The 117,752-nt window shown below is 39.6% G+C and overlaps 3 protein-coding genes and 1 long non-coding RNA gene across 8 annotated transcripts; 2 read left to right on the top strand and 2 right to left on the bottom strand.

Annotated features, from left to right (window-relative positions):
* Positions 1–18,708: 18,708 nt before the first annotated feature.
* col6a2.S (collagen, type VI, alpha 2 S homeolog) lies at positions 18,709–43,269 on the top strand. Of its 2 annotated transcripts, none has more exons than XM_018238909.2 (28): positions 18,709–18,863; positions 22,615–22,712; positions 23,522–24,123; positions 25,250–25,270; positions 26,388–26,453; positions 26,614–26,667; positions 26,789–26,833; positions 26,926–26,952; positions 27,039–27,065; positions 27,149–27,193; positions 28,879–28,932; positions 29,461–29,523; positions 30,788–30,850; positions 31,698–31,787; positions 31,990–32,052; positions 32,150–32,212; positions 33,091–33,153; positions 33,896–33,958; positions 34,277–34,327; positions 34,867–34,902; positions 35,109–35,171; positions 35,286–35,348; positions 36,935–36,970; positions 38,574–38,619; positions 38,833–38,985; positions 39,176–39,628; positions 39,844–39,882; positions 41,910–43,269. In XM_018238909.2, the coding sequence occupies exons 2-28, from the start codon at positions 22,622–22,624 to the stop codon at positions 42,512–42,514; spliced, it is 3,045 nt and encodes a 1,014-aa protein (XP_018094398.1). In that variant the 5' UTR covers positions 18,709–18,863; positions 22,615–22,621; the 3' UTR covers positions 42,515–43,269. The 2 variants fall into 2 exon arrangements, with proteins under 2 accessions (XP_018094398.1, XP_018094397.1); XM_018238908.2 differs by having other exon boundaries at positions 18,710–18,867.
* Positions 43,270–68,651: 25,382 nt separating this feature from the next.
* LOC121398963 lies at positions 68,652–75,759 on the bottom strand. The gene is made up of 3 exons (XR_005964656.1): positions 75,127–75,759; positions 73,886–73,974; positions 68,652–70,030 (listed from the first exon to the last, which is right to left on the bottom strand). It is a non-coding gene; the product is annotated as an uncharacterized LOC121398963 (long non-coding RNA).
* A 4,818-nt stretch (positions 75,760–80,577) lies between these two features.
* On the bottom strand, positions 80,578–89,401 carry XB5857145.S (chromosome unknown open reading frame, human C21orf58 S homeolog). 4 transcript variants are annotated; one of them, NM_001098839.1, is given in 10 exon segments: positions 80,578–81,356; positions 82,375–82,432; positions 83,415–83,656; positions 84,046–84,185; positions 84,628–84,742; positions 85,827–86,018; positions 87,018–87,091; positions 87,666–87,726; positions 88,272–88,342; positions 89,081–89,215. In NM_001098839.1, coding segments are annotated over 8 exon segments (933 nt in total). In that variant the 5' UTR covers positions 88,332–88,342; positions 89,081–89,215; the 3' UTR covers positions 80,578–81,356; positions 82,375–82,383.
* A 4,814-nt stretch (positions 89,402–94,215) lies between these two features.
* lss.S (lanosterol synthase (2,3-oxidosqualene-lanosterol cyclase) S homeolog) lies at positions 94,216–116,815 on the top strand. The gene is made up of 22 exons (XM_018238910.2): positions 94,216–94,317; positions 95,967–96,126; positions 96,636–96,774; positions 97,364–97,472; positions 97,887–98,008; positions 98,961–99,057; positions 99,146–99,281; positions 99,355–99,463; positions 101,012–101,130; positions 103,034–103,131; positions 104,410–104,437; positions 104,530–104,586; positions 106,311–106,382; positions 106,764–106,814; positions 106,973–107,122; positions 107,206–107,302; positions 108,134–108,239; positions 109,901–109,966; positions 110,080–110,160; positions 112,726–112,890; positions 114,359–114,437; positions 116,364–116,815. Exons 1-22 carry the CDS (start codon positions 94,304–94,306, stop codon positions 116,499–116,501), a joined length of 2,193 nt encoding a protein of 730 aa, XP_018094399.1. The 5' UTR covers positions 94,216–94,303; the 3' UTR covers positions 116,502–116,815.
* Positions 116,816–117,752: the final 937 nt, after the last annotated feature.

The following is a 117,752-nucleotide window of genomic DNA, read 5'->3' on the forward strand; positions in this document are numbered from 1 at the left end:
AAAGTTTTGCCAGCTGTGTAATATTTGTAAAAGAATATAAACTAAAAAAGAGATTTTATTGCACGAATAGGTTACAGATATAGATGTCTCTTCACTGCAGGGTATACAGAAATGTCTAATAGCAACGATGGTGGTCATGATAACACATTTGCATTTGACGCTCACATAAATGTTTAGATTAAAAGTTCAATTGTGTTTTTCTAATGGTCCTGTCACATAAAATGTAAACATACACATTAATAAGAATGAAGCAAAGGAGTAGAAAGAGTTTGAAGTAGAAAGGCCATACAGATGCCCAGCAACAGACAACGTATGCATACACACATACACACACACGCATATACACATACAGAAGCTGTCATAAAACAGAGGGCCTCAACATTTATGGGACCCTAAAAACAAATATTCAGTACTGCTTAATATGTAACAAGGAACCCCCAGGCATGAAGCTTTAGTTTCCAGCATAATACAAACTGGGTCTAAAAGGAATTGGCAAACAGAGATGTCAACTCTTCTGGGTTTGAGACCTCCTGCCTGTTGCAATGTTTATTACTGTTACCTTACTATTGTTGTTGTCTTTCCTGTCAATTTTGCTGCAGTATTGTGCTTTTGTTTTTACGTTATCATTTTGTTTTAGGGGCAGATTTATCAAAGGTCGAAGTGAATTCGAGGGAATTTTCGAAGTTAAAAAATTCGAAATTCAAAGTAATTTTTTGAATACTTCGACCATCGAATAGGATACTACGACTTCGAATTTACTTCGACTTCGATTCGAAGTAAAAATCGTTCGACTATTCGATAATCAAAGTACTGTCTCTTTAAAAAAACTTTGACTTCAATACTTCGCCAACTTAAACCTACCGAAGTGCTATGTTAGCCTACAGGGACCTTCCAGAGCAATTTTCAAAGTATGATAAAATCGTTCGAATCATACGATTCAAAGTACGATCGGATTATGATCGTATGATCATACTACGGTCGGAATACGATCGTACGATGAATAAAATCCTCCGACATTCAAAGTCGGAGGATTCTATTAGATGGTTGAATTTGGAAGTATTTTCCACTTCGAAATTCGACCCTTGATAAATCTGGCCCTTAATGTTTCTGGAAATGAGTTAATCGAAGGCTCTCTAGTTTCCATGAATATACTTCATATGCTCTTTTTCACAATTTTTCACCAGTAACATTAGGAACCGATCAGTGTATTTATTCGTATGTCTAGATCATTTATTACTATTTATGTTCCTTGACATATCCAAATTATACATTCTTAGGGAAAGTTTATTCCCAGCTAATACATTAATACCTTGTTTACAGTTTAGAATTTCCTCTGGTGGAAAACGGTACAAACAGCTTGCACATACAGTTGTGTAAATTACTACAATTAAACATGAAACACCAACCTAGTCTGTTTGATTTAAAACCATAAATATGGCAAAATGACTGCTGAAATTTATATTTGCATACGTACTTTGTTTATGGTTGCAGAAACACAAGGCTTTAGTTGTTACAATAAGAAATGTGGTATTTACATTTCCCCTACTAGAGACAGGTAATAGCTACTTAGAGTATATAACAGGACATATTGAAAATTACCTTCTTTTACATCAATGCTTTTTACCAGTGTAATTCCACTAGTGACCATTCAGTTGGTGCAGTACAGCTCACTCTGTTTGGGACTGATTGCACATTTTTTATTGACATATCAATTAATGGCTTGTGCTCTGACCCTAAAGGTTATTAACAACGTTAGTGGATCTGATGGCATTGCTAATAATATTAGTAGGCAGACTTACTTGCTGGGCTAATAGTCAACATGCCTGGATATGTTTTGCCCTGTGCCTAAAATGCTGTAAAGTAACATCTAAGGTCAAAAGAATAATGAAAATCTCTGAAATGTAACCTGACCTTCAAAGATTGGTGAAATCTGCTGGAGGAACTGAAACAGAAAACATTAAGGGCCACATTTACTAAGGGTCGAATATCGAGGGTTAATTACCCCTCGATATTCGACCACCGAAGTAAAATCCTTCGACTTCGAATATCGAAGTCGAAGGATTTACCGCAAATACTTCGATTGAACGATCGAAGGATTTTAATCCATCGATCGAAGGATTTTCCTTCGATCAAAAAAAGCATAGAAAGCTTATGGGGAAGGTCCCCATAGGCTAACATTGATGCTCGGTAGGTTTAAAGTGCCTATGTAGGTAGTCTAAGTTTTTTTTAAAGAGACAGTACTTCGACTATCGAATGGTCGAATAGTCAAATGATTTTTAGTTCAAATCGTTCGATTCGAAGTCAAAGTCGTAGTCAAAGGTCAAAGTAGCCTATTCAATGGTCGAAGTACCCAAAAAAAAACTTCGACATTTTTTTACTTCAAATCCTTCACTCAAGCTTAGTAAATGTGCCCCAAAAGGAACACTATTACCAATATTGGTGTATTGAAGTAATAAAAAATATAATGTATTGATTGTGCTGCACTCGTACAACTTGTGTGTTTGCATCAGAAACTCTGAAGTTTACTTCATATAAACAACCTGCTGTGTAGCCATGAGGGCAGCCATTCAAAGTTGAGTTGTTTATTTGAAAAACTTATTTTTTTTATTAAAAAGAAGAGGTGGCTCACCTTCTCTTTCAGCTAAAAAAAGGCAAGGCTACATAGTTACATAGTTACATAGTTACATAGTTAAATTGGGTTGAAAAAAGACAAAGTCCATCAAGTTCAACCCCTCCAAATGAAAACCCAGCATCCATACACGCACCCCTCCCTACTTTTAATTAAAATTCTATATACCCATACCTATATAACTATAGAGTTTAGTATCACAATAGCCTTTGATATTATGTCTGTCCAAAAAATCATCCAAGCCATTCTTAAAGGCATTAACTGAATCAGCCATCACAACATCACCCGGCAGTGCATTCAACAACCTCACTGTCCTGACTGTGAAGAACCCCCTATGTTGCTTCAAATGAAAGTTCTTTTCTTCTAGTCTAAAGGGGTGGCCTCTGGTACGGTGATCCACTTTATGGGTAAAAAGGTCCCCTGCCATTTGTCTATAATGTCCTCTAATGTACTTGTAAAGTGTAATCATGTCCCCTCGCAAGCGCCTTTTTTCCAGAGAAAACAACCCCAACCTTGACAGTCTACCCTCATAATTTAAGTCTTCCGTCCCTCTAACCAATTTAGTTGCACGTCTCTGCACTCTCTCCAGCTCATTTATATCCCTCTTAAGGACTGGAGTCCATACTCCAGATGAGGCCTTACCAGGGACCTATAAAGAGGCATAATTATGTTTTCATCCCTTGAGTTAATGCCCTTTTTTATGCAAGACAGAACTTTATTTGCTTTAGTAGCCACAGAATGACACTGCCCAGAATTAGACAACTTGTTATCTACAAAGACCCCTAGATCCTTCTCATTTAAGGAAACTCCCAACACATTGCCATTTAGTGTATAACTTGCATTTATATTATTTTTGCCAAAGTGCATAACCTTGCATTTATCAACATTGAACCTCATTTTCCAGTTTGCTGCCCAGTTTTCCAGTTTAGACAAATCACTTTGCAAAGTGGCAGAATCCTGCATGGAACCTATAGTTCTGCACAATTTAGTATCATCTGCAAAGATAGAAACAGTACTTTCAATGCCCACCTCCAGGTCATTAATAAACAAGTTGAAAAGCAAGGGACCTAGTACAGAGCCCTGCGGTACTCCACTAACAACACTGGTCCAATTAGAAAATGTTCCATTTACCACCACCTCTCTTTGTAGTCTATATTTTAGCCAGTTCTCTATCCAGGTACAAATAGTTAGTGTTAGTGAATCAAGGGGTTTAATTAAGGGAACTGGCAACAAATTAAATGGAATTGTAAGGGAGTCTCCCCAGCATAACAACAAATGCCCAATAAATCCTGACCAACAAAAATGATTTGTGTTTTACCAGTGTAGATGCTACATAGCACCCAAATTTTTACATTTTGCACAAGCTGCCTCAATTTCATGGAGGGAATGTGAGTGTGAATGTCATAATTCTTTACACATGATGTGCATGTTGCCAGAAACAAACAAAATCATTAGGTGAAAGTCGGAAGTGTGTAGGTGCAGGTAAGGCAAATGAGTTAATAGCTGAAAGATAAAGGTACAATTTTAGGAGCTGTCAGTGCAAGGAATTCTACTGATCATATCAACTGGCACTCCACGGCCCTGATTTATTGATTTATATGCAAGGAGCTTGTTGCTTTAGCAGGATTAGTGTGATATTGCAAGAATAAGGTGGTATTGCAATTGAAGAAACACTTCCAAGAAACGGTAGCCATCTAAAGGCTCATTTTCGACCACAAACCTAAGTGTGGCACACAATAAAGGGTATTGCTGTAGGCACAATAATGCTGTAACTATGGGGAATATTAAGGACTAGGACTGTAATGGAGTCTACTGACCTGCTCCAAGATGGCGTCCAAAATGGCGATTCCTCTTCCCTGCACATGGCTCCGGGTGGTCGCAATCATCCTGCATCATCTCCTTCTTGCCCTGTGATTGGTCGCCGGCGACGGAACGGACGCCGGCGTCAGAATCGGGCGCCGGCGTCAAGGCGTCAGCGTGGGGACGCTGGCGTCTGCGTCTGACGCCAGCGCGTCAATTTTGGCGCCAATAGACTGGACTATAAAGACCCTCATTTCCATCCTGACCTTGCCCAATTATAGGTCTATTTCATATAGTTCCTGGGTGCGATATATTCTGTTTTGCTTATCCGTGTTTGAACCTTGCCTGTTATCGACTTTGAATCTGTACTGCCTGTCTTGACCATTCTGCCTGTTTTACGACCATTCTTTGATAAACCCTTTTCTGTACCGCGAACTTGGATTGTTGCCTTCTCTTTGGTCCTTACTTCAACTGCGCCTTCGGGCATTACAGTATAATTGGGCCATGGACCCCTCGGAGGAGGCCCAAGTACCCCTCGATGTCGGAGGGGCCATTCGGGGATTGGCTTCTCGCATGAAATCCTATGAAGCCCAGCAGTCTCAAATTGGCCAGGCAATTGATGTTATCCTGGAGAAATTGACTGCCATGTCTCCAGCGGCTCCTGCGGCTGTGCCTGTTCCTGCCATTCCTGCTCCTCTCCAGGTGTCTGAACCTCGTGTTCCCGCTCCACCTCTTTTCAGCGGAGACCCAAAAGCTTGTCGTGGTTTTATTAACCAATGTGAAATTCAATTCACTCTGCAGCCAGGCCAGTTCGTCTCCGAGCAAGCCAAGGTTGGTTTTGTCATCTCCCGTCTGCAGGGGAAGGCTCTGGAATGGGCGTCTCCCCTTTGGGAGAAGAGAGACCCGCTGATCGACAACGCCGGGGCCTTTCTCCAAGAACTCCGGACGGTGTTTGACGCTCCTGGTCGTACTACTGCAGCCTCGGCTCGACTGTTCCAGCTTCAACAAGGCACTCGCTCAGTTCCCGAGTATGCCATTGAATTTCGTACCCTGGTGGCAGAGACCTCCTGGAATAACGATGGTTACCACGCGGCCTTTTACAACGGCTTGGCTATACGCATTAAGAATGACCTCGTTTCCCGGGAAATTCCTTCTCGGTGGGAGGATCTGGTGGCCTTGGCGGTGAAGGTGGATACCCGGCAGAGGGAGTTCCAGCTTGAACTCGACCGAGAGCGTACAAAGAGGTACCCCCGGTTCCAACCTTCTTTGGCCCCCCGCTTCCAGAGACCCCTGCTTTTCAATCCTGTTCCCCCTGAGCTTCCTCCTGCTCCTATGGATTCTGCTTCTTCCTCCTTGCCGGCTGAAGAACCCATGCAGATTGGGCGGGCCCGCCTGTCCGAACAGGAGAAACTCCGGAGAAGGGCTGCCGGCCTGTGCCTTTACTGTGGGGGTAAAGCCCACTTTGCCCAGGAGTGTCCAGTGAAGCCGGGAAACGCCAAAGCCTAGGTAAGCTCGGGGAGACTTACCTGGGTGGGATTTGTCATTCTCCCCATTCTTCTACTCTACGTTTCCTTCTTCCGGTGCAGATCCAGTTTGGCTCTTTAAAGTTTTCCTCACAAGCCTTTCTAGATTCCGGTGCTGCAGGAAACTTCATGGATCGATCCTTTGCAAGACGTCATTCCATCCCTCTCCAACCCTTGGCAGTTCCTCTTCGTGTCCTGGCGATTGATGATCGTCCTCTGTCGTCTGCCTTCGTCTCGCATTCTACTCAGGAACTTTCTTTTAAGGTGGGCACCTTGCATTTGGAGAGATTATCCTTCCTCCTCATTGATTGCCCTTCCACTCCGGTTGTCCTGGGACTGCCATGGTTATGTGCACATAATCCAGTCATTGACTGGTCCACATTGCAAGTTTCCAGATGGAGTCCTTTTTGTTTACAGAACTGCCTACCCACTGTTCCGGTTGTCAAAATTTCCTCTGTGTCCTCTAATTCTTCTCTTCCCTCTGTATACCAAGCATTTGCCGATGTGTTTAACAAGTCTTCTGCTGAGATTCTTCCTCCCCATCGGCCTTACGATTGCCCAGTGGAACTTCTATCCGGCTCTATGCCCCCCAGGGGCCGCACCTACCCACTCTCTCCTTCGGAAACTTCTGCTATGAAGTTATACATCCAGGAGAATCTTCAGAGAGGATTCATCCGTCCTTCCACCTCCCCTGCCGGTGCAGGTTTCTTCTTTGTTGAGAAAAAGGATGGTAGTTTGCGGCCCTGCATCGACTACAGAGGACTCAACAAGATCACAGTTAAAAACAGGTACCCTCTTCCTCTTATTTCTGAACTGTTTGATCAACTTAGGGGTGCCAATATCTTTACAAAGCTGGATCTTCGGGGGGCATACAATCTTATCCGGATCCGTGAAGGGGACGAGTGGAAGACCGCCTTTAATACCCGTGATGGACATTATGAGTATTTGGTCATGCCCTTTGGTCTCTGTAATGCTCCTGCGGTCTTCCAGGAGTTTGTTAATGATATTTTTCGGGATTTGTTGGGTCTATGTGTGGTCGTTTATCTGGATGACATTCTTGTTTTTTCTAAAGATCTTTTGGAACATCGTGCCCAAGTACGTGAAGTCCTCTCCAGACTAAGGAAGAACAGTCTCTTTGCTAAATTGGAGAAATGCACTTTTGAAGTCTCGTCTATTCCTTTCCTTGGCTATATCATTTCTCCTCTAGGTTTCAAGATGGATCCTGCCAAGGTGTCTGCAATCCTGGACTGGCCTCTTCCTACTAGTGTCAAAGCCATTCAGAGGTTTGTCGGCTTTGCCAATTATTACAGACAGTTTATAAAAAAATTTTCTTCCAGACTTTCTCCAATTCTGGCCCTGATTCGTAAGGGGGGCAAACCTCAACACTGGTCTCCTCAAGCCCTGGAATCCTTCAAGTCCCTCAAAGAGGCCTTTTCTTCCGCTCCAATTCTTCGGCACCCAGAACCTCTACATCCCTTCTTCATGGAAGTCGACGCCTCTGATGTCGGAGCTGGAGCAGTTTTATCACAGAGATCCATTTCTGACGGTAAACTCCATCCTTGTGCGTTCTTTTCTAAAAAATTTTCTGCCCCTGAACAGAACTATGATGTGGGGAATCGTGAACTACTTGCCATCAAATTAGCCTTGGAGGAATGGAGACACTTACTGGAGGGTTCTTCGGTTCCTGTGACGATTTTTACCGACCATAAGAATCTTGAGTTCATCCAAACCCTCAAACGCCTGAATCCCCGGCAAGCCAGGTGGGCACTTTTCTTTTCCCGTTTTAATTTTGTCATTACCTTTCGTCCTGGCTCCAGAAACAGGAAGGCCGATGCCTTATCCAGAAGCTTTATTCCCGAAGATTCTGTGTCCGAGGAACCTGAACCTGTGGTACCCTCCATCAAGATTATTGCTGCCTTGTTCCCTTCCTGTGCCTCCCAATTGTTGTCCGCTCAAGATTCTGCTCCTGCGGAAACTCCTCTTGGTGTTGCTTTTGTCCCTCCAGAATTTCGTCTTGCTATTTTGTCTCAGTCTCATAGTTCCAAACAGGCCGGACATCCTGGAATTCAGAAGACGACCGAGCTCTTATCTCGTCTTGTATGGTGGCCAACCTTAAGAAAGGACGTTAAAGATTTTGTCTCCTCATGTTCCACGTGTGCTGTGTCTAAATCCGGACATTCTCCTCCCAAGGGTTTTCTTCTTCCACTGCCCATCCCATCTCGACCCTGGACTCACCTCGCCATGGACTTTATTGTCGATTTGCCCATTTCCTCCGGCCACACTGTCATTTGGGTTGTTATCGACAGATTCAGTAAGATGGCTCATTTCACTCCTCTCCGCAAACTGCCTTCTGCTCCTGAACTTTCAGAACTGTTTATTAAACATATTTTTCGCCTCCATGGCTTCCCAGCAGAAATTGTGTCCGACCGTGGTCCCCAATTTGTGTCTAAATTTTGGAGGTCACTGTGTAATGCTTTAAATATCTCTCTTCAATTTTCTTCTTCTTATCATCCCCAGTCCAATGGTGCCGCTGAACGTGTTAACCAGGCCTTGGAGCAATTTCTTCGTTGCCATGTGTCTTTGTGTCAAGACGACTGGTCGGACCTTCTTCCCTGGGCGGAGTTTGCCCATAACAATTCTTTACATTCTTCTTCCCAGAAATCTCCTTTCTTCTGTGTGTATGGCCGGAACCCATTGGCATTCCCTCAGGATCTCTTACTCACAAATGTTCCTGCTGCTAATGATCAAGCCGCTCATATGCTGGCCATCTGGCAGGCCACCACTGCTAATCTGGAAAAGAGTTCATCCTCTCAAAAGAAGTTTGCCGACAGGAAGAGAATTGCCGCCCCACCCTATGCTCCTGGTGACAAGGTCTGGTTGTCTACACGGAATATTCGCCTCAAGATTCCCACTCCTAAGCTTGGCCCCAAATTCATCGGTCCCTTTCCCATCATCGAGGTCATCAACCCTGTGGCAGTTCGTCTTCTTCTTCCTCCCGAGATGCGGATCCCTAATGCCTTTCATGTGTCTCTCCTTAAACCTGCAGTGTCTTCCCCCTCTTCTTCTTCCACAGCTCCTGTTGTTATCGATGACCATTTAGAATTTGAAGTCAGCAGGATTCTGGACTCTCGTTTTTCCAGGGGCGCTCTCCAGTACCTTGTCGAATGGAAGGGTTTCGGTCCCGAGGAATGCTCTTGGGTGAAAAAGTCGGATGTCCATGCCCCCATCCTTGTTCGCAGGTTTCATAGGCAGTTTCCTTCCCGTCCTGGTCCCGGTGGTCCTGAGGCCCCCCCTAAGGAAGGGGGTACTGTAATGGAGTCTACTGACCTGCTCCAAGATGGCGTCCAAAATGGCGATTCCTCTTCCCTGCACATGGCTCCGGGTGGTCGCAATCATCCTGCATCATCTCCTTCTTGCCCTGTGATTGGTCGCCGGCGACGGAACGGACGCCGGCGTCAGAATCGGGCGCCGGCGTCAAGGCGTCAGCGTGGGGACGCTGGCGTCTGCGTCTGACGCCAGCGCGTCAATTTTGGCGCCAATAGACTGGACTATAAAGACCCTCATTTCCATCCTGACCTTGCCCAATTATAGGTCTATTTCATATAGTTCCTGGGTGCGATATATTCTGTTTTGCTTATCCGTGTTTGAACCTTGCCTGTTATCGACTTTGAATCTGTACTGCCTGTCTTGACCATTCTGCCTGTTTTACGACCATTCTTTGATAAACCCTTTTCTGTACCGCGAACTTGGATTGTTGCCTTCTCTTTGGTCCTTACTTCAACTGCGCCTTCGGGCATTACAAGGACTGTAGGAGGAACAATTATGATTTCAGTCCAACAACTGTACTTACTGTGCTGTGTAAGTAAAAGCACCCTCTAATGTATTAACCAGCTGTATAGTTTACAACATAGTAAAAGGCAATATTCCTCTTTTTAAGTGAATTTCTATTTTGCTGCAGGCTTGTGCCTCATTAAAGAACTGCTCTTATTGGAGAGACAACACCATATGTGACATGTCTAATAGGCCTGAGCAAAGTGCTGTATTACAATTTTGTTTTAGCAAAAGCTTACAAAGAGGACATAAAATGGTAATTGTTTTATGATTATAGGAAAATTGAAATGTTTCCAGTGCAAATGAGCAATTTTAAAGACCCTGAAAAACGTCCAAGGGCAATAACTCTTTGTGACAAGCATTCAAAAAAAATTGTACTGTCTCTAGAAATGACTCACAGATGGAAACTATGACAAGACTATGTGCACGAACATTGCATTCTATTTGTTTTTTCAGTATAGATTACCTTCTCAAGCTATAGGTCTGGGTTGGGGCTGTGCACCTGGACCCCACATTTCTACCATTAGATTTGATCAATTTGACTATAGCACTATATATTTTATTTATTTATCATTTCTACCAAACCTTTTTAGAACTAATGCTCCCCTGACCTTGGCTACTACTTATCAACAGGATAAAAGGTCAGAGTTCTGAACCTTACAGAACTAAATTCCAGCAGCAGTCCAAAACCTGTAAATTTGAAAAGTATTAATGATTTATTAAGGTCTAAAACCATACATATCTACTAACCCCCAGTTAGTTCCTCCCAAAAAGTGCAATAGGCCATGTTAAATTAAATATTAGAGCACACACCGACTATGGGGACATCTCAAAAGTGCTTCTCATAGGCCAGGGGTTCCCAAAATTTTTTATCAGTGAGCCACATTCAAAAGTAAAAAAGTTGGAGCACAACAAAAGCATGTAAAAAACCCCTGGGGATGCCAAGTAAAGAATGTGATTGGTTATTTGATAGCCCCTATGTGGACTGCTGGCGGTTTTAAATGAGGAGCCTACAGGAGTCTCTGTCTGGCAGTACACCTAGATTTTATGCAAACACAACTTGCCTCCAAGCCTGAAATTCAAAAATAAGCCCCTGCTATGGGCCACTGGGAGCAACATCCAAAGGGTTGGCAACATGTTGCTCATGAGCCAGTGGTTGAGGATCACTGTCATAGGCTATGGCCTTCTAGAAGAGGGGGGCAATGATATACAAACTTTAGAGCATCTTGTACACAGACCAAAAGTGATTCACAATAAAAAAGAAAATAATACTGTAAAGAAATTTAACAGAGAGGAATTGATACTAGAGTTCTCCAAATGAAACAAGACAAGTCTGTAGACACAGATGAAATACATCCAACACATTCTTGCACAGCATTTGAATAAACTTTTTAACCAGTCACTGTTGTTCACACTTACAGTTTTTGGGCCAACAGCCCAACAGAAGAAGAACTTTGCGAAGTGTAGGCAATGGTGCCAAAAGTGCTTAAAATAGTCCACAGTGCTCCAAACAGTGCTTTAAAGAGATGGCCATCTCTACTTCTAAATGTATGTAGGTCACACTGCCACTGAACCAGTAATCGGACAACAAACTGTGTCAGGAAAGGCTAGACAGCAACTTTCAACTGTGTTTGGTAGGTGCAGCAGCAACAGGGTGTGAAAATTATTACTGTCTACCTATAATGTAATGTGTTAGGGTTGGCAAAGAAAATTTATAAAAGAATGCACTGTCAAAATATTTTGTGCGGTACCATGTGCAACTTGGGGTGGGCTGTGACTTATGCTTGACCCAACCATGGCCTCAAACATATGGAGAAAAAATGAATAAAAAATATTTACAATAAATGACAATAAAACTTGAGGATCATGCTCACTTGTGCGACCAGAAACACTTAATTTTGGCAGAGAGTTACAATGCATAACTGATACATAAAATATGCTTTCCCTGCTAAACTGAGAGCAAATGAAACATGTGCCAATGTTGGACAACTAACAGTTATAGAATGTTAAAAAATGTGACCAAGTACAAGGCACTTTCCAACGTACTGCCAATATAACAAATAACTAATGAAGGGGTATTGTGATTCTATGCTTTTGCCATAAAAAAAATTGCAACCTTTTAATGGTTATAAGCATTACACTCTCATTGCTGGGGAATGCCAGTTGACGTCACACTTTTATGAAGAGTAGATTGTTTATGGCCTTGCTTTCTTGTGGTTGCCTTGTTGCATTTACTGTAGTATCCATGAGGAGTTTACAGCAGGCTAACAGAAGCTTCTGATCCTAGAAACAGAAACAGAATTGCAGAATGAAACATTATAAAATCCTTCCATAAGTTTATGTAGCACTCACCCTGGCTCCGCTTTGTACACTGAAAATGTTCCCAGGGAATAATCAAAAGCAAATTAAGGGTTTTTGCATACACAGAGGATATTAAAATATTGGTTAGATGCATTTTAGGTCCTGCCCAAAATGCAGTAAACAAAAAACAATAAGACAATCTGGAAACTCTACCAGAAGTGCTACCAGAATGTCTGGTTGGACCTTTATGTAATTGCCTGGATGAATTTTAAATTTCAGTCCAGACAGTCACTGAACCTCCTAAATGATAACAATATGAATTTTAACGTTATAAGCCAAAAAACAGTGAAGGAAGCCTCAGGAAGCAGGTCTTTGCTGCAATTAAATTTATTATAATGTGCCACAAAGACCTAATTGCAGCAAAGACCTGCTTCCTGAGGCTTTCTTCAGCATTTTTTGGCTTATAACTTTAAGAAATTTTGTGTGATGACAGGAACATGTGGTGGAGCCAGCCCAAGATTTTTTCCAGCCAAAACTGGAACACTGGATATCCCTGTTTTGTAAATATGAATTTTATCTCATATATCATATATCTAAAATGTGGTAACTGTGTGAGTGTTGTGTTTGACCGCAGTACTGCTTACATCATATTTTACTAATATGATTATGGTATTAAAGTGACTCATTGGGAGGGGTTAGGACTAGGAGGGACAGGGAGAGGTATGAGCCACTGGCCAGGTGTTAGTGCCATATGTGTACAATGGAAATACTGTGGCAAAGGCAGCACAGTAATCTTGTATATTAATCTGTGAATTGTGTTCATGGTTGTCAAGGGAAAAACATGGCTGGATAGTGAGGATGGTATTAGGCATCTGGCTGTGATCTGGGGAAACCAATATTTGTAGGGGAACAAGAAGAACCTGTCTTTTTAATTATTAAAAGGCAGTTGTACAGTACTATGAATTTTTTTATGCAGGGGGGCATGACATTGCAGTGGCTAGTATTTCTCCCCTGCGGTGCTTGTTGTAAAACTCTGATTCACAATTCCGCAAGTTAGTATGGGTTCTTAGTAGTTAATTATTCATCTTGTGATGCCCCTGGTCATGTTAAAAGATAGCAGAAAAAGCAGAAACAAAAGAAAAGTTTGCCAGATTTTAGATGGCAAGCTTTTATTTTTTCCTAAAACCAACTCTCTCGCGTAAAAAATAAACGTGCTTTTTTTTAAAAGGGGTGCTTCACTTTCCAGATACTTTTTATTAGCTCAGTTGTTTTCAGATTGTTCACTAGTTATAAAGACGTTATTTTCCAGTTGCTTTGCATTCTTTACTTTTGCTATTTTTCCAAAATTGTTTAAAAAAACATGTTTTTTTCAAAACGCATCAGTTAACAGTGCTAATCCATCAGACTTCTGCACTGAAATCCATTTCTCAAAAGAGCAAACAGATTTTTTTATATTCAATTTTGAGATCTGACATGGGGCTAGACATTTTATAATTTTCCCAGCTGCTCCTGGTCATGTGACTTGCGCCTGCACTTTAGGAGAGAAATGCTTTCTGGCAGGCTGCTGTGTTTCCTTCTCAATGTAACTGAAGGAGTCTCAGTGGGACATGGGTTTTTACTATTGAGTGTTGTTCTTAGATCTACCAGGCAGCTGTTATCTTGTGTTAGGGAACTGTTATCTGGTTACCTTCCCATTGTTCTGTTGTTTGGCTGCTGGGGGGGAAAGGGAGGGGGGTGATATCACTCCAACTTGCAGTACAGCAGTAAAGAGTGATTGAAGTTTATCAGAGCACAACTCACATGACTTGGGGCAGCTGGGAAACGGACAATATGTCTAGGCCCATGTCAGATTTCAAAATTGAATATACAAAAATTTGTTTGCTCTTTTGAGAAATCGATTTCAGAGCAGAATTCTGCTGGAGCAGCACTATTAACTGATTCATTTTGAAAAAAAAAAATTTCCCATGATAGTATCCCTATAATAATGAACAATATCAAAAATTAGAGAACTATATAATAAAGAATAATGTAGAAAATAAATAAACAAATATGATAAAAGGAGGATATACAGTATTTTGTACGGTGTGAACTCCAATGTCTAAAAGGAGATATGCATGGAACACATACAATATTATATGCTCACATATTAAAAGGCATAACTAGTTGCTGCTTTTCTACCCTTTTTGAGCCCATCCTGGTCACAAATTCCTCACTACCAAACTCAACTCCGGTGCTGAGATATGGAGAGGTAGCCGACAAGTTCATCTTTGGATAAAATCATAATGTAACACTGCTATTGGAATGATGTTTCTGCAGGGCTGGGAAATGTCAGCATTTCTGGTCTAGAGATGGAATCAGCATCCTTGGCAGAGGCTGGGATTCTGGATCAGAGGGGCCAGGGGAAGGTTTCTGTGGGAAAAGCGTGGTGAGGGGAAGAGGGGGTATTAATAAAGGAAAAGTGCATGGTGTGCTGAAATCTTTGCAGCACAACATCATCTACTGTCTCTCTTTTAATAGAATTAAAACGCATTGGGACTGCAGACTGCAGACATTTCAATGCACCATGCATTGCTCTGTTTTAAAGGTGAATTGTTTTAAAGGTGAAGGCTGGAAAGTGTACAACACCTGTGCACTGGCTGCTGCTATGACTGATTGTGGCACCTACACATGCTCTAGTTACTAACATCCCTATCCACAAATACATATCATTTATGTATCCACACCCCCTCCAAAAGTGAAGTCACTATAGTCTGACTGTATGGTCTCACACTCCTGTCTCAAAGAGATGTGGCAGATGCAATGAACTTCCCACATTAATGTTGTCACCTATTGTATACTGGCAGTAAGCAATGAAACAAAATGCATAGAGCAGAAGTTTCTGTGCAGCCTTAGACTAGTGTCACATTAGCCTAATATGCTGGTGGAGAAAACACAGATGCGCTGGTGTCCACTCTGTGTTCTGTATGCACTGGCTAGCATTGCATCTGCCTTTCAGTACACAGGGATTCTAAAAACACAAATATAAATTTTTGCAGCAAAATTCTCGGTCACCCAACTGATCACACCAGAATCAGGCCATTACCCAGTAGATCACTGTTTTGTCTGCCAGAGGAAGAGGGAAAAAAATGGCACATGTGACACGAGCCATAGGCTAATGGCACACTAAGAATTGGTTATGCCAGCAGATTTATTTTGGCAGAGAATCAGCTGTCACTGCTCAGGCTGTCTTCCCTCAACTTGCATGGTACCACACAGATTATAGCATGAAAATGCTAAAGGACCAACTTGGCAGCTTTTATCAACCTGAGCTTGCTGCATAAATAGGGAGCTGCACCAAGAACTGCATCAGTTTTCACATTCTCCTGTTTCTTCCTGTAAGCGACTTGTGAGGTATACACTTCCTTTCAGTTTTTTTAGCACGCTTTAATGCATGCAGGTGTTCGTAGCAGGGAAGGGGCGGCAGGCTGGGTATGTGATTGCTGGCCTAAGGGCTCATAACTTTGAAATCAAGGGCTGATGCTTGTTTTCCTGAATAACACATAAATGGGAGAAAATTGTAACTCCCAGGGCTTTACCCAGCACATAAATACAAATAAACTCTCAAAAGCGGTATGTAAGGGAAGGAAAACACATAGGACCTGGTCGGGGAGACACATAAAAAGATTTTTTTAAGTGACCCATTAGCCTTTCATTTTGGCACTATTTGATCACAGTTGTGTAATTTCCAGAACAGTTCCAGCAATAGGCACCTGAAAAGGACATACTACCCCTAAATTGAGTAATAACTAGGTGTGACCAGGTGGGCTAGTAGTGGCTCACCTATTCACCTATTCACATTTCAGCAACTATGCTGTTACATAATATAAACTTGCATCATATGGAAGTATTATCTAGTGTCTATTGAACACAAAGGCTGAGACACTAAACTGGGGAGTAGACGGGACTATATGAAAACACATATATCTGCAATTCAGTACTGTCTCTTTATAAGGAAATACAAATGGCATATATCCCAAGCACACTGATAAGGGGCATTTTTCCCTTTAATTTGCAGCCCCCTCTTTTTCTACTTGGAGGTAAATCTCCAGACACACTGCATGCATTATGAGTAATGAGACGCTCCTAAAACTGGGATCTCCTAATGGAAACCAAATGTCAGAGCTTTTTCCCTGGTTTCTCTTGGTGACTACAAAATAAAACATACAGTTTTATTCCAAGAGGATTTAATTTGAAGGGGGAAAAAACAAGAAGCGGTTTTAACACTTCCTTTTCTGCCAGGAAAAGAAATGTACATGGATCCTTGGGCTGTGAATCAGCCCATGTACTAGAACATACTACTATAAAAACCCAATCTGGCAACTCACAAAGTTTTTTCTGCTAACTGGTCCAATAACAGAACCAGGGGTGTAACTACAGAGGATGCTGCTGAAATGCTGCCAATGCTGAGTGGCCAGGGAAGTGTAGGGGGCACAGCAGGATGCTGATTGGTAAACAAATTAGGGGGCCTCAAAATGATTTTGAAACGGAGCCCAGTAACTTCTAGTTACAACACTAAGGGTTAGTTCACACGAGGAGATTCGGGGAGATTTTGTCGCCTCGTCTTCACACACGGCGATGCGTTTTCTATAGTCGCCCGAAGTTGCCTGTGCGACTATGTTATCTAAAAAGCAACAGTCAACCTGCAGCAATCCAGCTGTTAAAGAATAAAGCAACCAGAATGTGTAAAATGGACAATTCTGGGCTGAGAAAGTCTTTATAGTAAATCTAACAAGTAGAAAAAGCCACTTGAAAGCAGAAGCCAAACACTGCCTCTCACACAAGAGTATTGGGACATGGGTTAATTATAATAATACATTAAATCATATTAAAGTAAATAAAATATATGAAATTAAATTATACATAATTTAACATGTCAAGCTTTTTGGCTACTTAAGGGCCCTTACACAAGAGTGTTTTGAATGTGTGTTTGTTAATACACTACAATAAAGAAAATGACTTTATTTAGCAGCTCGGGTCCAGAGTAGCAATGTTTCAAGCCTATTTGGATCTCTGTCAAATTGTAGTTTAACGAGGAATAAAATGGAGGCAGTTATCTTATGCATTTAGTGGGCTGAGACCTGTGTCTCAAAAACTCATCAAATGTTTTAATTAAACACCCATTAGGAGTCAGCACTATGGCAGATTGCTTAGGGCCCTCTAACTGACAACTGTCTTTGACCAGGTGGAAAGAACAGGACTTTGCACGTCTTTGTGACCCTCTGCATCCACAGTTACTATATGAGTGACCGATGATGTCCTTCAGACCTGCCCACTGAGCCCCCCCTGTGCCATATATGCACTTACCAAAGTTTTAATAGGCCGTTGAATTGCCCTTTTTGATTTGCAATCACTCACTAAGATGTGACCTGCAGAATACAATGCCATTTCTAGGGGAAAGCCTGGTGGATGACTGCAAAATGACATTATTCTGCACTGCGTGATGATAAATCAGAGTGACCCTCACTGAACAGGCAACATAATAGTGTCTGCTTGATTTAGGGTTGCCACCTTTTCCTGGAAAAAAATACCGGCCTTCATATATATTTATCTTTTTTCCCTATTAATAACATTGGGATCAACCATAATTTTTACCAGCCAGGCCGGTAAAATACTGGCCACGTGGCAACCCTAGCTTGATTTCATCCATGTAGAAATCAGATTTTACTCTCACCCATGCATGGACACTGACACCGCATCCTGGATGTCCATTTGTCAGTTTAATATATTCTTTATCATATGGGGCCAAAACAACAGTTTTCTGTGCTGGTTGGGGATAGACCAGATATTGTCATTTACAAATAACTCTGCATACGTGATAAGTCCTTCCTCATTCTAATTTGATCCAAGAATACATAAATAATAATAAAGATCACCCTAATCACCCTGCATTCTGGCTGCCAAGTCCAAAAAACCAAAAAGGACCAATTGCAAAGGCACATTTAACATAAAATAATAGTTAGTGGTACTTAGGGTTCTCATCTGGCCTTTTTTTTACCGGCCTGGCCAGTAAAAGTGATGGTTGATCCAAATGTTATAGGAAAAAAGGTAAATATATAGGAAGGCCGATATTTTTTTCCTAAAAAGGTGGCAACCCTAGTGGTACTTGAACTCTGTGGGAGAAGATTCTTTATATTTCTGGTTGTTACTAAGCTCTCTCTGGCCTTCTCTAAGCTCTCCTGCCTTGGGGGTCCCCTTTATGCTCAAAAAGAGTGGGAGATACAAAAGATTACCCTGTAAAGGTGGTCTGTAACCCAAAATATCTTTACATCTCTAAATTGCCCACACATGTTTCAATGCCCAAGAGAGGTCAGCAGAAAATAAACAAACATCCTCATGGGAAAGGGATTAAACATGGGGTCTTTTTTGACGTGTTAATAGAGCTGTCCACGAAGCAGGGCCATCAGTGGAAATATGTAGATATCCTTCAAAAGAACAAAAGAAAAGGCTACAAAGTCAAGATGAAAACGTCTCCTCTAAGGCGTGTTACTCTGTAAAAGTCCCACAGCTCCCCCTCGCGGTTCTGCCTTGGAAGTGCAGCTAGCATCCAAACTTTTTTGTAAGGGGCCGACCCAAAATGGGCAGAGATTTTGCAGCGAGAAAACGAGTCGAGTGGGAGAGCAGCAGCCGATCCTGTTCGTGCAAGAAGGTCCCATAAGAAGAAGTTTCTTCTCCCCGCAGAGGATGCACAGACCCAGCCCGCACATTCCGTTGTAAGATTCACACAACTCGATCACTTTATTGTAGGTGAGTCTCATCTCTGCATGGCTCTGTTTTATCCAACCAATACTATTATTTTGTTACATTTCGTGACCCAGAATGGCAAGTGAGGGCCTCCGGGTGGGATAGTGTCCATTTTTATCGCAACTGTACTGTTACTTTAAAAGGCCTTGCGATTAGTCCATCAGTATATACGGTAATTGTACCTTACATGCCATTACCAAATGATGTGCCTATCGGTATGGGCAGTACCATCTTTTAGGGATGGGGGGTGGTCAATCACACTTGGAAGTGTTTTACTTGACTAACTGTCTCTTATTTAATTAAGGCTGGTTTTTATTAGTCACTTCGTTTAGTACAGACAGTGGTTAGGTGCTTTATATGCATCAAGTGAGGAACTAACTCTGTTTGGATGGGGAAATGTAAGAGGCATTAGATAGACCAAAGGGATCACCAAACTGTGGGGTCCAGTGCATTGCATGGGGTCTTGGGGGGCAGCGTGAATTAAAATTAAGGTAGGATTAGTGGGTTGATGCCTGTACATATATTGAATCTTTGGAAATAGAGACAGTTTTTTTTTTTTTAGATATAGTGTAACCTATTATTTGTAACCTATTATAATTATAACCTGTGTTTAACCTATTATAAATTGGAGAGGAGGGGGGGACTAAATCAAATGAAGGGGGCAAACCAAATGTTTACACACAAAGGAGCAGCGGATTCCAAAAATTCAAAAAAGTGTGACTGAGAGAAAAGGGGAATTGTTGTGTTTTAGTGATCACTCCTGGGTATTCATATTATGGGGTGATAAGCTGAGACTGCTGGTTTTTTATGGGTACGGGATCTGTTATGTGTCCATTTTAGAATTTTCTGGATAAGGGAACATTATGTAATTTGGAAAATCATACCTGAAAACTTTAAAAACATTAAAAATTTAAACACCCACTTGGAATAAATTGCCATTGCCATGGATTTATACGAACTTAGTTAATAAAGTAATAACATAAAGTTAATGGGTTTTTTTTTTATACAATTGAAGCTTGTATTTGTCCAACCAGCACCTACAGATAAACTATTTCATGGGACAAATGAGAGAGCTTTTCATTCTGTAGAGAGCCATGATTTACATTGTATTCTACAGTGTGTGTATGTGTATATGAATGTAATGTATATGCCTGCTTTTGTAAATGTGTGCTCTATAACCCAATTTCAACTTTAATGACTGCACAACACCTTAACAGTACACAAAATGCATAAAAAAAACTTGCATAAATGCATAAAAACCTTTATATTTTTTTCATGTTACTGTTGCTTTAACATCATGTTCAAGGCATGGCCTTATTATTACAGACAACTCGTAAATCAGAAACTAAGGGGAATGGCATTGCTGTATTTAAGATAATAGATCATTGTGACATGCAAATAAAGCAATGCCATAAATAGTAAGTATGAGCAGAATGGAGAAAATTTAATTCTAAGTGATTTTCCAGCATACATGCATTACAAAATATAAGTGATTCTAACGTTATAAATGTAATTGCTATTTAAATAAGTATCAGCCTGTCTCTTTCTCTGTTATGCGGGTTCTGATTATTGAAACAATGTAGTAAAATCAAGCTGACTTATAGACCTGTAAAGAGACATGTAAGCCATTGTGGGAAATATGCCAGTTGCAGTACAATATAGTTGCACATGGCACAGCAGGTTGCATAAATACATACAGCATACTTGCCCCTAATGAATCACATGCAGATGTCATTATGATGCCAGCAAAGTAAATGAAAGGGTACTTTCCCCATAAAAGTCACTTTAAATATGTTGCAGATGAAAGGATAAGATAGTTTGTCATTGCATTTTTTATAATTATTTGTTTCTCTATTTTGCTTCTCTTCAATGGCATCCAGTTGTTAGGTTCAGTGACCCCAGAAACAAAGCTATCCTTTATTCAGGCCTACTCCTTATTACCTTATATTCTTATATACAAAGGAATAACTGACTTCTAAGGTCAGCAGCCCCCCACAGACTCAACTCCGCCGTTAGTGTAGAACTACAGAAAACACTATAGTTTGAAAATTTGTCTTGTATTGAAACTGCATGTAATAGCACAAGATTTTGTGTAGTGCTACAAAATCTGATCCTTTATGCTTATGCCCAACCAATAAACCCCTGATCTGCCCCAATTCCTTTAATCACCATCACTAGCATTTTCTAATATGACAATCGTTATTGCCAAGATTCGGAGAGTATTTCCTGCATGTTAGTGGTAACTCCCATATTGGTTTTCTCAGTTGAGGTACAGTATGTCAGTATAATGTTAGTTGCAGGAAATTATTAATGGCAGCTTCCATTTGTTTTAATACATGTTTTTTGAATGAAAATTATTTTTAAACAGTACTGGCAACTATAAGAAACATAAACCACTGGGAAACATCACTCACAAACACAGTGGGGCAGATTTACTAAAGGGCGAAGTGGCAGTCGATAGAGAAAATTCGCCAGAAATCACATCCGCAGGGGCATCGTCACTACCGACAGGCGCCCTATCGGCAGATGGATTTTCGTTCAGCCAAATGATCGTTACTCTGCAAATTCACTAGTTTCCTTCGCCACCTTAGACCAGGCGAACTGATAAAATGAAACTACATCCTCCTCATATTTATGTCAGTGACATCATATCCTGTATGCTGAAAAGTCATAAAAGTTGTAAAAAACGCTGGCGTTTTTACATTAATTAAAGCGGGATTGCCTTCAATAGTTCTAACTATTTAAGATTTTTGTGTTTTTGTTTCAAACCACTTGAGGGGTATGCCACATTTGTTTTAGGGTGAGCTCATGTCTAGGGCATTAGAGGATCTCTTTTTGTCCTTATTTTGCTTCCTTGGACATTTGTAATAAGTGGCCACTTCAAGCATTTGCACCAACATTTCTAATAAAGACACATATATGACTTATATGTACCTGCCCCATTCAAACTGACCTAAGTGTAAGAGTACTAATGAAGTTTCTGTAGGCAGAAATGAACGCTAGCGAAAGTTTACTATTCAATGCTCGTGCTGACTAATTAATGCTAACGAAACTCTAAAAAATTAGAGTAGTGGTAACGAATTTTCATCTGGCGAAGTGGCGCGAAGTGTGGCGGATCGTTCACTTTAGTGAATTTGCCCTAGTGTACAATCGAATAAAATAAAAGACTTCAATTTTTTTAATAGATTTTGGTTGGTCTTTTTTTATTCGAATTTCCAAATTATAGGAGTTCAAAAAAACTTACTTCGAAATTTGACCCTTGATAAATCTGCCCCTATATGTTCTAGATATTTTTGGCCATATGGAAAAATGATTGATTATCATTACACTTATTATATTGGATGTTTAAGGGAGGCATAAACCAAAAACCACTATACTGATAAGCTAAGGAGCAGCACACATACTGTATGCCCTGTTGATATATTTGAAGCATCCACTCTTCTAACCTTGCACATTATGTGTCACATACAGTAAGTTTATTTTGGAACCTGACTCCAGGCCTAACCTGTCTTTACATTCAGAGCTGTTCTATCTGGACAAATCAGCATATCTTAAGGTGGCAGATACTGTAATAAATTATTAGGGCATTTTTAGAATAGCATCATCTTTGGAAATGGCCCAACTCTTAAATCTTACTACTTTAATTTTCCATATGCATTAACCAGTCATATTCCTGTGAATGGCTTTGTCACTGTTGGATTTCTGTCTGCCCTCTCACACTTCTTTCACATACTCTGTGTCTCCCTACAGGGTTACCATGGCGTGGGTACTCCGGTTGTGTTTGCTGCTTTGTGCTCTTTTTGCCAGTCTCTCAGCCCAGGATGTGGCTGGCTCAAAGCCATGTTCAGGTATGTACAACTATTTAAATTATGGCAAAACTCTGTAGATGTATTGTATGTACAGTTAACAGCCAAGATCCCATTTTTATGCTTGTCTCTTGAAGTCATTAAAATAACCATGCACTTAGCTAACGTCCTGACTAAATATATCACATTTTGCAGCTGATTATAAGCCCAGTTATTATTCCTATGGCAATCTGAAAAAGATATTTAAAATGGAAAAGCAGAGTGACCTCAAATATGCATTCCTTACTTAGACCTCTTCAAGCAACTGTAGATGTGTATTGAGCATTTGTATTGAGCATTGTCTTGTCATAAATACAGTCATTGATCACTGCATTGTCTCCTATATTTATATTATTAGTAAGCCTTATAGGCTTACATTGAAACTGACAAGCACTTACATATAGAGCTGAGACGTGATGGTGCAAATGCTTGTCAGCTGATTTCAAGACCTTGGGAACTGATTTAGATGCTAGTATTACAAAGAATGGAGCCACAGCTGGGACTAGAAGGTCAAGAGATATTATGGCTGTTTGGATATCCTTCCCAGTCCCCAGTGCAGCTCACTTCTAATGGTATGCTTGTTATATATATACAGACAAACAGATGGCATGGTCCTACTAAAAACTTACCTACCCTTAAATTTGGGTATCTAAATAGAAACAGTCAGTAGCATTCAAGCAGTTGTAGTATGCAATCCTGCTTAACTGAACCATACTCATGTTTATGTCCTTACTGTGTCTTTGTCAAGTCTACATATGACCAGCATGTAGCTGCTTCTCCATACTAACTCACAATCCACTGTCTACCTGCAGATAAAATCAAGTGCCCAATCAATGTGTTCTTTATCATTGACACATCTGAAAGTATCATCCTGCAGACTGCTCCCATTGAGATTTTGCTAGATAACATGAAAGTATTCATCCCAAGATTCCTTGATAAGTTGGAGGATGCTGCTTATTTGGACCAGGTGGTACTCAACTGGCATTACGGAGGTCTGCATTATTCTGATGAAGTGATCATATTCAGTGATATCACTACCAACAAGCAGGAGTACATATCAAAACTGAAAGCAGTCAATTACATAGGACGTGGTACTTTCACTGACTGTGCCCTCTCCAACATGACGGCCTTGATTCAAAAACAAGGCGATGATGCTATCAACTTTGCAGTGGTTATCACAGACGGTCATGTAACTGGCAGCCCCTGTGGAGGGATGATGCATCAGGCAGATCGCGCAAGGAATGCTGGTATCAAGTTGTTCTCTGTAGCTGCCAGCCATGATGTATATGAGTCTGGCCTCCGGGAGATTGCAAATACACCCTATGAGCTCTTCCGGAATTCGTATTCCTTGTCTCGAGCTGATGATCGTACAGTTATCAATGACAAAACTATTGACAAAATCATTCAAGTAATGGTAAGCATTAAACAAATTTTTTCCATCCATAAAAGCGTTCCATTGCTGTCTGTAGTTCTCCAATGAAGGTAGCCCAAACTCCATCCCTGATGTTACTGGTCTACATTTCCAGCATGTTTTAAAACTATGTAGTATACTGGGAGTTTTAGCCCAAGGCTGAGCAACACTGTTATTGAAGGTTTACATCCTCTTCAAAGTTAGAGATATTGACAATATACTTTATACAAATAATTACACTTGTCTTGTACATTAAAAAGTTGCTCACCTTTTTCAGTATGACGTAGAGAGTGATATTCTAAAATCATTTGTAGTTGTTTTTCATATTTCATTATTTGTGGTTTTTGCATTATTGTCGCTCTCCAATTTTTAATTTGGTTAGTAGTGTCCAAATTACCCTAGCGACCATGCATTGATAATATGAAAGACTGGAATATGAATAGGAGAGGACCTGAATAGAAAGATGCATAATACAAAGTAGCAACAGTAACATTTGCTTAGAATTAGTCATTTCATCACATATTAATGTTAATTTAAAGGAGAACCACCTAGTTAATATTAATTATAGGGCAAAAGATTTCTAAATGGACCTTAACGTCTTCTGTAAGTTAATGTTAAATGAAATATGAATATGATTATTTAGACAGACAGAATGTATCTGTCACATTCCAGGAGATTACTAATGGAACATCAGTTTGCTGATGGACTAAATGTAAGTGAAGAATCAGGCACACAATACCACGCCTATTTTCCATGCTTCACAAATGGCATACATAAGGGCTGCCAAAAAAAAGAACATTTCTAGTAGACATGCACAGAATTCATTATTTGGGGATTGGCAGGGAATGATTAAAAATAATTGCGGTTTCTTTGTTCATTTAAGGAAAAATTTATGTGATTTTAAGGATCTGGAATTCAGTTCAGTGAGGCACTTGGATTCAGCTGAAAATCTAAAAGTACCTACATCTTTTTATTATGATAGAGTATATAGATAGGTCGATAGATAGATAGATATACAGTATTCAATAAATTTAATTTATTTCCACTTCATCAAGTTATTAAATATTGTGATTATATGACTTGCATTGTAAACTGTATATTAATAAATGTATTTTGTGTCTTTTGACAGAAACATGAAGCTTATGGAGAGGTAGGTAAACAACTGCTTGCAATTTATTTTAGGACTAAGTTTCTGAGGAACCAGCTCCAGTAATATGTTTACCTTACAATTACAACAGTTTGATCCAATGAGGAGCAATCATTCCTCTATCTAACAATGATGGAATATACATGGCTAGGGCCCCATAGTTCCAGGGCCAAACAGGTGCCAATGGAATATATCTGTACCAGTGAAGCATCCTGCTAGATTTATTTCAGGGGTGAACATTCACCAAAGCTGTAATAACTCTTCTGGTGTCAACATTTGACCAATGAGTATTTAAGTTTGAAGAAGTCACCTATTTTGAGGCAAATACTGAAATAAGCAAACGTTTAGCCCTTAGAGATTTACATGTTCATGATCAAGTCAGGCTCATTTTCGTAAGATATATATATATACTGTATATATATATATCTTACGAAAATGAGCCTGACTTGATCATGAACATGTAAATCTCTAAGGGCTAAACGTTTGCTTATTTCAGTATTTGCCTCAAAATAGGTGACTTCTTCAAACTTAAATACTCATTGGTCACACTGAGATTACGTTTGAAGTCATAGTCAGTGAGTTTAAGTTAAAATATGTAAGGAGCAGCTGATATTTCATTCACAAAATTAATGAGTGAGATAGAAGCCACTGATGTTAAATTGTGGTTCAGGGGGTTTTAATGGTAAAGAACCCATTGAGTATTACAAGATCTGCAAAAGGGTTCTCAAGCTACTTATATACCTGTTTGAGCAGATTCAACTCCTTTTCGTAACTCAACAAAGAATTAGGCTTTTTTGGACAACATAGAATACATAGATCTTGGATGCTACAGGACTCTTGTTCTTACATTACAGACTTGTGTAACAGTTCTGGTCACTAGGTACAGAGCCTAATCTTTTGGGGGGGGGGATTCAATTGTGGAGAGCCATGATTGACAAGAAGAGAACTGACAGCATGTAACAAGGCTTGCCATATACTTGCATGAAGTTCAATAGCTAGCCTTAGCTTACCCTAGTCTCACTTACTATGGCTCACTTACTTAGGTTTCTGTTTTTAAATGCAATGTATTCGTAAGCCCCATATTTTATTTAGTTAACCTTGTTTATTGTGTTTCTGTTAGTGCTACAAACCGAGTTGCCTGGAGATTCCTGGCCCACCAGGTCCCCATGGACAAAGAGGACAAAAGGTGAGAAAAGCAATGTGTTTATTTTGTTTGTATTATTTCACATGCCAAAGGTGTTCAGATGCTCTCTTCTTGTACAAAATAGCTCATTGTTACCATAAAAAGAGCCTTTTGCTCCCCTAATAAATTCTTTTTTTTGTCTACCTGACTTTGTGTTCTCTAGGGTGCCAAGGGAAATGCTGGACTACCTGGAGATCCAGGAGAGAAAGGACGACAGGTAAATCATCTACCTTTGTATCCACCAAAGGGATTAATAAAACAAAATCAAATGAAGTGCTTCAGTGTTTTGAAGTTAAGTTCTATATTTTCAGTGAGTCTTCTCTTTTTTTATCTTTTAGGGCGACCCAGGTATTGAAGGACCAATCGGTTATCCTGGTCCCAAGGTTCGACTTCTTCATGAATAACCTCAGAACTAATATGTGCTAGCATTGTTTGAAATCTGTTATCTGACAGTTATCTTTCTCTTGTGTTTTAGGGAGTTCCAGGCCTGAAAGGTGAAAAGGTAAAAATGTAACCATCTAAAGCTTCAGATGGTTAGTACAGAAACATCTTTATCAATATAACGCTCTTGACTTTTCCTTTCTACAGGGAGATTATGGAGCAGATGGAAGGAAGGTATGATCATTTCTTTACAGTAAATATTTTTATATGAGCACATTTGCTATGCATAGCACTAAACAGTTCTTTTGTTATGTCAGGGAGCAGCTGGAGCTCATGGAAGAAATGGGACAGATGGACATAAGGTAAGTAATGATCTATAATAGTTATATATAATGCAAAAAATTGTATCAGCACTATTTTAATGCTCTAAATATTATCTTTACAAGAATATAATTAGCGCTCACTCACTTTTATCAGAGAGATATGATTCTAACAATAATATGTTATCATAGGTGATAATGTAGTAGGAAAAAAAAAGATTTCTACATACTCAGGGAAGGAAACAGCTATAACTTCATTCAAGCTTAAATTCTGAATGGAAATTGAAGAGAAATTAAGGCAAAGTGGTGTGTTATGAAAGATTAGACAGGCCTGATACATAGTCACCACTGACCATCATCAAATATTGGGCTACAGGCTTCAAACTAAATGTATTAATTAATTAATTAAAAATAAATGCATTTTACTCTATTCAAAGCTTGTACTTTAAGAAGTAATGAACTCTTAGCTAGAAAACATCAAGGATATTACAAGTCAAATTGGACTACTTTGACTTTTTCAAGTGCCAGGGTTTTTTAGGATGGGGAGTAATTGGAGCTTCTTGATATAACAGATTCCTAAAGGACCTTAAGGAAATATGCTTTTGTCAGGTTAGATACTGTAAATAGTCATTTAGAATTCTGACTGGCAAATCAGCACTTGACTAGGTATAACCTAATACTTTACGTTAAGCCTTGTTTACCAAAAGTCCTGTGATTTGTGTAAAAGCCTAAAATCCACAGGCATGTCATACAAATGTTATACAATGTAACTGAAAACACTTATTAATTGCACCCTACTGAAAAATATAGAGGATACATATTCTGTGATATGTATAAAAGCACATAAACGAGGGCGTTCTGTGCCATATTCAGGTATGGGCATATTGATAATTTAACTTTATCTCATGTCCTGTAAAACCCTTAAAATATATTCTTCAAGTATTTAATTGATGTTTATCATTATATAATAACGTTTGCTTTATTGTAATAAAATTATGCCATTTATGAAAACAAGTACCAGCCCCAGAGGTCCACCGCCAACAATGTTTTCATTGGTTTCCAAATGAAATTTGACTTACTAGAGGCCCTGCCTTAGTTTACAGTCCTGCAAAAGCAGAATTCGATTGATATTTATAATACGCAATAAGTTATTTAAGCAGTTTTATATACTGTATTTTAAGTAGTTTTAGAACAACAAGGTAATTAGCATGCTAAACAGAATATTGAGATATTGTTACATTTAAAGGTTTAAACATAAAGGTCTTAATAATCAGATGTTATATTAACACAATCCGAATGTTATCATTACTCAGCATGCATGGAATTATATACAATACAAAGCACACTCAGTGCAAAATATTATCCGTTTACCCATGGCCACTCCTGCCTCAGGTGGCAGCGAGCGGTCAGTTACAAGGGGCAGGAAAGAGCCGCCTCTTGTAACCTTAAGAGTAAAGCTTCCGGGTTTTAACCCGGAAAGTCGGCTCAGCTAGTGCAGAAAGCGCCATTGCAATTGTGATGCTAGCCCCTTTGACCCACTCCGACGCTGATTTTTAAGTGCAGAGCAGGAGAGGGGGGGCAGCATCAGCAGCCCCAGAATCGTCGCTGTGTTTACCTTATATTAGGAAATGTTTATAATTTGTGTCCTTATAAAAAAATAAGTATAATAAACATGTGTATGCACACTGGGTAAAAATAATTAAATATAATGTTTTTTTTATTTTTAGGGTAAACAAGGTCGTATTGGTGCACCTGGCTGTAAGGGAGACCTTGGCAATAGGGTAAGAATTATCAGGTTTAACCGATAAATTTAATAATGTTAGCAGGGGGTGATGATTTTAAAAGTTAGGAAGGAAGAGTAGAGAGAAGGGTAAAATTAAAGAGGATGAACATTATTAGTATTAATTGGGAAGACATTGAGGATATAGAGGCAAAAATTAATTAAGGTGGCAGGATGGATGTTAAACTGGAAGGGATTTAACAACTGATTGCACAATAGAGAAAAATTAATAAACTGGGGAAGAGATAAAAGATACATTTGCAGGGGAGAGATGGGCAAAATGTAGGGGACTTATTTTGTGACAATTTAACAGTGCAGTTAAATATTAATGAAGTATGTTAGTGAAGTATGGCTAGTTTTATTTTAGACAATACTTCAGAGCCAACAAGTAATTTAGAGATACATAAGAGACTGTGGTATTTGGAGAGAGTTCCTTAATAATGAACATGTGCTTATAGAGTGTAATGAAATTAGCAATGGTGATGATTATGATACCAGTGTGGGGAAATCATGTTAAATATTTCCTTAGGGTTCTGATGGTTACCCAGGAAGTCCCGGCGACATAGGGGAAGCTGGAGACAAAGGCCAAAAGGTATGTGTTTGTGGTTGCAGTAAGTGAATAAGAACATTTAGAGGCACATTTATCAAAGGTCAAATTTCGAGTTCATGTAAAAAACTCCCATAAACTCCCATGAATTCGAAATGCGACCAATTGAAATGTATTAAAAAAATTTTTTTTCCAAAACTAGGGTGAATAAGATCAACCCGAAAACTCAAATCGAATTTGAATTGAATTTGATTTAAGTTTTAAAAACTTGATTCGAGTTTTTTCTCCAAAAAAAACCTTGAATGTCAGGAATGCTGCAAACAACTCCAAATTGATCCAAGGACATCTTCCTTTGACTAAAAAACAATTCGGCAGGTTTTAGGTGACGAATAGTTTGAGTTCTTAAAGGGCCAGTGTATGATAAATCATATTTTTTTGTTAAAAAAACTTAAATCAAATTTTAACAGTTCCCTAGTCAAATTTGACTGTTTTGGCCATAAAAAAATGGAAAATTCGAATTCGAATTTCCAATTCGACCCTTGATAAATCTGCCCCTTAGATTAAGTAAATTTTGCACCCACAGGATTTTTTGCTTTCATTGTCATAATTTGTCATAAAAAGTCACTTTCCCGCAATGGCAATGAGAATCTTGTTATATGACCCTGAATGCATCTATAAACAGGATTTGGATAAAATGTTCTAAACTGCACAAGTGCAGTAGCAACCAATAATCATTATGTATTTAATGAAAGCCAAAATCGTATTGGCTGCTGTGGGCAACTATACTGGTACAAATTAGTAACCCATTTTAGTAATTCAGCCCCGCAGAGTCTTTGAGGACCTCAGTATTTGCCATCAATATGGATTTATGAAGCTTTGTTATCATTAAGCACAATGTATTGTCTAAATAATACAGAGAAAGTAGCTGCTTACAATATAAAGGATGGTTGGTAACTGCTATGTTTAGCCACTTCACTTCTGTTACTTAGTAAACCAGATTTGCTACTAGTGTCTGCCTCTGTTTGGTTATCATTCAGGGAGCAAGGGAATAATTATGAAATTGTTAAACATGGTGGCCACTTAAAATATGTCCATAGATGACTGATATGGGGAGTCATTTGGAAGGTGGAAGCTCAGCTTGTATAGTGGCCCTATGTTGGCTAAGTGTTTTGCTCAACTTTACAGTACTTTTTCTCTTTATGTAACAGTTTTCTTTGGGACAGTATGCCACTTTGTTATTTTATTATTGTGTACTTTATTACTTCAATGCATCTATAACTGTGGTCAATCAAAATGTTTTTGTCTTTAGGGTGATTCTGGTCGGCCTGGACGTACTGGACCACCTGGTCCTTTTGGAGAAAAGGGAAATAAGGTAACATTGGATCCTTCTGTAGATAAAAAAATTATAATATTTGTAAAAAATATACACATTAGATGGATGAATGAATAGGTAAATCCATAGGTAACCTATTACACATAACATTAGTTGTCAGCCAGCTCTAACGTGGGAGCACGTGGCATCACACAAACATAGTATTGATATTTTTTACTTATCTAAGCTAGGTGTTTATTTTCTTGATACGCTACCTTAAAATAGAGTACAAAACACGGACAATGTTTACATTATGCTATGCTTTATTTATGTCATTTCAGTTTTTTGTAATACAAAACCTTTGCTCAATCATTTGCTACCCACTGGGCCAATCTGGTATATACTTTACAATATATAACAGCAGTTATTTAGAATCAGAACACAATATTGGAGCACACTTTTAGTTGTCTTCTGATTGGCCCTTAGTAAAAGTTTTGTTTTATGTATAACTCTAATCATGTTGAAGATACTAATCTTATAAGACTTGGTGGGGTAGTACACTCCAGGGACCCACTTTTTCTAGTAAGCTTTTTATTTCTTAAATTGTATCATTCCCTAGTTATGTCACTGGATATTAGAAATCATCATTGATTTCCCGAAATCACTCAACTTGTGACCCTGTGCCTTTCTCTAAAGTTATGGCTGTATTAATGCTGTTCAGAAAATGAATGCAGTGTAACCTGATGACCTCCTGGCTCCATAGCTGAAGCCATGGGGAAACCATAGTGAAGAGCTCTTCTATGGAGTTTCATGCTGGACCTAAGAAAAGTGTTAATACATTCACTCTGGCCCAGCTTAACATCTCTGTCACACTAATGTTGTTCTTGTTATTGCTGTTTCCTTTCAGGGCCCTTCTGGTAATGCAGGAGCACCGGGACCCCCAGGACTAAAAGGGGGTAAAGGAGGCCCTGGAGGACCAGGACCAGAAGGAGAACCAGTAAGGACCCCAAATGCCACATGTTTCTCACTGTCTTTCTCTATTTTCTGTTGAAATTTGTTTGATTGCATTTAATTATGTACTGTGGATTTAACAAGTCTTACATGATCTCTTCTTATTGTCTTAGCACTGTTATTTTCCCATGATAGTTTGAATCTTCCTATTGTACCTACTAGCCATGTCTCATTTTTTTCTGTTCTAGGGTCGCAGAGGGGACTCAGGTAATAAGGGAGCTCCAGGAACTGATGGAACTAAAGGAGACAAGGTGGGCTATAAAAAATAATGCATCCTTATTTTACCGAAAAGTGCATTCATTTTGTAAATACCTTGTATTTTATTGTGGTGTTTCTGTTTGTTTGCAGGGAGATCCTGGTCCTGAGGGCCTAAGAGGACTTATTGGAGAAGTTGGATTAAAAGGAGCAAAGGTGAATTTGGAGTAAATGCCAATACTGAGTCCATGGTCCAAGACAAAGGACATTTGTGTATACATAAGATATATGATAACAAAATGGGAAAAGGACATAGGTAGTTGCTAGTGGCAGATTTGGACACCCAGTAAGGAAGAAGCATTGGAGATTACAGCCAGGATCGTGTAGGGTCATTGGAGTTCTCTTTAGAATGACTGAATATAAGAGAGGGTAGTAGAGCTTAAAGTAAAGGCAAGGTACAACAGTTTTGAAGAAAGGTCATGCAAACATCATCTTTTAAGTATGTTGATGGGATCTTAGGAGCCTAGGGTAATCTCTTCCTGCGAGCATAGAGCATTTGTTCCAAGCATCTTTGCCTATGGTGTAATACTGTGGCATGGAGATGGGGGAATGGGTATCATTCTGCTTGTGAATTTCAGACAATAGCTATACTTGGTTTTATCTCTGATCTGGAGCTTTCCTCTCACTAAACTGAAATGTATTATGTTTTCCTGTTAGATGTGCAAGGAGCACATTTATTCTATACAAAAGGTCCTTGCCTCTCTGTACTTTGTTACAACAATCAATGGATTCCAATACAAACCTCATTAAGGAAACACAGCAAGAAAAGTCAGTGCTTGGCAGAGCCCCCTGAATTATTACTACTCTGGTTATTAAACCTCTCATAATTTAATAAACATTACACTATTCTATTGATTTAGAAACTGATGCACAGCACTTTGCAACTAACTCCTGTGCCAGCACCTCCTACCTCCTGAGCCCCATATGATATAATGAATGTGATTAAGTTTGGTCATTTGATTATGTTATTCGGTTTATCAGTCGGTCTAACCCATTGTCCTCATTTGTGTTTGCAACCTCTTCCTTTTTCATAGGGTGATCGTGGAGGACCAGGACCTAGAGGGGCACAAGGAAATGTTGGGGTCCCAGGCAGGAATGTAAGTGAGACTGCAGTGTGGCTCTTCTTTAAACTATTTGTGGTTTTATTTTTCTCATAAATATAATATATCGTTTTGTGATCCTCCAATGGGCAGAATGGATAATGCTTGAAATTCTTTCCAAATTAGTTAATATTGCATCATTCACTTACTAGGGACAAACTTTCTATACTGTCATCTGCATTCAGCTTGCACCTAGTGAAATTTCAGCATCAACGATGCTGTTACAGTGGCTGAGATCTAATAGTATGACATAAATTGTTAATGGGCCATAATAGTACATTTATTAATGGCTCTGGGCAGACTCTTAAATTGTCCACTGATTTTAAAAAAAAAAATAACCTTCAACATTTCTCAGTATTAAAGTTTTTTTTGTTACTGTAGCCCAGGGGTACAACACAGCTTTGGTGGTCCCTGTTGTTAAACTGTGGTTATGGCCCTATATCCATATTCCCTATACTAGAGAACACAATAGCCTGCTCTACTTCTACACACCAAAATTATTTAGGGTTACTAGACTGTCTACAATACAACTGTACTCTTTATATAGACTTAATTGATTTAATGGCTCAGTTTTCACTGTATTCAAATCTGGGAGTTTAGCTAACTCCCATGTAAAAAAATGAGACCTGTGGTGACCTTTAGCAATCTCCTCTCTATTATATTAGCACCCACTCTTCATTGCACAGCAGTTCTACAGTAACACTGCTTACAAAGTCACACCTTGCTTTCTCTCTCAAAGGGATCACGTGGAGACCCAGGAGACATGGGTGAGAGAGGAAACCCAGGTCCCCAAGGACCTAAGGTAGGCATTTGACCTTAGAGTGTATTTGGTCTTCACGGTATATTGTTAATATTATGATGTTTTGGTATGTGAGCATGACAGTCTTCTTCATTTCCTAAGAAATAAACACACATTGGGAGGTGATAGCAATCTATGTTTCTGGAAATGTAAGACTTTGAAAGGGAAAATGTAAAAACAGGCACATATTTGTTCCAGGTCTTGTAGCACGCACTAACCAATCGGGTCTTGGAGTTCAGTTAGGTCAGTAAATGCTAGCTGTAGAAGGCAAATGTATATTGTTACTAACCATGACTATTAATGAGTTGTTTCTTATCTCAGGGAGACAGAGGCAGACCAGGCATCAGTTACCCAGGTCGCAGAGGAGAATCAGTAAGTACAGATGGATGATGTCTGCGCTGTATAGTAGCATGTACAGGACAGGCCTGCGAGAGTTGTAATGGCAATTTGGAAGATTGACACACCATGTGTGGCCCTTGTACGTTTCCATCCGTTTATCATGTTTATGAGATACATGTTCCAATTCTTTATAGAAAGAAACCCTGCCATAAATAAAGACAGAACTGTTGTTAATGAGACAAATACACTTCCCAGTGGAAGCAAATTAGTGGAAGCACTTTTAAGAACACTTAGAGGGCTATTTTCTTCGAATTTTTCTCAGTGTTATAAAAAAAAAAAAAAAAAAACATTCGGCCAAACTCCCAAACCTGAATCCTCTTAATTTACCAATAATTATTCTTGAAAACTTTGACCAGAAAAAGTGGAGGTTTAATAAATAGGCCCATAGAGTTTCCCACCTGTAAGTGAAGATTTAAGACAATAGAAAAATGTACATGCACTAATATTACTGGTTTAAAACTTATAGAGACTTTGAATGCTTCATTTTAACTGTCTGTCATCTCTCTTTCTAGGGAGATAAGGGAGAAAAGGGCATGCCTGGGCCACTGGTAAGTGCTAAATACTGTCTCTGGGCTGGATCTAAAAAGAGAGAGAGAAAGGAAGAAATAGAGAAAGGAAGAAGTGAGTGAAAAGATCCTGGCACAGAAATGGTTAGGTTTTGCTAGCATACACATGCAAAGAAGTTACTAAAGCAAATTAAAAATTATATTGTATAGACCTGTTCTTGAATTCTGATCCGTTCTCTGCCATTTAGGGTGGACGAGGAGACTTTGGCCTCAAAGGATCTCCTGGGCCCAATGGAGTAAAAGGAGAGCCTGTAAGTATATATGTGTGTATATTGGTGTAAGTGTGAATATTATGGGTGCTTGTATGAGCTTGCCTACATATTAGACAGGCCGTTCTCTTGTAAAATGTGTGCTCTTTTCCACAGGGGGACCCTGGCATAACAGGAGAGCCTGGTAAAAGAGGTGAACCTGGAGACCCAGGAAGTGAGGTATGCTGTGACTACCATTATTCTACTGTGCCCCAGGAGCTTCTCTTTATGTATCACTGTAGTGTATGCCCTCTATATCACAGTATAATCTCTATGTAAACTTAACATCAATGTGTGCTTTATCACTGTGCTGATATGCTGCTTTTTGTTCACTTTTAATTTCAAGACATTTTATAGACAGCCCATTACAATAAGGCATTCAAAATGTGCATAGGTAACCCATTTTTGGCCACCCCCCGATGTCAAGGTTGTACATCACATAATTCTTACCGATGCAGGTCCTAATGGGATCCAGGAATAAACCTGTGGTTGGCCCATTAGGAAAACATTCACTTACACACACTTAAACATTCACTTACAGTGTAACAAATAACTTTATATAACATTAAAGGTCAAGTAAACACATTTACATTTCTCATTACCCATCCCCTGGGAAATATATACAGTCCAAAATCCTGGCCCTCCTTGCCAGGCAAAGTCCCGTAACTCCTTTGGCAGACAAGAGTCTTAATTCCCTTTCCCCAAAGAGTACAATGTCTCAGGTAGCGTTACCTGCCCCAGTACTTTTTCCAACTGGACAAAGTGCTGCTTCCAGGTGGCAGGCACACAAAAAGCCTGTTTCTCCAAACAGGAGATTGCTGGATCCTTATCCTTTCCTACCACTTCCCTCAGGTAACAGTCACCCCAAAGGAGTCACACAGGCGGGTAGTCTCACACAGAGCTGACAGGCATCCACAGCAATGATCTCTTTATAGGCTCCAGACTCTCCCAGTTGAGCACATAACAAGGCTTGAATCCTTCAGATATTTGCTCCCAACGCTGTCTATAGCATGAGCACTCCCAACATATATTGCTGAACTGCAGCTCTCAACACTCTCCATAGTGTGAACATGAAAATCCGGCAATCCAAACTTCAAACCTTCTTGGTTGAGCTTTCAGGCACTGGAGGATCCTGCCCAGCCTTGGCAGGCCTATTGAACTCCCTTTTAGCCTACATTTTGCCAGATAGGATTCACTATATCCACAGTGAAACAAGGTTCAGCAGCAAGACAACAGCAAAACTGTAAAACTGTAATGGCTGTGAGCACATGGCATTCTCCTTTTATATATATTGGTGCACAGTGACACCTTGTGGCTGCCTTTGGGATCAGCCATGCTGCACCAATCACAAGGGCTCTGCCCCTTAGGAAACCCTGTCTCTCAGCCATGAGGCTCCGACTGAAATGGAAATTAACACTGCAGGGTCCCTACACATACTTATATGACAGGGAAGCCCCCTGCAATTTGGGCCCTGACAGATAAGGAAATTAGACTCCTGCTATTAATCTCCTCTAGCGCAGGCAACTAATCTCCTTCAAATGCTTTCCCACCTGCAGCTTTGGGCGACTTTGAAAAGCTTAAGTGACTGTGTATGTTTTCCAACTGGTGATTGTTATTTCTCTTTGATAGTATGGATGATAAGGTTTTTACTTAAGTCAGGACAAAATTACTTTATGGCAAATCAAAGATTTTGTTAAAATTTTCTTTAAACAAAGGTTATATTATGTCTATGGTCAATGAATGATTCTTGCTATTTTCATATTTAGGGTGATGTCGGCCCACCAGGTGATTCAGGATTGACTGTAAGTATATTGACATTATGAGCAAACTGTGCTAGGCCAACCTGCATAACATACAATATAACATAAGACACAAACATATTATAAAAAAAGTTAAAATACTCACTTGATAACTGCAACAACTCCTGTAAAGTCAAGGATGAGATTTGCAACATACCGAACATGGACCCAACTGGTAAAAGTAATACTTGCTCCGAGTAGAGAAGAAAGATAACATATAGAAAATTAAATTAGCATTTTCCAGTAAAGGTGACAACTCTAGTTACAGGCTATGATATCAGACAGAACAGGACTTAATAGCATGCTGCCTTGTTCCAACTTGCCAATTTCCAACAGGATATGTAATAGAACTTCAATTCATTGAAATATACTTATTGAACACTGCTGATTTATTTGTTAAAATTAGATTGCTGCGGTCTCCTGATTTCATAACCAAGTGTATACATCCAAGTTTGAAAAGATATATCTTTGTGAGTTCAACCCTAGGCATTCCCATGGAGACCGTCAAGCTCAGTGGATACATAGCATGAATGTAAATAAAAATATTATCCAGAACCCTCCCTTTACCCCACCAATTGCTAAAGGGGTTGTTCTTCTTCAAACACTTTTTTCAGTTAAATTGGTTTCAGCTTGTTCACCGGAAATAAAGACTTTTTCTATTTTCTATTTGTGTCCGTTTTTTTTTTTAATTTCTGAAGTGTAACGTTTCAATTTTTACCTTCTTAAGCAGCTCTGGGTGGGGGGTCGCAGAACCTTTTACTGTTCTAAATTGATACATTTAGTTGATATATTTGTTATCTTTATTCTGATGAGCAGAATCCCTAAGTTTCATGAAAGGCAGCTGTTAAGGTGGCCATACACAGAGAGATCCGCCCGTTTGGCAATGAGGTGGGCAATATCGGGCTGATACGATCGTGGGTCCTAGGGCCCAATGATAGGATCCTAACGTTGGGTAATGGGACCACATCAACGAACAGATGTGGCTGCGATCTGACTGGATTTTTAATCCCGTCCGATTGACATCTGCCCGACTTTCGGCCAGATATCGATCAGGGAAGCCCATCTGAGGGCCTCATACACGGGCCAATAAGCAGCCGACTCGATCTGTCGGCAGCTTTTATCGGCCCGTGTAGGGCCACCTTTAGAATTGATACAATAGTTGCTTATATTCCACAGATACTGCTGAGAACTGTATCAACTAACTGTATCTACTAAACGTAGCAAATTGTAACAATTCAGAATCTTCACCTGGATCACTAAACTGCCAGAATGAGACCCCAGAGACACAAACATTAAATTTTAAACGTACATGTTGATGATTTGGTGAAGAATCTGAACATAACAGGATATGGGGCGATACCTTACTGACAATCCATTGCTAGTAGAATAAGGGTGCTGATTAAAGAAAGCCTAAGGGACCCTATTTGATACTTCCTTGAGTTCGAATAAAGCGAATAAGAACGGAGCATAAACATTGTTTTTTAATCTTTAGTTAAGTCTGTCCCTGTATGTATTTGAAAACATGTTAGATCTGAGACAATATTGACATACTCTTTATATGATCAAGCAACATATCTAAAGAGGATGCTGTGTGTTTATTTTACAGGAGTGTGATGTTATGACCTATGTCAGAGAGACCTGTGGATGCTGTGGTAAGTGTTCCTTTTATCATCCTCACACCTGTCAAATCAGTGTATATCCATAAAAGTATCTGATTGGTATAGAGAATTACAGAATGCAGTCTTATTGCAGGAATATTACTTAACAGTGTCTTTAAACAAGCATTTTATTGTGTGATACTTACAGACTGCCCAGACTGAACTATAATCGAAAATAATCTTTTACTCTTTGTTCATTTCTTTTAGATTGCGAGAAGCGCTGTGGGGCTTTGGACATTGTGTTCATTATTGACAGCTCTGAGAGTATCGGTTACACAAATTTCTCACTGGAGAAGAACTTTGTTATCAATGTGGTGAGCAGACTGGGGGCCATTGCCAAGGACCCAAAATCAGACACAGGTACTACATAGCACTGCAGCTCAACTTTACATAATAACATTTTGTACAATAATACAGCAGTAGACTGTAGTGCAAATCTAAACACTAACGTAATTTACGATATCAATATTTCATGTCTTCTTCTTTAAAGGAACCATAATGTTTATCTTTTCATTTCCTATGGTCTCAAAGTTAATATTATTCTTTTTAGGTGCTCGTGTTGGAGTTGTCCAGTACAGTCATGAAGGTACTTTTGAGGCAATTCAATTGGATGATCCTCGTATCGATTCACTGTCTAGTTTTAAGGAGGCAGTAAGACGTCTTGAGTGGATTGCAGGAGGTACATGGACACCATCGGCTTTGCAATTTGCCTACAACAAGCTTATCAAAGAAACTCGTCGTGATAAGGCAAAGGTATTTGCTGTGGTCCTTACTGATGGTCGCCATGATCCTCGTGACCCAGATGAACGCCTTCAGGTGCTTTGCGGTGGGGATGTAGATGTCAATGCCATTGGTATTGGTGATATGTTTAACAAGCCAGAAGAAGATGAGACCCTGACTTCCATTGCCTGCAACAATAAGGGGCGAGTGACGAAAATGAAACTCTTTTCTGAACTTGTAGCTGATGAATTCATAGACAACATGGAAGAAGTGCTTTGCCCAGGTAAGGAGTGCTCTGTACTGTATTATATGAAATGGCACAGTTTGACAGTATCTCTCCAAATGCCTTCATAAAAGGGGACGTGTATATAGCAAATTTCTTAAGGCGGATAAGTAAACAGAAATAGCAATAGATACATAAATAAATAGATAGACCTATGGAATGTGCATTTCCTCTAAATTGCCTTTTCACACTAGTTCTCTCTTACATTCTTGCAGACCCTCAAGTTGTGTGTCCGGACCTGCCATGCCAAACAGGTAATGTTAAAGATATAGAGACATTTATTTGGTGAGCTAACCTTTCAGTCTTTGCAACTCGGTAACAACTGCTGAAAGACAAACTGTTTTGTAATGTGTGTTTGTCTCTGTATGCTAAATAGTGCGGATATGTTCCAGCAGGCACATACCTCAGATTTTACCCTTCATTCAGTCACCTAACACTCAAAGAAAAATATAGATTGTCAAGTGTACAGCAAGAGTTCTACCTATGATTTCACTTTAACCCAATACTTTGTAAATTACCCATGTTGAACATTGTAGCTCTTTATGATCTACATCAAACAGCTATCGCTGGTGTACTAAAGAGCAGTGTAGATAAAAATTTCCATTAGCAGTTGGCACTATCCATTAATTTTGTGTTACCTTTTCTTGTATGTGCTTATTTGACACTAAAATATAAGCTGCTGCTACAGTTATAAGTATTGCCACAAACAGGCCAGCCCCATCCATTAGCTGAGCCAAAATATGTATACAGCTAATAATTAGACTAATATGTAATTTAGGGCTTTTTTTGGATGAATCTTATTAATTGTTTATTCAGCCTTGATTGTACACAGTCTTAATATAACCATTTTCAGCTGTAAAATGTATAATGATCACTAATAGTGCACTTTTATATCTAGCAGTGTCATTTAGGAATGATATTCTAGGACTGACAATTCACAGCAAAAAATCAGAAAAGAAAAATGCAAATAAAAATTGCATTTTGTTTTACAACCTCTCGCTTTTGTAATAGTATCATAATGATTCTTCATACCACTTTTATGATTATACTGATCTCTGCATTGGAATTGGTAAAATTATATTTCTATGACTTGCAAGTAGCCGAATTTTAGGGACAAATCTTGTATCCCTTCGCACAAGTAGTAGAAACCTTGTATGTTTTCTCTTTAAACATCATGTCGGTCCTCTTAGAAAACATCTGAATGGGATTTTTTGAATTTACTCCTCCAAATCTACCCTTTCTCTCTTTTCACTCACTTTCTAAGATGGAGACAGGCATAGTAACCACAGGCTCCACAGAAAATGGAAACACATAACCTTTTAATGTGTATGAAGGGCAGACAGCAGTTTGGAATGGATAGAGTAATGGATTTGTGTTAAGAATTGGGATTTGGATAGAGAAATGAGAGGCATCGATTGGGCTACTACGACCTTCGACTACGACTTCGAATCGAACTATTTGAACTAAAAATCGTTCGACCATTCGATAGTCGAAGTACTGTCTCTTTAAGAAAAAACTTCGACCCCCTAGTTCGCCATCTAAAAGCTACCAAACTCAATGTTAGCCTATGGGGAAGGTCCCCATAGGCTTGGCTAACTTTTTTTGATCTAAGGATATTCCTTCGATCGTTGGATTAAAATCCTTCGAATCGTTTGATTCAAAGGATTTTATCATTCGATCGAAGGAATAATCCTTCGATCGTTCGATCGCACTATTTGCGATATTCGAAGTCGAAGGATTTTAATTCCCAGTCGAATATCGAGGGTTAATTAACCCTTGATATTCGACCCTTTGTGAATCGGCCCCTTGGTATAGGATGCAAACAGAGTATAAGAAGAGAGGTGATAAATGTTCAGTCATAAAAAGAAAGCGCAATAATGGGAATAGTTAGTCTCAGACATGACTTTGGCAGGGCCACAGTATTAATACTTGCATAGCTCAGTTGTTTTCCATTATTTATTATGGCAAAGCAAGATAATGTTTATGAACTGAGCTTATAAATGAATAATATATGGTGTTAAAGTTTTATCTTATTAGATATTAGTAGATTGTATCTTTCTGGCATCATCTGAAATGTTGCTTTTGCTATTACATTTATTTGAATGACAGCATTAATTGTTTCTGGTTGGGTAATTTCCATATAAATAAGCCCCAGTATGTACAAAAAGTAGTAGTACATTTTACTTTTATCCAGTAATAAGAGTATTGTGTAGTATACATAAATATATATAGTGTGTATATGAACTGGTATACATAGCATATAAACATCTTTCTTCTACAGAACTTTCAGTCGCTCAGTGCACACAGCGCCCTGTGGATCTAGTTTTCCTCATGGATGGGTCTATGAGAACTGGAGAGCAAAACTTCAAGTATGCAACAGGTTTTGTGGATGAAGTGGCTCAGAGGCTGTCTTTGGCGAGAAGGCACGATGATCCTTCCAATGCTCGAGTATCTCTAGTGCAGTTTGGAGGACAGGACAAACAATCAGTTGCTTTCCCTCTGGCCTTTGACCTTACAGAGGTTTCCCAGGCCATAGAAAAGCTGCAGTATAATGGATCATCTGCCGTCATTGGATCAGCAATCATTTATGCCATCAACAATGTCCTCCAAAATTCAGGCCGTCCAGCAAGACGGTATGCAGAGCCTTCTTTCGTCTTCATAACTGATGGAGAGACGGGACCGGAAGGACTAGAAGAAGCAGTCACTGCCATGAGGAAAAATAATGTAGTTTCGACCCTAGTATCAGTGGGACCTGAAGATTCCATTGATATGAAGGTTTTGAGGCAACTCAGTATGGGTGAGAGGGCAGCCATCTTTAGACAAACTGACTACAGCAAGCTGACTGAGAATAGTTTTATGGACAGATTCATACGCTGGGTGTGCTAGGTCAGAGAGGGTTATGGAGAGCTCAGGAGAGAGAGAGCCAAATGAGTGACAGACATACATAACTGACAGATATATATATATATGCAGAGAGACCCAAGGACAGACAGAGACTTAAATGTAGACTAACACAATGTTTTAAACTGTAAATGTAAAGGCTGTACCTTTTTTGTTGAGTTTCTAGTAATCTGAATTACTCCAAAGACTCATAGATGCAAATTGGTTTATGTATTAGTTGGAACCCTCTTTGAGCTTTCTTATTCGCCCTTTGCCAAACATTCCATCATAAATGGATCATTGTAATGCACTAGTATGTACACACCAGAACATTCACACAAACACACACAAATACAAAAAAATGATCCTACATACAGACACCCACAAAAAAGGTCTGTTCTCAGGTCTGTGCAAGCAACGTTATTTTTTAGATCTGAATCATTACAGCAATTGTTTTTTCAACATCCTAAAGTGAATGACACAGGGATATTAACACAGAACGTATTTGTCCTGCTCACGTGGTTTCAGTGTCCCAAGCAACGTGTCACTTTCATGTGGTGCTAAATACAACTCACACTCAATGGTGTCCTGTATGTTAAACCTATGGGCAAGTGACAAGCCTGAGGAAGTCATAAGGATGAATGGGGGTTGTAGCTGATGAAAAATTAAGTGTCACAATAGAATATGTTCCAGAGATTTGGATGCCCTGTGACTGTGTTGGAATTCCTTTTTACAATATGAATAAAAAGACCAGTCATCCACTTTACTTGTCTTGGCTTTATTTGGAGTATATTTCTTTTTTCATACAAGTCAAGGATTTATTGTTGGTTTTCAGATTGCACTTAATTCTTCTAATACAGGCTGGCACAGACCCCACAATGGTTTATGAAGATAACATCTCAATATGTAGCCTTACACGTTCTGTGCCTTGTGGGCACTTAGTCATAGGCTAAAGCAACACTGAACATTCAGTCGTCTTTAAATAAGAAGACCAATCACAAGGAGACATTTAAACAGCCAAACAGAAAGAGTGTTACAACAAGTTTTGTTATGCTGTCTAAAGTCTCACAGTTACAAATTGAAAAAATACTTGTTTAAAGACTTGAAGATATATATTGGAGATATTAATACAACTTAATAAGAATGTATACACTTAAAGGGGTTGTTCACCTTGCAAACCATTTTTTTGGATAAGTTCAATAATTCAATGTGGCACCCCATTAAAGTGATGTGGAGTGTTACATACACTATTGGCTTTCCAGTGCAGCAAAATACTGATAAAACAGGACAGGCTAGTTAAAGGAAGTAATTCAGTATTGTTCACCAGAAATAAAGACTTTTTTTAATTGCTTTCCAAGTTTTGTTTTTTAACCATTTCCTCAAAATTGAACTTTGAGGGCAGAGGCACACGCTGCTATTTTGGGAGATTAGTCGCCCACTGACAAATTGCTTCTTCTTCGGGCAACTAATCTCCGTGAACTGCCATCCCGCCAGCTAGAATATAAACCACCGGCGGGATAGTACTCGGATCACTTCGGTTTTCTTAACTCTCCCGAAGTTTTCTTGTGAGGCAACTTCGGAAATTGAAATTTTCCGAGTGCCATCCCACCGGCTAGAATGTAAATCGTCGAAGGCAGTTCGGGGAGAGCCAGTTAAAGAGCCAAAGACCCCTTTCTTCTTTAGAAGGTGAAACATTAAACTTTACACGTCAATATTAGAAAAATGGTCACAAATAGAAAATAGAAAGTAATTGGAAAAAGTCTTTATGTCTGGTGAACTATATGAAACCAACTGAACTGAAAAAAAGGAGTTTGAAGGTGAACAACCCCTTTAAGGGAGACATATGTGATTAAAAAAAGAATATGAATTGATTAAACAAAGCAGGAAACATTGTAATAAAGATTATTTCCCAGTGGTTGTCTGGTTTCCAGAAAAAAGATTCATTTAGCTTCCTGTTTTAGAATATTCCATCCTCTAATGTGTAATGAAACTTTTTCTATACCTATTACTGAAAAGGAACTGAGAAATCTGTTTGTGCCTGAACTAATTGTATTCTTAAAGTTAAGTATGCGCACTCTGATTCTCTCGCTTAGAGTGCAACATATTCCTGAGAGCATTTTTTACATGTTATAAGTTATACAATGTCTTTAGAATTACAAATAATATATTGTTTTATATTGTATATATATGGAAGAGGAAAAAGTAGAGGTCTTGTTTACATAATTGCAAGTGATACATCTGGACAAGGCACATTTAAACATACCAACTGTTGTTAACCAAGTGACATGCGTGGGTTCAATATTGTCTACAAGACTCAATGAGAGAAAGTCTTCAATAGTTTTAGATCTAGAGACAAAATGACAGCTAAACCCAAATATTTTATTTAGTGTAGGGTATGTAAGAAGTATAGTAAACCAAAACAGTCTATGTTGGCTCTATTCCTTATATACTAATGGCAGTCGCTATAAATAAAACCTCATGCTCTATAATAATCGTAATTTAGCAATAACTGCTCCAAAAAAGTAGCGTATACGCTCACCCCTTATCCACGATGAACCCGGGTGTCTATAGACCCGGGGTCTCACTCCTCTGGGTTCGCTTACACTTTAAACAGGTATGGTTGTAATTCAAAGGAAATGCACTCACCAAATTAGATGAGTGGCCTGGGTGCATGGCCCCAAACCCGTAGCTAAAGGTGAGCTGCACTTGAAGACGAAAAATCAGCAAGCACTCTGTAATCCACTCGTCTATGACTACATAACGTGGATACGAAATGCGTCAGGATTTCTGAATGTTTTAAACTTAACTTGCTGAAATAAAGACTTGCAATTTTACATACGAGTTTCGGATTACAAGTGCTTGTCGATTTTTCATCTTTATGTACGAAGTATAGCAAATTTATTTTTTATAATGCACTTGATTGAATTGCGAACTGTGAGTTAAAATACAGGATAGGGCCTCAAAATTATTTTTCTTTTTTCTATAAGAAATTGCCTTATTAAACTGAGTTGACTTGAGTGCACCACATAGGTTTTGGTAATGATTTAATGATGTAAGTATAATAACCCTATAACCGGTCACATCCCCAAAGATACTTTCAACTTTTAATTAAAATAACCCTATTAAAGAGATACTGACACCAGAAATTAAACCCTTTTTTTACATCTATCATAACATTGTGTTTGAATGCTATCTCTAATTTTGCCATAAAAGTTTTTGCTTTTACATTACCCATCTGATCCCCCATGTCCCTCTATGAGGGGGCTGCCATATTTGAGCTTCAGTAGTCTGTTAGCATTAGAAACTCAAAGTGACATGTTGAGAAGGGGCAGTCAGGTTCTCAAAACAGTAAGTAACAATTACTTACAAAAACAGACCTACCAATGAATTAACCCTCGATATTCGACTGCCGAATATAAATCCTTCGACTTCGAATATCGAAGTCGAAGGATTTACCGCAAATAGTTAGATCGAACGAAAATCATTAGCTAACATGGCACCTCCGCGAAGTAGGGGGTCGAAGTAGGGGGTCGAAGTAGCCAATTTGATGGTCGAAGTAGCCAAAAAATCATTTGAAATTCAAAGTTTTTTTATTCTGTTCCTTCACTCGAGCTAAGTAAATGGGCCCCTTAATGTACATTAATATTTTGAAGAATTATTTTTTAGTGTCAGTATCACTTTAAAATTAGCCCACTTACAGGTGAGAACTAGTATAGCTTAAGCGCTATATAAAAATTATATATGCAGCAAAAGTATTGATAGACTAAAGAGCATTTCTCCAGGCCCAGTTATAGCATTAATTGTGGGAAATTCCAGTGACCTACTACCAGCTGACACCTCAGCTCGTACGGAATATCCCTACTTAAATTTGCACCCCAAAGTGCATTTCACTCACATGTCTTCAGACTTCATAAATGAAGGGGGAATATGGGGGACTTTGCTACAATGTGATCTGGAGGGTTTATTATTTTAAGGTTACAACCTACACTGTCACTTCTAGATAATCCAGCTGTAAGGGCTGCACTGATTCTACAATGTTGTATCTAATTGCAGTCAGTGCAGCTCAGAAAGTTATGTTTCCCTGATTTTTCAAATGATCTGCCAATCATATAATATGAAATTGGTTATATATTTTATTCCTTAAGAAGTGACCAGACATGACCTATAACTCATCCAAAGGATAAAATGCCCTTAGAAATTCTATTCAAATCTATCTGTACCACATACTGTACAGAATAAATAAAGGCTCCCATACATACATGAACACAGTACTTTAAAAGTCTCTTCATTGCTGGTGTAATACAAATGCAATAGTGAATCACCCAGGTCATGAAAATTATTCCATTCATAGCACTGAGTATAGAATAGGTAGGTAAGGATAGGCAGGACACATACATTAATAAAAACCATATATGGTATATGCATTGCTACAGAACTGTGGTGATATATGTGATCGATATATAGTGAATAAAGTACCCCCTCTTGTAAAATATAAGGATATTATAAGTTACAGAGGAGTTTCATGACCATATAAAAACACGAGGCCGAAGGCCGAGTGTTTTTATACAGGTCATGAAACTCCGAGGTAACTTCTAATATCCTCATATTTTACAACTGGGGGTAATTTATTTATTATAATACACAAATTTCAATGAGTCATGTGACAGAAATGACATCAGAACTCACTGTTTATAACTGATGACATCAGAACTCACCGTTTATAAGGATATAATTTACAGGATATTCATGGCTTTTGTGTATTATATAGTGAATAAAGTACCCCCTTTTGTAAAATATAAGGATATTATAAGTTACCGAGGAGTTTCATGACCATATAAAAACACGAGGCCGAAGGCCGAGTGTTTTTATACAGGTCAGGAAACTCCGAGGTAACTTCTAATATCCTCATATTTTACAACTGGGGGTACTTTATTTATTATAATACACAAATTTCAGTGAGTCATGTGACAGAAATGACATCAGAACTCACCGTTTATAACTGATGACATCAGAACTCACCATTTATAAGGATATAATTTACAGGATATTCATGGCTTTTGTGTATTATATATATATACACCGCACAGTCTGGTCATCTGGCTCCTAATGAAAGTGACCCAACTTTGTAGCAGGGAACTTACACTCTCTTTGCTCTTTTTTTGCTCTATTTCTCATGCTTTATGTCTGTTCTTCGCCATTTTCCCTAGCTCCTGCTTAATCTGGCTGCTTTCTGTTCTTTCTGCTCTTTAACCCTTTCTCTTTTCTACCTGGTGCATAGTAGCTGTGTGTAAAAATCAAACGCAGATATATTTTTCACTTCAAATGCTGGTGTGATGGAATGAAAAGTGGCAGGAAGGTTTCACTGGCCAGAACAAAGATTCAGGCATACAGCATTAAATAGTGTATCGTTATTTAAAATTCCCTGGGGTTCATATGCTATTGACCATTTTGTCTGTATGTATATTGTATGTATATTTGCATTGCCAGATAATAGACAAGTACTATGCACACAAACACACAAAGTTCAAGCACTGCACCTAGGAAGCTTTATTATATCGTTTATTTGAGGATTTATTATATTATTTGAAACAATTAATAATTAAATAGAGAAAAAGCTAACCTTGAAGGTTGAACCGCCCCATCATAGGATCCGATATCTCAGGGAACCAATTAAAACGTAACTTTTAATGAAAAACTGAATAAGAAATGTAGGTCCAGGAAAACATTTTAAAATGAAGTTAGGAGGAGGGAGATGAATGTACTGAAGGTGGGTTATACAATATGTGTAGGCCGTGGGGTAGGTATAAGACCGACCTGTTAGGTCTATAATGGAGCATTAAAGTAATCACGAGGTAGAAGTAAAGACCATTGTCCAATCACATAGGAAGAAGTGGGACCAATCTGCCCAGCTTCTCGTTTGTTCACTACCGAACCCCAGTCAAGCAGCCACCTGCTTCACTTCACCCTCCGTTTAACCCTCACAGCGACCTGGCATGAGAGACAGTTGAGTAAAGTGGCAATTGTGCCGATAATGAAGTGTATTCTACCCCAGAGAAAAGCTCCGTTGATCACCCACCCCTTCACCCACAGAGCTCCCCTCCCGGTGCAGCTGCAAAGCGATACCCTATGATAGCCAGTATTTGTTCAAACCCCCTGCCTTAGGCCTTATTCCCCAAATGCAATATTTCCATACTAAAGTGCAAAAAGCAGCCACTGGTAACTTAAAGAGCCGTAATTATGATTTTTTAAATTGGAATTTTGGCTCTTCTAGTGCAGAGAGTGCAATTGCGCAGTAGTGATGCGCCTCCCCTCACCTCTGAACCTCTCAACTCTGGCTCATGGAAAGGTAAGTGCCTGGTGTGAGGGGGGCAACAGAAAGGCCACTTCAGGCGCCAAAGACCCCAGAAGTGCCATATATAGTATAACTGACATAGATGTCCCATAAAAATACATTAAAATGGATATTCCCGCACAGCTCTCGCACTATTTTCATAGCTTAGGCGGTTCACAAACATTAGGACGAGACCTTACTGACTTTGAATTGGCTTGTTCGGCACATGATCCTCCAAGTCATGGCATCTCTCGCCTCTACAAACTATTACAATTACCTACTAACTGGGAATCAGTCTCATTTATACAGAGATGGGCTAGAGATCTCAATCTCCAGTTAGAGGAGGTACAGATTGCAAATATTCTCTCAAAACTACTCAAGAGCTCCACGTGTTGTCGCATACAAGAACTGAACTATAAGATAGTAACGAGATGGTATTATACTCCTTCCAAATTGAAGCATATATACAAAAACTCCAATGGTATTTGCTGGCGTTGTACAAGAGAAACAGGCACTTTATACCATATATTTTGGAATTGTGACCTCCTGCGACCTTTCTGGACAGAGGTCTGCTCACTAGCTGGGCAAATCCTGGGAGACAATGTGGCGGCAGATCCTTCGCAAATATTGCTCTTTCATAATACAGTACCTATGGCGGTTTTTAATTCGGGTCTAGAGCCCCAACTGCTTAATGCCGCTAAAATATTGATACCACTACACTGGAAAACGACATATGTGCCTACCATTAAAGATTGGCTTAACAAAATTACGGAAATTTGCAGATTCGAGGAAATGTCATCCCATACCCCTGATCAATTCGCGAAATTCTCTACTACCTGGATGAGATGGTTCCTATTTAAGGAAAACTGAACTTTATAAATCCTACCTTTCCTGAGTTGTGGACTCAGTACCACCCCGCTGCACCCCCTCTCCTTTCTCCTTTTCCCCCTCACCTCCACCTTCTTTCCTACTTACACTTTTACCGTTGTTTCGTTTATGTCTGTCTCCTTCTGTTTGGAGTATACGGAGTCCTAGCTGTTCTGTTGTGAAACACTGTTGACCCGCACTTGTAAGTTTGTTATTCTGCAGACTCTTACCACCAACAACCTTGTATGTGACAATGTAGATGTTTGCACTACTGTTTAAGACATATGTGGCTTGGTGCTGTTAATGTGGTTACAGTTTTTGTATCACTGCTAATTTCCAATAAAGCTCTTTTGAAACTGAAAAAAAAAAAAAAAAAAAAAAAAAAAAAAAAAATGGATATTCCACCTTTAGCAAAGCACAGTTCAGTATAGCATTTTAGATCAGTGCTATAACTTTCATTTGTTGTGAATGTTGCAGTAATACTGAATACCTTCTTTAGTAAAGAGTGATCACAAAGTGTGCTGAAGATTAACAACTGAATTGTTGCTTTGAACATTCTTGTATAACTGGAACTGACCCTCCTGTAATAGGTTCCCAGGTGGGTTGGTATCCCATCATTCTCTGCCAGATTCTGTAAGTCTTTTTATCCAGAGGGAGAACTTATTTGTAGGAGGAGCACAAAATCAAAGAGAATAATTTAATGGTAGTGAGTCACATGGAGATGCTAATCCTTTCCTTCTCCACATAATTATGCTGGTGATCATGCCAACATATTGTATGTTCTATGTAGTATACATCTCACTGATAATAACCCATGTTACTATAACCAGAATTCTCCATCAGCTCATAATCTGATTGCATCCTTAATAAGATACACCCAAGAAACTTTTTTGAGTGACAAAAGTTGAGAAATACCCACCAAATCAGTCTCTAATATGTTGTGTATCTCATTTTGGGACTAAATTAAAGGCAGTTTCATTACCTTGGTCTGAACTTTGTTTTACTGCATTTGATCCTTGACAAACAAGTATTGTGTAATGACCAAAACATTACAATTAAACAGATGTAGAACTTCACAACTTCTTCACTATTTGTGTTTGGTAGGGGTGGTATAAATAGTAATTTAATCTGAAAATCCAATCTATTACACTTGCTGATTTTATTCCATAAAATATGAGAGGTATTTCCACCCACTTGACTCCCATAATTCTTGACCATTTTTGGTTAGAACCTTGGTTGTCTTTAATTTTCAGCTTCATGCATCTCTCCTTTTCTAATATGTGGTGATTTATTTCTACCAATGTATCATTTATTCTGTCTCCCATTGTCCCCATGGACCTAACGTTTTCACGCTTCCTGCTTCCTTTAACCTTTTTAACTGTAATAACACATAAAAACCACAGAAATGTGGGGTGTGTGGCCAAATATTGGTGTGGTCAAGCATGCAAATATTTCTGTCTCTATCTGTTTCTATTTCTAAAATGTTGGGAGGTATGCTAGGGGCGTTAAATTAATACCAAAATTTGAAATGGTCTGTACAGTAAGTGCTATAAGTTTATATAGTGAATAAAGAACCCCCTCTTGTAAAATATAAGGATATTATTAGTTACCGAGGAGTTTCATGACCATATAAAAACACGAGGCCGAAGGCCGAGTGTTTTTATACAGGTCATGGAACTCCGAGGTAACTTCTAATATCCTCATATTTTACAACTGGGGGTACTTTATTTATTATAATACACAAATTTTAGTGAGTCATATGACAAAAATGACATCACTACTCACCGTTTATAACTGATGACATCACTACTCACCGTTTATAAGGATATAATTTACAGGATATTCATGGCTTTTGTGTATTATATACAAATAAATGAACTGATAGCAGCTCCCACTAATATCTCTATATGCAGATACAAATACCAGGAATGTTTTCTACCCATCATTGTTGCCTAGTGTTCTCTTGTGACAAATTATCAGTTCTATTCACACTTAAAAAGATATGCCCCATTGAGTGATAACACTGTGCGTTGCTGTTTTCCTGCAGGGAGCAGCGCAGGTCTGAATAGTGGGGCAGAGGACATGGTAAACGCCAGTTTAAGCCTTTGGATGGGCAGGGCTGGATTTCCCCAAGCAGAGTCCCCAGGCCACATGTTCCTAGTGCACACCTGGCCTCGTGCACACACACACAATGTTCATCCCCATTGCTCCTTAGGATGAGGCTGGACAGCATGCCGCCCATAATATTTTGCCGCCTTTGTGGCCTAGCCAAGCCTACAGCTTAACAGTTTACAAGTTGCAGAAATACAGGACTGAATTACCAAGGGCCCATCTGAAAATATGATATGATGGGCCCGCTTGTTAGAGTGCTACAACCTTTTTTTTATTGTTGATAAAACTTTATTATCCCCATATTTGAGAGACTTATTTTTCAAATGTAACTGCTTAATGTTACCAAGAAGGCACTGTGTTTTCCCACTAGATGTCAGTTCATGTAAGGCTATGGGAAACATTTTATTCATAGAGGTGTAGCGCTATGGAGCTCCACTCCCAATAAATGTGCTCCGGACGAGACCTATAATCTTAGGGAGTAAGCCCTCGCAATGGTGTGGAGGCAGGGTGTAGTGCAACTGTAACTGTATACAGGGTATAATAATTGGGTGCCAGTGGTTCTTATAACTTAACCATGAACATATTTATTGAACATACACAATCCTCAGTGGAGTATACAATAGAGCAGACAGGATTTGGCATCACATTGAATAGGCAATACTCCCAGCACAACTTGATCAGTATTAGTCCCCACAGACAAGAGGACATGCTCAGCAGCAATAAAGGTACACCCAGCTTTCAGCCTTTTCCCTAAGTGGAACCTGAGGGGAATCTATCTACCCTGTTCCTATACACTTAGTCCCTACTTCTGGGCTATTAGTACCCGGGATCTTAATCCCTCTGACTCTCCTTGTCGGAGCCTTGAGCTGCTCAGCTAAATAACCTGTCTGTCACTCCTAGAGGACCTATAAGGGTGAGTAGCCTATTCTTACTAGACCTGACCTGTCTAGGTTCCACAGAGCTCTACCTGCCTGTTCAGGTCAGAGCTAGCACAAAATGGAATAAGATAACACATTTACAGAGACAATTCTAGAAAACCCTGCTAGAAAGCATGCACTGATTACATTCTATGTAACTGCAATCAGCATTTATTAGAAGTACCCCTGATTTGTCAAATCATCTTGGAATCATACCCCACACGAATACCCTATAGCAGTGATCCCCAACCAGTAGCTTGTGAGCAACATGTTGCTCTCCAACCCTTTGGATGTTGCACCCAGTGGCCTCAAAGCAGGAGCTTATTATTGAATTCCAGGCTTGGAGGTAAGTTTTGGTTGTATAAAAACCAGATGTACTGCCAAACAAAGCCTCAATGTAGGTTGACAATACACATAGGGGTTACCAAGTGGCCAATCACAGCACTTATTTGGCACCCCAAGAACATTTTTCATGCTTGTGTTGCTCCCCAAGTCATTTTACTTCTGAATGTTGCTCACGGGTTCAAAAGGTTGGGGATCTCTGCCCTATAGTCTTCCAGTTCAATGGTTTGGAATTCCCTGCAACTAGTTAAAGGTTTTATTCTTCAAGAAGTGACTAGTAACCCATCTGGTGGCTAAAGTGCCCCAAAAATGAAAATTTTGTCATATGCTGTACAGAATGAATAAAGACTCACATATGGTACATGCATGAACATAGTATTTTAAAGGTATTTTATTGTTGGCCATATGGCCTTTCTATGTAATACAAATGCAATAAGGAATCACCAAGTCAGTATCAGGGAATTCATTCAGTTCATAGCACTGAGTATATGAGTATAGAGTAGACAGGTAAGGATAGGCTGGGAATGTACATAACCAAAAATTATATATTTGCATTGCGACAGGAGTGTGGGGATTTATGCAATGGCTTGCCCTAAAAATGTGGAGAAAATGACATTTGAATCCATCTTCAGTTGTCAATCACCCTTCAGTCCGAATCAGAGCTGGAGCTACTGCCATGCTGCAAGGGGAAAAAGAAAAGGACATTTCAGAAGACAAAAAGAGTGACATTGCATATATATTGCAGTCAGCTCACAATGTTTAGTATAGCCTTGCAGTGATGAGTCCTGGATTTTAAGGAGGACATCAACTGGTGTGAATGTTGACCCCACTTCTTTGTGGCTTTCCTCTTACCCTATATACCATACAGTCTGGTCAGCTTGCTCCTGATCTGTTTTTTCCGCAAATCAAGAAAATTGCAACCAAAACAACATGATATGGAATTTTGTTCAAATTCAAGTTTTTTAGATTGAAAAATCAACAAAATCTGAAAAATATAAATGAAAAACCTGTAGGGGGCAATTTTTCTTGTTTTGAAAAAAAAATGCACTTCAAATTTACTAAATTGTCCATGCAATTGAAGTGGCATTTTTTACAAGTTAAAAAACATATTTTGTGGTTAGTTACTTTATTGTTAGTATTCATTGGGGTTGGTAAGCTATAGTTTTCCTTTAATAACTGTGGGCAGTTTCTACATAAGGCCATCAGATGGTCCCCTAGCCAGGAGCATAAGAACATTAAAGCACCCAGTCTACTATGATATTAGTTTGGGGTCTACCTATGTCAATTGCGGCTAAGCTGGTATGTTTGTATTGCCAGATCATGTGCAAAATGCTCACACACACAAAGTTCAAGCATTGCACCTGGCAAGATTTATTTATTACATGTACATGAGGAAACAATGTATGTTCTTTCTCATAAAAAACACCACTGTAGTCTATGGGGAAAACTGGACATAAACCAGCATGGTAGGTCTTTTGGTCCTTTTTTGTTGTTATTTATCTTAAATAATGGAGGAGGTACCTTTAACCCCCACAATTAATACTAACCTTTCCATGACCATGTTTGTGCTGTTTGTGCTTCTTGTGTTTGCCATGGTGTCCACCATGGGGGTCACAGCCAGTAGGATATCCAGTTGGGTATTGAGGGGGACCTGGAGGTATTCCATGCCCATGTGGGTGGTGCCCATGATGCCCATGAGGCCCGTGATGTCCATGAGGCCCGTGATGTCCATGAGGTCCATAACCTGGAGGATGGTGAGGAGGCGGGCACCCACTTGGATAGCCACCTGCTGGAGGGGGAGGAGCAGGACCTGGGTATCCAGGGTATGGTTGGCCGCCAGGGGGATAGGGCCCAGATGTGGGGGGGTAGCTTCCAGGAGGGGGAGCATAGCCACCTGATGGAAGGCATGGAGGCTGCGCATAGGGGGTTCCTGTAATGAAACAAAATGTATAGAATGCCAGACACAGAGGGTTAGTATATATATATAGTTTAGGAATTGTAGGAAAAGTGATGAGTTGGGAATGGAATAAGTTTGGGAACTGCTATATGGTAATATAATGTATGCTTGTTACATATGCTTTATATGCTGATGTTCACTGTATGTAGTTAATAGTAGAAAGGACTTTTATTGTAAGCCCAGGCATCAAAGATTCCCCTTACAGGGAACAATGTAGATAAAAATATGAATATTTTGTGCAACAATTACTTTATTTGTTATTATATAAACCAGTGATATCCATCTTGCAGGTCCTCCATACGTCATTAAAGTACAACTCCCATCATCCTTTAGTTGATGAGGGATGCTGGAAGCTGTAGTTCAGAAGCTGAAGGGCTGCAGGCTGAACATCCCTAATGTATTGTTTTGCTACACCAAAGATAGTCACCAATCTGGCCTGTAGTTTAAAGGAAAGATATTTACAAGTGCCAAGAATTGGGAATGGTTAGGGATATTAGGAATCACGGTTCTTGATCACTAACCTTGATTTGGGTTCCACATGATGAAAAATCTTGAAAAAAAGAAAAAAGCAAAAGTCACTAAAAGGTCAGGACTATATCAATATACAAACTACCAGTAGCATAACTACCCCCTGCCAAAAATAAACTTTGGACCCCAACCCACTGCATCTGCTGAGACAGAGCCCTGACTGCTGGCCATCCCTATCCACTACCCACTACATGTGTGAAAACCAAAGTGCTCTTTCTTTCTTTCTTTCTTTCTTTCTTTCTTTCTTTCTATTCACTGAAAAATGTTTCAAGATTTTGCTTTCTTTTGAATCACTGAACTAATATTTAGTTGTATAATCAGTGTTTCTGAGAACTGCTGCACATCTGTGTTGCATGGAGTCCACCAACTTCTGGCACCTGTTACATTTCACAATTCTTCTGCTTTTCTTGGTTTTGCCTCAGAAACAGAATTTTTATATCACCCCACAAGTTTTATATTGAATAACAGTCCGGGATTCAGCTGGCCACTCCATAACATCAATCTTCATGTATTTTAAAGTATTGAAACTGATCCATGATCCCTGGTATGAGATAAATAGGCCCAACACCATAGTATGAGAAACATCCCCATATCTTGCGCCACCATGCTTCACTGTCTTCACACTGTACTGTGGCTTGAATTCAGTGTTTGGGGGTCATCTGACAAACTTTTGCTTTAATCAGTCCACAAAGTGTTGTGCCATTTCTCTTTAGGTCAGTCAATGTGTTATTCTTTTTTCAGCAATGGAACTTTGTGGGGGCTTTTTGCAGATAGCTTGGCTTAGACCTTCAATGATCTTCCTGGAGCTGATCATTGGCTGAGTCTCCCATTTTGGCTATTCTTCTATTATTGGAATAATAGTTTTCTGATATCGTCCATGTCTCATTTTAGTTGAGAAGCCTATCATTTTTCTTAAAATAGACCCAACCTTACCTGGAATGTCACGAATACATAGTTTATATTTTCTCCATTAATGCAGGAGATAAGATTTTAGCATATTTACAACATATTTTGGAACAGTACATCATGGTGAGAGACCTAGGCCTGTAAGCAGGGTTGCCACCTTTTCTGTTTTTATCTTTTTTATCTATTAAAAACATTGTCATCTACCACAATTTTTACTGGCCAGGCTAGTAAAATACAGGTCAGGTGCCAACCTTTGCTGCAAATGACAAAAAGAAAGAGGATGCAATGTGATGGAGCCATCTCCAATGGCATTGAAATCTTGCATTGTATAAATAATGGTAAGTGAAGAGGATATAATTCTGCCTTTTTTACCTTCTGCCTTTTTTCTGGTTAGAAATTTTATCTTGTATATGAGGTAATGTATATAAAAAGATCATGCGGCTAATATACTGATAGTGGGGTACACTTTGCACTCTGACCCTGTAAATTCTTCTGATTGTTGGTTCTGGAACACAAGGACATGTGTTCCCATACATGTAGGCATCCCCATCCCAGCTCCCTACCCAATATGTAGGGTTGCACCTCCCAGCATTTGAAATTATAGAAGAAGAAATTAGAACACCATTTTGACTTCTCCCCCAGGCTTTTTTTCCATGTTTGCCAGAGCTAATCTGAATTACCCATATCCCCTCCTGCCACCTCCCAAACAGTGGCCTTTTTCATACTTTTAGGAAAAGATTTTCAGTTTCTTTTTAAACTCTTAATTTGTTTAGTTTACTTTCTGTCACATGGCATAATATTTCAGTTGTGACATACACAAATGTTTTTTATTGTTTTTAATGCTTAAATTAAATCTGTATCTGTTTCAGTAGGTCTCTTATAATTGATATAAATATTCACCATGGTTGGCAGTAGCTAGGCAGCATCCTCTAGAGCAGGGGTCCCCAACCTTTTTCACTCGTGAGCAACATTCAGATGTAAAAAGAGTTGGGGAGCAACACAAGCATGAAAAATGTTCTGGGTGGCGCCAAATAAGGGATGTGATTGGCTATTAGTAGCCCCTATGTGGACTGGCACCCTACTGGAGACTCTATTTGGCAGTACATCTGGTTTTTATGCAACCAAATCTTGTCTCCAAGCCTGGAATTCAAAAATAAGCACCTGCTTTGAGGCCACTGGGAGCAACATCCAAGAGGTTGGGGAGCAACATGTTGCTCACGAGCTACTGGTTGGGGATCACTGCTCTAGAGCATTGATCCCCAACCAGTAGCTCGTGAGCAACATGTTGCTCTCCAACCACTTGGATGTTGCTCCCAGTGGCCTCAAAGCTGGTGTTTATTTTTGAATTCCAGGCTTGGAGGCAAGTTTTGGTTGCTTAAAAACCAGATGTACTGACAAACCTAGTCTCCTGTAGGCTGCCAGTCCACATAGGGGCTACTAAATAACCAATCACAGCACTTATTTTGCACCACTCAGGAACATTTTCTTTGCTTGTGTTGCTCCCTAACTCTTTTTAAATCTGAATGTTGCTCACGGGTGAAAAAGGTTGGGGACCCCTGCTCTAGAGCTCACTTTGCACTAAAGACTGTGAAGCTTAAAGAAGAACTAAAGCTTAACCAAAGAAGTAGGCTAGAAATGTTGTACATTATGTTTTGCATTATGTTTTGGGCTTCTGTACTAGCCCAATGCAACCACAGCCCTTTAGCAAGGAAGATCTGTGCCCCCAAATATAAGAAAATGTTTTATGAATGTTTAATGAACGTTCACTGCAATGTTGCATAGAACTAGATTTCTTTTAACTAAAAAAAAAGATTTTTGTGTCATTTCCCAGTAACATCCTTGACCCATGATTATTATCCATCGCACTCCTTGGGCACAGGAACTGATTGGCTGCTGTGAAAGATCTGCTTGTTGCCTGTAGTCCAAATTATTTGCCAAATAAACTGTGACAACTAGACCTGTAGGGGTACCTGGGTCAGTGTTTTGGGGCCGCTTTCCACAGTCTTTTAGGGTAAAAACAGTCACAGTAGTCGCTCCTTTTAAAGGCAAGTGCCTGCAGTTTATTCTGTTACACAGTCTTTAGTAACAAGCACACAAAGAAATCAAAACAAGGAAAAATAAAACCTTGCACCAGAGCGCTGGCTAAACACAGTTGGCAGCCTAACTACAGTTGGGTGGCTTTCCCAACACCAACTTAAAAACAAAAGAATCAAAATATAACACAAAACTCTGGTAACCAGTACCTTCCCTGTGCAGTGCAGCTCCTGCTCTCTCTCTCTCTCTCTCTCTCTCTCTCTCTCTCTCTCTCTCTCTCTCTCTCTCTCTCTCTCTCTCTCTCTCTCTCTCAGGTGGGAGGGGTCCCTCCTCCCAAGGTCAGTCAGGTACTTTAGCTGCAGTAATTACCTTGCAGCTTTGGTCTGTATTAATTAATCCATGTTCCAGGGTGTTGTATAATATAACACCCTGGGAGAAACATATCGCCCATCTATAACTAACCCAGCTGCTTTGTTACAAAACCCATTAAAGAAGAAGGAAAGCTCCAAGACGGTTTATTGCCAACAGATTAGCCACAAAAGTGCAAGCTAGAACGCTATATTTATTCTGCAGAATTCTTTACCAAACCTGAGTAAACATCTCTAGACACTGTCTCTGTTTGTTTAGGATAGAAGCTGCCATATAAGCTTGGTGTGACATCACTTCCTGCCTGAGTCTCTCCCTGCTCACTTACAGCTCTGAGCTCAGACTACAGCAGGGATGGGAGGAGGGAGGGGCAGAGGAGCAAACTGAGCATGCTCAAGCCCTGCCCTGGAGGTTTATGCTGAAAACAGGAAGTCTGATACAGAAGCCCATGTGTACACAATAGAAGGAAAGAAATGCTGTGTTTCTTTTGACAGAGGACTCAGAGCAGAATTACTTTGATGGTTCACTGGTGTATTTATATAGACCTTTCTGATAAAGCTTAATTTTAGCCTTTCTTTATCCTTTAAGCAAACAGCTTCATATCCCCTTTGTTTTACAGGAAAATGAATTAACTTCTATATAGTTCTGATCAACTGGACATTGTGTCAGTATGACCAAACCGGCTGCTAGGAAATGCTTAGATCATTCAGATCAACTAATTTAAAAACAAGTTTTCTGAACAGTGGTTTCCCCATGGTCAGAATGCTGCAGATCCAGTTATACTGGCTGAGATCAAACAAACCTGCTTCAAGGTTATCACAAGGTACACCACACCCTAATACAAACTGTACATATACAGTAACCCTGCAGTGTAGTTCTGAGGGGGTGTTTCTATGTGGAATAGCAACAAAGCATGTGTTTAACTGCTGCACCTTTTAGGGAGCAACCTGAATACATAATCTAAACAATGAGATTGGTCAGTTGAGGAGTTTTCAGGTAGCCTGGCCACAATCAGGGTAATGCCCTTAACCTTTAAAGTTGTGTATGAAGTGGAGAGAAAATTGTTTGCCTAGCTAAAGAGAATTCTAGAGAGCTCTTTCAGTTCGGAGTTTTTGGTGGCGAAGAAATAAAGATTGATAGAGTCGTGTGATTACATGACAGGGATAAATTAATTTACCTACTGGCTATACATTTACCTAAAAAAATCATACAAAACAAATTTAGTAAGCCTCGCTAACTGATATCCACATATTAAGATTGAGAATATTGCTTGCTTTGTCAGGCAGGTTTAAAATGGCATCTACCAATGCAGAGTGTGGCTGAAGATATTCTTCAGGGTAGCTGTAGTTCAATTATATTTAAAGTAATAGCTGTGTTTTTGATGTAGGACTTCTGAGACAATAGCCAGTATATTTTTTAAATTTGAGGTATCCCACTTCAATTTATATCTCTATTTAAAAAGTCAGGACACTATAAACAGCGCCCATTTTTGAAGTGTCTGCAAGTAGATACACCCATAGTAGATACACCAATTACATTCAAAGAAACCAGTAGAACCTTCTACCCATGTAACTTACACACCAGTTACACTCAGTCAGTGCATTTAATACATACCACACACTGCAGTCACTGGAGCCCAAGCGTTCAGATCAGCTGACTGTGCCTTACAGAGAAGCCAGTCTCACTTATAGTAAAGGGAGGAGTTTGGACAGTACCAAGGAAAGGGGGCAGAGGCAGGTGAGAGCCCTGTATCTATAGCACATGCAAATATTTGTCAGCTAACCTCGCCCTCTGTGAGAAATCACATATACAAAGAGACACCAGGAATTGAAATAGTTGTCATATGCAAGAACAAACTTAAAGCAACAGTTAAGGCAGGGCAACCCAAAGGCATATTTGTTTCATCACAGCTAAAGAAGAAGCTAACAAGTAGCAGTGAGCACTAATATTATTATGTTATCCTTGAGGCACACTCAGTTCCTTAATAAATCTGTAGTTTAGGGTCTGCAAGTAGAAATTGATAACACCACACAAGGAAAGAAGGCCCAGGTGCACCGCCCTGAGCCCTCAGCACGGGGAGCGGACAAACCGAAAAAAAACTTTGGAGCAGGCACTCAGTGAAGGCAATCTTCCACCAGGCAAATAAATTCAAAGTGAAGAGTTTATTGTGTCCACAGCCTTACGCGTTTCGTGATAAACACTTAATCACAGGCACAGACTGCACGCTTTTTTTGCCTCATCCAACAGTTGGGAAACTTTCTCTTCAGTGTGTTTGGAGTAAAAGAGAAACAAATAGTGAGTTATAAGGAAAATGCAATTATTTTTTAAAAAGTCTATTTTATATAAAAATCTGTATTGCACTACCCAGCTGCCCACGGTAAGCTTGTGAGACTAAAAAGAGAAGGAAACCCTAAAAATTAATATGGCTAAAAATGCCATATATTATATACTGAACTTATTACACCAGCCTAAAGTTTCAGCTTGTCAATAGCAGCAATGATCCAGGACTTCAAACTTGTCACAGGGGGTCACCATCTTGGAAAGTGACACTCACATGCTCAGTGGGCTCTGAGCAGCTGTTGAGAAGCTAAGCTTAGGGGTTGTCACAAATGATCAAGCAGAAAATGAGATTTGTCTGTAATATAAGCTGAAGCTACAGAGTTGATTATTAAATCCTGATGCTAATTGCACTGGTTTCTGTGCCGGCATGTAGTAATTATCTGTATTAGTTACTAATCAGTCTTATATTTTGACATTTCTATTCTATGTGTACTGTATATTGTGAGTGGGTCCCTAAGCTCAGTAAGTGACAGCAGCACAGAGAATGTGCAGTGAATCAGCAGAAAAGAAGATAGGGAGCTACTGGGGCATCTTTGGGGACACAGATCTTTACTGCTAATGGGTTGTGGTTGACTTGGGCTGCTACAGAAGGCAAAAACATAATGTACAACATTTCTAGCTACTTCTTTACTTAAGCTTTAGTTATCCTTTAAATTACAGGTACAAAAATCTGTTCCAATGAAAAGCATGGCCACCAGCCACAGCCATCTTGTTTGGGGGGGAGAAGATGGCAGCCCTAGTTGTTACTTGTTGGAGCGGGAAGATTGCAACCATAGTTTTCACTTGGGTGTTTGTACATACAGTGTCGGACTGGCCCGACGGGACACTGGGAAAAACCCCGGTGGGCCCCGACCCTCATGGGCCCCCGCCGGGCCAGACACTCTCTGCAGATATCAGGATATGAAAAAAAGAATTCCGGCGCTGCGCAGCTCCGTCTGTGCATGCGCACCTCCGTCTGCGCATGTGCGCCAAGGAACTCTGTTGCGCATGAGCACCAAGGGAGGCCGTTGCACATGCGCGCCCAGCGACTGAGTGAAGAATTCAAGCTCAGCTGGCGCATCACAGTAGGGGGCCCTGGACAGCAGTCCCGGTGGGCCCCGGGCCCCCCAGTCCGACCCTGTGTACATACAGTCATGGCCAGAGGCAGTAATCCATGCCTCCCAGTCCCAACTTTCCTGCTTTACAAAGGACAGCCTAAATTTTAGCACCATGAAATAGATTAGGAGTTGGGGAGCACCATCCGTCCAAAATAAAAGATGGTGTGCAAGGTCAGATAATAATTAATAATACAAAGGAAGAAAAAGAAATGGAAAAAGAAGAAGGGTCATTTCTTTTTCTTCCTTTGTATTATAAATTTTAGCACCAGCCTACAGAGCCCCTGAAACGGGCCTAGAGAGCCCCTGAAATGCTGTGGGCTCGATACTGTGTCTGTCGTAAAGTGCTGAGGGGGCACAATATGTCATGAAATGTGGGGGCCATAGCACATGGCTGTAAAAAAGGGAGGGTTTTTGTTAATGGCCATGGTATACGGGGGTCTACAGGCATGGTCAAAATTTGAACCAAATGTACACAGGGCAGACAGGATTCGAATGATTTTTCGATTAATTATTTAGCAGTATTCTGTTAAGCACTAATGTAGGTGAACTATAGGTCCCATCTTCATAATTGCAATGCCCTAATGCTATTTATGTGCCCTGTACTAAAATGAATTTCTTTCTAAAACCAACCCTTTGATAACGTTCAAGCTACTGTTACTAAGCTCAAAAATATTTGCTGAAAAGCCCCTACCCCTTTAAAAATATGACTCATCCTGCGGTTATCTTTACCGTGGAAATGTTTACAAGTTCAAACACATCACATTTCTGCCTGTTGTAAAACTTGTTTCTAGATACATTTTAAACGTCAGGTGAAAAAGCTGATGAAAAGGATTGCCCGCCCGCCAGTTGCTGCAGTCGCATGGATAATGCCCGAGGCTGCTGTGCACCTGCATTCACTTGTTAGACAACTCAGCTTCTCACCATATTATGACTTTTGGTAGAAGTGGGTACAAAACTGTAGGCTCTTTGGTCTGCAGCTCACCAACTATTGGGAAAAGTATACAGTATTCTGTAAACCATATCTAACAGGGACATCTATGGCACCTAATGCTGACCTCAAGGATATTTTTATGCAGTTCTACCATTGTAGCTGAAATCTGTGACAACCTTTTTTTTTATTTTGGGGGTATAGATGACCACTATAGTGTTGATTGTCCAAAATCTGAACTCAGTTGGCCATTGACCACCCTCCCTCACCCCTGTAAGGGTATTGTGCCCATTATGCAGCAGCTACGTGTATTAGACCTTTTAGGACCTCCTTAGTCAAAGATATATTGCCCCACATTCTGGCCTGCCTCCCAAAAAAACTAAAGTTGTGCCCATTATTGTATCCCTCAGCATCTATGGCAAAAGACTGGGAGAAGAGCCATACAAAAGCAATGCATTTGTATGTAGTTCTTTTTGCAAATGTTATGGGCTTTTTGGCCTAATTTCAATAATCCAACCAGCTACTCTGAATAGAAAAGGGACAGTTCACAGTACAGAACAGCTAATGATATGAACATACACTGTAAAGTTACATACCTCCCAACTGTTAACACTAGGCTGTATTATATAATTTTTATTGTTTAAATGCTATGAATCAAACAATGTGGCACCCCATTAAAGTCATGTGGAGTGTTACATACACTATTGTCTTTCCAGTGCAGCAAAATACTGATAAAACAGGAAAGGCTAGTTAAAGGAAAACTATACTCCCCCAAACAATGTAGGTCTTTATAAAAAATATATTGCATAAAACAGCTCATATGTAAAACCATGCTTCATGTAAATAACCCATTTTCATAATAATATACTTTTTGTTACAAAAAATGTGCCATTGGGTAATTATAAATAGAAAATGTTAAAAAACAAACCAAACAAACCATACATGTTAGGTCACATGAGCCATTTAACAGACAGAGTTGTGTCTTTTGCTTCCACACTTCTTCCTGTTACAGTAAAAGTTGTAGTATTTCTGGTCAGGAGATCTCTGAGGCAGCACACAGACCATCACGAAATGGTTAAGAGATGTAAAAGGGCAATAATTACTTAAATATATATTCCAGTTTGGTAAGATTTTTTAATATATTACTTAATTTGATATAAACTATTTGTTGCTTAAAGAGATAGACTTTTTTTAAATATTAATCTACATTAAAAGTTACCTATAGGTCATGCTGATCGTTTTTCACTGCTAGTTCTGCTTTTGTAAGTAATTGTCACTTGAAGTTCATAAACCTGACTGTTTTGCCAACCTGACTGTCCGTTCTCAGCCTGTCAGTTAGAGATTCTAATGCAAACAAAGTAACTCCTGCTGCACAAATATGGCAGCCCACTCATAGAGGAACATGGGGTAAAAGGTAATATAAAGGTATCAGGTAAATACTTTTATGGCAAAACTATCAATAGAATTTAAAGACAATGTTATGATAGGTTATTTTCTGGTGTCAGAATCACTTTAAGTATTAATTGTGGGGGTATAATTTTCCTTTATATACGATGCAGGAAATGATTCTTGAAGGAAAAATGTGACAATGACATATGGTTTTTAGAGGGTTTCTATTTCAGCTTTTGTCTTAGCGGAATCTTCAAGACTGCGTCTCTTTCCAGCATGACAAAATGCCCCCTTAAAGGAGAACTAAATTCTAAAAATCAATATGGCTTACCAGCCTAAAAGTTCAGCATGTCTATAGTAGTAATGATCCAGACCTTCATTGTTGTTACAAAAGCTCACCATCTAGGATTTTGTTTGAAGTGTGAGTGATACTGTGTGCTCTCAGCAGCTACTGAGAAGCTAAGCTTAGGGGTTGTCACAAATTATCAAGCACATTTCAAAATGAGATTTGCCTTTCATACTGTATAAGCAGATGCTGCAGGGCTAATTATTAAATTGGTGACACCAATTGCACTGAGCTGCCATGTAAGGAGAATTTGAATTAAATCTGAATCAGTCCATTAGGCCATAGACGTACAAAACAAAGTGTATGGCAGGAGATGAGTCGGTAGAAGACAAGGATATCCATTGGCTTTGGGCAGTTCAGAAAATTTTGATGGCCTCGAAACACTGGCCTGCTGAACAGCTGAGTCATCAAGTATTATGAATCAAAGCTTCGTACAAATTTCGGACCATGTGTGAATCATCCCAACATTTTTTGTACCACGGCGATTGGTCGGTTAGTTGATCGGACAGATGGATGACTGTCACTACTATTTGTCGGACATTTCTTACGATTGCTGTCACTGCCAGAACGTCGTCTGATTTGTTCTTTTACTACTTTAATCTGAATGGTACTTTGCAGGTCAGAACATTGAGACGTACAACTGTTCGTTGGATACAAGGCTAAAATCTGCATGCCTACGGCCAGCTTTACTGGTTATGCTTTGTGTAAACAAAGAAGATTTTGGTGCATCAACTATTAGATTACAGTGTTAATGTGCAACAAATTGAAGACAATTTTTGGAACTAGCAAGTGGACCCTTGGATTTCTGAAAATGTTTTTATGTATGTTTTATAATGTACTCAATGGTAGCTATAGGGACAGAGCATCTCACTCCAGTACTCCAATGTCTCAGAGATGTACTTATCAGGCTTCTGAATTCTGATCCTTTATCTCCGGTAGGTTGATCAGGACATTAAAGTAAGCCCCAAACACTCCAGTTTCTAATGCTTTGGTGGCTATCTGAGGGTAGAAATAATAATCCAGTAACAGAGTAAGCTTTGGAGAGTGTTATGGAATTAGATAAAATGTGCATATTTATATATATATTTTTTTTTCCACAACTTATAGTACATAACCACAATCATGCTTTCTAATAACTTCAACCTATTATCTAATTCTAGAGCAGCAGCAGTTGCAACAGTTAGGCTAGAGTCAGAGATTCTTTGCAGGTGGAGAATCCTCTGCCTGGCTGCTCCCTTCTTTTTCTGTAGGCAGGGCAAAGTTTGGCACGAAGTGCAAAATGCACCAAAATCTTCCGTGTCTGCCTGCACCCAAGCGGAGACAATGCTTTTGGATGCAGGAAGGCAGGTGCAGAGGAGCAGCAGAGGTGCAGGTGTCTGGCCCCAACCTTATAGAAATACAATATGGTGGAACAGTTTGGTTTAAATGGATACCTGTAAATCAGATTTGCATGCAATGTTTACATATTTTGAAATTTTCAGCAGAGGGTGCCACAAGGTATTGATGTTTTTTGCCAGATTGAGTGGCACTTTCACAGCTTCCCTTAGGCCTTCCTGTAGGACAGCAGAACCCTGTATATACAGATCACAGGCAAATCTCAGAGAACTCCCAGGGGCGTAAAAGCGCGCAGGGCCAGTGTCAGACTGGGACACCAGGGGCCCATCAAAAAACCTCAGACCAGGGGCCCACCAAAAGTTTTTAGACCAGGGGCCCACCCTCAGTACTATTTTCTTCCTCTCCTCACTCAACCTCTATTCTCCTAGTCTCTTTTCTTTACATACTAATCTATTATTCCATCTATTTATCCACTTTATTCTCATAGAAATAGGGAATGGCCATGAAATAGCAGCACAAGGGCCCACTGACACCTGGGCCCACCGGGAGTTTTCCTGGTATCCCGTTGGGCCAGTCCGACACTGCGCGGGGCCCCCCTGCCAGAAAAATATTCGGAGGGCCCGGGCACATAGGGATTCCTGCACGCACCCTGTCCCCCCTTTCTGTCACGTCAGCGCATCAATTAAAAGAAGAAGAAAGTGGCGGGGAGGGGGATATCAACACTATCGAGGAAACAGACCTTTGCTTCCTCTATAGTTTCTCCAGTGAGTACTCCAACAGTAGAAGTATGCATAGTATTACAGATAAATAAGCATATTGTAGTGCAGTACAATTAGGTGCACAATTGGGTTTTACAAGCATTGAAAAACTCTGTCTTTCTTTATGGACAGTGCAAACATTATGCAGAGGCAGATTACAATGCTGTTCAATGGACTACAATAAGAATGCACACAGCTATTGTGCAAACCATGTCACAAAAGGGACAGTCACACCCAGTTTTAAGAAACTAAGTAAAAAAATATGGTTGCTGCCCTGGAAAATATATTTTGCAATGTAAAGTTTTCCTCGTCTCTATAGCCTTTTGTGAGTGAATTCTCAATGACTAAGAAGTAAAATATATTTCTGCAATTTAGCCTATACTATAACCTTTACTTGGCTCTTGGCCCAGGGTGAAGCCACATGACCCTAGCCACATTTGACTTGTTGTGCAAGCAGTATAACCATACCTCCCAACTTTTGGAAATCAAAAGAGGAACAAAAAGTTGTGCCGCGCGTAATTTTTTTAGCTATGCCCATTTTTGTGGCCACACCCCCTAATTACCATGTTCATTTTACAAATTGTAAATAAGCCGTATCACTTTTAATGGGCAGGGAGAGCTGTATGGCAGTCCCTACTAAGGGGGATGTAGAAGTCGTAGTGCAACTGGCTTCCCTCCACAGGAACTACAACTCCCAGCACCAACACCCAGAGTGCTACAGGGCTAGTGGGGAGAGAGGAGGGGAAAGAATCTGTGCCTGGAACTTTGATGTCAGTGTAGACCAATGGTAAAATAGAGTGAGTTTATTGCCTCTGCACTGTGTGAATAGAGTGGGGATAAGGGGCATTAGTGTGGGCACAGCTGGCATCACACACACAACAGCAAATGTACCAATCACTCACACACAGTAACTCAAACAGACACAGTAACTCTCATACACACACACAAACACACACACAGACACACACACAGACACACACAGTAACACAAATACAGCAACACGCACACAGTAACACAGAGACACACCCAGACACAGATACACGATTTTCAGTTTTACATGGGTCTATTAATAAAAATGTATTGGTCATTTATTTATTACTACTCACTCAATAATTCTTTGTCGAGGATCAAATGGAGCCAAAGAGTCCAGCGCAAGGCGGTTAATTCCCTATAATTCAGTCCAAAAATTAAATACACAACACAAAAAGGATCAAATACTTTGCCCTGGTGAGTATTTCTGAAAGGTTTCTTGAATGCATCTTATAAAAGGATGTAATCTTACTATGAGCTTTGGGAGAATTCTGTCTATAGGTATATGGGTTATTAGCAGTCAAGTGTAAATTAGATACTGCATAGCCATTTGTCAGATGTCCATAGAACATATTATGTGTTGGTATGGCCACCAGTTATGTGGCTATAGATAAGTACTGTTTGAATGGACCCGCCACCATCATTTAATGAAGGATTAGGTGATTCTCTTACCAGTTTGATTTTGTGCTCCTCCTCAAGTACAAAAAGCTTCTCCTTCTGGATATAAAACTCGGCAGAATCTAGCAGAGACTGGAGGGGCACCAAACCCACCAACTGGGAACCTATTACAGGGAGGGTCAGTTCCTGGAATACAATATTGGTAAACAGTTCAAATACTGCAGCACTCAATAAAAAAAAAGACCGTTGGGAAAATAACAAATATGCCATACAATGGTATAGTACACATTATGTGGCACAGAGACGAATGTGACAAAGGTGAAAGTTCTTTACACTCAGCAAATTAACACGGTATTGCTGGATGGAATACATTGGCATCTTTGCACACTTCTTCATATACTACATGCAGAGGGGTTATTTCAAAATCAAGTAGATTTGTTGACATGTGCCAAATTCTCTTCCTGAAGGAACGAACCAATTGCTTGGATCTTCCAAGACACCCTGGCTATGGGAAAATGTGGCAGTCAAATGTTGGTTTTAAAAAACATATGAACTTCCATTAGAAATATCTTCCACATCAATCCATACGCTCATACTAAGATAAGATAAGATAAGATTGCTTTATTTGTCAAAACAGACCATATAAACAGTTATACAGTGTATCGAAATTACGTTTCACTCAGCCCCCCCCCCCACTTGGTGCATTTAAAAGAGCATTTGAGGATATATGTTAGGTAAGGTGACAGGTGCAGGGAACAGTTAGTTTTTCAGTATTATCATGTTAAGGGCTCTGATTGCTTGTGGGAAGAAGCTTTTGCAGTGTCTAGTAGTTTTAGTTTGAATGCTGCGGAACCTTCTTCCAGATGGTAAGAGAGAAAACAGAGAATGAGATGGATGGGATATGTCTTTTGCTAAGATATTTGCTCGTCGTACAAGGTGTTTCTGGTAGAGTTGGGAGATGGGTGGGAGAGGTTCTCCTATGATCCTTTCTGCAGTTTTCACAATTCGCTGCAGAGACTTTTGTTCTGCAACAGTGCAGTTTCCAAACCATAGTGTGATGTAGCTGCAGAGCACACTCTCGATGGTGCATCAATAGAATGTTGTAAGAATCAGTGGGGGAAGATTGGCTTTCTTTAGCTTCCATAGAAAGTGGAGGCGTTGTTGAGCTTTCTTTGTAATAGAGTTTGTGTTAAGGGTCCAGGAGAGGTCATCTGCCATATGTACTCCTACGAACTTCACACTGTTGACTATCTCAACTGGGGAGCCATACTTTGACATGAAAGCAATAATGTGCCAGTTTGAATAAATTAGTTCCAACAAAAAAATTGCCTGACAGATGTCCCATAAATTCTTCATCTCACCTGATCCTTTCCATGGCCATTCTTACGGATATTAAGTGCAATGCGATAAGCCAACTCTTTGGTGCTTAGCAAATTGATATTGTAAACAATAAGGAACTTGCAAGCTCCACTCACAGTTGCACCCCAGATAGGGACAAAAACTGGGTCACCAAAGTCCGGAGCCCATTCTGGATTCTTCAACTGAAAGGAAAGCAAAAAAGGATTAAGTTGTAAGAGTCAGTGCTCCAAAGACACAGGTATAGTATAATAAATAGCCATTTCATTGTAGTAAATACACTACACTCACCACTGCCCTTAATGGGCTTGCTCCTGCAAAAACTAAACATGCTAGACCCAAACCACAACCCTGGCATACTGCTTATTCAAAAGCATTCCAAAGACACTCACATGCACTTGAGTGTCTGTAGCCAAATCCTGCTTAGAATCAGACTTTTGGAGCTACAAATCTGCCCTACGCTCCTATAACACCAGCCTTTCCCAAGCCAAACAAGCATACTTTACTTCACTCATTAACTCCCTTTCTAAAAAGCCAGCACAACTTTTCTCCACCTCCATTCCCATCTGTCTCTGCTCAAGTTATTGCCGAGCACTTTGAAAAAAAAAATTGAAGTGACATTTCTCTATTCAACCCCCATAAACGTCCATCACCCTCCCTCCACACTCCCCAGTCTCTCGTGTGCTCCTTCACCCCTGTCACTGATGAGGAAGTCTCCAAACTGTTGGCCTCTTCTTAACTTACCACCTGCCCACTTGATCCTATTTCTTCAAAACTTCTCCACAATACCAATCCTTGTCTAATCAAAGCCTTAACTCATCTATTTAATCTCTGCCTCTCAACTGGAATCTTTCCTTCTCAACTTAAACATGCTCTTGTCACCCCCATTCTGAAAAAAAGCCTCTCTTGATCCCTCCAATCGAGATAACCTCCGGCCTATCTCTCTGCTACCTTTCATCTCTAAACTACTTCAGCACCTAGTGTACAACCGACTAACCTCATTCCTCTCTGACAATAACCTGCTGGACCTTACAATCTGGTTTTAAGCAACAACACTCCACTGAAACTGCCCTAACCCCTTAACCAATGACCTTTTAACAGCTAAAGCCAACAATCACTTCTCACTACTAGTACTGCTTGATCTCTCTGCTGCATTTGACACTGTAGACCAGGGCTGTCCAACTGGCGGCCCGTGCCCCCCCCCTTGTGTGGCCCCCCACCTACCTGCTGTGTTTTCTTACCATGTGTAAACTTTAAATGGTATCACTACAGAGATTAACTGGCCCCTGCATTGTTTAAACCTCAAATTCAGACTAATACCCTGTATTGTTCACACCTGTGATCCCCCTGTATTGTTCACATTTGTGACACCTCCAAAACCCTGTACTGTTCGCACCTGAGACCCAGACTGAAACTGCCCACATTATTCACCTGTTCACACTTTATACAAAATGCTAATGGGGCACCAGCACTGTGTCACTGTATGTAGTACATTAGATATAGGTTTCATTGTCTCTTGCTCTGTTCTGCCTTCCATATGCTCCCTGTGTGTGCCATGCTCTCCCTGTGTGTGCCCTGCTCTGCCTGTGTGTGATATACTCTGCCTGTGTGTGCTATACTCTGCCTGTGTGCGATATACTCTGCCTGTGTGTGTCATGCTCTCCCTGAGTGTGCCATGCTCTCCCTGTGTGTGCCCTGCTCTGCCTGTGTGTGATATACTCTGCTTGTGTGTGCGATATACTCTGCCTATGTGTGATATACTCTGTCTGTGTGTGCCCTGCTCTGCCTATGTGTAATATACTCTGTTTGTGTGTGCCCTGCTCTGCCTGTGGAACATAAACCTGGTATTTGTTCTGGGAGTTTGTTAGCATTTGAAAATAAATTATTGTTAGGGGCCCCTAAGGTGTTTAATCATGTGCTGGGGGTTCTGTGTTATCCATGGGGAATAACTTTTAATTGGCCTTCCCCTCCAGAGACTGTCACCTCTCCAGTCCATAATGAACCCTGCCGTGAGGCTCATAAACCTCAGCAACCGCTCCTCCTCGGGCCATGCCACTCTGCGAATCCCTACACTGGCTGCCGCTACCTTTCAGAATAAAATTCAAATTATGACAAATCATAACTCTGGCCCACCCTACATCTCCGAACTCATCACTATATACTCATCCAACCACTTACTACGCTTCTCTACTGACCTGCTACTCAACTCTTCTTCCATTACCTCCTCACATGCTCGCATTCAAGATGCATTGCAAGGGCTGCATCCATCCTCTGGAATTGTCTCCCACGGTCTGTCCGACTTTCTCCAAACCTTTCTGCTTTCAAAAGATCTCTTAAAACGCACTTATTTAGAGAAGCCTACCCTCACTCTGCTTAACTACCAATTGCAATACCACATACAGTACTACATCTCTCACTCACTTAATTCTGAACTTGCCACTCCCACACCTTGGGGTAAATTCACTAACGTCTGGAAAATTGCCAGCGATGGCTTCGCTCACATCGCCACACTTCGCCAGGCGAAAATTCACCAGGACACCGCTAAATTCACTAAAATGCAAAGTTGCATCCAGGGCAACAAACAATGCCGATGTTTCTCTAGCGTTAATTTGGCAAGCAAAGCAAAATTGTGCTAGCGTTGGCTAATTTGCATACGGCGGGAAGTTAAATTTCAATGAACGTATATGTTGCAGCAAATACATTACACTACACAAGCCCAGGGAACCTTAATAAAAGAAATTAGAGTTATTATAATGCGCTACACATGTGCCCAGTGTATAGGTTATGTGCCATATGTTAGGAAATGTAGGGGGGAAGCCGGGTGCCCTAATAAAAATGTACGATCTTTTGCAGCCTATCACCCTGAAAAACTGAAAAGTCACCAGCGTTTTTTGGGATTTAGAAAAATGTTCACTTTTTTTTTTGAGGAACTCCTATCTACTCTATTGCACTTCGCCTGATCTGAGGTGGCAAAGGCAAGTCTGGCTCAAGAGGTAACGTTCATTAAAATCAGCATCTTTCTGAATTTGCGTTGTTACGTCCATTCGCCAGAGCAAAAATTTGCCTGCTGTTAAGAGTTCGAATTAGTGCTACAGTCTATCTCCTTCGCTTAGTCACTTCACCCTTTAGTAAATTTGCCCCCTTGTGTCTTATTCCCTTTAGATTGTAAGCTCTTTTGCACAGGGCCTTCCTCACCTTTTGTATCGGTATTGGTTGTGATGTATGTAACTCCAAATGTTCTATGTATGTAATTATTGTGATTTAGTTGTATAAACACATTTACTTTACAGCGCTGCGAAATATGCTGGCGCTATATAATGTAAATACTAAGAGACTTGTTAGGATATTATTATGCATATGCAAGAAGAATCAACTGAAGTCCACACATTAGAAATATCTACTTTAATACTAAGATATCTATGGGCACAAAACCAAATTGTTTCATGAAGTGCACATGAATGCAAACCAAGCATAATAAAGACAATGCAGAAAAAAAAGAAGAAAATAAGTGTTTCTGTTGTTGTACATTCAGTTGAGCCTCAGACTAACTTGTAGGTCTTCTTATTTTCCACACCAACACATTGCTAGTGTACCACCTTTTATCCTTCTGTTCTATTAAAAACATTGGCATCAAGCATCATAGTTAACTTGATTATTTCAGAATATGTCCAAAACTTAAATAACAAAAATAATTCTGTTTTAAGTGCTTGCCTAGTCTAAGTTGGGGTAAACTATCATAACCTAAAGAAACAGACATTTTTTGGGCATTTAGAAAATATTTACTAACACAACCTATCAGCAATAATGTTTAAACACCTAAACATAAGTTAGAAAGCAAAAGCTAATATCTGATTGATTGCTATGGGCAACATCTCCTGAAATCTCTCCAAAAATGTATCTCCTATGTTAGTAAACATGCCCCAATATTTCTATATTTTAGAAAATAAGCCAGAGGATATGCTGCCACCTGCTGTTAGATAGGAGTTGAGGAAGATTGCAGGAGAGACGTTAAACACACAAACAGCATGCACTCTAAATACCTTAGTGGGCCGAGCTTCATATTCTCCAGCCTGCATAGCTGGTTGGGATCTGCGGCTTTCACTGCGAGCAGCTTCTCTATACAGATACACTGAAAGAAAGTTGGACCAAACAAACTCCTTTTTTACATGTCCAATATTGTAGGTCATATATTGATACCAATTAACCTCATAATTTTCCACTGTCCCTAAGTACCAGAGATAGTGGCTAGTTTTCCCTCTTCAAATTGGGTAAGGTTATTAATCATACTGGGCCACTGGAGACATATCCATTAATGCTGGTGTAGCCACAAATTTATTTTCATTGCTTTCATCCAGTGAACACAAGTTAAAAACATATGATATGTAAATTTCCCGCATTAATAGCCTATCGTTTTAGCATGCCATTTATGGAAGGCATTAAGATAATGTGACAAACTGGCCAAGACCCAAGATGTTAAGAGTCCATGGAAGGTATCACACTCAGATCAAGAACAAGTGTGCAATAGGCCTAGGGATGATGGTAAAGTTCTTCCAGTCCCACGTACCTGAACCTTGTAGCTCATTGCCAGTCTTTTAGCAAACTGGTTGGCACAGGCCACACACTCTTCCATTGTGACATTTCTGGTTGCTAGGGTCCAAATTACCTGACATATATTATGGTGTAGTAGGCTTACCCTGCTTATTCAGCTAAGCTATTGTATCCCCTTGAGCACAGGGAAATACGTATTTCTCCATAGAAGAGTATAAAACTGCAGTGTAAAGCAGTCAATTCACAATCTTCACAAAGAGATAAAGAGTGGGTGGCATTTAGAATTCAGAATCCCAGCTCTGGGGTATAGCAGTTCAGTTGCACGTAGTCAAGAGATTGGAGTTTATAAAATATGCCTATTTACAATTATGTTTTTCCCTGCAAGTTAAGCATATAATTTCTTTAACCATGTCACTGCCAATGCCTCTTTTGACTGTCACAAATTCTACCCACTCATCAATTTACACATAGGCAAGAGCCCAGTGGGAAAAAAAAATCCCCTCCACCCAGTGTTTGGTCTGGCATGGAGGGGTTGGCTTAATGAATATAGTTGGACTGATATTATACAACTAAGCGCTTTGTGATAGGCTGCAGTTTACATGGGAACATTTAAGAAAAATTTTGCATTTTTTAAAAATTATTATGAAAAAAATAAGTGAAAGATGTACAATGATAACTACACAAAGAGCTATCTGCAAGCTGCTTATTTAATTGCAGAAAGTTTTGCACTTACCTCTTTGTTCTTACCCTCTGAGAAAATCGGGACACACTCTACAAGCTTGGACATATTGGTTGAGTAGCTATTACAGTCCATATCACAGTCAGTCAGCAACTGCTGCTCAAGTCAATTAAAAACCCAAATGTCTACTCCTGTGCTCCCCTGCGGCTGAATGCATAAAAACAGAATGCAGCTTCAAACGCTCGTCTGTAAGAGCCCTAAGAGTTGTGCACACATTGCACAGTACATGGGGGTTGGAATAGGAAAAAGCCTATGTTCTAAGCAAGTACTTGAACATTTGTACACTAACAAATATTTGAGCTTATACAGATATGATGGGGTTGGAAGAGATGGGGGGAAGTGTTGGAAAACAGAGCAGCAGAAAGTGGTTGCATTTGTGAGTTGGTCTGTTACTTTTTAATATTTAACAAGTTGTTTTGCAAATGACAAAGGGTAACATATAAGCCCAAAGATCATGATCAGTGATATCAGTCTCTGGGGGAGGGAAACCAACAGCTGAGTAAGAGCCACAGAGCAGAAAATCTTATGCGAGCATGGAATACATTTCAGTTGTCTTTGAAATCTGTGGATCTTTAGCAGGAGATGACAAATATATGCTATGGCATATAATATAGGAAGGAGGGGCTGCAGTCACATGTGTGAAAACACCTATCAACCTTTAGGCCCAAGGAACCCCCATATCCCCCAGGTTATGCCTATACCACACAAGTGGTGCTAAAAGTTCAGTTTATAAAATATGCCATTTGTAGCCATATTCATTTTTAGGGTTTAGTTCTCCTTCAAGAAGTATGCCAACTACAGCTTACATGAGGAGTAAACATGTTTTTTTCAAAACGCATCAGTTAATAGTGCTACTGCAGCAGAATTCTGCACTGAAATCCATTTCTCAAAAGAGCAAACAGAATTTTTTATATTCAATTTTGAAATCTGACGTAGGGCTAGAGATTTTGTCAATTTCCCAGCTGCCCCTGGTCATGTGACTTGTGCCTGCACTTTAGGAGAGAAATGCTTTCTGGCAGGCTGCTGTTTTTCCTTCTCAATGTAACTGAATGTGTCTTAGTGGGACATGGGTTTTTACTATTGAGTGCTGTTCTTAGATCTACCAGGCAGCTGTTATCTTGTGTTAGGGAGCTGTTATCTGGTTACCTTCCCATTGTTCTTTTGTTTGGCTGCTGGGGGGAAAAAGGGAGGGGGTGATATCACTCTAACTTGCAATACAGCAGTAAAGAGTGATTGAAGTTTATCAGAGCACAAGTCACATGACTGGGGCAGCTGGGAAATTGACAATATGTCTAGCCCCATGTCAGATTTCAAAATTGAATATAAAAAAAACTGTTTGCTCTTTTAAGAAATGGATTTCAGTGCAGAATTCTGCTGGACCAGCAATATTAACTGAATCATTTTGGGTAAAAAAAAATTCCCATGACAGTATCCCTTTAATTTTTGCCCCCTGGGTGGGTATTTGACTCCCCATGTGCAGACTTAATCCTTTCTTCATCACCCTTTCATTAAGAGAGATAAATACTTTACTGGTTTGACCAAAAGACCTGTTCTTTTTATCTCTACTAAGTTACTGTATCCCACTTTACCCAGTCAACTTTACCCAGTCATTGATGGATTACAATATCTGATCAAGTAATTTGCTGTATTTACAAGTGAACTGTGCACTAGATTTGCCAAGACATTGTAATAACACTAGGAATAATATTTTTTCATCTGCTTAGATAACTGCAGTCCATGGTCTATGTCACCTTCTAGGACACCAACACAATAACAGTGGAAACAGGTCAGCTTAGTTATACAATTATTCATTATGCCGACTGTGTCATTTCTGCTATGTGACAAGATGAGATCCATGCCTCAGGTGCACTTTAGAAAACGATTTCCTTTACTGTTAGTGTATATTTGTTCTAGAGATCCTGCCCTCTAGAGCATGCCAAGCTGAGCACTGTAGGTAATTGGGATGGGGTAGAATTGGGTCTGCTACCTTATATGGTAGTAAGCTGAAAAGCACCCTGCATGTTTAAACTCCATTGTATGTAAAGCACCTCTGACAGCTAAGGGCAACGTGCACACAACAGGTCCTCAAGCATTTTGTAGTCTTGCTGAAAGGAGACGGAACATATGTAATTGTTTCCCATCCATTCTAATGACAATTGCCTGGACTGAAGTAGTGCATTCCCTGGTCAGAGACTTATTGCTTTAAATGCTGGTACCATTAAATCATTTCACACATTCTGTGGCTCTCCAGAGAAGTTGCGAGATGACTGGGTGAAGAAATTGACAGAAATCCAATATATGCACCATTGTCCTTAAATTATGAAGTGTTTTTTTAATTGGCCTACATGCGTATTCTAGAAACACTCAATGCATAATGATAACCAATATGTTCTCTTCAACAGATGCTTGAAAACGAAACTGAAATCCTAAAGGAGATAAACAGAGTTACTGGATCCAAACTGAAACCACTTTCAACCAACCATCATTAAAGTTCTGCTTCTTCCTGTTTACATGTTACAATGGAATTATTTACACATTGCTTCTTGCCATTTTATCTGGAGTATTCAAATCTTCTTTTCTCCAAAATAAAGGGATCAATCTAAATTACAGAATGACATGCAGGTTTTAATCGGGATCTCTAGTTAAATACATCTTTGATGAGGTTGCTTGAACTTTGCAGCCCTGTACAGAAAATATTTGAGAATACTAAACCTTACTATTGTAGGGACTTATAGGATCTATTAGGCTCCTATAGAGTTAACCCCCTACCATTCTGTATCTAGTTTCTCTTATCCCTTGTTATTGGGCCAAGCCCTTTATACTGGTTAAGTGTAACATCCTCACCTATTCGACAAAGAGTGTAATGAAACTCCCCTACCACACTGCTATATAGTGTTGTGTAGGGAGTGGCCTCTTCCTCTTTGGCTCCTGGTGTCTGTGCTGCTAGGTGTTTCCCATTGAGCCTGGGATCACCAAGGCCCCAGTAAAGCCATTTACCCCAAAGGGACCTGTACCTTTGGTGCTGAAGTCAGGAACCAGGCTCTCCCGTGAATGAGGATTAGCTATCATTAGGGCAGATTCTGTAATAGTCTCTGTAGGAGAGAGAGATAGCCAGGTACTATGAGCAGTTGTGTGCTCCATCAAGGAGAATAGCAGGGAGTAGCCTCCCAAAGGCTTCTAAGGTTGCCTTTAGTGTAGGGAACTCAGTGATAGGGAATTCAGTTTAGCAGAGCACTGCCTGGCCCCTACCTGATTGATCCTGTTTCACACTGACTGGTCTTTGAGAGTGAGATATTCTGCCTACTATTTGACTATGGGAGTGACATCTGTACATGCTGCATCATCATCATGCTATCCTTCCTCCTCTGTGATATGCTAAATCCTGCTACAGCTCCTGCGTGAGTAAACCTGTGGTCAGTTGCCTTTGCATATTTGTTCCAATAAACCATCTCACCTGTTACTGCATAAAGAACCTCCTGGTGTCCAATTTATCTCTTTTAACACTAATTAGCCTGTGGGTTGTAGTTTTACACCATCTTAAAGGGGAAGGAAACCTAGTCGGCGCAAACCCCACACCCCCCATCCCGTTTGTTGAACACCCTCCATCCTCCCCCCTGGCCTACCCGTCCTGCTGGGCAAATGCCCCTAACTTGTTACTTACCCTTCTGCGCAGGTCCAGTCCAGGGAGTTCACAGACGACATCTTCTTCCACGCGATCTTCTTCCTGCTTTGAATGGCCCATGCGCAGTAGGATAATTTTGCCGGTACGATCTACTGCGCATGCGCAGTAGATCTGTACCGGCGAAATGACCCTACTGCGCATGCGCCAAAACACTGTTCACAGCAGGAAGAAGATCGCGTGGAAGAAGATGTCGTCTGTGAACTCCCTGGACTGGACCTGCGCAGAAGGGTAAGTAACAAGTTAGGGGCATTTGCCCAGAGGGACGGGTAGGCCAGGGGGGAGGAGGGAGGGTGGGCAACAAACGGGAGGGGGGGTGGGGGTTTGCGCCGACTAGGTTTCCTTCCCCTTTAAAGGGGAAGCTTCCGTTTAGCGAAGGCTCCGCCATGAGTGTAGTTTCACATTGTAACCGATGCTCATACACTAGATGGACACCTTTAACTACTTGTGTGCTGAATAGCCTAAGAAAGTGTTAAACTATAAAACTTTATATTAATATATCCTGTTTATTGGCACCCGCACATATGTACTGCTGTACTCCTCTGATGATTCCTTTGAATTCAAGTACTTAGTTCTTGGACATACAACCATGTGAGCACTGACTGAATGGTAAACACCTGAGTTGTACTGAAGAACTCATCTGTTTTTAGTGCTTGGCAGAAGATAAAGACATGAACCACCAGTCTGCTGCTTAGGAAGTGATTGTCTATGAGCATTTTTTTTGTAAATGTCAGTTCATTTTAGAAAATAAACATACTGAAAGTACAAAAATTAAATGCAGTATTTGCTGTTACATAAGTACTACCTGTGTTTAAAGAGTGCGCACAAGGCCTCAAAAGAGGGGTTTGCAATTAAAATCCCCAAAAAAATTAATCTCAAGGTGCCAAATGTATTTGTTAATATTTTATTATATACTAATGAGACAAAAACAAATGTGATGAACGTCATTAAAAATGTACCCCGGGTTTGCAGGACCTAATGGGGTCCCATCAGCACAAGTAATTGCACTTAATACCTAGAAGAAGCTGATGGGTATTAGGGTAACTGGTGTCTGAGAGTAACAATAGGGGTTCCCATAACCAAAATGTTTACCCCGGCCCATAGCTCCTAGCTATACCACAGTTTATGGCAATGTTGTACTTATTTGTAGGTGATATAAACAAGAATTTGCTTAGCGCAGCATTTAAAGAGATAACTGACACCAAAAAGTAAACTCATTTATTTAACCTTCGACTTTGAATCGAACGATTCGAACTAAAAATCGTTTGACTTTTCGACCATTTAATAGTCGTAGTACTGTCTCTTTAAATAAAACTTCGACTACCTACTTCGCCACCTAAAACCTACCGAGCAGCAATGTTAGGCTATGGGGAAGGTCCCCATAAGCTTTCTAAGGTTTTTTTGATCGAAGGAAAATCGTTTGATCGATGGATTAAAATCCAAGGATTTAATTGTTCGATCAAGCGATTTTTCCTTTGATCGCTCGATCGAACTAAATGCGGTAAATCCTTCGACTTCAATATTCGAAGTCGAAGGATTTTACTTCGATAGTCGAATATCGAGGGTTAATTAACTCTCGATATTCGACCAATAGTAAATGTGCCCCTATGTTCCTGTATGAGGGGGCTGCCATATTTGTGCAGCATTAGAAACTTTAACTGACAGGCTGAGATGGGACAATCAGGTTGGCAAAACAGTCAGGTTTAGAAACTTCAATGAACAATAACTTAGCTAAGCAAACCTCTCAGCAAAAAATGATTAACATGACCTATCGGTAACTTTTAATGTACATTCATATTTTAAAAAAGTAGTTTTTAGTATCACTTTAAAGGACAGTTCACACTATCTAGCAAAATGAGTAGTATTAAACAAGTACAAAGTTAGATATATAATTGGAAACACTCATAGTATTGCATTTTAATGAACTGCGGTCTTAACTGTAGTTATGTCTTGTGTCTATGAAATCAACATTTTCTCTGCACAAAATCATTTGTGTACCGGCAACGGCGTTTCTGAAGATGAGCACATGCAGAGAATCGGTAAGTAATTTCTTAATAAAAGCTTTGCGATTTAAAAGTTTAAACTGTCTTGGTGTTTTTTTTTCGTTGCAAAGAAACACATTTTTTTTAAAAAAGAAATTCTATGTTATTGGTCCTTTAAAGCAGGGACCTTAACCTCTGGGTTGGGCCACAAAAATGGACCCCTATGCTGTCAAGGGTGGTTCTTCATAATCCCTCTAAATAATGTGAAATTTTGTTCTAAAAATAGAAAATATGAATTAAAACTAGGTGGATAACTGGTTCTAAAGCAATGAATCATAAAGCTGAGTAAGTCATTTGAGTTAAAGGAAACATGTAGAGCAATAAGTTACATGTCTGGCTGGAAAGTTAGAAGCCTGCTAGCAATGGATACACATTCATTTAACAAAACCCTAATTTCCCAATAAAGTTTTTGGTTCCCTAGGAATCTTCATGGTGTTCATATTCAGTATAGGATCTGCAGCATTATGACATTGGAAGCACTTTATATTTCCTCCAGTTTTCATCTGTAAGAAAATCATAACACAATAGAAGGATGGCGGTGTTACACATGGTACGTGGATCATAGGCACTGCAGACAGTCCACTACATTTGCAAGGAAATTCGTTAAAAGTCAACATAAGATGTTTCCTTTTTTGAGAATTGTAAGGGCTTTCTTTTGTATGAGATGCAATGTATGATTAAATTAATTTTATCATCTCAGTTATGAAAAATGTTGCAATATTTTTCTAGCTGGGGGGTCAACAGAAATAAAATAAATACTAATAAAAAATAATAATGGTGAGTGGCCATCATGAAACATTAGATTTACCCTTTTAGGAAAAGACCAGTTAAACCTGTGTATGTTCTTTTACTAAAGCAAGAGGTTTGCCATTCCTGGTAGCTGCATCTTTTAAAAGTGGTTCTGTGTTGCTTTTGTTCTGCAAGCAATATTTAGGGGCAGATTTATTAATATGTGAGATTAGAGTTCCCACAGAAAAATTCTCCCACTTTCTATTCTATCCTATGGGGTTCTTAAAAGCATATTTATCAATGGGTGAAAATTAGAGTTCATTATTTATTAAATATTCTTCTAGAAATGTTTTTGTGCTGAGCTCTTCTAACATTTTGATAAATCTGCCCCTTTAAAAAATAACGTTAGTTATGAACAAGTGTTTTTTCCAGACATAGCAGGCACCTTAGCATAGGGTAATACCGACATCACATTTTGGAGTTTGTAACTAAGTAACTTTGTAACTATATACCAGTGCTGTATCTTAAAGGAACAGTTCAGTGTAAAAATAAAAAATGGCTCAATAGATAACATTAGTAACACTACAGTTATAGTATAAGGCCTGTGAATGAAGCATGTATTTGTGTTATATTTTTTTTCTCCTTGGACAGAGTGCATTGCATATGTGTGCATAAATGGACAGTGTTTATGTTTATGTCAAGGGATAGCTTAATACATGTTTAGGTTGTTCTAGTGCATTAGATAATGGTGCACAGAACATAGCATTACCATGTTTGGCAGTGTCCTCTCACCTTATTAGCTCAGGGTCTCACAGGCCACTCGGAATTCTGGGGAGGAATCCATCTGTTACTACATTTCAAAGAGGAGATGTTGTGAGAAGACCAGGGCCGCCATCAGAAATCACGGGGCCCCATACGGCAACATTTTCTGGGCCCCCTGGTCCCCGCCCACCCCAAATCCTGCCCCAAGCCCCGCCCCCCAAAAAACATTTGTGTTCAGGGCCCCCCTACAAGTTAAAAAAAATTCATTAGTGGTCAGGGACCCCCCTATAAGTTTAAAAAAAAAAATTAGTGGTCAGGGCCCCCCTATAAGTTAAAAAAAATCATTGGTGGTCAGGCCCCCCCTATAAGTTTAAAAGAATTAATTGGTAGTCAGGGCCCCCCTATAAGTTAAAAAAATTCATTAGTGGTCAGGGCCCCCCAATAAATTAAAAAAAACGGTGATGACAGAGAGCCCCCGTAAAAGTTTTACTAAAATATTGGTGGTCAGGGGCCCCGTAGAATATATTTAATAAAAACATTAGTGGCCAGGGGTTCAAGAAACTAAAAAAAACCAAAAAACATTAAGTCCCCTCCCCTGCTCTCAATGAGCTGCATTTGGTAGGGTGGGCGGAGCTATAGTGCTTAGTAGTCCCGGTAGATCTACACAGGGATTGGATAGGCTTATCCAATCACCATGCGGCTCTAGGGAAAACTACCAATAGTTTAAACGCTGGAGAGGTGAAAGACGTGTAGAAGAAGCTCTGCCCTCCCCACACGATTCTGCAGCTTCCTGACAGCAGTGGGGGCCCGGCTACAGCGTGAATACAGCGTCTGGGCCCCCCTAAGACCAAAAAATCACGGGGCCCGGGACAACTGTCCCCCTAGTCCCCCCCTGATGGCGGCCCTGGAGAAGACAGATAAAGATTTGAGAATGTGTTAGCAAAATTAATTAGAGGAATATTCGTTTAGAGGAGGGTAATAAAAGGACAGATACATGATGTATTAATTAAGTGAATAGTGTGCGTGCAAGAGCATGCAAGTTCCTTCCCATCACAAAAGATGTTTCTTACGTCTGCATGGCTGGCAGGAAGGTTGTTGGACCAGTAAAATGGTGAACAGCAGGAGGAAATGAATTCATCTGCCCCATAGTGTTTGATGGCATCATGTGGGGCCACAATGGATAACCAGGTCCTGGCTGCATGGGAAGAGGCCCACCAGGAATGTTAGGTGGGGTGTAGTGGTGATGATGGTGCACTGAGGATGGTCGCATTTTTTCAGCTCTCAGAACCACAGGACCAGCATTGTGAGGGTCCTTAGGGCATAAATAGGTAAACATTAATAACAATCTCAGAAAAATATGACAGCAATGGGTAAAAAGACTAATAAATAGAGGCAGAAAATAGAAAAATAATAACAGAAATTTCATAACAACAACCCCTATAATACCTTGTAGTTACCATCTGCTTAAAGCACAAAGTGCATTGCTCTGTGCTCCTTGGCCAAGATGCAACATACACCAAGATGGGAGACATTCTGGTAACTGTGCCCCAGGCGGCCAAAGATACCAACAACCACTTACTCAGAATATCTTTAGACATATTTAGAGTTATCAACAGAAAAAAATCAAATGTCCCATACACTATATTCACATATTTATACACTGTAATGTGGGTAACATTGACATACAAATATCTGTATTACCTGTAGTGCTGAGTTGTGTGTTGAGGGTAAACTACCTGCAGGTTGTGACAGAGCCATTGGAGGAAGAGCCTTTAACATCATGTTCTGCATAATAATCTGATGCATTTGAGCATTCTGCATAAGCATCATTTCCACCATATCTGCAAAGGTGAGTGCAGTTTAGTGTGACTAGAAATTAAGTGCACACAGTAACACACTAGAGAGGGAATGGGCATTGTGAGAGGAAACACAAACAGGTAAATAAATAAATACACTGGCACTCAAGGCAGTTCCAAGCAGGGACAACCCTTGAGTGTTTATTGCAGAAGTGCAATGTTTTCGGGGGAGTAATCGCTTTGTCAAATATATTTGACAAAGGGGTTACTACCCTGAAATGTTGCACTTCTGTAAGTGTCAGTGCCAGTGTATTCACTTGCTTTGGGAGGGTGCCGATCCCTCCAGCATTTTGCACCAGGCAATCAACTACAATAAAGCCAGGCTGTACGAGTACAGATTCACATTCTACAAGGAAACACAAACAGGCCCACAGTGCAGTGCAAAAATGGCAGATGCCTACAACGAAAACTTCATAGAGTTTCTTACCTTCCTTAATGCTGCCAGAGCGAACAGGCTGTAGTGATTGTGGGTGGGGTATCTGGGTAATAAGGGGCTGCTGTGGTGCTAATTGCTGGATTATGGTTGCTGGAGCCTGAGGTAGCTATGAAGAAAAGTATGGAAACAAATGCATATACAACATTTTTCAGGGAAAAAAATTAAGGCAAATTAGCCCTAAGCCCATGTCTATTAACCTTATAAATCAGTTAGAAGTAGGCTTGTTATAGCCTAAGACAGTTAAAAACAATGGAAGGAAATCTGATTTTAATTTTTTTTTTACTAATTAACAAAGTAAAAATCAATATAGAGAGCAGTAGAAGCCAGATTCAATTGAGAACGAGTTGGAGAACTCCCGCAGGTTTGAAAAGAGCATAGAGCAAAAAGAAAGAAAATATTGTGATGTGGGGAGTTGCAGTTTCACAGTGGTCGGACAGCAATCCCCACCCAGCAGCAAACCAGTTTGAGCTCAAACTCACTAGTAGACACTAAGAGTCAATTGCAAATAAATATTTTAATAGGACCATTAAAAAGACTAGAATCAAAAAGTACACTGGGCAAGTGCCCACACAGCACACCAACAAACTCACTCCTCCTTACATCAGGAGGATGTGTGGGACCAGTGTCCCTAAAAAACATATACTAAAATAGAGTTCGAGGGTCACCACCTGACCATACATAGTTAAGGTTAGAGACGGACCCCAGAGCCCTCAGGGCACTCCCCTGAGGAAGCCATAGTTGGACGGTGGGGGACTAGCTCCCATTTGCTCCCCTCGTAGACAGGTAGAAACTTGTGGTGTGTGGGGCATTACTTGGAAGGGAGGGCTCTGGGTTCCGTCTCTAACCTTAACTATGTGTGGTCAGGTGGTGACCCTCTAACTGCATAGACTAACTGCTTTAAATAACTACCATTGGTCCACCTATGCTTTGGCATTTTATTCTATTTTAGTATATGTTTTTCAATCAAACTATTTGAAGTCGAAGGATTTTAATTCCCAGTTGAATATTAATTAACCCTCGCTATTCAACCCTTGGTGAATTTGCCCCTAAGTGTCTACTAGTGAGTTTGAGCCCAAACTGGTTTGCTGGTGGGTGGGGGATTGGGGGATTGCTGTCCGACCACTGTGGAACTGCAACTCCTCACATCACAATATTTTCTTTCTTTTTGCTCTAATTAACAAAGTACTCACCTGCTGCTGGATGATTCTAGGTGGCTCTGGTGGAGGCGGAGGTGGATAAAAATGTATGGGAGGCTCTCGAGGAGGTAGTTGCTGATGGAAGTGCATTGGTGATATATGATGAATGGGTTCCATATTGATTTTTTTCCGATTTGTGCCATTCCACGTGTGAGGCCGAGCAATTTCTTCTAGAAGATGCTCTTCCTGTAAGTGTGAAGAGTCATATTTATTTCAAGCACAAATCCATTATATTGATTGGTTTGATGGATTCTCATTAATCCTAGTCAGTATTTATATATTAAAATTGGCACCCAAAGGCATTTATTGGTTTTGGGTGACTTTGAACTATGCAATCTAGCATTACACAGTGCAGGCACACCACCCCTCACAAACTCCTGCCCCACTTGTAACCCAATCCATCTCCCCGCCCCACATCTGAGCAACTAGCACCACATTACAAAGACAGGAGCCAGACTAGGCACTTCCATCCAGTCCCTAGCACAACTTAAGGTGGCCATAGAGGCAGAGAAATCGCTAAACAAGCGTATCTCTCCCCGATATGCCCACATTGAAGTGGGCGATATCAAGCTGATCCGATCGTGGGCCCTAGGGCCCAACGATCGGATCACAATGCATCCGAAATGGGAGGTCAGATTTTTAACTTGCCCAATCAAGATCTGGCCGACTTTCGGCCAGGTATCGATCGATGGAAGCACGTCGGATGGCCCCACACACAGGCCAATAAACTGCTGACTGTCTGTCAGGAGCTTTTATTGGCCCGTATATGCGGGCCTTTACTGCTTTCAATTACTATGCAGTAATCTGCATCAACTGGCATTTGGGCGGCATGGAATTCCAAAAAACTTGCCACACTTTACTGAAGGCCAAAGCTACAGATGGTCCAGATGTTACACCAGAATTATCCCAAGTGGTATATTTATGAAGTTAGAGATCACCAAAGTCCTCTCGAGTGAAATACTGCCACTCTCCCTTCATTTCTATGGGATTTTTAAAAGAGTATTTATCAATAGCTGAAAGTGAAAATTCATCCTTTGATAAATACGCCTTTCAAAATCCCATAGACATGAATGGAGAGTGGCGGAATTTCACTCTAGCAGACTGTGGCGATCTCTAACTTCACTCGTTGATAAATATACCCCATGTGTCATGAATAAATGACCAGAGGATTCTTGTTTAACTCACACGTAATTTATGCAATAGATCCTTCCTTCTTCGTAATGCTGAGTGCAGAGCTTCTTCATGTCCATTGTAGCTTCCTGAGCACAAAGTATATACATTATTTTAAATAACAATAGTTATAGATCTTTTTACCTATTATGGCTATGATTCTTAAACTGTGTGACTGGTCCTTCTCAGAAGCTCAAAGAAGTTGAAGGGGTTGGCAGCCCTAGAGTGAGATTTAAGGTGCATGCTAATTTCCTGCTCTGAATATATTGAGAACTATAGGAGGCTGTGGTGAGCCTATGAAGTAATAGTAATGGAAATAAAGTAATGGAGCCCAAAACATATTTGATATATCTATAGCTTACTGCTTAAGTGCTATTAAAGAATGTTGTGTTTTTATTGGAGTGCTGCTCCATAGTCTTTTTCCTCAAGTATTAATACAGAAGAGGTGCATCTACAGTATTTACCCATTACAGATTATTTTTAAGCATTCACTTATTTACACCCTTGATTATGGCCTTAAATGATAAAGAACTTCCCTTTAAAGGAACACGGCTTGTCCTAAAGGTCATGTGACACATTTTGGGCCTATAATTGTTCCTGTGTGCTTTAAACCTAGTGACAACAGTTTGCCTCATCCAGGCAATTAACCTATTTGTCTCTTACTTGCAGTTTCAGGCTCAGTTTCACCAGCTTCCTCTGCCATTTCACGTTCATTCTCTAATCTCTATAATATAGCAAGTGAAAATAACTGATCAAGACTAAGATTTAATAAAAGTGAGTTTTAAAGATTAAATACAATTCGTGAGTGATGTTAAATGGCCACAATGATAAACTATGCCTATTAAAATAATACGGTTATTAAGGTTTATAAAGGGTTGTTAGATTATTCATACGAAATGCATTGTGCTATATTTGGTAGATATGTGTCTTCTACAATCAGATGGGTACTCCCCACAGACTCTTGCAGCTGATAATAAAATACTGGGCTGAGGCATATTGAGTAATTCCAGAACAGCAGTTTAGGGGAAATGCATGTTGGAACCCTTGCTTTTCCAGATCACCTAAAGGTATGATTTGTGTACTAAATCCGGTCACCCCTCAACCAGGTTTCCAGTTTAGCTAGTAAAATGCTAAATTGCTGTGCTATTGATTTGAATGATAAGTTTACAATGGATCTATGGGAGATGCCCTTCCCGTAATTCAGAGCTTTTGGGATAACAGGTTACCACATATATAGAGAGCAATGTATATCCAAGAAATATAGTTCACCTTCTCCAGAAGCTTCAGTTTCAGTCTCGTCATGTGATCAGCCAACGTGGAGTCTGCCATGGTAAGAGATGCTGTTGCATAATATAAGGGAAGCATTTAGAATAAAAAAAGGACAAAAAAAATTAAAAATTAGAAAGTCTCAAAATGGGGCTTCTAGGGCCCACCAAAGAACCTTACATCTAGAGCCCACTCTATGCACCATTAGATATAAAATGTATTAAACAAGCTGTATGGTAGCTATAAGAGTGCTATTCGGATGTCATACCATGGGGCCCACCAAGATATTCCCTGGTATCCTCTCAGGATAGTCCTACCCTGGAAATATATTTGAGAAATAATCACATTTATTCCAGTCTTTATATAATTACCCCTAAGAGTTTGTCCAGTGAAGCTACCCACCCAGCCAATCCAGATTCCAATCCAGATTCCACCAATGTTTGTATGTAGTGACTCTCTGAAGGTATAATGTAAAAGAAGGAAGTCCTGACTAAACAAAAACAGGGATTTTGAAATGATTTTTCCCAGTCTGAAGAAACAACATATAACTATTGCATATAAACAAAAAGCTACAACAAAACATTAAGCATGCAAAGTCAATGGGGAATAACAACAGGCACCCATTTCCTACAGAAAGGCCAATTTAGTTACTTTTTTCCCTTCAAGTACTATGTGCCTAATTACGGTTTCTTATCTTGAATGCTTTCCCCTAGCCCTGCCCTCTTATACAGGTATATTTTTGCCACACTGTACTCACCAGCCTCCACAATTACAGGGAATATCTCTCAGTTCAGCTCACTAAGTCCATTCACCTCTATCTGAAAAAGTCAGGAATATAAAAGCTGCCGTGTCCCCTTTTCTTTTTTCACATTCTGTGTCCAGGGGCTCTGCCTGTAGCCAAGTTAAATAAGCTGATATATCCTCAAAAGCTTTTTCAGTTGCAACTTCCCATCACTTGTAAACAGCTTTGTATCCAAGGCATGTGACTTGACATGCCCCTCCCTGCCCCATTCTTGCTGGTGAAAAAAAACGTAATAATCCACTTTCACTGGGCCATTAAGTAACCTAAACAACTTGTCACACAAGTACAAACTTCCCAACCCTTCTCCCTATCTCAGTAGTTACATGCATAGAAACCAATACATAAACACAAATAACAGAAGCAATTTATACAGCAGCAAAGGCAAGAACCCTGGCCACTTGCTTTATATTCACACACACACACACACACACACACACACACACACACACATATATATATATATATATATATATATATATATATACACGTGTTCCTTTACAAAACATATATTTCATGCCCTTTCTAGTCTTATATTACTGAAATTATTATCAACTTTTGACATAAGTTTGCTAGATTCCTGGAAGTACATTTTTAGTGGAAGTCTTGTATTATTAGTGAAGGCTTAGATTACTGAACAGCAATTTATTTGACAGTGTGCAGTATTAAGTTTCCATACACGGTAATGATAAGATTTTTGGTCTGTACAAAAACCATGCTACCTAACAATTTTGTTGATCAGTCATTGAAGTGATCCTAGAACAGCTAAGGAAACTGGGCCGACTAATTACTTCATTCTGAGCCTGACTGAGATGAAGTTGATATGGGTAATAGGTTGGATGCTTACTGAGTGGGGGAAGAAAGGGTACAGTTTGCTTTGTAGGCACCTCAAGAGTTTGTTCTGCTTAGCATAAGGTCCATTCTTATAATTCTTTGATGTGCTGAAAATGTGCACTAGTAAAAAGAATAGACAAAAGCATATAAATCAGCAGTTAGAAAGACAATCCCCTTTCTGCAATTGGCTAGTTACCCTTTAAACTAATATGCCTGTTGTCTATATTAAAATCAATTGAAGGGGGTTGTTTTGTGCCCTTTACATTAAAACCAAATTACACCCACATTTATTTAGCATAGTTTTGCTGCATATTGAGTAATAACCCAACTCTTTCCTCCTTTCCCTTAAAGGGATTCTGTCATGATTTTTATTATGTATTTTTTATTTCTAAATAAGACTGTTTACACTGCAAATAATTCACTCTACAATATAAACTTTCATTCCTGAACCAGCAAGTGTATTTTTTTAGCTGTAATATTGGTGTGTAGGCAGCCATCTCAGGTCATTTTGCCTGATCATGTGCTTTCAGAAAGAGGCAGCATTTTAGGATGGAACTGCTTTCTGGCAGGCTGTTGTTTCTCCTACTTAATGTAACTGAATGTGTCCCAGTGGGACCCAGATTTTACTATTTAGTACTGTTCTTAGATCTACCAGGCAGCTATTAGGGAGCTGCTATCTGGTTACCTTCCCATTGTTCTGTTGTTGGGCTTCTGGGGGGGATGGTGATATCACTCTTGCTGTACAGCAGTAAAGAGTGACTGAAGTTTATCAGATCACAAGTTATCTGACTGGGTGCAGTTGGGAAACTAACAATATATCTAGCCTCTTGTCAGATTTAAAAATGAAATATAAAATAATTAGTTTGGTCTTTTGAAAAACATATTTCAGTGCAGAATTCTGCTGGAGCAGCACTATTAACTGATGTGTTTTGGAAAAAAAACATTTTTTCCCATGAAAATTCCTTTAATATTAAATTATTAGGGCACTTTGCAATATTCCTTATCTGTATGTTTGCCCATACTGTATATATTTAAGGGTAAATATATAATGTACATAATGAAGAGATGACCTGCATTTCTGCATATAAGTTAATTTGCTATAATATTTTATTGCATAGCATTAAATGTGCAATATCTTCCAAAATGCTAATTGTAACTATTTTAACTCATATTAAGTTGAGGTTAAAAGGGTTGTTCACATTTCAATTAACTTTTAGTATGATGTAAAGAGTGCTATTCTGAGACAATTTGCAATTGGGTTTAATTTTTTTTATTATCTGTGTTTTTTTGGCTTTATATTCAGCAGCTCTCCAGATTGCAGTTTTGGCAATGTGGTTGCAAGGGTCCAAAGTATCCTAGCAACCAGACTGGAATATGAATAGAATGAGAAGCAATAACAATACATTTAGCAAAGTGACCCCCATTTGAAAGCTGGAAAGATTCAGAAGGCAAATAATTCAAAAACTATAAAAAATAAAAAAATAAAGGCCAGTTGAAAATTTGCTTAGAATCAGCAATTCTATAACATACTAAAAATTAACTTAAAGAACCACACCTTTAAAATCATTTGAATTCCATATTCTGAATAGAAACAATATTTCCTTTAGCTGTCTGTCATATTGGTAATATGTTCCAACCCAATATTATAATCCATTCCCATAATCCATTCCCATAATCCATTCATTTCTTATAGGCAAAAAATTATCAACAAAATTCTGGCATATTTTGATGGATGTGATTTACATTTTAATCAACCCCAAGAAAAGAAATCAGCACCAACTGTGAAGGTAAAATGTAATGCTTGATATGCGTTGATGCTTTACACCTTTGCAAATAATTATCTTTGTCTCCCACTGCCAGCATGGGTGGAATGTGATCTCTAAATCTGACAGGTCATGTTTGTTCTCCATCCAATGTCTTGGTACTGGCTGCTGGCAAATATCATGCATGCCTTCTTTCACCCTCCATTCCCCTTTTGCAAGTTTTAATAAATAAATTAAAGGGATTTTTGTACATTTCATGTACAGATGATATAGGGTGTTAATATTCTTTTTAAACTTTAGTTTAAAGGGACTGTTCACTTTCCAAACATTTATTTCAGTTTAGTTGTTTTCAGATTGTTCACCAGAGTTATAGACTTTTTTTAGTTGCTTTCCATTTTTTTACAGTTTTTTCCAAAGCGTAAGTATAAAGTTGAATGTTATTGCTTGTGTTTCAGTCTGGCAGCTCAGTAATTCAGGTGTAGATTCTGAACTGTTCCAATGTTCCAACAGCTGCCTCTAATGAAACACAGGAATTCTGCTCAGCAGGGCCAAAGATAAGAAATGTATCAACGAATGTGTCCGTTTAGAACAAGTCGATGACTCTTTAAACTTTAATGTTTGAAAACTGTAACAAATAAAATGAAATTGAAAGACTTTATTTCTAAAGAGCTAACTGAACTGAAGTTCGTTTCACCTTTACGTTAACTTTTAATATGTTATTGCCAGTTCTAAGCAACTTTTCAACTGGTCTCTATTATTTATTGTTTATATATTTTTTTTAATTATTTGTCTCTTTCTTCTGACTCTTTTCGGCATTCAAATGGGAGTAACAGACTCCCCATGTAAAAAGAGATGCTCTGTAAACTACAAATGTATTGTTATCAGTGTCGGACTGATCCCGGCACGACCAGACCCCCTCTCCCGACATTCAGATTCCACAAATCCGCTCACCGCTCCGTCTGCGCATGCATGCCGCATTCATACATGCACGCAGACTTCGTACATACGCGCCGATCGGCGCTTCACAGAAGGGGGCGGGCCCTGGATAGCAGTCCCGGTGGCCCCTGGGCCCCCCAGTTCGACCCTGATTGTTATTGCTACTTTGGATAGAAGAATAGCCAAAATGGCAAAGAATCAGTCAATAATCAGCTCCAGAAAGATCAAAGAAGGTCTAAAGTTACCTGTGAGCAGAGCCATATTTATATTAAGGCCCCCGAGGGCCTGTGCCTATTTTTTTTTGTTTTTTATTTAAAGCTCTCCCCAACCTCCACCACAGATTTCCGCGGGAAAAATGCAAAACTGAGTCACGCACACGTTGTGCAGATGTCACTTCTTCTGAATATGTTGCGTGACACACTGAAGACATTACAATTTGCCAAAGAACACACTGAGAGACCTAAAGAGAAATTAAGAAAGCAAGATTGTTGTTTTTCGGTCTAGGTGCCACAGACAGAGACCAAAATTCACTAAAGGACGAAGCGCCTAACGCTAGCGTGAATAGCATTTTTGTTAATTCGCCGATTCACTAACGGAAGCTGGTGTAAATTCGCGAGTGTTACTTTGCACCCTTACGCCTGGCGAATTTGCGCAACGGACGTAATTCACTGACGTGCGCATTTTTCTGAACGCTACCTTTTATGCCAGACTTCCTTCGCCACCTGAGACCAGGCGAAGTGCAATAGTAGATAGGGATTGCTTCCAAAAAAAGTTAAAAAATTTTCTAAGTCCCAAAAAACGCTGGCGTTTTTTCTTTTTTTATGGGTGATAGGCTGAAAAAGATCGAAACAATTTTTGGGGCTCCCCTCCTCCCCCCCTACATTTCCTAACTCATGGCACCTTAACTATACAGTGGGCACATGTGTAGGGCAAAATAAAAAATGTATTTGCTGTTTTGAAGCTTTCCTAGGCTTGTGTAGTGAAGCTTCATATCCCTCCATTGTAACTTCAATTTGGCGCCGTATGCAAATTTAGCATCGCTAGCGTAACTTTGCTTTGCGAATTAACGCTAGCGCAACTTCGCAACCTTATGCTTCCCCTGAGCGCAACTTCGGATTTTAGTGAATTTGCGTAGCGCTGGCGAAAATACGCCTGGCAAAGTGCGGCAAAGTGGACGCTGGCGCAACTACGAATCATAGTGAATTTGCCCCAGAGAGTTCCCCCTCCTCCTATAGCCCTTGCGACATGACGTTTCCTCGGGAACTGAGCGTTTCACGGTGGGCCGCATTCATATGCATCCTGGGCCGCAGTTTGGACACCCCTGTATCTATACCCATAGCCCTATGGTGGTAACAATTCCCGCGCCCCTGACTCCAACTGCTTTCACACTCTATAAAGAGTAAACTCAAGTATCCCTTGTATCTGCCCATTAGGTGGCCTTCAACCAATCGACGTCAGCGCTTCTGTTCCAACGCTCCACCGATTGGCTGTCGTTTTCTCTGCTCATGTCAGGTTAGAATGGCATGAGAGTGACAATGCGCTCACCACTGGGAAATGTAGTTTCACGTTCCAACAAACACTGTCTTTTGTGAAAACCCACACACTACAAATCCCAGAATGCAACACATGCACGTGGGCGGAGTTTTATTTTCATATAGACAGAAGAGGTAGCGTTTTAGGAAGCGGAGATCTGTAAAAGAAGGATGAGTGGAGGAACGTGAGTACACATAGTAGCCTTTGTTTACAAATAAATATTTTATGTAAAATTATTAAATTAAATGATTTGTCTTCATAGCTCCAAAGCTGTTATCCAGAGTATCCGCTTATAAATAGCGATGAACTGTCAGTGATGGTGCATCAGTTTCAATTATATCAGATGATTACATGTAGTGAGACTTCTAATGTAAATGTAAAAATGTTAAACATATATTAGTAAAGTAATAATATATGCTCATTGTGCTGTGATTAAGCTGAGGTCAGGGATCATTGTAAAATATCAATAGAATACTAGCAAATAGAATTGTACAATACAAGTGTATATGACTGGCGGCACAGTTTTCTATGCAGTTTACTAAAACGTGGATTTTAGAAATCTATAATATATTTTCCAAATCATTTCTTTATATTAACGGTTTCCAAATCGTGGAGCTTCCCCTTTTCCTAGATACACCTAAAAGCCCAGCTGATCGGTCTGTTAGGGTGAAATTTGGGGTCAAAATGTATCGGCTGCCATAGATATTCTTGGAACTATGGTTAAATAATTGATATACAGATTTCCTTTATCTGTCCTTATTTCATTATTAGGGGCCTCCATCAGAGACCATAAAGGGAAGGGTTAAAATGTAGTTTTGTTTACAATTCCTCCCAATTTTTACTAATGTATGGATAGTTTAAATACTTGAAAAGCATCAGAATCGGCACTTGTTGGTTGATTTGAGCCTGAAAACTTTAGTGAGCATCTGGCAGCAATCAGCTGATAAGTGCTGCCATGTACAGTAAGGCTGAAGATGTTCTTCGTGGCCCCTACTCCATTGATTGCTCACACACAGCGAAGCTGAAGCTGAGATCAGCCCGGAGATGCAGGCTGACAACAGCCGGAGCCTTCAACCTGTGTGCCCATAGCATATGAGTTTAATCAGCCAATGCATGGTTGTTTCTTCATGTGATCCTGTGCCGTTGCTATTTTATGCATTTCACTCTACTGAAGTGCATGCGTTAACATACCCATTCTACCCCTATAGTGACAGCACCCACTCCACTACAGTGAACACGTGTGACGCAACATGCAGTGTTTCATCTGAGTTTAATCGTTAAGTGGGTAGTGTCACTCTAGGATAGAATATGTTCCAGTATGGTGGAGCTCAAAAGCCAATGCACAGGAACTCCCATGTGTTAGAGCCCTAGCTTTTACTAAATACATTTTACTGTATCTATAATGTTATATCTTTAAATCTAAATTCCGATCAAATAAACCAGACTTTTGAACCTTACCCTTTAAAGAGAAACTAGGGTTTCCGGCAATCACATAATGTATAATGAGTGATAGGTGTCTGTATGAAATGTGCCTAATTCAGCACTTGATGCACATTCCTCATTCTTTATTCAAGCAATGCTGATATATTCCTATGAAAATTGTTAGTTAAAAAAGGTTAAGCTTGATGCCATTTTATTGTTTGCATGGATTGCCTTTGTTGCTAAAATTAATATCAGAAAACGGTGGAAAATATTTTAAGCTGTCTGTACCCTGTATGCAGTTAGAGCATATGACTGTAGAACTACAGAGAAAATAAAAAGGAAATACATTGTATCACTGATTAAGTTTGAAACCTTATAACATGAATAACAGCCCACCAATCTCTTTCTCAGATGCATGCGCAGAAGAGGGGGGCCTTACAAGACCCCTCCAGCCACTGACCTCACATGCTGGCGTCTTTCATGCTCAGAGGGAAGGCAAACATGGCGTTATGTGGAGGAGGAAGATCGGAAACAGACTGCGTTGGAGGCTCATTCTTTGGGGCTGGATACGGTATTGGCAATTCTTACTGACACCCAGGGCCGCCATCAGGGGGGACAGGTGTCCCGGGCCCCAATTTTTTTTAACTTGTAAGGGGGCCCCTGCCACCAATGTTTTTTTTTTAAAAAAATTTTTTTGGGGCCCCAATTTTTTTTTAACTTATAAGGGGGCTCTGACCATCAATAGCTTTTTATAACTTGTGTGTGGGGGGAGGAATTACTTTTTTAGCACTGATGTCTGTGTGGTCTTTTAACTGTGATGTGGAGTTGGCGGGATATGGGGTGGGGCTTGGGCGTGAGTTGTACGGGGCCCCGTGATTTCTAATGGCAGACCTGCTGACACCTAATAAAGATAGAGCAGTGCATTCTGATAAGAATGCTTCAGCTTGGAGATGCACCATGGCATAGCATTTCTAGCCTTATTCTTGGTTAAATTTTAGAAAATGGTGTTTCATTGCCATTCAACTTACAGAAGTGATACAAATATAATGCAGAAAATGATCTTTTCCTTTTTCCTGCCAGAGTAACATACTGAAGGATCTGCCACAGCCACAAACAGCATACGATGGAGCTTATAATGGAATCACATTTTACTCAGCTTTACAAGCTGAGGATGGACATTGGGCTGGAGACTACGGTGGTCCTCTGTTTCTGTTACCAGGTATGTTATGGGCCTTTATGTCTGTTTCACAATCCTTGTTTTGCTGATATTCTGTTGGTTAGAAATGTTCTGTTGGTTAGAAATGTTCTGGCTGCTGACTTTCATCATTACTGATGTGTACTATTATGGCATTTTGATCACTGTGGGAAACAGAAGTACAGGTATGGGACCTGTTATCCAGAATTCTTGGGACCTGAGGTTTTCCAGGATCATTCTGTGTTTTAGGTCTTCATACCTTAATTCCACTAGAAAATCAAGTAAACCCAATAAGCTGGGGTTGCTTCCAATAAGGATTAATTATGTCTTTGTTTAACTTAAAGAAAAGGAAATCATTTTTAAAAATTATTTGCTAAGATTAGAGTCTACTGAAGATGGCCTTTCTATAATTCTAAGCTTTCTGGATAATGGGTTTTCTGAATAATGGATCCCATGCCTGTAATATAACACCCACGATACCATGCAATTGCTCTCATTATTGAGAGTAGAAATAGCAAAGCTTATGGCACTATTGATTATCATGTTATTCTAGGCATTGTAAATACAAAGCTTTCATTGTTACCATTGCCCTAAGTGCAGTATCTACTCCTAGGTCTACTCATTGCTTGTCATGTGACAAAAACTCCATTGCCTGATGCCACAAAGAAGGAAATGGTTCGATACCTGCGCTCCGTCCAGTTACCAGATGGAGGATGGGGTCTGTGAGTACAACTTTAGTATATTTTATTTTACTTTAGTGATCTAAACCCTCCATAAAACTGTTCTCTGAAGCCAATGACACTTTATAGATGCAAGAGAATTAGTTAATGAGTATAGATACATAGTTAGATAGTTAAATTGGGTTGAAATAAGCATGCTGCTTATAAGCACCTTGTTAGCCAAATTGCTGTTATACTGTATGACCAGAGCTTGAACAGTTATCCAGTGGGCAAGCAGAGCATTTGACATTGAAGATCCCTAGCCCACCATCTGATTTTAACTTTTGGACCATCCAAATGTAGTCCACAAAGTAGGTTGCTGAATCTGGTAAATATTGGGTCATTAAAGGTGTATAATGGAATTTCCATTTGTGTCAGTATTGTGATGGATTGATTGGTCACTCTTTTCTTTCTCAGGCACATTGAGGACAAGAGCACAGTTTTTGGCACAGCTCTAAGCTACACCTCCCTTCGCCTCCTTGGGGTGTCACAGGATGATCCAGATTTGACCCGAGCTCGGAATAACCTGCATAGCAAAGGCGAGTGATATACACCACAAAATGTGCTTTTTCGAGGAGAAACTTTATGAAACTCCAAACTATATCACTTTCTATAAGTTATCCATACCTTCTTCAAAAAGCGCCAGTTCCATTCACCTATTATATAATATTTAGCTGATATATCTAGATGAATGACGGTAAAATGTCTAGGGATTTATTTACAAAGACTGCTGATTTACTATAAATTTGTGTCCCCTTTGCTTTTTGAATGCACTTTACTAAGTCTTTGTAGAGTGTGCCAAATTCCAAGCATGGCATGTCCACAGAGGATTTTGTAATTACCATTTACTGGTCAGATCTGAAAATTGCTCTAGATGTCCAGCTTTCCACATCTTATAGTTAGCACCAAACATACCGGGTAAACAGCCCAGAATGCTGGGAAAATGGGGCAGAATATTGGTCATCATTTTAGAGAACACACTTAAAGGGCATGTAAAGGCAAAAAAATAAAATCCCATTTTTACTTTCTTTAATGAAAAAGAAACCTATCTCCAATATACTTTAATTACAAAATGTGTACCGTTTTTATAAGAAACCTGACTGTATGCAGTGAAATTCTCCCTTCATTTACTGCTGTGGATAGGAATTGTCAGATGGTCCCTAACTGCTGAGCAGGGAAACAACAGCAGGGGGAGCCCCCGCCTTACTTCCCAGCCATGCAGAACTCAAGCAGCTTTGTTTATGACGATCCCTAAGCAGCCCAGACCACACTGAGCATGTGCACAGTCTTAGTCTTGCAAAGATGTTTAACAAAGTTACAAGATGGTGACCCCCTGTAGCCAACTTTGAAAGCATAAATTATTTGTTTGATTAGGCTTGTGGTGCAGTAAGTTCACGTTTATAGTATACAAAATACAGCATTTCTAGCCTTATTCTATTTTAGAATTTACATGCCCTTTAAGAGCCTAAATCTTACATTCCACTTTTACAGGTGGTGCTGTTGGTATTCCTTCTTGGGGGAAGTTCTGGCTAGCAGTACTGAATGTTTATAGTTGGGAAGGCATGAACACCCTATTCCCAGAAATGTGGTATGTCCTTTTTTTCTATCTGCATCAGTGTTCCTCTGAGGGCTTTTTTGCTATCGTTTATCAACACTTGCAATTTTTATTTTTGCAGGCTCCTGCCTCAGTGGTTTCCAGCTCACCCCAGTACACTTTGGTGTCACTGCCGACAAGTGTATCTGCCTATGAGTTATTGTTATGCTACTAGACTCAGTGCTCATGAAGATGACCTGATCCGCAGTCTGAGACAGGTAAGGGGTGGTGGGAATATACTGTTCTGTGTCTTGTTATATGAGATATGTTACTCATATGTGTTTTTGTCAGGAATTGTATCTAGAAGATTACAGCAGAATTAATTGGCCAGCCCAGAGGAATAATGTTGCTAGCTGTGACATATATACTCCACACAGTACTTTGCTTAACATTGCCTACGGTAAGATATCTGTTTGTTTGTATTCCCCATTTGTGACCCTTCAGAACTTTTTCTTTTTGTTTTCTCACTGTATGAGGCACATTGCAGCCCACAGATTTTCTGCTCTGTGCCTCAGATGCTGTACACGATCTAGATATTAGCAGTGTAAAAAAAATTTCCCTGGATTACAAAACTGCATGTGCTGTCTCCATGTTATCTCTTAGTTTGTCTGGGACCAGGTGCTTGGATCTCATGAGCAGATTTATTTGTGTGTGGCTACTTTAGGCTGGGTCCTGCAGTGAGAACTGAGACCCACTCTGTGGATCTCTGCAGGCAGTGTTTCCCTGCAGTGATACTTACTGAATTTTGAGGAACTGATTAGCTCAGTCAGTTCTAATCTAATCTGCCTAATCTAATGGAACAGTTCTACAGCTTTACAACTCCATTTACTGTGTTCTCTAGAAAAATTAATTGAAATTGTGTGATATTAAGCTAGCCTAATATCCTTTGGCCAAGGGCTGACGGAGAGTTGGCTCCATATCTCTCACCCTGCTTATTTTTTTCAGGCTGAGAAAAGTGGATCCCCCTGTGCCCCATCTCCATTGATTTGAGTAAGATCTGCTTACAGCGGAACAGAGTGGAGGTCCACCTGAAAATGCCTGCTTTTATATATTATTGCTAACTTCAGCTCTGCTTTGTGTGACTGCATGCAAGCAGAAGAGGTTCATTTGAAAGGATGTGGGGGATCTACTTCTATTAGCCAGAAAAATACACAGGCTGAGAGCAGCAGAGAAAATGCACTGGCTGCCCGTGGCCCTATATGGTTTTCTTACATTTAAACCATTCAACCAAATATTAGCCTTGTTTTTTTGGCACAACAAATCAAAAAAACCATTGGTTGTATTGGTCTCAGCCGGCGGACAGTGGAGAGATGCAGATCCACTCCCTTCCACACTTCCATGAGTCTGCCCTGAAAAGTATAGCTTCCAGGGTTATTCTCATTTTTTGGCAAGTGTATCTGCTTCTTGTTGCTTTGTTTTTGCCTTCAGTAAGCACATGGTTATATGTATTGTTATTATGCCATTTAATAGGACGTATTTATCTGTATGTATAAGTCATGTCCAATATTTGTTTGTTAGATATACTGTATTTTTTTTATACCATTTTGTGTTGGTGATTTATTTAAGTATGCAAGCCCACCATATGTGAATAGTCCTCCCCTATTCGTATTCCATTCTCTCATTCAAATCAGTGCATGGTTGCTAGGGTAATTTGGACCCTAGCAAAGAGATTGCTGACATTGCAAACTGAAGAGCTGCTGAATAAAAAGCTAAATAACTCTAAAAGCACACAAATAATAGAAATTGAAAACTAATTGCAGATTGTCTCAGAATATCACTCTCTACATCATACTAAAAGTGAACAACTCTTCACTGATGCCGTGAATTATATACTAGTGCCTAGAGGTGGTTGCCTCTACTACCCTCCTACCAATACATTTTCTTTTCTTCTGTCAGTTTTTTAAAATACTTGTTTATGTACAGTAGATATGTTTATATGTATTTACAGCTTTTATGAATGTATATGAGTCCTACCATATCTCTGCTATCCGGCGCCGTGCAGTGCATGAGTTGTATGATCACATTGCAGCAGATGACAGATTCACCAAATGTATCAGCATCGGGCCGGTGAGTATTAAATAGGATACTGGAGCATATTCTAGTGCAAGTCAGGTCTTTTTTTTTTCTGTACTGTATATTTTTTATTGTTTTAACAATTAAAACGGTTTACAGCAACAAATGTATACAATGGTAGTTGAAGTATTACAATACACATTTTTGTGAAAGTTTAACAACATTTTGTCTGGGTATCGGAGAAACTACAGTTCCCTCCGATAGTGATACCAAATATTGCAGCTCGAACGATAGAATATATAATGCGAGAACACAAAAAAAATAAGGTAAAACAAACATTATCTGAATCATTATGAACCAGTAAATTATGAAAATTCAGTCCTACTCACCATTGTTTAGATTGACAATAAATGAGAAGAGAGAGAGTCCTCCCAAATCAGTAGTCTATCCAGGGTTGGCATACTTTAAGAAATAAGGGGCTGAAGATACTCCCAGATTATCTTAAATTGCACATGCGCCAGCAAGCTCCGTGTACCAAATCGGAAAAATACACAAAGTTTCAGAAGATGGCGCCTGCTACAGTAGCTCTGTTGCGCATTTCTGCTTGTACAGGTCAGCATTACTATGAGAGGCACTGTTCATTGAAATAGACTCTGCGTGAAGGGAGCAGAGAAGGGGATTATCTGATGGCTGTGGATGAGACTGTTGTCGGGTTGGGGGGTTTAGTTCTCCTTCAAGTCTGAGCATATCATTGGGATAGGTAGTACTCAAAAGAGGTATAAAATCTTGGGAAGCAAAATCATTTTTACCGCTGTTATTCACCCCATACATGCTATATGGTATTTTCCCCAGTCCTCTAGAAGTTTACATAATGTTCAATATAGGCAAGGATAATTAGTTTGATATACAGTAGTTGGTTGAATGTCTTGGTCAGCATAATACCCAGAAGTGTTATACTGTATATTTGGTATTCGATTGAAACTCAAAGTTAAGGGTTAGTAGTTTAATCAGATCATGTGGCAAATTTATATTGAGTGCTTCTGTTCTTGTATGGTTAATTGCAAGACCAGAAATATCACTTTATTTATTCAAGATACAATATAGATTTGGGAGAGATAGTAATGATAAAGTTAAAAATAGTGTTACATCATCCGCAAACATATGGTGGGGAAAACTGTCACTAAAACCTAAAATATCCGGATAGTTTCTAATTGTTATTGCAAGGGACTATAGTGTTAAATCAAAGTAAAGGGGATAAGGACAACCCTTTCGTGTTCCCCTTACAATAATAAATGGAGTTGAGGAATAGGCCCAATGTGAATTTTTGCTATCAGGCTATCATAAAGTGCATGAAACAATTTTAAAAAATGGTTCCCTCCCCCATTTTTGTAGGATATAGTAAAGGTAAGGCCAGGACAGGGTTCTGAGTCCCTCCGTATGGTGCCCATTTGGAATTAATACAGGTGTGGGTATGTTTTGCAAGATAATTTTTTTCCAGGGCTCTGAACAGAGTTTTTATTTTTTGACAAGCCAATGCTATCTGTTAAAGTGCATGTGTTCCTTTGGGGCACTTTGCTATTGCAATTGTGATATCTTGAGTTTGTGTTTGTGAACCCAAGTCCTCTGTGCTGACACAGCTGGTATGTGCATCCAGGTCAGGCTGGGGGGTTGTACTACATAGCAGTATGGTATCTCCTTCTTTCTTAGGATTCTGCATGTTGTCAGGCAGTTTTTCTTTTTGTGCATTTTTATGGGATTTATGTTTCTCTTTCGAGATTTCATTCCTATCTGGTGAGCTTTGTTAATTACACATAGATGAGTTCAGCTTATGCCTCCTAGGGAAAAGTCTAGATATAGATGTGCACATGCATTGAAGTGTGCAAGAGCTCTTTGTATGTTCTTTTAGTTGTTCCCATTTTTCAGCCCAGTAATTGTAAATGAGACCTTGTATCTTTAGATTTCCAAGGTGATTAACATGTTGGTCCGTTGGCATGTGGATGGCTCAGAATCTTCTGTCTTCAAGGAGCATGTTGAACGCATCCCTGACTATCTTTGGTGAGAATATTAATTAAAACATAATTAGTGTTGTGAACTTAGGGCGAGGGTACACTAAGCAGATCATCTGATTTCTTCAGCCTGGGTTGTGGATCTGTTGGCATCCTTTTTTTCTATAGTCCCATTGACAGGAACAGTGGAACAAAAAGTGTAAGTGTTGATCAACACAGGCCACAGTCGTACTACACGATGGAGAGGATGGCAGCAGGCTGAGGAAAGTTCATGATCCGTTTAGTTTACCCTTGTCCTTAAAGTGGGAAATTTCATGTTTTAAAAACAGTTAGGGATGCACCATATCCACTATTTTGGAATTTAGCTGAATCCCGAATGTTTTATGAAGGGTTCTGCAAACCTAATCCAAAGGAAGGGTTAAAAAGAAAAAACACATTTTTAAATGTTTGTTTGTGTGACCAAAAGTGATGTGATTTTAAGGGTTCAGATTAGGTTTAGCTAAACTGAATCTGGGATTTGGTGCATCCATACAAACGGTCTCTATTTTTGTTTTCTCATTTTTTTTATTACATATGAAGGTACACTGATAACAGCAGCAATTTGTTGTAAGATAATGCTTCAATGATGACTCCTAAAAAAACACTTGGATTTCCCCAGATATTGGTTTCTGAATCTTACTCTTTATAGTACGTTTGTCTATTGTGTAATGTAGAATTAGATGTTTTCTTAGTTTAACAAGCTGATTCCATCATAAGATCATGAGCTGAACAACCAAATTCTGAAGAACCAAAATGTTTTTTATAAGAACAAGGAACATCTTATGATGTTGCTTTACTTAGAATATGAAGTTAGGCCCCTGCACTGAACTTTGGAAAAGCTTGTAAATAACTACTTACTTAAGCAGAAACTTTTATACTGATCTTGTGGATGCCCCACCAAATTCGAAGCTATTTGGAGAACGTGGCTGGAGGAAAATGACTGGGGGCAGTCCCAAGTTCCCAATTTAGATTTCTTATCCCCCCCTCCCCCCAACTCATCCTTCCTTCACCTTCTTTTCCTCTCTCCTTTTTTCCCCTAATCTCTTGGGGCTATTACCCCTTTGGACCAGTAATTGGTCTGTTATATCAAGTTCATTATATAAAAATTAAATCAGTTTAAAATCTTCTAATTTCTTGAAAATTGGACAAAAAAATTGTGAGTGTGTAGAAGAGCACTCTGAGTAATCTTAATTTGTTTGAGGGTTGACATTTTCTTTTGCACTTTATTGCTTATTTTTCCTTTGCCTCCTGTGTCTATTTCTTTCTCATTATCTGATGCTTCTTGCAGGTTGGGTTTGGATGGAATGAAAATGCAGGTACAGTTTGCGTCTTGTATGGTTCTTTATTACATATTTTCCTGCAATGTCTCTGTTTCTCCAAATGATTTTTTCATCATGCTCTTTGGCAGGGTACTAACGGCTCTCAGCTGTGGGACACGGCATTTGCTGTTCAGGCCTACCTTGAGGTATGTTGGAACCGGAAAGTGTTTATCTAAATAATAGATAGTCCGTTTCCATCTTGGTCACCCCACGGAGCAGTAAACAGAAGCAGCTTTACAAATAAAAAATACGCAAGGTTTGAGATCCTAAATATAATCACTGTTGCGCCATAAAATTCCTGAGTCACGCTTCTACCTAGGAGATTTTGAATGTAAGGATCCAGGCAGTGCAGCTTCAGGAGCAGTATTAATGCAGTTTTTCAGTGCTGTGCTGCCATGTTTTTGCCAGCAAGATAGGTGTTTCAGTTCCCATGTGGTGCAGATTAGTGGTGCTAGTGGTAGCTCAGGAACTTAAAAGAGTTTTGATCTTCCTGTTCTCTCCATTGTCACTGCAGTGTTAACCTCAGACCTCCATTTTTAAAGACAGTAGTCCAGGTTGCTCCAGACTTTTCTCAGCAGTTGGTAGGCAGCCTCATTTATAAAGTGCATGGCAGTGTACAAAAATGGTCATGTTTTACACATTTGCACTTTACCATTCAATTTGCAGTATTGCTGTTGAAGAGCACAAAGTCCTGCATCTGGCGAATGAGTACAGTGCTTCTAACATTTGGCAATGCTGTTTTCAGGGGGAGGCATGTAGACGCCATTCAGATGCATAACTTAAGCTCCCCATAGACGCGACGATTTTTCTTGCCGAACGACCGATTTTAGGGAAGCCCGACCGATCCTTCGAAATTATCGTGCGGTTAGTGGGATTCGAACGATCGTACATCTTACGATTTTTCGGCCGACATCTGTCAGGAAATTGATCGGCCAGGTCAAAAAGTCGGTCCCAGTGCAATCTATCTATGTTTGCAGGGCCAAGCAGGCAGCTCCCCTTTGTTTTCCTGCCAAATTGGTCTTTTTAGTTGATGGTAAATTTGTACGATCGTTCTGAGATCATGGTCTCACGATCAGGATCTGATCTTTTTAAAAATCTCAACATCTATGGCCAGCTTTAGGGATCGACAGCTGGTGCAAGATGCAAAGCAGATCTCCAATTTCATGGCAGGCGATAAGGACAGACTGCCTTGTGCTCTGCAGTAAAAATTTGGCACGAAATGCAAATTGCAGCAACCTGCACAAAAGTGCTCCTTGAATGTATAAAGAGCAATTTTGCACTCTTAGTGCTTAAGCACAGCAAATTGCAAAAAACAAGAAATTGTCTCCAATAATATCAAGTTCTTTGCACAGTTCTACAGTATGCTGTATACTTATGGCATGTTCAACTTTGTGATAACTGCATGTGTTTTCTTGCTGCTACTTTTTTGGATGAAATTTGCCACCATGAAATGCTGTCAGATCTCCAAGTAAATCGAAAAATAGCCGGAGAGCACACCTTTATGTTTTAAAAGGTTTTCATTTTTATTTTGCAGACAATCCTGCACAACATGTTTTGGCTACAACAGCCTTCATCAGGTACATGCACCTGATGAAGGCTGTTGTAGCCGAAACATGTTGTGCAGGATTGTCTGCAAAATAAATGAAATGAATGAAAACCTTTTAAAACATAAAGGTGTGCTCTCCAGCTATTTTTCGATTTACTTGGAATCCTTGCAATCTGGCACGGGGACTGCGGCTCGTTGAGAAGCATTTAACACACAGATGGCTACTATAAGGACAATTTCGTATCTATGCTGTCAGATCTCCTTGTGTGACATAAGCCTGTGTACAATCGGATTTGTAATTTGCATCATCTATCCTTGTTGCAGGCTGGAGCTCACCACAGAAAGGAGTTTCAGAATCGTCTGGAGAAAGCACATGAATTTCTACGGATCTCCCAGGTGAGAAAATACTTGACTGGTAAAATAAATTTAACCAGCTGACTGCAAATACAATCCAAGAATGTTAGCAGAGACTGTCCATCCAGAGCTTTACTGTGAATATTACTGTGGCCGGGTTTCAGTGCTAGCATTGAGCCCAGAGCAACCAGGCAGGTGTTAGCTTGAAACTGAACTCTTGGCTTGGCTCCTTTGGGACAGGAAAAACCTATACCAGTGTAATACAACTTCTAGCACTCCTGTGCACAGCAAACCTGGTGAGGATAATGGGAGTTGTTATTCTGCAAACACTGGAGTGTAAAAGGTTTCCACAATAAAAGCCACTCACAGCTGGATAAAAGAGAATTTAGATTCTGATGCAGTTTTCCATTTCCTGTATTCCAGATTCCAGATAATCCGCCTGACTACAAGAAATTTTATCGGCAGATGAACAAGGTGATGTTTGAGTCTTGCTGGGGTATGAGCATAATAATGTGGGGAGAGTGGAGCCGGAACAGTGCTTAACTTGCTGCTGTGTAGCAACACTGGCAGTGGGTAGCTTGTTCTAGTACATAAATATATATATATATGTGTGTGTATTTTTTCCTTCACAGGGTGGATTCCCATTTAGCACACGTGACTGTGGCTGGATTGTGGCAGATTGTACAGCTGAGGGCCTGAAGTCTGTCATGTTATTGCAGGAAAAATGCCCTTTTTTAACAGATCTTGTCCCTCCAGGCAGGATGCGGGATGCTATTGATGTGGTAGGAAATCATCAGGATTTTTTTAAGTGGCACAAGGGCCTGTAAGTGTCTCTGTGGTAACCACCTACAATTATATTTCACAGTTACTCAGCATGCGCAATTCAGACAATGGGTTTGCTACATACGAGACCAAACGTGGGGGGCGCCTGCTGGAATTTATCAATCCCTCTGAGGTGTTTGGTGAGTACATGGCAACAAAGTAAAGCAAAGGGCAGCAGGGATAATTAATGGTGCACAAGGCAATCCACAATGTATGTAGTTAAAAGAGACATTTTTGTCTTGTTGTGGCCACACAGTTTCTACATCATGCCAGGGAACTAAACTCCTTGCTTTTTAAAGAGAGACTAGCTCATAAACTACACAAGAGATATAAGTGTGGTTGTTCTCTTTGGTGGGCATTTAACAGAACCTTCTATGTAATGCATGCTGCATATGATAAAAAAACATGTTTTGAATGGGTCAAGCTCCTTGACAGGACATAATCATTTAAGGGAAAAAATCCAGAAAAATAAAATTACCCTATTGGAAGGTACAATGGCACAAACACCTTATTTCCTGTTTCTGGCTTGTTGTACTATTGCTTTTATTTACACAGTTAGAGAATGTCCAAGAGGTACTGCTGTCCCAGGCAAGTGCCACTTGCTCCTGCTCGCCACCCACCCCTCACTAGCACACATGTTTGCTCCCCTAAAGTTCTAGCCCTGGACACTGTGTAGCTCTGACCAGGAAAGTATGTAAATGGCTCATGTGTGGGTAACATAGTTAAGACTATTAGCTTGTGCATGATGTTGGATACGTGAAGAGTAATAAGGTTTTTATCAAAAGGATCTTGTTCTTGTATAGTAACCCCTTTGGTTGCAGGACGATGTAGCTACCGTAGCTAAACATTCCTTAGTACACAATATCTTTTAACTGAAATCTCAAGCTTTAACCCTGAGTCTGTTTCTTACTGTTTAATAGTTCAGCACTGACCCCCTTTCAGGAAAAATAAATAGAATATATTCTTTTCAGGGGACATCATGATTGATTACACCTATGTGGAGTGCACATCTGCTGTAATACAGGCACTTAAACATTTCCAAGCACAGGACCCAGTCTACAGAGCACAGGAAATCAGGTGAAAACTTCTGAATCAATCTGTGTTTGACCTGTGATATACTGAGAATTTCAATTAGCTTTATTTAGCTTCCCAAAGGAAGCCAGAAAAATACAAAAATCTGCAGTGTCAGGACTTGCCTTCTCTAGTTTTATACTATCTAGGAAGCAGCTTTCAGGAAATGTAAACCTGCGAAACACATTAATGTAAAATTGCTCTTCTAAGCAATATTGCACTTTACATTAATTATATGTTAATCTTTTTCTAGATATCAAGATATTATATATATATCAGTAATATAATATACAGCTGGTAAGATCAGCCAACCAGCCTGACAATTTCAGAAGAAAAGGAAAGTCTTCGGATGTTTAAAGATTCAAAAAACAAGCAGATCAGATAACTTATTTTCTCTGTACTTTTGTAAGCAAAACTAAATTAGATATTTTCTCAACTGGCTGAACTGACAAGCAGATGGTGCAGTTTCAATTTCACGATACTAGCAGTGTAAAAACTGCTAATAGCTTGAAATTTAGAAAAAAATATTTACATTTTAAATTTGCATTTGTCAGACGAGGAATTATAATTGCTTTATGGTTACCAGGGCTTAATTACCATAGTAAACAATGATCAATTGTGCCTGATTTCAAATATAAGCATTATATGCTAAAAATAATGATAAAGTCTCAGGATCAAAATCTGTTTTTCCTTTTTTTGGTTGCTAGGGTCAGTGACCCCCATAACCAGAGAGCATTTTCAGCTGCAGGCCAGTAAGAGACACAACAGAAAGCCAAATATTTTCAAAAACACATACCAAAGGAATATTTCAATCGATAATATACCTAAGGTTTATTTCACTACCACTTAAAATATGTAACTATGTTTACATGTACTAGTGAATTATGACAGCAATTATGCTCCAAAGGTGCATGGTCTAAAGTTTATCTATAACAACACTTACCACATGGCTTGAAAGATATACATGGAAATCCTTAACAATGATGTTCTGGATATTTATATAATGCTTGTGGATGCGCGAAGGTCACTGAGTCAATTGTTTAATTGTCTGTATAAGCAAGGGAGGAGTTGAGCATTATAACTTGTGTACATATTTCTTCTGGGGTGAAGGGCATGAATTATTGGGGGCCCAGTGAGGCTCTCAATGATAAGCAGATTCAATACATATTTTTAAAAAATGTTTTATTTACATAGTTTAGGGGGCCTAAAAAAAAGATTTTGCTGTGGGCCCAGTAGCTTCTAGTTACTTCTAGTTACTGCAGGCAACACAAATATATCCATTTGATAACAACAGGAGTGCCCATGCTTTTCTAATGCTAGGTCTACTTTTAGTGAGGTTGTCCCATTATGATCTACATCCATAAAATCATTGTTGGCATTCTCTTCAATGGAAAATATTACTTAAATATTGATTTAGGAGAAAATATATATGGCTATATTTAATAAACAACTATTTCTTATGTAACCTTAATGTAATAAATATCTGAATGAAACAGGAGGATGATATAGGCAAACTGATTGTTGACAGTGACTTGAGATCTACTAACCAGCTAAAGGTCTATTGGTAGATCCCAATCTACCTTTTGGGCACCCCTGGGTTAGACACACCAGTACATGCTCATTATTCCCTCTGAAACCAACTGTGCTAAAGGCCTTTCCTTTTTCAGAGAGACCCTACAGAAAGGACTGGATTATTGTCGCTTAGTACAGAGACAAGATGGTTCCTGGGAAGGGTGAGTTTATTATGCACATTTTACAGCTTTAGATTTAAATAAACCTAACAATTTGTCTCAAGGCTCCACTTTCCTCTACACGGCTAAATCTTGCTTGTATTATTTTTGTGCAGGTCCTGGGGTGTGTGCTTTACGTATGGAATTTGGTTTGGTCTGGAGGCCTTTGCTTGCATGGGACATACATACCAGGAGGGGTAAGTTCCTGAGCCTGCACACAATTGTGGGATTGTTGCTGAAATGCCTGGTTCGGGTGATAGAACTGTGTTATCTACTCAAGCAATAACTGTGTATATAAATCTTTTTGGTTTTTCTCTAATAGTCTTTCCTATGTGGTGTAATGAATGCTAGAAACCTTATTGGCTACTGATCTCTGCCTGTATAAACTATTCCATTGTCTCTAAACTTTCCATAAACATTGGCCTGAGCCCTGTGACTTATCCTTAGCACTAGCTGTTCTCCCATCTACTTGGTTTCTTGAATGCTGAACCTGTGTATAAGGTCTCTACCTGTTTCTGACCATGCTTGTTAACAGCCTGCTCTGACCATGGCTTGCCTCATATCAAATTGTTTTTGTACTGTGTCTGCTCTGTCCTTTCCAGCTGCCATGTAGTCTTCCCAACCTGTACTTTACAGTCTGTTATGTAATCTGTTCTGTCCATCATTCATTCACCCCATCCTGTTTTCTATATATCTTTCTCCCTCTCCCCACTGCAACTTGACTAAGGGTGTCCTCATGAAGTCAATCCCCAAAATGTCCATACATCAGACCCTGACTGGCAGTCTTTGGATACTGTCAAATGCTAGAGGTGCTGCTATAAGATGCCATAGACTGTCACCAATTCTTGGGCTGGTTGGTCTTCTGTGTACTTGAAATGCCAGGACCTCTTTTGAGTCAGTCTGTACTTGCCTGATAAAAGGATGGTTGAAAAGTGAATCCTCATTTTTAGGGTGAAAAGTTCAATATATTACAAAGTAAAAATAGGATCAGGGTCTCAATGGGCTCTTAACTCACTCATGACCAGATATGTAGCAAGAGATCTCTGTGTACTAAGGAACCATTGTTTGAGCTTCACAAATATCAAACACTAAGAAGAAATCACATGACGCTCTTCCTGATCTTTTCGAGTGTCATCTTAAATTTTTGAATTCCCTGTTCTTGGCCATTAAAAATGTAGAAGACAACATCATCAAAGAATATAAGATTAAAAAACCTTTATTAGCTTTACATGGTTATGATCTGAAAAAAGTAACATTTACGGGCCCAAATTCAGCCCTTTGTCGAGCTACTAATTCACAAGCGGTCAAACAACTGTAAACATAGCACCGCCCAGTGGCCTACTACACAGTAAACATATTACAAATAAACAAAGATGATACAAATGAAGCATTTTTAATCAATCATACCTACATATTACTGGTGAATTGCATCTATCCACATGTAAGGCATTATGTCCATACCCCACCATCTGTAAAGATAAAACATAAATAATACCCCAATTAAAAACAATATCACCAAAACCAGGTCCCTTGCTAGGGTTTTACTGTTTTATGCCAAAAAACTGACTTATGAACTGGATGGGAAGCACGGTACCTGCAGTTGCCTAGTGGGTGAAACTAGTCAATAAGTTCCACCCTGCCATTAAACTTACCTATGAGGGCCGGGGATGCCCATCGAAATTTGAGAAGGTATGGCCCCCTTGGCTAGACATCCACACAATAGATGACAATAACTAGAAATAAGTAAAAAGCAATAACCAGCATGTCATTATTGATCTTCGGCACCCTGTAAAAATGGAGTGACCTTAGGCCCCTGACCTATTCCGAATATGTTATACTAACTGTTTGCAATTCTTACATTGTATGATATGAAAGCCCAATGTACTTTCCCACCTTTGTTGTAACCTACTTGTTATGCTTAAAGAACCGCAATAAAACAAAAACTATAAAAACAACCAATATCACCAAAATATTGAATGAAAATCATATTCCTAATTAAGGCCATGGGGTTCCAAAGTCTCCAAGCAGCAAATCCACAGCCTCTGTTCTCAACAATTCTTTAGTTCTATTCTCTTCTCGACAGAGTTTGGATACACTGTCAATAATCTGGAACTTGAGTTGTTGAACCCCATGGTTTTTTCATACAGCTTGATCTAACATTTTTAATTTAATAGCAGATTTATGCTCACAGTTTCTCCCCTTTACCATCCTGATTGTTTGTTCTACATATACAGTAGCTGCCCGCAAGGGCACGTTCTAAGCCTTTTATAAGACATAAGGGGCATGTTTTGAAATGCCTCAACAACAGAAATACCTTCCTTTAACAAGCCCCAATGTCTACGAATAATCTTTGAAACCTCCATTTGTAATATGTTTATTGTGTAGTAGGCCACTGGGTGGTGCTATGTAAAAATGTAGAAAGTTGTTTGACCACTTGTGAATCAGTAGCTTGACAAAGGGCTGATTTTGGCCTGAAATGTTGCATTTTTCAGATCAAAACCATGTAAAGCTAATAAAGGCTTTTTAAACGTATACCCTCTGATGGTGCTGTCTTCTACAATATAGGTATTTGGAGCTAATAGAAGTGGATATTGTGTAAAGTGCACCTCCAATTTTGGACATTGAAAAGGTTTGGCGATTGCTGGCTATTTGTTACTTTATAACCTGTTCTTGGGCAGCCAGAAACTCTGCAAACCCTTGATATCTCAGTATTGACTTTGCAAAAATATAATTTTTTAAACTTATTCTCTTTAATTTATCAGTTGCCCTGAAATAATCCGTGCCTGCAGTTTCCTTCTGTCACATCAAATGGAAGATGGTGGATGGGGTGAAGATTTTGAATCCTGTGAACAGAGAAAATATGTTCAGAGTGCAAGCTCTCAGATACACAACACTTGCTGGGCCCTGATGGGTCTGATGGCTGCCAGGTAAGTGCCTGTTTAATTAGGCTGTGATAGGAAAGGGCAGTATAATAAGTCACAGAATGGGGTTGCTTTTTTCTGAAATATATATTCAACTGAATATGTTTTGCATAGATGTTTTTGCAATAGATTTTTGCAAAATTAAAGGAAAACTATACCCCCCAAAAAATGTACGTCTCTATAAAAAGATATTGCATAAAACAGCTCATATGTAAAATCCTGCTTCATGTAAATAAACCATTTTCATAATAATACACTTTTCTAGTAGTATGTGCCATTGGGTAATCATAAATCGAAAATTACCATTTTAAAAAATAAGGGCCGCCCCCTGGGATCGTAGGATTCACTGTACTCACAAACATACCAACAAACCATACATGTTAGGTCACATGAGCCAATTAACAGACAGAGTTGTGTCTTTTGCTTCCACACTTCTTCCTGTTACAGTTAGAGTTGTAGTATTTCTGGTCAGGTGATCTCTGAGGCAGCACACAGACCATCACAAAATGGTGGCTCAAGGCAAGAGATGTAAAAGGGCAATATTTACTTAAATATATATTCCAGTTTGGTAAGATTCTTTAATATGCCACTTAATATGATATGAACTATCTGTTGCTTAAGTGTTCATTTTGGGGGTATAGTTTTCCTTTAATCTGCCACTGCACCATAACTTAATGTATATAGTGCATTAGCAGATGAGGTATTGAAGTCAAGCTACAGATTTTCTTTACTACTTGCTGTCCCAATCGATGCACTTTGGACAAATAGGAAAATGCCCATACCACGTGTTGGTACACTGTCTGTCAGTTTGGCCCATGGGCTGATCAGGCGTGGAGGCCACCTGACTGGGCTGTGTTAGGTTATAGCAAATTTTGCTTTGTGAAAACCAGTGTAACAAGACAGCATTTGTGAGTGCTTTTCCTTCTTACAGAATTGTTCCTGATTTACTAAATCAAATTCCCAGAAGAAATGTTACTCAGTAGATATGGTTGCCATTTCAATTGGACTAACCTATACAATATCCAAATATAAAGGGCTCATTTACATACAGCCCTGCAGGCCCAGACTGGGTTATGGCTGCTATAAGATGCCATAGACAGTCACTATTTAATTAGCTGATGTGGACTGTTTGGGCCTCTGTGTATTTTAAATGCAAGGGCCTATTTTGAATCCCAGTCCAGACCTGCTGCCCAGTTTTATGCTAAATGTGTGCATTGTTAAAAACACTTTTATGGTGCAAAGCTGGAATGACTTGCTCTCTCCCAGGGGTGACATAACTGCAGTGGACGGTTCTTAGCAGTCTGAGCATAAAAATAAAGAACATCAAGGGCCTTTTTAGATATGTTTTCAGCCATTCATGCTTTGTGAGTTGACCTGAGTTTCAGCAGTTCATAGACTACTATTCACTATTACTATTACTGTATATTGCCATTGAGGTAGGAAAGTACCAATGTTTTCCTTTAATGCTCTTCAGGTTCCCTGATGTTGCTGTTTTGGAGAGAGGTGTCCGACTTTTACTGGATAAACAGCTCAGTAATGGGGACTGGCCACAGGTACAGTGTGAATATTACTATGACATGCATACTGTGTTCCTATGGTAGCCTGTCCTGTCTGAATTATAGGTGATCACAAGCAATGGAATATTAAATATTAAAGGCTGCATCATGATTATATCAGTGTTTACGTCAATCAGCATTGTAATAATAATGGATTAATACCAGTAATGCTGTATAACTATGCATCATTCTCCAGTAAAATCCCCTTAATGCATATCAAGGGCTATAGTTTCACCATCTCCTTTCTGCACCTTGACCTGGGACCTTTCCTATTCCAGATATATGCATGATGTGGGTATAGCATATGTTCCCAGAAACTCATTATGTAAAATGCTCTGAAATGTTTCAAAATCATTTCCCATATTATCCTATTTAAACAACTTTTAAGTGAATTTAAATGTTTGTTTGCTTTTTAAGTGCATTTCATTAAAGTGTTATAAAATAAAATATAAAACAAAACATATAAGCATAAAAAGAAATCCACATTGTCATGTGATATATCGTCAGCCACATAAAAAGCAGAGTTTTTTATGTTTTCTAATAGTCTTATCGCATGTGTTACAAGTTACAGAAAGAACAGTTATCAGGAAAACCCCATCAGGGAAACCCCAGGTCCCAGCATTTTGGATTATATACCATACCTCTGCTGAAAACTGACTTCAGCAGTTCTCTTAGCTGCCTACAAACTACTGAATTCTGGCTGCTAAATTACTAGCTTGGGTACAGGTCCATGCCTGTTTAAGCCTGAATGCTTATGAGGTTTCCTTGTCTCAAGACCTTGTTTGTACATTTTTTGTTTCAGCACTTATTATTATTTCACATTAACTTGTTACCTCTCTGGTTCTGACCTTTGCTTGGCTGACTTAACAACCATAGTTCTGCACTCTGGCCTTGGTTGACTGTCCCCTCTGGCATCTGATCTCTGGTTATGACTATTCCCCAATTTGTGCCCAGCCTCATCTTCCAAAAGTGCCCATCCCTGCATCAAACTTAAACCCTCTACTTATGTTCCTTTGATCTCCAGGGCCTCCACCTATGATGGCTTAGAAGCTTCAGGGCCTTCTATATGGGAAAAACATTGCTGGCAGTTTAGATTATAGAATTAACATTGTGGGTGTTTGAAATTAATTTGATTAAACATTTAAATGTGGCCCATTTAAAATATTGGGACATTTGCCAGTTATGTAAACCTGCCTACTTCTCCAGTAGGCAGCCTAAGCTTTCAAAAAATGGATATATCTACATACTGCAGAAATAAAACCTGGCTTCTCCCCATCATTTCATCTTAATTGCTCCAACTCTCATATACCAGCTCCCTATAATTATAATAAATATATACCTATGCTCATTATAGCTATTGCTATACAAACATGTTACTATACATGCTCGGTCCACACAAATCCTGTTGTTACTTGCAGGCTTCCAGTTAAATGTTCCCAAAGATAGATACCTCATGTCCCAATACAAGTACTTGCACGAGACACACAATTCCCACAAATACACATTCTTGGGCTCTCTTAGAACTGTTCCCCAAAAATGTTGTTCATGATTGCTTATCACCTATAACAGCATGATGTTTTGATATATGGTTGTAGAAACTTGTATTTGTTTTCTCTAAACATACAAGGAGGTTAATTTATTAACACTGGGCAAATGTGCACCAGTGCAGTACCACATAGAAACAAAATCAGTAATACTGTATACTTTCATTATTGTATACTGATAAAAGCTGATTGGTTGCTAGTGCACAGTGTTAATAAATAAGCCCCAAGTCCAATTTGTATCTGTGTTTTTACACAAACCTAATTCTGGTGAATTCCTGCATATCAACAGTTGCATAATATTAACAAATAAAGCTATCCTAATGAGGACAGTGTTGAAAAAAACATCATAATTTATTTATGTTGTGTATTTGCTCTGCAGGAGAATATCTCAGGAGTGTTTAACAAGAGCTGTGCAATCAGTTACACATCATATCGGAATATATTTCCCATCTGGACCCTTGGCCGTTTCTCCCATCTGCACCCAGAGAGCTCTTTGGCTGGACTCCTCAAGAACTGATTTTTTCCACCAGAGCGGAACTTACATACAGCTCTGTGACTGCTTCCTCCATTTTTTTGTGCCTCTTGTCACATCGACAGCTCCCTTTATTAATTCCGACATCTTCATTATTTTGTGTTTATATAGCAGCGATTCTTTTAACTCAAATCCATTCACATTATGTGCTGCTGTTTACAAAATACCTAATGATGTGATCTGAGAACTAATGGAATACATTCCAATGTGTTGAGTTATATGCTATTTTATAAATTAATGTTAATAATATAGATAATTGTACAATTGTATAGCTGAAAATAAAGACATTTTTCTGTGAATACTGTGCTTATAACAGGAGTAGATTTATACAGATATGTGATTGATCATTGTGGGCAGGTAATCTGATTGTACATTAAGGGGTCTATTAAAAGTCGAGTTTTAAAGGCCAAAAAATCCAAATTTTTAGAGGAAAATATTTTCGACATTTATTATGCTCTGAAGCTGCTTAAAAATTTGAATCCGAAAATACGCTAGCTTATAACTGTCTAAATCATGTTACAGTCAATGGCAGATGGTCCCTTTAACCTTTGGAACATTTTTTTTTACCTTTTTTTACCTTCATGATTCAAGAGTTCCAGCTGTTTTTGTTAGATAATCCAATGAACTTTTAGGTCAACAACTCAATAAAGTCGAGTTTTTGGAGAGCCAGTTTCAAAAAGTTACACGATTCAAACTGACGCGTCTTTTCGCAGAAAATTTTTCAAGAACTAAATAAAGGGGTTTTTTTGATTGAATTTCTTTTTGCAAAACAGTTAGATAAAGTCGGGTTTTAGTGAATAATCCCCTAACTGTTACTGAGTGGCTGATCATACTGTAAAGCTTGTTTTATGGGTTGTGTAAATTTATTGTGTGATCTGCATCTACAGGGTGATGGCACATGGGTCGCTTTGTCATCTGCAGTTAAAATTACTTCTCTCATGAGCAGCAGATTCCAGCAGGTCAGAGTGACAAGGTATTTTCAACTGCTTTGTCCCCCACATGTGAGTCAATACCTGAAACAAAGCACCCCAAATATTGTGGCCATTTTAGCAAGTATTTAATATTGCTAATATTCTTGCTGCACTGCATCATGATGATTACTAGTTAACAGGGCTCCCAGCTTAGAGATTTTCTATACCACTGACTGGTTTGTTCTAAAATGCTTAGCAAAGGTGTTGTGGCTAGTGTGTTATCTCTGTGCCCAGTTTAGGAAGTCTGTAACACATCCAAAGTCTC

Source organism: Xenopus laevis, chromosome 9_10S (assembly GCF_017654675.1).
Source record: "Xenopus laevis strain J_2021 chromosome 9_10S, Xenopus_laevis_v10.1, whole genome shotgun sequence".
In the NCBI taxonomy this organism is placed as follows: domain Eukaryota; kingdom Metazoa; phylum Chordata; class Amphibia; order Anura; family Pipidae; genus Xenopus; species Xenopus laevis.

Excerpts from the sequence above, each read along its gene's own strand:
- col6a2.S (XM_018238909.2), top strand. The coding sequence starts at position 22,622 with ATGGCGTGGGTACTCCGGTTGTGTTTGCTGCTTTGTGCTCTTTTTGCC. Across the intron at positions 27,066-27,148 it reads ATGGAGCAGATGGAAGGAAG|GGAGCAGCTGGAGCTCATGG; the intron begins GTATGATCATTT and ends TTGTTATGTCAG. Across the intron at positions 38,986-39,175 it reads GGACCCAAAATCAGACACAG|GTGCTCGTGTTGGAGTTGTC; the intron begins GTACTACATAGC and ends TATTCTTTTTAG.
- XB5857145.S (XM_018237629.2), bottom strand. The coding sequence starts at position 88,331 with ATGGCAGACTCCACGTTGGCTGATCACATGACGAGACTGAAACTGAAG. Across the intron at positions 84,186-84,627 it reads CTCTGGCAGCATTAAGGAAG|ATATGGTGGAAATGATGCTT; the intron begins GTAAGAAACTCT and ends TCACCTTTGCAG. Across the intron at positions 82,433-83,414 it reads TTCCTGCCAGCCATGCAGAC|TAACAGATGGATTCCTCCCC; the intron begins GTAAGAAACATC and ends TTTGAAATGTAG.
- lss.S (XM_018238910.2), top strand. Across the intron at positions 106,383-106,763 it reads AATTTCTACGGATCTCCCAG|ATTCCAGATAATCCGCCTGA; the intron begins GTGAGAAAATAC and ends CCTGTATTCCAG. Across the intron at positions 107,303-108,133 it reads CAATCCCTCTGAGGTGTTTG|GGGACATCATGATTGATTAC; the intron begins GTGAGTACATGG and ends TATTCTTTTCAG.